Source organism: Sorghum bicolor, chromosome 1, assembly GCF_000003195.3.
Source record: "Sorghum bicolor cultivar BTx623 chromosome 1, Sorghum_bicolor_NCBIv3, whole genome shotgun sequence".
Lineage (NCBI taxonomy): Eukaryota > Viridiplantae > Streptophyta > Magnoliopsida > Poales > Poaceae > Sorghum > Sorghum bicolor.
In genome coordinates this window covers 18,864,006-19,005,394 of record NC_012870.2, presented here as the reverse complement: position 1 = coordinate 19,005,394, position 141,389 = coordinate 18,864,006, and the positions used below count along the sequence as shown (strand labels likewise).

Sequence of the window (141,389 nt, the reverse complement as noted above, 5' to 3'; positions counted from 1 at the left end):
GTTGCCGAGGTGGGGGCACAGGTGCCGACCGGCCGGGCGAGGAGGAGGTTCACCGCGACCCATCGCCGGTCAGACCTGTAAGTGTTCGACTTACGTATTTTGGACTCCTCATTTTTTTTTTAACTTTTGTTCCTGCAGTGCGGCATCGGATGTCGACCCTGGCCAAACTGCCGGCCAGGGAACGGACGAGCCTGCCCGCGGTTCTGGGGATGCAGCCCCCCAGACCACAGAGCAGCCAACAGCTGCAGTCGCGCCTGGGAGCACCGAGGGGCTCCCGAGCGCGGCGCCGACAACAAGCAGCCCGACCAGGACTGGAGAGGCTCCCCCAACTGACTCCTCGGAGAAGGGGAGATCTCCGACCGCTCCTCCTGCCGGGGGGAGTGAAGTCCCCCCGCTGCCCCGAGCAGGAGCTTCTTCGGCTGCGGGCTCCCCAGGTCTGGTCCAGGGGCCAGTAATGCCTGGGACCACCACCGGGGGTGACGCAGCACAGGAGGAAGAAACCCGGGCGGCCTCCGACGACGAGGTGGAGGAGATCGAGGGTCGTCCCCGCGATGGCCGCCAACACGTGTATGTGTGGCGCCAACGCGGGGATCACTTTATCGGTCATGAGGAGGTCGCCGAGACCGAAGAGGCCGCCAGGGTGGAGCGCGCGGCCAAGCGTCTTGTCGACGAAGTCAAGGTAAGCGGCTTTTTGTACTGCTGCGCATTCTGTTGCCTTGTCTTGCTTGATCGTTATATGCTTGCTTTGTAGGACGTAATGAAAACGGCGAAGTACCGGAAACGGTGCTTTGACCAGATAGAAAGCGTCATGGCCGAGAACAAGGCCCTTGCCGCGGAGGTAGACCGGTTGCGGGCGGAGGTCGGGGAGAAGGTGGTCGAGATGAGCGCTGAAAAGGAGCGTCGTCTCGACCTCGCTCGTCGTCTGGCCGACCAGTACCGGCTGCAGGAAGGTTAGTCACACGCTCCGAGCAGTTTCGCGTACTTGTATAGTTTGCTGTGCTGACCAGTTTAGGATTCACGCAGACTTGGAGGAGGAGGTGGCGAGCCTCCAACAAGAGAAGGAGCAGCTCGGCCAACAGCTCGCCAGTGCACAGGAGTCCGGGCGGCGAGCGGAAGAGGAATTGGGTCGAAAAGACCGGGAGTTAGCTGGTAATGGGTGCCGCCTTGTTGGTTGCTGCCTGCCCCTTTGCTTGTCTGGTATGCCGAAAGTAACGCTTCGTTTCGTTTGCAGTGCTCAAGGTGAACACCAAAAAGCACCTGGATGAACTGATCAAGGACCGGGACTCCTGGAAGGTCAACTGTTGCAGGATCTGGAAGGGAGTGTCCCCGGTCCTGGACCTGATCAGTCCCGAGCTCCCGGAGAGCCAGCCCCGCGCGCCGCAGTTGACCCCAGTCGAAAAGGCGCAACGGGCGTGGGACTGGCTCCAGCAGTTTGTGAAGGACGCCGGGGAGTTTGCCGGCGCGCACGTCCTCAGCATGGTACGCGCCCACTACCCCCTGGTCGACTTGAGCAGGCTGGAGAAGGGGTACCCGAAGGAAGTCGGCCCACAGGAAGCGGACGAACTTCGGGGTAGTCTGCTGGACTTGTCGTCGACAGTGATCGGCGACATCAACCTGTGCGGAACGGCCACTCCTCCAGACTAGCCGAGCTCAGATAGGTCAGCCAGGGAGTTGTCGGGCGCGTTCGTTGCTGGAGATGGGCGGTCGACGCCTGCGGTCTCGACCAGCCAGGCGCCGGTGGCCCCGACCCCTTCGTCCGGGCAGCAGGGCCAGGCGGGTGATCAGCCCGAGCAGCTAGGCCAATAAAGTAGTCTGTAGGAATAGACTAGTATCTGCCCGTCAGGGTATTTATTGTAAACTTTGTATGTAAAGTTTGTAATAAAGTTTTCTTTTTTGTCATGACTGTTGTTTTGAGCGCTGTAAAAATATCTGAGTGACGTGTCACCGTATTTGTCTTGGTTGTCGCCAAGAGCATCCATTGCAGGAGTTTTGCCGAGTGCTGTGTATGACAAGGTATAGGCGAAAAATAGAGAATTTCATTATCAAAAATTATAAGATACTTACAGAAGAAAGTCATTAAAACTTTATGGATAGAAACGTCGCAGTTTGTCGATGTGCCAAGAGTTAGGCACTCGTGTTCCGTCTGGGTATGCCAATCTGTAGGACGTAGGTCGTGTGACCTCGGTCACCACGAAGGGTCCTTCCCAGGGAGTAGATAACTTGTGCATTCCCTCCTGGCTTGTTTTCCATCGAAGCACCAGATCGCCGACCACGAAGGAACGGTCCTTGACGTTCCTGTTGTAGTATCGCCTGACTGCCGCGAGATATTTTGCTGTTCGGAGACATGAAACTAAACGCTTTTCCTCCATGCAATTGATTTCGAGTTCTCTGGCGTTGTCGGCGGTCGCCTGGTCGAAGTGCTCGATTCTAGGAGATCCGAAGTGTATGTCGGACGGCAAAACCGCCTCTGCGCCGTACACCATGAAATAGGGAGACACCCCTGTGTTTCGACTGGTCTGAGTTCGGAGGCCCCAGACCACTGCCGGCAATTCTTTCATCCATCGACCGGGTGCTCTGTCGTTCTCGGTGTACAATCTTTTCTTTAGGGCGTCGACGATCATTCCGTTAGCACGTTCAACTTGACCGTTGGCACGTGGATGTGCCACTGACACATATTTTATGACTATGCCTCTGTCATCGCAGAAATCCCAAAAAGTGGTGCCAGTAAACTGAGTGCCCAGGTCGGTGATTATGCTGTTCGGGATGCCGAATCTGTGTATGATTTGATTGAGGAACTCCACAGCCTTCTCGGAAGTTGCCTTGACCAGGGGCATGTATTCAATCCACTTGGAGAACTTGTCGATTAACACGAAGACAAACTTGAAGTTGCCCGGGGCTGGTTTAAATGGTCCGATCATGTCAAGCCCCCAGCAAGCAAAGGGCCAAGACGACGGGATGGTTTGAATTTCATGGGCAGGTACGTGGGTCCTCTTAGCGAAAAACTGACATCCTTCGCAATGCCGAACCAGTTTTTCTGCGTCGCTGACCGGGGTTGGCCAGTAAAAACCTGCTCGGAAAGCCTTTCCGACCAGCGTTCTAGATGCGGCATGGTTGCCGCAGGATCCGGCGTGTATGTCCTCCAAGAGCTTGATACCATCGTCTTGGGGTATGCACTTGAGCAGTACCTCGGAGCTTGCGTTTTTCCGCATGAGTTTTCCGTCGACCAGGATGTAGTTCTTTGATCGTCGGATGAGACACTCGTTCTCTGTTTTGTCCTGAAAACCTGTCCCGTCTGAGATGTATTTGATGAACGGGATACGCCACTCGCGCCCACCGGTTGTCGGAGTGGCGTCATCTATGAGCATTGCCTCGGTGGGTTGCTTGTCGACCAGGGGGGAGCTTACGCTCGGCTCATGGATGTCCTGGACGAAAATACCCCGCGGGATTTGGGCCCGAGACGAGCCTAACTTTGACAACGCATCTGCTGCTTGGTTCTTATCCCGGACCACGTGGATGTACTCTATGCCATAGAAGTTAGTTTCCCATTTGCGAATTTCTTTGCAGTAGAGATCCATCTTCTCGTGGGTTGTGTCCCACTCCTTGTTGAGCTGGTTGATGACCAAAGCGGAGTCGCCGTAGACATAGAGGCGCTTAACCCCCAGCTCGACGGCTAGTCGTACGCCATGTAAGCAAGCTTCGTATTCGGCGACATTGTTTGATGCCGGAAAAAGGATCCGAAGGACGTAGCGGAGTTTGTCCTTGTTTGGTGATACGAACAATATCCCAGCGCCTGCACCGTTGATGTTCAAGGACCCATCGAAGAACATTGACCAGTGGTCTGAGACATCTGGAACGGAAGGCTCGTTGAGATCCGTCCATTCGGCAATGAAATCGACCAGGGCTTGAGACTTGACAGTGGTGCGACTCTGGAACTCTAGGGAAAATGGACATAATTCCATTGCCCATTTCACGATTCTGCCATTGGCGTCTTTATTGCGCAGGATGTCCCCAAGAGGAAAGCTGGTTGTCACCAGGACTCGATGGCCGTTGAAGTAGTGCTTCAGCTTTCTTGACGTTATCAGGATGGCGTATATAAGCTTCTGTATTTGTGGGTACCTGGCCTTGGATTCGTTTAAAACTACACTTATGAAGTAAACGGGTCTCTGGACCTTGAAGACGTGACCTGGTTCATCTCGCTCGACCACTATTGCCGTGGAAACAACCCTGTCGGTTGCAGCAATGTAAAGGAGCAGGTCTTCATTGGGCTGAGGCGCTGTGAGGACAGGCGGTGAAGTGAGGAAGGTCTTAAGCTGAGTGAACGCAGCGTCGGCTTCTTCTGTCCAGGAGAATTTTTCTGACGCTTTCAATAGTTTGAAGAAAGGGAGGCCTTTTTCTCCCAGCCTTGAGATGAAACGACTGAGGGCGGCCATGCATCCGGTTAGCTTCTGAATGTCCTTGACGTTCTTCGGTGGTCGCATGTCGAGTACGGCTTTGACTTTTGAAGGATTTGGTCGTATGCCGTCGCAACTGACGACGTTGCCGAGCAGTAGACCGGAAGGAACGCCGAAAATGCATTTTTTGGGGTTGAGCTTCCACTTGTACCTATTGAGTGCCTTGAAGGTTCGGTCTAAGTTGTCGATTAGGGTGCTCGCGTCCCTTGTTTTTACGACCACGTCGTCCACATAGGCCTCGACGAGGTCATCGCGAATCTCGTCGTGGAGGCATTGCTGGATGGCCCTTTGATAAGTGGCCCCGGCGTTTTTAAGTCCGAAAGACATGGTAGTGTAACAGTATGCGCCGAAGGGTGTGATGAAGGATGTTTTGATCAGATCTTCTTCTTTTAACGAGATCTGGTGATAACCAGAGTAGCAATCTAGAAAGGAGAGGAGTTCGCATCCGGCCGTTGAGTCGACCACCTCGTCGATGCGAGGAAGACCAAAAGGATCTTTAGGACAGTGTTTGTTGAGATCGGTGTAGTCAACGCACATTCTCCATTCATTATTCTTTTTGCGTACAAGAACCGGATTGGCGAGCCAATCGGGGTGATACACCTCTTTTATGAATTCGGCTGCTAGAAGCCGTGTTATTTCTGTCCTAATAGCCTCCTTTTTGTCACGAGCGAACCGTCGCAGTTTTTGCTTGATTGGTCTTGCGGTCTTCGAGACGTTTAAGGAGTGCTCGATCAGGTCTCGTGGGACGCCGGGCATGTCTGCGGGTTTCCATGCGAAAACGCTCACGTTGTCCCTTAGAAACCTGACGAGCGCGTCTTCCTATTTTGGATCCAGATTAGCCCCGATGAGGGCTGTCTTCTCGGGGTTGCCTTCGACCAGCTGCACTTCTTTGTACTCCTTGGATTTCGAATTCTTTCTGGCTGTCTCCTGCTCAGGTAATCGGAGCTGGTCGGGGGGCAGCTATGCGGCTTGGTTTGCTGTTTCCGCCATGCGGATTGAGAGGTCAATTGCCTCGGTGATCTTGAAACTTTCTTCTTCGCAGGTGTACGCAGTGTAGACGTTGCCTCTGACGGTCAGGACACCCTTCTCCGTGGGCATCTTAAGCACTAGGTATGAGTAGTGCGGGACTGCCATGAACTTTGTCAGCGATGGGCGGCCCAGTATGGCGTGGTAGGTTCCGTCGAAGTCCGCGACTACGAAGTTGATGAACTCCGTCCGGAAGTGATCGGGTGTGCCGAATTGGACAGGCAATGTTATCTGTCCGAGGGGCACCGAACTTTGACCTGGCAAAACCCCCCAGAATTGGGCGTCGTAAGGTTTTAGTTGCGCCGGTGATATCTTGAGGGCGGGCAGGCTGTTGCGGAAGAGGATGTCAATGGAGCTTCCCCCGTCCACGAGCACGCGCTCGAATCTGATGCTATTGATGCAGGGATCAAGAATTAGTGGGAAACGACCCGGCTCTGGGATAGCGGCCCACTGGTCCTTCCTGCTGAACGCGATCTCCCTGTGGGACCAGGCGGGAAATTTCGGATCTGCGATCAGCCCGTCCGTGCTGTCTATGTTGAGGCAGGCTCTCTTTAACAGCTTTCTTTCTCGCTTGGACTCAGTGGAGACCTTGCCCCCGAAAATGGAGTGGACCACGTCGGTGGGGCTGACGTATTGGTGTCGGGGGTCCCTGTCTTGGTCCTCATCCTCATCTTCGTGGTCGTGCCCGTCGCGTTTGTTACTTTTCTTGGCGGTGTCTTCTTGGGCGGCCCGCCGTGTATAGATATTTTTGAGGACGCGGCACTCTTCCATGGTATGGTTAGACTTTGGGTGTAGCTGGCACGGTCCCTTCAACGTTTTGTTGTAGTCGTCTTGGTAGTCCCGTCGACCATTGGGACGTTTGACCGTGTTTACTTCGTGGTCGTATTCGCGAGGGCGCTTTCCTCTGAGGTCGTCGCGGCTGTCGCGCCGCCGATCCCAACCCTCTCGGTGATCGCGGTTGTCGGAGCGGCGGTGACTTCTGTTGTCGTAGCGGCCACGACCGTCATCTCGCCGGGAGGGCTGGTCGGTGCCTCTCGCATCGTCTCGGATTAGTTTTTCTGCGTCATCAGCATCGGCATAATTTTTAGCCGTGGCGAGGAGCTCTGCTACCGTTGATGGACGCTTACGCAGCAGCTTGTTCCTCAGCGCTTCATGGAAACGTAAGCCCTTGATAAAGGCTGATATGGCCTCGTCATGAGAAATCTTCGGGATTTTGAGACGCATATCCGAGAATCGTCGGATGTAATCGCGCAGAGGTTCATTCTTCCTGTCCCTTATCCTTTCAAGGTCATACTTGTTTCCGGGCTGCTCGCATGTGGCGATGAAGTTGTCAATGAAGGCCTGTCGTAGCTCTTCCCAAGAGTCGAAGGAGTCCTCGGGCAAGCCGAGAAGCCACTGATGACCAGCCTGGTCGAGGACTACGGGGAAGTAGTTAGCCATGACATGCTCATCTCCTGCCGCTGATCGGACGGCGATTTCGTAGAGGGTGATCCAGTTCTCTGGATTTTCCTTGCCGTCGTATTTTTTAAGTTTTTCGAGCTTGAAATTGCGGGGCCACACGACCTGGCGGAGGTGTGAGGAGAACTGCCTTAGGCCCGGGGGACCATGGGTCGCATCGTACTCGATACGGCGCAGGTTTTCGTGGACTGCTCTCTCTGCGGCGCGCCTGTTGATGCGGTCCCGGGCATCTTTGGGAGGGATGTTGTGGCGGAGATCCCTGTGTTGATCTTCTTCTTCCTGGCCGCGTACGCGGTTCTGCTGGCGGCGGCCATCGGCATCCCGACCACCATCGTCGCGCCGTGAGTCCCCTCGACGGTTGTCGGGGGAGCGGCTGCGGCGACGCCTGCTGGGCGAGGCCCGGCTACGATGAGTTTGGTCGGAGGCGGCTTCCGTATAAGAGACGTCCTGGACTCTCTTGAGCAGAGTGGCTGTCTGTCCCATCGCGGCGATCAGGTGTGCTCGGATACTGGTCCGGACTCCCTGGCATTCGGGGGTGTCAGGAAGCCGATCCAGGTTGGCCATGGCGACAGCCACGTTGGCGCTTGGCGTTTTGTAGACCGGCTGGTCCCCGACCATGTCAAAGGCATCGTTGAGGTTACCTGGTGGCGTCTGTTGTTGCTCGTCCGCACGCCGTCGGGCGCGATCGGCGTTACGCTGTTCGCGGAGTTGCCTCTGGTCGTCTGTTTCTCCGTCAACAGCCGGTTCGTCGGCGCTGACATTGAACACAATATCCCCTCGCCGGGGGGGGGGGGAATATCGGGAATCGGTCGAAACCCGGAGGGTGTGAAGGGAAATCCAGGTCGTAGTCCTCGTCTTCGGTGTTCACAACCTCGGTGGGGACGGAGCCGGTGCTTGAGTTGGTGCTGGACACCTGGCCGTCCCGTAGCTCTCGGATGGTCACCATGTTGACATGGTGACGATTGTTCCTTGTCGGCGACCAGCCCGCTTTGCTGAAAACGGATTGGACATGCTGTGAGTAAACAGAGGCCGAGTTGTTCAGGCCGCAAGGATAGTCTTCCTTTTTGAGCTCGACGGATCGTCCTGCGGGGGTTGAGGTTATCGTCAGGGACGTTCCCAGCCGTTCGTGTGTGGCGACACGAGTTGGCCGGCGGAATTTCGAAAAATCCGCTCGAGCGGCTTGGTCGGGCTGGCGCAGAACTCCATCTATTAGTTGGGAGACTTCGAGTAGCTTGGAGTCAGCGCGATCGAGCGCTTGGAGGAGGTCCGAGCAGTCGATCTCCTTTCCCTTGTAGAGCGGGAACGGTGGTCGGGAGCTTGGTGCCGTCATGCGTGTGGTCGGAGACGGCGTGATCTCAGATTGGATCTGGATCTCTTTCGGAACCGTGGTCGCGAAACCGCCGCTGCCCGTCGTCCACGTGATCTGGCCGACGGTGAACGTGAGGCCTTCGGGCACGGTCGCGGAAGCTGGGATCGTGACCATCTTGTTCGCCGGAAAAGTTGCACGCACACCCCCTACCTGGCGCGCCACTGTCGACGAAAGCTGGTCGGCAGTCTACCTTGGGGTATACCCACGGTAGTAGTTTATCGGTAGACGGTGCGCAAACTACGAACTCGATGGTGACGCAAGACACGGACAAGCTTTTTATCCAGGTTCGGCCGCCGAGTTGGCGTAATACCTACGTCCTGCGTCTGGTTGTATTGATTTGTGCTGAGAGAATATGATGTGTATGACTTGTCCTAGGGGGTCCCTTGCCCCTCCTTATATAGTCTGGAGGGCAGGGTTACAGATCTAGAAACTAATCCTAGTCGGTTACAATTGCCACGGATAATTCGATATCAATTCCTATTCTAACCGACTAGAATCCTGCTTGATCCCCACGTCTTGTTTCCTTGCGCGAAACTCGGGCTGTCGGATCAAGCCTTGAACTCGTCTCGTAGTGGGCCAAGCTTCCTGGCTGAAGTCTAGCCGTAAGGGTATAGGGATTTATACCCCCACACTCAGCAAAGAAGCGGCTTTGCCTACTATTTTTTTGTCGAGTGTTTTTTTTTTGCACCTGGCAAAGAACTCTTTTGCCGAGCATCCAAAAATTACACTTGGCAAACTACTTGGCACTCTGCAAAGAACTGGTTTTCGTAGTGATTAGGTCAAATTCCTAAGCCTGACACGTGTCAGGGGCAGCCGCACGGTGCGGCATAGGCGAGGCCTTGGCCATACGAAAAGATTTTGATTTCGCTACCGTAGCACTTTCGTTTGTTTGTGTCAAATACTGATCAATTATAGACTAACTAGGATCAAAAGAATCGTCTTGTGATTTACAGGTAAATTGTGCAATTAGTTTTTATTTTCGTCTATATTTAATGTTTCATGCATGTGCTGAAAGATTCGATGTGATAGGGAATCTTGAAAACTTTTTGGTTTTCGGGATGAACTAAACAAGGCCCTTAGTTCCCAAAAATTTTATAAAAAATTTCAGATTCTCTGTCGCATCGAATCTTGTGGCACATGTATGGAGCATTAAATATAGATAAAAATAATTACTAATTGCACAGTTTACCTGTAATTTGTGAGACAAATTTTTTAAGCCTAGTTAGTCCATAATTAGACAATATTTGTCAAAAACAAACGAAAATTTTTTGGTGGAATGCAAAATGCCAAAAATTTTAGGGTCATATTTAGTTCCATCCAAAATACAGAATTTATTGTCTCATAAGAGCCTCTTGAGAAACATTTTGGGTTTTTTTTGCCTCTTGAGGCCAAAATCCAAAATGGGAAATAATCTCCTGTTTGCCAAAAATTTTGTATGATGTTTAGTTCTATCTTGTAAAATGATGGACCAAAACCTAAATTTTTTTGAAAAAATAGGAGAAACTAAACACCTCCTAATTTTTTTAGAACTAAGGCCCTGTTTAGTTTCCCACCCAAAATTTTTTCATCCATCCCATCGAATCTTTGTACACATGCATGTAACATTAAATATACATAAAAAATAAACTAATTACACAGTTTGGTTGAAAATCGCGAGACAAATCTTTTAACCCTAGTTACTTCATGATTAGCCTTAAGTGCTACAGTAACCCACATATGCTAATGAGAGATTAATTATACTTAATAGATTTGTCTTGCAGTTTCCTGATGAGCTATGTAATTTGTTTTTTTATTAGTTTCTAAAAACTCCTCCCGACATTCTTCCGACATATCTGATGTGACGTCCAAAAACTTTCATCTCCAGTCTAAACATGGCCTAAACAAGGCCTCGATGGGATTGTTGACTGACTACGTCCAAAACAGCGGCGTGAACAATCTCCCCATAAATTAACTAGGCACACCATGGACAAGACGGAGCATACATCCACCACAAACTTGGAACAACGACACACCAATCCACTGAGACTCCGAGCGAGCTCCAGTTTCCACTATGGATAAGACGGGCAGCGGGATCGCCATTGCTGCAGCGGCTCCCGGCCCGGCTGTAGCGGGCGCCGCCTTGCAGTCGGCGGAGCCAGCAACCGAGAAATCGCCCGCCACCGCCAGGAGCTCGGTACTCGACCTCGTGTGCCTGCTCCGCGTCGGCATCGTCATGTTCATGGCCAGCATCATCGCCCCATCGGCGTGGCGAGCGCGGCGCGACCCATGGGAACTGGCCCTCGTCGCCGGGCCCTGCGCGCTCCTCGCCGCGATCTTCGTGTGCCTCCACCGCGCCGATCGGCTCACGCCGGACTCGCCACCCGGGGAGAGGTGGCGCCTGCATGTCGCCGTCTGGGTTCTGGCCACCGGCTTCTTCTGCCTGGTGGCGTACCGGACGACGTCGCGGGGCATGCCCGCACCAGTGGTGGTCGTCGTCTGGTGCTTGACGTCGTTCGTCGTGGCCGTGGGCTTCTACATGCTAGTGCTCTACAAAGACCAACTGTACCAAAGCGTGAATGAGGTCGACACGGATGCTGCCGGCGATGGCGGCAATACCTTCAACAAAATTAGGCCTTCTTATGAATTGGTGTAGCAAGACGCCAAGACTAGACGTGGCAGTATTGGTAATTTTGAATGAAATATACTCTCTCAGTGCATAATTTTATTGGACTGTTTCATAGACTAATTGTATCATCTAATTCTTGTGAGAAAATTGTTATTCTAGGACTTTTAAATATGTGGCTTTATTAAAATAGGAGTTCTAACATTGATATCGCTAAAAGAATCGAAAGAGAAGAGAAATACATATATTTAGATGAGAAAATAGATTTAATGTACCAAATGTCATGTAAAACAACGTGCAAACGTTTCGGATATCGGATGTCGTTTTAGCGATATCAATGTTAGAAATCCTATTTTAACAAAACCACATGTTTAGGAGTCGTAGAATAGCAATTTTCTCAATTCTTGTAAGTGGTCGCGCGGAGAAGGATTCAACGTAAGGGATTGAACTGTGCCTGGGCGCGAGCGTGCGGGGGTTGGGCGCGGGTGTGTGAGATGATGGGAGGAATGAGGAGGTTGACACACACAATCTTCGCCGTTGGATTTGAGTGAGCAAGGAGAGAGAAAGTTTAGACTAAATCTAGACAATCCCTTCTAATGATGTTGTTTTTTTAGGTATACTTTTCTAGGTGGATAGATGAAGAACTTCTCAGTGGGGGATGTTTTTGTGATCTAGGAAAGAAAAAGATGGTAAATTATTATGATAGATAGATTGTGTCATATAAACTTTGTAGCTATTTTATATATCACATATAATGTATATAAAGCATACAAGAATTTTACTTTAAAATAATATTAGTATTTTTCTCTTTAAGAAAAAAATATTGGTATATACGTGTACCTTCCGTCCTTATCCATCCAACTGCTGTCATCATCTAACTGCACCTTCTCTTCTAATTGAAATGGGTGAAGCAAGTTCACGCCATAGTTTTTTTTAAGAATAGTTCAAGCCATAGTTGAGTTTTTGATTAACTAGCAAACTTGCTCGTGCGTTGCAACAGGGTCCAATATATATATATATATATATATATATATATAAAAGGGCAACTATATCAGCTTCAAAGGTACAGGAAACACCCCTATCATTCTCACCCACCCATCATTCTCTTTATCAGGGTCCCATCATAGCAAGTCACAAAGGAGACCTATGTCAGGATTCAAGAACATCCACGGGACTTGAAAACTGGGTTATTACGCCCATGCCAGCGTTTGGATGGACTCCGTGCTCTTTCTTGTGTTGGCCGTCAAGTACCTTGTAGTACTACTATGCTTGTGTAGGCTAGTGTCAAGAAGCAGGGAAACAGGAGAGTGAGAGAACCATCAAATTTGGGTGCCTAGCTCCGACGCCCGATAGTCGGTCCTGCATCCTCCCAGAGAAGGCATACTTCTAGAGAAATGGAGGAAGCACGCGGCGCCGCGGCGGCTAGGGCAAGCGATGTTGCATGCGGATCGAGGGAAGCATGGGCGGCAATGCGTGCAGATGGAGAGAAGCCAGGGCAATGTGAACGGATTAGAGACAAGTGAGATGTGAGTCTTACACGAGTCTGAATAGGTTTGGGCCGAATGTAAGTCCGAGCAAGTTTATACTGAAAAAGTATTGGTCATATGGAGAGGGCCAGACCAAAATCTAGGGGTGAGAAATGTTGCCTCTTTATTATTAAACTATAGATATAGATATAGATATAGATATAGATATAGATATAGATATAGATATAGATATAGATGAGGTCTTGTTCAGTTCCCAAAAAGATTTACAAAATTTTTCAGATTTTTCATCACATTGAATCTTGCGGCACATGTATAATGCATTAAATATAGATAAAAGAACTAACTAATTGCACAGTTTACATATAATTTGCCAGACGAATCTTTTGAGCCTAGTTAGTCCTTGATTAGATAATATTTATTAAATACAAATAAAAGTATTATGATGTCCATTTAAAAAAAATGGAACTAAACAAGGCCTGAGGACGGGCGCCATTGAGATTATATTACCGGCTCTGATAGACTTCTAACAACTATAGTGTGGGTGGGCTGGGCTCTGAACGTTTCAACACCAGACCAAATTAAAGATGCATGCAGGGTACTTATTAGCTTAATCTTAAGTAAGTTCTGACTGCTGCGAGCTGAACGTTTCAAGATCAGATATGTTCAAAGATCGATGATGCACGCACCTGGCAGATAATAAGCGTGTTGGTCAATACAGTGTTTGGTTGTGTCAATCCCAATCTCCAATGGACCACGCAAGCATCGTCTTTGAAGCGATCTTAGGTTAAGGATGGGCACGGTGCTTTAAACGGGTATCTGCGGTTTTTTTTTAATATTTACGTCTTGTTTGGATGTTGTCGCATTCACCTCAATCCACATGTGTTGGAGTGGATTGGGGTGGAATTTAGTTCAAGTTCCACTCCAATCCATCTCAACACATGTGGATTGATGCGAATCCGACTACATCCAAACAAGGCCTTAGTTTATTTAGTTACACTAGAGAAGAATTATAGATATCTATTTAAAGAGTCATCTCCATCCTTAGGTACAGTACAACGGGTACTGTTGGTCTGCTGGATCGTCAAGTACCTTTTGGACAATGGTTTTTTGTTTAGATGGCGAAAATAAAAGGACCACGGCCTGGGAAAACACGACAAGATTTGCTCTGTTTCTTACGAGGCCCAAGAAATTTGGACTCGCTATCGTGCAACGTCGTCATAATGTGCCAAGGTTCAAATTGGCCCATCGACTTGAGTTAAGAACATACCCGCTCCGTTTCCGGGGCCTGTTTTAGTCCAATTACAGCCCAGCACAGCAAAGTGCAGCTCTACTCCAACAACAACGAGCCCACTCAGTATTTCCCTTCTATCGTTGGTGCCTGTCTGCACCTGCATGGTGGCATCTGCTGCTTCTGGTTTTGCTTAAAAAAAACTGCTGCTTCTAGTATGATACCAAGCTACACCAACAAGATCCTGCTACCGTACATGATGTTTTCTTTTATCTTTTTTTGGAGCTAGTTGGAGTATCGGATGACCAGAGAGAATCGGATAAATTCCGAGCTGAAATTAAAGGAATGGCCACATGTTGATGGAGAGGGACAGATGATGGGCGCCATCATTGTTTCCCCTGTTGAAAACGATTTCGGCATGAGATGCTAGCATGCATTTGGTGAGCTGTTACTCATGAGTTTGAGGGTGTATTAACGTTGATCCTTCCAAAAACTCCCCTGTTTCGGATACTGAATCTGAATGAGAATGGGACGGACCCAACGCGTCTACCTGACAGTCCGCCGCGTCAGTCGGTGGCTTTGATGAGCTGATGCGCATGGGCCGGAGAATTTCATTGGAAGTACCAAGGGAATCAAGTACTAGTGCACGGATGATTAAGTTTTCGAGATAATGCAATTTAGATCCTAATAATTCTTGATAGTCGTGGAGATAAAAACAAAACGGGTACAATCCTTATCCTAGGGCCAAATAAAGACAACAACAAGCAACAGGAACGGAAGGGGGTGTTTGGTTAGAGGTGTTAAAGTTTAACCTTTTGTGTCTTATTTAACAATTAGTGTTCAATCATTGACTAATTAAGCTCAAAAGATTCATCTTTTAAATTACTTTCTAACTTACTCCATGTATATATCTAAACATTCTATGTGGGAGCGAACCAAACGGGGATACCTGTTCGCTTAGCTGATAAATCATGACTGAAAGTACTGTTCGCTGATTTGTTACGAGAGAAAAACATTGCTGAATGGCTGGCAGAATCGGCGTATAAGGCGGCGACGTGGCGACAAGTTAGGGTTTATGGGCATCCATGGCCAGTGGGCTTGGAAGGAGCCGCCCGACGATGGTGGCAGGTTGTCAGCGTGAGTAAGGTGGGAAGTTCAATTGGGATTAGCGAAGGCCAGGGAAGGTCAGCAGCGGGGTGGTGAGGTTGCTGGCGAGATCGCTGCCGGCTCAGGCAGTAGCAATGCTAGGAATTATGGACATGGGAGGCCGGTTGAAGAATTTTAAAATATAAGGATTAAGTGTAATTTATTTATTTAGATTTTTGTCCCGGGGTTTGGCTCCTATTTTGTAAATTTATTCTAGTACTAGCATATACCCGTGCGTTGTTACGGAAGTAAAAACTATGCCAAATTAAAATATATAGACAAACATACTATTTTGATCCACTTGCAAATAAAAAAGCTCAATTTCTAAAAAAAATCATCAATTCGTCGTATGTATTCATTAATATGTACTTTTTTTTGAACTTTTTCTTGGCACACAATTTAACATCAATTTATTGAAACTATTTTCTTTTAAATTAAAATGGAAACATCTCATCATTCGACGAGCACAAGGCTATACGGGGTAGAAAACTCTTCTTTCCAGCATGTTATTCTAACACAATTTGTGCATCTATAGCATTCTTTTGGAACCCCGTATAATAATATCTAGTACCATTACAAAGTCTATTTGTAAGATCAATGTTCCCAAGCAATATGACCAGCTAATCTTTAGCTTTAACACATGTGATGGTACACCATCTCATTCTTATGAAAACGACATATCATCTTTATATATTAATCATATCAACTCATTCGTTCTGCACTGATAATATAGCTTGAGATAGAAAAAACACCCCTCTTATCTTCATTTTTTCTTTTTCTAATTTATTCTCTTCCCTCCACGTGGTCTCCTTTCAACAGAGCCTATGTCCCATTAAAAATGTCGTTTTTTTACTTTTCTTTCTTCTCATTTGACTATTCATCTTATTCAGAATTTGTTATAAATATTATTTATTTTGTTATGACTTGTTTAGTCAATAAAAATATTGTAACAATAATTTATTTATTTTACTATTTGCATAAAAAATTGAATAAAACGAACGGCCAGACAATAAAATCTAAAAATAAAAAACGACATTTTTAATGGAGAAAATTGTTATTATATGACTACAATAATGAGATAGAGGGAATAGATATTAATAAAAATAAATAATAACTCAAACGTTCCAACAAGTTAGAGCTATTTTACTAATATCCATGCTTCATCGAGGGAAAAAGGAAGAAGCTGGTTCACATGTAGGCCCGAGCGCATCCTGACGGAAGGACGAACGGGGCAAACGAACCTTCACGGCACCACGTCTGCTTTGCTGAACCATATAGGGCTTGCTGAACCCGTCGGAGCCACACATGCCCAGGCGCCAGCCGCGATGGACCCGCAATCGGTAGGGCTAAACCTGTCGGCGCTAGACCCGCTGGCGGTGCTGCTGACCCCGAGGGCGGGGCCGGGGTGTACTGGGCGTTCTCGCTCGTGGAGAACCGCGCTGCTGCTGCTCACCAGCTCGGACGCCGCGCTCATCGGCTGTGCTTGCTCGTCCGCCGCTCCTCCCCGTCCCGCGCGGGCGCGGCATAGTGAAACGTCCTAATATGGCTAGAGGGGGTTGAATAGCCTATTTAAAAATCTACAAACTCACTAGAGCAAGAGGTTAGTAAAAAAACAAAACGAAGCTTTTTGCTCTAGCTCTAAAGAGGGTTTGCAAGCCACCTATCCAACAATTCTAGTTGATATAATCACTAGGCACACAAGAGCTATGTCTCTACTTACACTAGAGAGCTACCTAAAGTTTCTATACAAGTATGTAAGCTACTCTAGTTTGCAAGAAAGTAATAGAGAAGGTTTGAACTTTATACCACCGCGTAGAGAGGATGAACCAATCAATAATATGAAGTCCAATCATCGGGAGAAATCCAAAGTACAATCACAATGGAGACACACAATTTTCTTCCGAGGTTCACGTGCTTGCCGGCACGCTACGTCCCCGTTGTGTCGACCAATACTTGGTGGTTCGGTGGCTAAGAGGTGAAGCACGAACCTCGTCCTCACTAGGACACCACAAGAACCTACCCACAAGTGAAGTAGCTCAATGACACGAGCAATCCACTAATGTTGCCTTTGGCTCTCCGCCGAGGTAGGCACAAACCTCTCACAATCTCCGAGAGATGGCCACGAACAATCACCAACTCGTGCCAAAGCTCCTCCGCTGCAACAAGCCGTCTAGGTGGCGGCAACCACCAAGAGTAACAAGAAAACCGCAGCCAAATCGATCCTCAAGTTCCACTAGATTCAATCACTCAAGCAAATGGACTTGGAATCACTCCCAATCTCACAAAGATGTATAATCTATGGAGGAGATGAGTGGGAGGTGTTTGCTTAGGCTCACAAGGATGTCAAGTATGTTAGAATGCCAAGAGTGTGTGCCCCAAGCCGGCCAAACACGTATATATAGCCCCTCAAACAAATAGAGCCGTTGGCTCTTTCACTAGGCAAAACTCAGGGTCATCGGACGCTCTTAAAGGGGCACCGTACGCTCAACACCAGCGTCCGGTGCTCCAACGTCAGCCACGTGTCGCCTTTTGAAACGCTCGTGTCAGAGTCTAACGGTAACCTGCAGAGCATCGGACGCTGAGTAAGTTAGCACCGGACGCGTCCGGTGCACACCGGACTCATGCGCAGAGAGCTCCGCAAACCTGCGGGTCACCGGACGCTAAGCACCGGTAGCGTCCGGTGCTCACCGGACCCATGCGCAGAGAGGGTCGCAAAACGCCCGCACACCGGACGCTAACCACCGGACGCACAGGCCTGCGTCCGGTGCCTGTCGTCCGGTGCCTTACCCTAGCTGGGCCAGGCACTGTCTGCACCGGACGCTTAGACGCAGCGTCCGGTGCTCCAGTAGCCAGCGTCCGGTGAGTGCTTTCTCAGCGAGAAACACTCCCGCGACTTCTCCAAATTTCCCACGAGCGCAATAGAAAAAATACACTTCATTTTTTCGAAAAGCGCCGAATCCCGCCTCGCAAGCTCGGCGGGAGGGAGAGAGGAACCCATCCTCTCTCTACGCTTGAAACTCCACCTTCTTCTTAAAGTGTGCCAACACCACAACGTGTGTACCAATAATTGCACGTGTGTTAGCATTTTCACAAACAATTTTCTTCGAAGGAGTTAAGTTAGCTCACTAGGTTCTAAATGCATGCACATGAACAATGACACCTAGTGGCACTTGATAACCGCTTAGCCAAAGAATTCCCCTCTTTATAGTACGGCTATCTATCCTAAATGTGATCACACCCTCTATGGTGTCTTGATCACTAAAACCAAAACCCTAAGCAATACCTTTGCCTTGATTTTCATAGGGTTTTGTTTTTCTCTTTCTTCTTTTCCAAGTTGAGCACTTGATCATCTTGTGGTCATCACCATCATCACCATGATCATCACTTGCTCCATTACTTGGCATGTACCAACCTCATTAAGTCTACACACACTTAGTATATAGGTTAGTACAAGGGTTTCATCAATTATCCAAAACCAAACTAGGGTTTTCACATAGGCAGCGCAGTCGCGCCCACTCGCCGCCAAGCACAAGGACGAGATGGACCCGACGACGGCGGCGGCGCTGCTGACCCCGAGGGCAGGGCCGTGTTGCACTAGGCGTCCTCGCTCGCGGAGAACCGCCATCTACTGCTGCTGCTCACCACCTCGCTCGCCGTGCTGGTCGGCTGCGGTGTCGCCCTGCTCGTCCGCCGCTCCTCCCACCCCGCGCGGCCACGACATAGGCGGCGCAGCCGCGTCCGCTCGCCGCCAAGCCCAAGGACGAGCCAGACCCCGACGACGGCAAACAGAGGGTCACCGTCTTCTTCGGCACGGGTGCCGTGGTCACGCGTGCTGCGTTGGAGTTGGGAGAACAGGGAAGTCCCTCGATGGCGTCGCCCTGCTCGTCCGCCGCTCCTCCTGGCCCCGCACGATCGCAGCACAGGCGGCGCAGCCGCGCGCCAAGCCCAAGGACGAGCCAGACCCCGACGACGGCAGGCAGGGAGTCACCGTCTTCTTCGCAGTCGCGCATGCTGCGTCAGAGTTGGGAGAACAGGAAAGTCCCTTGATGGCAGACGGCTTGGCTGGTCAAAGACGGATCAGGACTTTAGGAGATGTGAGGGCGTAGGGGCTAGCTGTTGGCGCCGTTTGGGAGAGCGAGAGGTGGCCTCGGGAGTGGAGTGTGGGCACGTTGAAGAGAAATCTTGGAGCGGTGTTGACGTCCCCTGTATCGGCTTTTTAGGGGTAGAGATTTATGATTTAACCATATACTCGCATATATTAGACGACTGTGTCCAGGGTCGCATGTGATGACTTATGAATATTGAAATCTACCCTCTTAGCATTTTGAAAGTGCACATACTCGTGGTAGGTAACCTTGTTTGTCAACAACAGGGCACACATATAGTAGTACTCATATAAATCTTGAAATCTACCAGCTTAGTATTTCGAAAGTGCTCGTAGTGGAGTAGGATGTGTATTTAATCATAGAAGTGTGTGTACATGCACTGTGCATGTGCGTAAGTTTCTACATGTATACTGCAACTCACAATAAAAAGGGTGGTCACCGAATTATTATTGCTAGCTAAATACACGTTCAATAAATTATGAAGTATAATCAAACGTAAGTATTTTAGTAATCCATAAAAAATAATAGATATATCCAAATGTGGTAGCCAAACGAATTTTAATATTTCAAAATATTTTATTTAAATTATATTCTATATGATTTGTTGTCTAAGAGATATCAATATAAGAAGATTTTTCTTTATTATACTATTTTAATATAATAATATATTATTTACTATATTTATAAATATACTAGAAAATATACCTATGCGTTGCTACGGGAGAAGGATCACATGGTTCGAAACTGCATGATCCTTCTCCTACTTATCAGCGCCGCCTCCAATCCTGCTCTCGCTTGCGTCCCACTACCTCATGCACTCCTCAGTTGCCGCCCTCTCCATTGGGCTTCTAGCACCCACAGTCGACGCTTCACACAGGATCACTGTCTCACCAATCTCCCACGACATCCTGCCCTAACCGTAGGTTTCCTGTCTACCACTCCAGCATGACGCTCCCGCCGCTAGCCCTACGCAAACTCTTACAATTTTTTTAGAGGATTAAAAAAGAAAAGAAAGGTTTTATTTATGTTCTTGATTTTGTAGTATTTATATCTAGATAGATTTTGATTCGTCGGGTGTTAGGTTCAAGCCCTCGGGCTTGCGTAATCTTTGTTCTTAATTTGTTATTTATGGGCGGACATAAAAGGTGGAAAGATTGAAATTTTTATAATTAAATATTAGGTAATTTGTTATTCGTCAGGTGTTAGGTTGAAGCCCTCGGGCTTGCGTAATTTTTTTCCTAATTTAATATTTATGGGCGGACAGAAAGAAATTTTTATGATTAAATATTAGGTAATTTGTTATTTATGGGCAGTCAGAAAGTGGGCAGACTAAAATTTTCATGATTAAATATTAGGTAAAGATTTACAAATTCTCTATCACAACAATTTTTTTATTAGCTGGGTTCGTTGTTGTCGCGATTAATTTGTTGCATCGTTGGATTTTAGTAATGGATTGGACTCTGTATTCTACTCGAACTCAACTGACCTGGCCAGTCATATACTATGGGCGGACAGAAAAAGTAGGCAGATTGAAAATTTTATGATTAAATATTAGATAAAAAATTATAATCCTATACAGATGGACCGGTGAATTTAAAATTTTACAATTTATAATTAGGTATAAATATAAAGTTTGTATCGTTTGGGGGGCATGGCACATCTCTTCTCCAAGTTCTCACTTCTCTCCGAATATATTCCTGACACATTTTCTGTTTTCGCCGTCCTTCTATCCCCACTTATTTTCACGGTGGTCAAGAAGACCATCTGTCGTGCTGCCATGAAGGTCGTGTGAGTGCGATGGGGCGGGGAGGGAAGGAGGCAGCTCGGGCGGGCGGGAGGCGATGAGTTATGTGTGAGTACTGAGGCTTTGTTTAGATGCAAAAAGTTTTTGGATTTTGACACTGTAGCACTTTCGTTTTTATTTGACAAATATTGTCCAATTATAGAGTAACTAGGCTTAAAAGATTCGTTTCGCGATTTACAGGTAAATTGTGCAATTAGTTATAATTTTTATCTATATTTAATGCTTCATGCATGTGCCGCAAGATTCGATGTGATGGGGAATCTTGTAAAGTTTTGGGTTTTTGGTGCATCTAAACAAGGCCTGAGTACTGAGCCCGTTACTGTACAGTACTATATACTGTAACAATTATTGCAGAAGGGGCTGGTGTAGGATATTCCTGCATGTGTGGAGTATTACTGTAGTTATTAGAGTAAGACTAATAATATAGTCAGCTGCTGGCTGTAAGGTTACTCTACAGTCTTCTTGCAGATAACTCATATAATTGTTAGCTCATTACTATTAATATATGGTTCACTTGTCTGTCTTAGGCCTTGTTTAGTTTCAAAAAATTTTGCAAAACAGTCACTGTAGTATTTTCGTTTGTATTTGACAAATATTGTCCAATCATGCACTAACTAGGCTCAAAAGATTCGTCTCGTCAATTTCGACCAAACTATGCAATTAGTTTTTATTTTCGTCTATATTTAGTACGTCATGCATGTGTCTAAAGATTCGATGTGACGGAGAATCTGAAAAATTTTGCAAAATTTTTTGGAACTAAACAAGGCCTTACAAACTTTTTTGGTTTTGTGTCGAACCAGCTGTAAGCTTACACTCGCTTTTACTCTCTTCACTCCATCTTAGCATTTAGCCGGCTTACAGCCTGCTACAATACTTGCTCTTAGCTCGAAGATGCACTTAGGTCTTATTTAGTTCACCCCAAAAACAAAAAAACTTTTTAAGATTTTCCGTCACATCGAATCTTGCGGCACATGTATGGAGCATTAAATATATATGAAAACAAAAATTAATTGCACAGTTTGTCTGTAAATCATGAGACGAATCTTTTAAGACTAGTTACTCCATAATTGCACAACGTTATCAAATAAAAATGAAAATACTATAGTATCAAAATTCAAAAAAAAAATTAGATTTAAACAAGACCTTACTGTATTAATTATTGCCAGTAGACAGTAGTCCTATCAGTTCGAATGCACGTATATTGCCATTATTAGGTAGCTTAGCTTGTTGGCAGTGGCAGAGACAAGGGGGTCGGATAGGGGCCCATGACCCTTACGTGAATTTTCTACTAAAATTTTTAAAATTCAAATAAATTTTAGAAATTCAACATTGTTGGCTCGTCTCGCATTCAAAAAGTTAACTTCCAGGCTCCGCCCCTACTTGCGGCAATGGCGTAGTAGGAGTAGAAGCAAGTGGAACAACGTAACAGTTATTATCCATTTGTCACCCAGCTCCACCGATTCGGCTGTTGGCCTTTCTTCTTTGAAATTCCTCGCTCGCTCGTCTTGTTCCTCAAGTCAAATACTCTCTCTTCTTTGCAATTTTTCGTTACAAATCATCATCAATTATTTTATTTTTGCTCAAACTCAGTCTAAATTCATTCCAAATATTCATGTTTGTTATATGCTCAACACTATTCTCATATTGCTTGAGTCTAAGAAGATGTCTCCAGTCCCCCAATCCATCATGTGCTAGCAAACTTTTGCTCTAACTTGATTTGAATAATTTGTAGTAAAAAAAAATTATCCACATATTTAGAGTAAACCAACCATTTTCTATCAACCACCACTTCATTGCTTAACTTTTAGGAGTAGTAAGCATATGAAAAACATCTATTAAAAGCATCTACAGGAAACTAAGATTCAATTCTCTCATCGGCTCCTTTTCAATCAATATATTATCAAGATTTCCCCAAGTTGTAGGACAGAGACATCATGAATAGAAGCTTCTTGCACATCATCAATTGAATTTTTAGGTTGAGTGGAAGACTATAAATTTTCATTCTCTATAGTATCACCATTGGCATCAACTTGTTCATTTAAATTAGCATTAACTTGTTAGTGCCCTTGTTCTTCAATATCAAGTGCATCTATAGGATTATCATCAGGTACAACAATGCTTGAAGCTGAAAAAGAAAACTTATGTATATAGCACCTTTTTGAGATTCAACAAATTGACCTTTTAGTTTTTTCTATTTTTTTTAGCCCTCGATGAATATTTCTTAGGTAACATTATAAGAATCTAACACCTATACATGAGTACCGAGTACTATAAGTCCAAAATAATTAATAAGGATTATAAAAAACGATCAAAGGAAAAAAAGAAACCTAAGGACTAGGGTCTGATCAGCTGATGACCTAATTATTGATGAAGTGATGATCGGATGCAGTGATGAATTGATCAGCTAGGGCCTCATCGCCGCCTTGCCGTGCGCGGCCCCATTTTCGTTGATCCTCATATGTACCGTCTCTGCATGAGCAGCGAGCGGGGTCTGTGGCGGACCGACGACTTTGTCACACCATGAGTCCGTGTGTGACTCCGCCTCTTCAGCTCTTTGCATTCGGCTTTGTGGCGCTGACGTAAGCTTTACTCTTTCTGTCAATAAATATCTACCGTTTATGTTTTTCGAGAAATAACTTTGACTAAATATATATTAAAAATATTAACAATTAAGGTATATAATTAGTATCATTAGAAAGGTCTTTGAATCTAATTTTTTAATAAATTTATTTAAAAATATAATACATAATTTTTTTTATAAATTAAATCAAATTTATAGCAAAGTGGGTACCACAGGGCAGAGGGAGTAGGTACCAAGGGCTGGGCCCACTAGGGGCTCTACGGTCTTGGTTAGTTCTCAAAAATTTTTGGTTCGAGACACTATAGCAATTTTGTTTTTATTTGACAAACATTGTCCAATCATAAAGTAACTAGGCTTAAAATATTCGTCTCGTGATTCACAGGTAAACTGTGCAATTAGTTTTTGTTTTCATCTATGTTTAATACTCCATGCATATGCCGCAAGATTCGACGTGACAGAGAATCTTGAAAAGTTTTTGGTTTTTGGGTGAACTAAACAAGGCCTACATAGGAAAAAGTCTAATTTTCATCCCCAACTTTTACGAAAGTCCGTTTTTCCCTCAACTCTAAAATTAGGCAAACCGCCTTCGTCAACTTTTCAAAACGTGCATTTTAGCTCTCTGAAGCGATTTCAAAGACGGTTTTGCTACAGTAATGGTGGTTTTATCTTTTTATTTTTTAAGTATTTCGGCTGAATTTTTGAAAAATCATAGTAAATCATAGAAAAAATATAAAATATAAAATCCAATTCTGTTGGACTCCACATAAGTAGATCTACACAATGAACATATAATATGGTATGATTTAGTACTAAGTTTTTGCTATAAAGGTTTTGTCTTTTTCTTTTTTTATTTATTTTGGCTAAATATTTGAAAAATCATAGTAAATTACATAAAAATCATAAAATATAAAATCTAATTCTGTTAGACTCCACATGAGCATAACTACACAGTAAATATATAATATGGTATGCTTTAGTATAATTTGTTGTTGTAGCTTTAGATCTTCGCTTTTCTCTAATTAATTTAAATAATTCATAGCTGCAACTTCTATAATTATTTTGTCAGACTAAAGCATACATATATTATATGTTCATTATGTGTATATACTCATGTGGAGTCTAAAAATTAGATTTTATATTTTATGATTTTTTCCTATGATTTACTATGATTTTTTAAAGATTCAACCAAATAAATAAAAAAGAAAAGGACAAAACCTTTATAAAAAATTTTGTACTAAAACATACCATATTATATGTTTACTATGTAGACCTACTTACGTGGAGTCCAAAAAAATAGATTTATCATTTTATGATTTTTCTGTGATTTACTATGATTTTTCAAAAATTCAACCAAAATAATTTAAAAAGAAAAAGACAAAATCACCGTTATGGTAGCAAAAACCATCATTCACTGTAGAAAAACTGCATTCGAAACCGCTCTAAGAAGATAAAATACACAGTTTAAAAAGTTTGGAAAGAAAAAATAAACTTTCATAAAAGTTGAGAGAGGAAAAGTAGACCTTTTCCCTTTGTATACCTGTATACCTAGGCCTGAGCCCCTCTCTTCCATGGGCTCTCTCGGCTGACGCACCTCTGGTCCTCGGCCCGTCGAGGACAGGCCTGCCTGCTGGCTGCTGCCGCCGATGAGTCGCGCGACGGCAATGCTAGTCCCCAACAGTACACCCGTCGGCGCTGTAATTCGGCACTTGCTTTGCCGTTGCAGGGGCAGCGTTGCCTTGCTCCATAACCGCCCCCAGCCACCCCTCTGCGTCTGCCCCGGCCGGCGTCTCCTCTACGTCCACAGCTCGCAACTGCACGAGCCTGCAGCAGACCATGCAATAGCTTCACTTCACTGCCCCCACGAGCAGTACAGCCCGTGGAGCTGACAGACAGATCTTGCGGCTACACACCACGCCACATTACAGTGGTGGTTAGTGCTTACAGTAGTGGTTACTACGACGTGCCTTCAGATCCATGGATACCGGAGGCTATATATATATACACGGATCTGAGTAGAAGATAGCTGCAGGGATCTGGTCTGATGTGCAAATGAGAACGAGTCGTGGTAAATGCGGTAGGGACGATGGGCAGCAGCCCGTGTGCAACTGCAGCGGCGGAGTGTACTAGCTATAACACGTTTTGTTCTTTAATTTTACTGTGGTTTGGACTCTACACGCATGGATTTTATTGGATCGCTAGTACATACGACAGTCTTGAATCAATGTACGTTGAGCCTGTTCAGTAGTCCAAAACAGGACGGTAATTTAAGTTGTAATGTAAGAGCAAGTATTATATAGTGGGTTGTAAGCTGGCTAAATGCTGAGGTGGAGGAAAGAAGGGAGGAGAGAGAGAAGAAGCAGGCTGTAAGCTTACAGCCAGCTTAGGCACGGAAACCAAGAAACTTTGTGAGAAATAAGTGGGCCATGTATTAATAATGAATAGTTAACTATTGTATAGGTGGACTAGGAGAAAGCTGTAGAAAATCTTTCAGCCAGCAAGTGGGCTGTATTATTAAACTTACAAATAGCAGCCTTAGTCTGAGAGAGACCATCGATGATAAGACTACGTACTACACCGCTTGTTATATGTAGCAGCGTCAACACATTCATGCTGCCCGAACAAAATTGGAATCCACCGACCGGCCGGCGGACTTTTCATGAGCCAAATCGAGGTACGAGTGGACAATACAGCATGTCGGGACTCGAGATAGTGTAACAGCTGTCGCAGCACAAACGCCGCCATCATCCCGCCATGAAAGCACATTTCTTGGTTCTCCGAACCTGCCATGGACGGAGGAGCCGCCCATGAGAGGCGAGGGCAGCCCGCAGCCCGCAGCCCCGCCCGCTGATTATGCATCTTCCCCGATGGCCCGATCCTGAAGCCTGAAGACGGTTGCCAACAGGAAAGGATGGGTTGAGAAACCGGCGGCAGAACAGGGAGCAGTCCTGATTCAGTGCTTCGATTCTCCTAGTAATGGCTTGTCGAATTCATCCCTTTTCCGAGGATTCCTCAACCAATCAATCAATAATATATAGAACAGTACATATTCCATCAGCTGATGAGCAGTAGTAGTTCAGTTGGAATTGGAATAAGGCCTAGTTTACTTCCAAAAAATTTTGCAAAATATGAATAGTATCATTTTCGTTTGTATTTGATAAATATTATCTAATTATGGACTAACTAGGCTTAAAAGATTCGTCTCGTCAATTCCGACCAAACTGTGCAATTAGCTTTTATTTTCGTCTATATTTAATACTCCATGCATACGTCTAAAGATTCGATGTGACGGGGAATCTGAAAAATTTTACAAAATTTTTGGGTAACTAAACAAAGGCCCAACTATAAACATCAGAGATCAGAGAGAGAGAGACCATTCTTGTGAATTCACTTGACCCTCAGGCCAGCCATAGGCCACAGTAACTGCATCGGCCGTGGTACTCGCCTCACTGGGCTACAAGTAGGGCCTTGTTTAGTTCCCAAAAATTCTGCAAAATCGACACTGTAGCACTTTCGTTTGTATTTGATAAAAATTGTTCAATCATGGACTAACTAGACTCAAAAGATTCGTCTCGTCAATTTCGATCAAACTGTGTAATTAGTTTTTATTTTCATCTATATTTAATACTTCATACATGCGTCTAAAGATTCGATGTGACGGAGAATCTAAAAAATTTTGCAAAATTTTTTGAGAACTAAACAAGGCCTAGGGTAGTAGTAGAAAGCTTTTCATTTTGACGCAGCGCCGCAGCATAAATGCGTGTGTGCATGGGCTGCCAACACCCACCTGCCCGCTGCTTTGAATGCAGTTGAGGGCCTGCATCCGCGTTCGTTCCATTTCGTTTGGGGATGGGGAGATGCAACCGGCCCCCTGAATGGCTGAATGGCTTGCTCTACCGGTGGTGAAACTGAAACCAACCTGCCAATGGCGACGCTGCATGCAGGTGTGGTGGTATGCTACCGTAGATAGCTACTTGCATGCTCGTGTCGTTCAATGTGCTCGCATCGCACGGGGAGGGAGGGGTCACCGCCGGCCAAAGCCGGACCAGACCCGGTTTGGGCTTAATTTATCCAGTGATCCAGCTCTGCTACCCAAACGTACGTTCAACTGCGAGGCATGGTTGCATGGCCCTGATCTCCAACACGCCACATGCTTTGGAGCAACTGAGCTCACCGCGGGGTGTCATTCATAGGTTGTGGAGTGAATCGTGTAATAGCAGGGCCACCAGTCAATTTCAACGGGGGATCGATGGAGGAGAAGCCGTCCAGCTTTTTCATGCCTTTTGGTCCCATTCCCAGGCTCCCAGCTCCCAAGCATGTTTGCCTCAACGCGTACGGAATGGGCCAGCCGTACAGCCGATTCCTGGTTTCTTTGATTCCGTGTTTAGATCAGCCATCCTAGTTTCCATTTCCACTCTTCATGGGCTGGTGAGCTAGAGCAAATCTAAGAGAGATGCACTTGTCTTTGTGGATGCAACAGCTCTACTATGAATCTAGAATCACACAATGGATCTGTGATCTACGCAATTCGGACATCAACGACTCGTTGAAGAGACTACACCCAGGGGAGGAGCTTCATTGCGGCAATAGTGGGCCATTCACGCCCCCTTCTACTTTTACAATTCTACGGAGATTGATGTCTATATTTAATGCTTCATGCATGTGCCGCAAGATTCGATGTGACAGGGAATGTTGAAAATTTTTTAGTTTTTGAGGTGAACTAAGGCCCTGTTTAGTTCTCCACCAAAAATTTTTCCATCCATCCCATCAAATCTTTGGACACATGCATGAAACATTAAATATATATTAAAAAATAAACTAATTACACAGTTCGGTTGAAAATCGCGAGACAAATCTTTTAAGCCTAGTTACTCTATGATTAGCCTTAAGTGCTACAGTAACTCGCATGTGCTAATGACAGATTAATTATGCTTAATAGATTTGTCTTGCAGTTTCCTGACGAGCTATGTAATTTATTTTTTTATTAGTTTCTAAAAACCTCTTCCGACATCCTTCCGACATATCCGATGTGACACCCAAAAAATTTTTATTTCCAATCTAAACAGGGCCTAAACAAGGCCGAAGTTTTATAACAGCTACTGCCCTAACAGTTACTCTCTCTATTTCAAAATATAAATCATTTTGGTATTCTAGGTACATATTTTTTGCTATGTGTTTAGACATGATGTCTATCTAGGTATATAGTCAAAGCTATACACATATGAAAGCCAAAACAAATTATAATTTAGAATGAAAGGAGTACTAAACTATGTATATTGTCATGATTGGCCCCCTCTGAGTGGACAGAAGCAGGAGGTGGACAGCGTGAGCAAGGAGGATCGATGGTCGCACGTCTTTTGTTCGATGTGGGGAGGAGCGTGACTTCTGTTGAGAGAAGAATAGTCAGAACAGAAAAAATCGAATCGGTACAATAGTGATGGGAACGGGGTCCTTGATCTTCCATTTAGGTAGAGATAACTATAGTTTTGGTAGAGCACAATACACCGATCTGGCTTTAGATCAAAAGACCCAAACCCTGCAATCTTATTACCATAACTCCTCTGGTTATCAGCCATGTTACCAGTCCGGTTGACCTTACCAAGAAGACTAATCCCTGCCTACGGAATAAAGAACACAAGCAAGAACTCAAAAGTACGCAGCTCAAAGAATAAGAAACTGCAGATGTATGATTAGGATCTCAAAGAGGGGTTTCACAAACCGAAAGACGATGACTGTCAAAGACAAATTATTCTAAGCAAAATATAAACCCCAATATAGGCGGTGCCTACTAATTATATAGTATACGGGGCATCCAAGGACCCCTGTTCTTGTCCTAAGGAGTCCTAACGTGTTACAAGGTCCAAACGACCTAAAAGATGGTGACGCAACGTCCTGACAAATTCTTGTTTTGATAATTCCTATTGCTTCAGAAGGAATTGTTATATGGAACCACTTCCATTGGTTAGCTTATCAAATTTCCATCCATATGTGGATCATCAAAAACAGAGTCTGTATACAACCTAGGCGTCCATTTTAGTATAGGCCCACTTTAATATAGTTTGCTCATGGAGTCTGAGATGGACTTGAATTTGAAATGAATTAGGCCTCCAATTTAGCCTGGATGCCGGTGCTTGCCTTCTAAAGTAGTGGCAAGGAGGCAGGCATTCAAGGCATTTCTTGGTGTGTTCTCCGTCTCCTTAGAGTGTGCTCCAACGGTCAGGGTCCCAAGGATGAATATCAAACCCACAATGATGACACAACTTTTCACTAGTACACAGAGGTTCTAAGCCGGTGGGGGTAAAATATTTCTACAGACGGTTTTAGTTATAATGCGCCTGTGTTGAAAATTTGTACGGTTAGAATTGAAAAACGCCTGTATAAAAGGCTCAGTACAGGCGGTTATTGTAAGAAAACCGCCTGTGTAAATGGACCATTTACATAGGCGGTTCAGTTATGAGAACCACCGCCTGTAGAATCCAATTTCTACAGGCGGTTTACATAAAAGAACCGTCTGTAGAAATTGATTTCCACATGCGGATCTCACAACTGAACCGCCTGTAGAAATCGGTTTCTACAGGCGGTTCTCAGTTAACCGCCTGTGGAAACTTTTATTTCCACAGGCCTATAGCAACTGGCGGTTCGTCAATCCGCCTGTACAAAGGGGTTGCGAACCGCCGGTATAGTATCTCTCTGTACTAGTGTTTGATAGAAACAACAACAACTTGTCATGATGGTTTAGATGCCCTACCGATATGATATTGAGGTCAAACCAGATCCATTTGAAATCTTATCAAATAAGCTTTTCATCAAGTACTCATGGACCTCACTCACTCCTGATGATGGAGTTATGGCATTCCCAAAGAAGTATTGTCCGGCCACCAACAAACTGTAAGTTCAACTTTGATGGACTTGTACTTTGAGATTGGTTTTGTTTATGGCATATCCATTCTCTATAATCATTATCATTGTTCCTAAGCACATTTAAACAATATTAGATAACAATTAATTCTTAGTTTATCATTATGTAAATATAGAAACAATCTCACCTTATAGTTAATGGTTGTATCTAAAGATGCCATGTTCTCACCAAGCAGTTTGGAGTGGCATTGGTGTGTACTTAACACCCAACTCAAGGAGGAGGCACAAAACTCCTAAATTTCACAGCACCCCTTGCAAAACTCCATAAAATCATTGAATTTGGTCCATCTAGAACTTTGGTGAATCCAAATTTCATGGAGTTGAATTATTTGGATAAAATTAGATGTAGTGGATCTGTTTTTTTAGATTTAGATCCGTTGTTATCAACTTGTTGTTTCTATGTTCTCAATACTGGGTTGAAGTTTCGAGGGTGAGGGCGTGGCAGCATCTTCCACCTACGGTTTCTAGGAACAGGGGTATGACGTCATGCATCACGTAATTTGACATATTCTGTTACTCTTTCTTGATTTCCCCTGCTACTATTCCTTTTTCACGAGTTCCAGAGAAAGGGGGAATATATGGATGTCCTCTGGCCACCAAGTGGCGGACGACGTACGGGGATGGCAAACTGCTGCCATAGAGAAGAAGAGCTATAGAACACTGGGAGAAGATGAACAATAACGTTATGTGTTGGTTGCTAATTAAGAGATGTGTTGCAAGATTCCAGGCAACTAGGATGGCGTCATGCCATTGTACGTCTCATAGACTCACACAATAATCTCTGGTATAGCAACATGTTACATTTTGTTTTGCCGTGAGAATACGAATACCAACTCTCTGGCATAGTCAAACTAGTCAGTATTTTTACTGATGTGGAGGAAAGTGAAAAAAAGAGAGAAAAGAACTTGGCTCTCATACAAGCATCAAGCTAAGCATGAAAGCATATGCATCTATAGGTTGAAACAAAAGTGTACGTGAGAAAGAATATGAAAGAAAAAGTAAGACATGGTACCACATAATAATAAAAAACTTTTTTATAGCTAAATAGGAGACAACTATTGTATACCTTGACACTTATGACTTGACTTATAGCGAATTATTTGACTCTATTATTGACCACGCTCATACAAGTGATGTTGGATCATACTAGACCTAGAGTAAGGGGCTATTTAATTATCCGCTTTTGCTAAAACATTTTCTATTTTAGCTCATATTTTTGTTGTGTCTGCATAACTAAAGTTTTGTCATGCATCTAAACAGCGCAAAATTTTTGTAGCAAAAGATTAGGGCTAAAAGTTTTGCCATTCCAAAAAGCATCTAAGCACCCCCCCTAATTCTTAAACCCATATACTAGTACTTAGGACAGTTTTACTAGGAGTTTTTTGAGATTGTCATTTGCATTTAATAACATGCTACATATATATTTTTGATGACATGATAATATTGAAGAGAGAGAAGAAATGAGTTTGATATAATAAAACTTTCTTGACACAATACCAACTCTCTATAAGTCTTAGAATTAGATTCTACGAGAATGAAATTTTACATCGAGTATATGGATGTTTCATCCAAATTTTATTTCATTATATATGGCATGACAATCTTAGAAACAACACAATCAAACTCTTTACTGAGGCTGGTCTTAATAGCTAACTAAAAACAACTTACACGTGAATTTGATAGCCTTGAAAATAACGCAATTAAACTCTTCGCTGAGACTGAACATTTGAATTTACAGGTCTATACAACGTGACACACGATGAGTACCGGTAACTCACTTTCCCCTGATCAACATCAACCCGTTGTTGGGGCCTGTCCACGCGCGCGTGCATCGCAAATTCGCATGCAGCCGCCCAGACCAGACCAGACCAGAGCAGACCAGACCAGACGAACGTACGTGCGCGTGTGCGTGTGACTCATGCAGATGCAGTTTTGCACCCATCTCAATCTCATGGCCTCCAACACAAAACGCCCCTCGTCCCTCACCAGACTCGCATGCTCTTAGCAGCCAGGGTACGGGAACATGGGCACGTTCCCTGTTTCGGGAACTTCGTCCCGAAACGTGGAATGGGAACATCATGGAACATCGTTCCCAAATGCGGTAGAACACGAATCATATATAGGAGCAATCATATGAACGTCAGTCCCAAACGACTATGGAACTTCGTGGTGTGTGTGTGCATACTGCGCCGTGCCCGTCCATGAGCGGTCGGCGAAAAATCTAGATGGTGATTGACTCATTGGCCTAGACCTACAATGAGTCTTAATGTTGGAGTTGGACAGCCCTAAATGAAACAAAAATACAATAGTAAATTATATCACACTAGGAATCAAACTCATTTGATTCAAAACAACACGTAAAACTACCTGAGCCAACCACTACGTCCCAAACACGTTCCTTTAAAAAGTGGAACGCGTTCCGCAACTTAAAGGAACGAGACGAAGCTATATAACCCATACGTTCCATAGTTTATGAGAATGTCGTACCGCGTACCACGTACCCTATGTTCCGACAACTTGGCTGCTAAGCGCATGCTTCGCCGTGCTTTCTGCGCCGCTTGACCCCAGGTCAAACCCCCTGCGGGGCTGCCGGCTGCCGGCTGCGTGCTGCGGCTGCGGCAGCCCTTCATAACTTCCGCTCCGTCTCCTCGTCTCAGTCTCGTCTCTCAGTGAGTGACTCGTCTCCTCTAACCACTCGCTGCTCCATTTACTCCCTCGTATCCACCCCTGCTTCCCGCTCATAAAACTCGCCACCACCACCAGCAGCAGCAGAGCGAGCAGAGCAACCGCGCGCACTACTCTACTCCGCAGCGCGGACACTCCCGGCCCCGGCAAGTCCAGCCACCCTTCTCGCGTGAACCTGCCAGAACACACACACACACACACACACACACACACAGAGAGAGAGAGGAGGAGGATAGCTGCGTAGCCATTCTTGCGGGCAAGAGATTGAAGGCGCGCGCGGCTGCCTCTCCTGCTCCGTACGCCTGCCTCTGAACCGGACGAGGTGTGCATGGGGAAGGGGGCCGGGATGGGGAGGGAGGCAGCGGCCGCCGTGGTGGCGGCGGAGCTGGAGGACTCGGCGGGGAAGGCGAAGGCGGCGGCGGCGGTGGCGGCGCCCGTGCTGAGCCCGCTCAGCGAGACGCTGTGGCGCGACAGGGCCGCCGGCGGGGTCCTCCTCGGGGACGTGTCCGCGCGCCTGGCGTGGCGGGACCTCACCGTCACCGTCGCGCTCGGCAGCACCGGCGACACGCAGGCCGTGCTGCGGGGGCTCACGGGCCACGCCGAGCCCGGCACCATCACCGCGCTCATGGGCCCCTCCGGCTCCGGCAAGTCCACGCTGCTCGACGCGCTCGCCGGCCGCCTCGCCGCCAACGCCTTCCTCTCCGGGACCGTCCTCCTCAACGGCCGCAAGGCCAACCTCTCCTTCGGCGCCGCGGTACGTATTATACGTCGCCCGCCGGCATGTCCTTAATTTGTCACTACTGTTTATTTACATACATTAATTAAAACAAGGACTCATGTTACACTTGTAGATATATAGATCGAACAATCTTTAATTACGTACATATATAAATCACATTTTAGAAAGTAACTTGGCGTCAGCAATAGTTAATTATTATGTTGTCTATAACTTTTTCATCTAACGAAATGAAATGGACAGCCTTTCTGCGCTTTCTCAGTGAAAAATCGAAACTGACCATTTGTCTCTCCCATGAACTTGGAGTGAATTGGATTTGTCAAAAAGTTGCACTGCCTACTTAATTGGTAGCGGTATCACCACACACATCCCACTTCCGTTGATGTCACCACGCCTGATGGTGTGGGTGTTTGCTGTCTCTTTCCACAACCCATCTTGAATTCTCTTTGGATCTTCCGGCATCGCCTAACCTGAACAACACATCTGGTCACTCACTGAATCGTCACTCTTGGATCATCACGAGCTAGTCACGTGCCAGGTTTTGTAACCTTGCCGGCTTTCGGCAGCGGCTTCGCAATCACATCTTCCCCATTTTCAGCATAAGATGCCATGTCGAATAGAAGGATCTCGGCTCGGCTACATTAAACCCTTGCAGCTGGGGTTGGGTTGGATCAGTAGCCACCCATCACCGATCAGAATTTGGGCGATCTGACTCTACTGTCGCCTGTCTGTTTTCTGATGGATCATTCTGTTTTCGGGTGTGTGTTTGGTGATGGAGTTAAACACTCGCTGCATGCCTCACTGGTTGGTGAGGAGACCCAGACGCCGTTATGTTTCCTGGAAAGGGGATTTCGGGTTGGGTGTTGTTCACCGGTTTCTTCAGCACCGGGCTCACCAAAACCTCATGATCTGTTAAGACATGGGACTGGGAGGTATTTTGTTTTTTGATTATAATAATCATTGGGTTACATAAAAGAATGTACAAATAAATTCACAGCAGTAAAAAAATGATGATCCCGGTTTTTTTGAATATTTGATCGATATAGTTTAAACACCTACAATTCACATAATGAGTCCTCACCCTGACACTGGAAACTATTGTCATTCTGCAATTTCAGGCCTATGTGACACAAGATGACAACCTGATTGGCACACTGACAGTAAGGGAGACCATCTCATACTCGGCGAGTCTGCGACTCCCTGACAATATGCCAAGGGAGGAGAAGCAGGCTTTGGTTGAGGGCACCATCGTCGAGATGGGACTTCAGGACTGTGCCGACACAGTCGTCGGCAACTGGCACCTGAGGGGGATCAGCGGCGGCGAGAAGAGGAGGGTCAGCATCGCCTTGGAAATACTGATGAGGCCTAGGCTGCTCTTCCTGGATGAGCCCACTAGTGGTCTCGATAGGTATGCGATTCTATTTCGTCTCTTTTGGCAGCTATTGACCTACCATCTGCCGAAGTGATAACTGATGCAACCAAAAAAATTTGTTGCAGTGCTTCGGCATTCTTTGTGACGGAGACGCTGCGGGGACTGGCAAGGGATGGCCGAACCGTCATAGCATCGGTCCATCAACCGAGCAGTGAGGTTTTCTTGCTGTTTGACTGCCTCTATCTTCTATCAGGGGGCAAAACAGTCTACTTCGGGAAGGCCTCAGAGGCTTGTGAGGTAACAAAATGACATTGCTCATCTTGTTTTTATCTGTGTTTCTGCTACACCAATGGGGCATCTGAATCATCTGGTATATTCTCTGTTGTGCATGAGAGCAGTTCTTCGCCCAAGCTGGTTTCCCATGCCCGCCGATGCGCAACCCATCGGATCATTTCCTCAGGTGCATAAACTCAGATTTTGACAAGGTGAAGGCCACTCTGAAAGGGTCAATGAAGACGAGGGTGAGTTGAATTCATTCACCTCCTTAGTATTTGCTGAGCCTATAGCATGTTGGTGTACATGTCTTGACTGAATTTTTGCACTCCTTTTCACTTACGTAGTTTGAAAGATCTGATGATCCGCTCGAGAATATCACAACTTCGGAAGCCATGAGGAGGCTGATCAGCTACTACCAGCACTCACAGTACTATATCAATGCACAACAGAAAGTAGATGAGATGGCCAGGCTCGTAAGTACTTTGCTGATTTTCTTCAGTGCTTTATGATCATTCAAACTCTACTAGACCATTCCAAATTTCCAATAGAATTGAAAGGATCCATGTGGTTTGTCCTCACAGAAAGGAACAGTGCTGGATTCAGGAGGGAGCCAAGCTAGCTTTCTGATGCAGGCGTTCACGCTCACGAAGCGATCCTTCATCAACATGTCAAGGGATTTTGGATACTACTGGTTGAGGCTTATTATCTACATTGTTGTGACACTTTGCATTGGGACCATATACCTCAATGTTGGCACCGGATACAGCTCTATTCTGGTAAGAGTTGTTTGTACCATTCATGCTTACATTTCTCCACTTTAGTAACATCTATCTTAGGCACTGAATGTATCTACTTGTTCTGAATTTGAAACCTGATATCGGTGACTGGGTTAAACTGGTGAAAACTATTAGGCCCGGGGCGCATGTGCTTCCTTCATCTTTGGCTTCGTCACATTCATGTCGATCGGAGGGTTTCCATCTTTTGTGGAGGACATGAAGGTCTGTGGAACCACTGATGAATCTAGAAAAGTCTCAGGTCCTTCAATTGCTCAACTTAATTTCCATTGTTCAGGTCTTTCAAAGGGAGAGGCTCAATGGGCACTACGGTGTGCTGGCGTTTGTCATCAGCAACACACTCTCAGCGATGCCATTCCTGATCCTGATCACCTTCGTGTCGGGCACGCTGTGCTACTTCATGGTGCGCCTGCACCCGGGCTTCATGCACTACCTGTTCTTCGTGCTGGCCCTCTACGCCAGCGTCACCGTCGTGGAGAGCCTGATGATGGCCATTGCCAGCGTGATCCCCAACTTCCTCATGGGCATCATTATCGGTGCAGGGATTCAGGTAAACTGAACATCCGTTCCAGCAGCTTGATACCCTCCATCATCTGCCACACAACTGTTTATAGGAAAAGAAAAACGCTGTGCATCCGAACTGGGATTAATTCTGACGCTGTGCATGGAACCACACACCATAGTGCTGATGCCTATATTCTCTTCTGATGATAACAACTCATATTTAATGGGTAACAATCGTTTTGAAATGGACAGGGGATATTCATGCTGGTGTCAGGTTACTTCAGACTTCCGCATGACATCCCAAAGCCCTTCTGGAGGTACCCCATGTCCTACATCAGCTTCCACTACTGGGCATTGCAGGTAAAAAGGGGATTCATATTTTCACAGTGATTAAAAAAAATTAGCAGGAGCTGTCAAAACTCAATCCAAGAATTAAACAGTGCTAATCTGTACGCGTACATGGGTTGTTGATGGATCTTGCAGGGCCAGTACCAGAACGACCTGAAGGGCCTGCTGTTCGACAACCAGGACGACGAGCTGCCCAAGATCCCCGGGGAGTTCATCCTGGAGAACGTGTTCCAGATCGACGTGAACCGGTCCAAGTGGCTGGACCTGGCCGTGCTGTTCAGCATGATCGTCATCTACCGCCTGCTCTTCTTCGTGATGATCAAGATCAGCGAGGACGTGACCCCCTGGGTGCGCCGCTACATCGCGCAGCGGCGGGTGCAGAACCGGCGGCAGCGCAAGGTGGAGCTGGCCACCAGAACGCCGTCGCTCCGCGGGTACGTGGTCGACGTGGCCAGCCTGCCGGCCGATCACCCGTGATTCCGTGAAGCGCGCGAGAACTGGATATCAGTATCACACAAAGCCTAAACCGGAACTGATAACAGTACAGTAGTACTGCAACATTCCAATATGAATGTGTTAATTAAGTTTAGTAGCAACCGCTTAAGCTGTAATAGAGTGTTGTTTGATGCACTGCTAAGATGTATGTATATCACCAGCTTGATGCAAGTTTTCTCTGTTATTCTTCGGCCGGTCGCGAGTGCGAGCATCAGAGACCATGGTGAACAATCAAATCTCTCATATGATGTGCATGATGCCAGATCAAGAGGGGTAGTGGTAGCAGCGGGGTGTGAAACAGTGCTATAAATGGCAACATTGCACAGACGCAGACTAGAGGAGATTTCGCCGATGGATGGATGATCTCGCTCGCTGGGGCACCTGCACCATGCAGACTGTGCAGTTTACGACAAGAACAGCGTAGGCAAGGACACCGGATGGTTATGGCCATTATGGGCCAAACTGTTTGCACACCATGGGCAATTCATTCATTACTGCTACTGATCTGAATGGCCTCCTGTCACACACAGCGATCAAAGCTGCGCTTAGCAGACGTAACCAGATCCGGACGATGGGCTCATCGTTATCATCAGTTACTAGCAGTAATAGCATATCTTTCTCAGCATGCATGCGTTCGCTGACAGATGCTTGGTGCTGTGACCAACTGACCATGAACAAGTTATTGCAGTGGGCAGCGGCAGCAGTGCTACAAAGATATTGCAGGCGAGGCGACACATGAACTCAGCCAATTCAGTAAACAGTTTGCATGAAAATATCTTGCAATGCAGGCCGAGGAGGCGAGGATGGACCTTAGTACTCAGCTATGGCATCGTAGTACCTTTTGCTGCATTAACAGGTACTTAAGTAATAAGGGGAGACAGGAGAACGAGCTCTCCCCGGCTCGGCACGGCATTCCGGGATTCAATTTGCAGCCGGCCGGCGCCTCTCCGCACGGCATGACATGTGTGTGGATCCGTCGACAGGAGGCGCCTAGAGTTGGTGTGCAATTACTTGCATCGTGCGATGTCGTCTTGGTCAACTGAACCGCAAATGCAGTGTCTGGGATTTTTCAGGTCAGGACATGAAAGGGGGAGGAGGGAATTAAGGTGCCGCCTTTTTTGTTTTTGGGGAGTCTGAGGTTTTCTTGCACTATCTGTTCCTTCATGGACACTGACTAGTTTAATGGAACAAAGCATGCATGAGTTTGTCAGATATACTGCCTTCTTCAGATTAAAATACTAAGGCATTGTCAAGGGTGGATCCAGGCCCTGGGCTGCCCGGGCTGCGGCCCGAGGCGTGGCCCAGAAATATCTTTAACAATTTCTTTTTTCAGCCAAAAAATCTATGAAAATATAACAATTCCTTTTTTCAGCCAAAAAACCTATGAAAATATAGATTTAGTCCTACCTGAATGCGATTTAAAAATACCTTATAGTATTTTTAGCCTCCCTTTGAGGCGTTTCTGGATCCGCCACTGGGCATTGTAACTAGATTAGGATCTCTTCTGTGTCCAGAGAGAGAGAGTGTGTGCGCGCGCGCAAGCTGAAGGCTGAACAAGCATCAACCAACTCGGTGTCATTAACTTTAGTACCCGCAAACATAAGCCAGCTTTGCTCGCATAACATGATTAAGCTTGCACGAAAAGAAGGTTGCGAAGAAATTGGATTCTGTTTTGTGGGACATTATCCAGATGAACAGGGAGTTAGGTCGCATCCGGCGAGAGCTGCTGAATGCTGAATGATTGATATGATTTGAGGCGCTACCTACGGCAGTTCAAGACTTCCAGTGGAGTCGGTCGCCGTCGTTGAGGTTTCCAATTGCAGCTTGCAAAGGCTACTCCATTCCCTACCAAGTAGTACTCTCATTTTTTTCGAACCGAGGGAACCTCCTCATTGGGAACTTCCCCATTTCCATTGAATGAACAACAGAAATACCGTTCATACAAAGAGTTTGTAGGGTAGATAGAGAAAACTAGAGAGTGGCATAGCTCTGTAGAAAGATACTACGTAGACTACACAAACACTGAGCGCACGACAGCTACAGCTTGCCAACACAGCATAAGGAAAGTACCAGCAAAGAAACCAAGTTTGATTACACAGAAGCTTAAGCAAGCGACAAACAGCCTTCCTCGGGATAGTTTCTTGCAAGAGTCCAGCCAACATTCTGACTCCAGCAACAGCTTGATTACTTCTGTCCATCCGGCTTATCTTCTTCGTTGACTTGTTCTCCAGAGAGAGGCGCTTTTGAGTTCTCACCTCTTTACTCACCAGTTGCATAGCAATTTTCAGCATTGTATTTACTCCAGCGATCAGTTGCTCCTTGTCTTCCTCCAGAAACAAACCTGCCCAATACTCCATAAGCGAACAAGCATAACATATAACATGAATTGGACTTGTAACAACCTTGCCCTCAAAACAAGCACTGTTTCTAGTCTTCCAGATTGCCCAACAAATAGCAACAATACCTATAGCATGAAATTTGTTACCATAAGGTAGCCATTGCTCACACCAAGCCCAACATTGATTAAAATTCCTAGGTACATTAGATGCACCTACACAATGCGCCACAACAGCCCATACTGCTTTGGCCAAACTGCATTGGAATAACAGATGTGATACAGATTCATTGCACTCACAGAACAAACATGAAGGATCACCAGTCCACTTCCTTTTAATCATATTATCCCTAGTAAGTAAAGCATTATTTGCCACAAGCCAAAGAAAAATCTTAATTTTAGCAGGTATTTTTCCTTTCCAAATTTTCTTATAATAGATGCCTGCATCATTAGTAGTAAGAAATTTATAAACTGATTTAACAAAAAAGCACCCTTTCTTATCAAACTTCCAGATTACCACATCCTCCTCATCTGTTAAAGTAATCTTCTCAACTCTTCTAAGAATGTTGTTCCAATCTAGTCTCATATTGTCTACTAACCATCTAGTAAAATTGATAGAGCTTTGTTTCATCTGAGATACAGAAATATCTGGCTGCATGCATATTTTAAACAAGTCTGGAAACAAGCATTCAAGGGGTTTTATCAAAAAGCCAACTATCTTTCCAGAACATAGTTTTATCACCATTTTTTATTTTCAACTTCCTTCCTTGTAAATATATATGTCTAAATTTTAAGAGATCGGACCAAATTGCTGAGTCATTCTGCCTGTGTTTCATAGTACAGATGTTTTTTTCCTCAGATATTTGTACTGCACAATGTCTTGCCAAAGACCTTTCTCATTGTCAAGCTTCCACCACCATTTACAAAGCAAACTGACATTCATTTTCCTAAGATCCTTAATACCTAACCCACCTTTCTTCTTGTGCTTACAGATTTTAGTCCATTTCAATAAATGATATTTCTTCTTAGTACCACCACCTGAAAAATTTCCTTCCAACTTTATCCATCTTGGCTATGATAGTTTTAGGCAACAAATATATAGATATATGATATATTGGTGAATTGCTTAGACTAGAGTTGATTAGAACTGTTCTTCCAACAATAGACATCATACCCCCTTTCCATGGATCCAATTTCTTATTATTTTTGTCAACCAAAGGTAACCAATCAATGACATGTAGTCTGCTTGGGCTAACAGGGACACCCAGATATTTAATAGGGAAGATACCAGTCTGACAGTTGAAAATTTCAGCATAGACATTAGCCCAATTAGCATTATCATTTATAACTAGCACTTCACTCTTGTAAAAGTTAATTTTGAGACCAGCCATCAATTCATACATATATAAAAGCAACTTCATATTTCTAGCTCCCTCAAGATTATGCTCAAGACAAATTATGGTATCATCAGCATATTGTAGCACTGCTACACCCTTGTTAACAATATGATCTATCAAACCTGAGAAAAGATCATTTGATTGAGCTTTGTGAATCATTCGAGATAGACCATCAGCCACAAAATTGAACAGAATTGGTGATAAAGGATCACCCTGTCTCACCCCTTTGTAACTCTTAATATAAGGACCAGTTAGGTTGTTTAACTTGACACTAATTGTCCCCCCAGAAACTACTTGTTCAATCCACTTACACCATTTATCATCAAAACCTCTCGCAGCTAAACAACTAAACAAGAAGTTCCACTTGACCTTATCATAGGCCTTTTTAAAGTCTAGCTTAAGAATAATTCCCACCTGATTCCTCCTTTTTGTCTCATGAAGAATTTCATGCAAAACCATCACCCCATTTATAATATTTCTCCCCTTCATGAAAGCAGTTTGATTAGGGTGAATGAGTTTGTCTGCTACCTTTTCAAGTCTCAAAGTCAAAGTTTTTGTAATGAGTTTATATAAACAGTTCAAGAGACAAATGGGTCTAAATTGTTGAATTTTAGAAGCATCAGTAATTTTGGGCAAAAGAGTAATGATACCATAATTGTTTCTACTAATATCAATTTTACCTTCATAGAAATCATCAAACAGCTGAACTATATCCTCTTTAACTATATTCCAACAAGTTTGAAAGAACTCTATTGGTATTTTGTCAGGCCCAGCATCTTTATTTTTTTCCATTTGGAACAAGGCTTCTTTAATCTCTATCTCAGAGAAGGGTTTAGTCAAATTTGAATTATCTTCATCAGATACCTTTTCCAATTCATCCCAAATACTGTTATCAATACGAATATTATGCTCTTCAGCACGACCAAAAAGATCAGCATAGTACTCGGTCGCATGCTTCAAAAGATTTTCATCACCTTGAATTACAATTCCATCACTTTCTAGGAATAAAACTGAATTTTTCCTCTTCCTCCCATTAGCAATACTATGAAAGTATTTAGTGTTACTATCACCTTTGAGCAGCCATTGCTCATGGCACCTCTTTACCCAGTAGGATTCCTCTTGATCCAAAAGCTGCAAGGATTCCTTGGTCAGCCAAACCTTTCTAGCCATTTGTTCCTGAGTAAGGCTGTCTTCTTCCTCTATACCTTCTAGCTCAAATAATTCTTCACTAACCATTTTTCTTTTTTTCCTCAATTCCCCTTGCAGGTTAAAACCCCACCCCTTAAAATATTGTTTCACAAGTTTCAATTTTTGTTGTATTCTATCCAAAGAAGTTCTAGCATTACAATGCTTTGACCAGATTTTTTCAACTGCCCCTAAAAACTCAGGATTATCCAACCAATTAAGCTCAAATCTAAACTGCAAAAATTTAAGAGGTTTATGACAATCAGAGGTTAATATCAGAAGATTATGATCAGAGATTTCTCTAGGAAGCCTCTTAACCATTGCAGTCGGAAAAATATCTTCCCAATCTCTAGAAATCAAAATCCTATCAAGCTTTTCCAGAGTAGGATCCTCTTGATTATTAGACCAAGTATATAGACCACCAGTCATGACAATCTCTTTAAGCTCATAAAAGCCAATCAAAGAATTAAAGAGGTTTGAAAACCTAGTTAAACCATGAAGCTTATTTCTCTCATTGAAAGGTCCTTGTTTGGTTTTGGTAATTGAGTGACAACTTAGGTGGACTAATAGTGTTTATGTGAGATACACAGGAGATTAGTCCACAGGTGATGATGTGATGATGGAGGAGCTCATTGCACATGAGACATGACATGGAGTCATGTGACCAAGGTGGAGAAGATCAAGATGAGGCTTGGCTTGATGGACCGGTTGCAAGAGTGAAGGGCAAGTCGGAGGCTTTGAAGCGAGGGACCGCGTGTGACGGTGAAGCTTGAGCAAGACTTGGCGCCGATGGACCGAGGCAATGGTGAAGAGCAAGTGAGGTCAAGATCGATGAACCAATACGGTCATGTGATGATATGAAGTGGATCATATCATTTGGTGATTGGTTGGTGCATGTGTTGCATCAACATTGGAGGAGATGGAATGGAAAGCGCAAGGAAAAGGTATAACCTAGGGCATTTCCATTTCACCGGTCATAGGTGTGTAGAGAAGTTTATGACCGGATTTAGGATAGATGGCCGTACTATCAAGAGGGGCAAACTTGTTTGCATATCGGTCATCTAGTGCCACTTGAGCGATCTAACTTTGCATACGTGTTAGGATCGAGTGGCGTGGCAAGTTTGAGAGGCTAACTCCTTTGGGAAAATGTTTGTGAAAATGCTAACACACTTGCACATGGTGGTGTACACTTGTTGGTGTTGGCACACTTTGCAAAGGAGGTGGTGTTCCTAGGGTTGAGAGAGGTGTGGGTTCCTCTCTCCCTCCCGCCGAGCTTGCGAGGCAGGATTCGACGCTTTTGAGAAAAACAAGTGTATATTTTCTATTGCGCCGGTGGGAAATTTAGAGAAGTCGCGGGAGTGTTTTCTCACTGAGAAACACTCACCGGACGCTGAGTGCGGAGGCACCGGACGCTGGCCTCAGCGTCCGGTGAGCTTGACCCTGCTAGGGTTAAGCACCGGACGCACTCTGAGAGCGTCCGGTGGTTAGCGTCCGGTGTGAGGGGTTTTTGCAACCCACTCTGCGCACGAGTCCGGTGAGCACCGGACCGTCCGGTGCCTAGCGTTCGGTGAGGTCGCGAGTTTGACAAACTCTCTGCGCACGAGTCCGGTGAGCACCGGACCGTCCGGTGCCCATCGTCCGGTGGTGCTGTGCAGGCGCGCGTGCGAAGTAGCCGTTGGCGGCAACGGTCGTTTTCAAACGGCTAGTGACACGTGGCCGACGCCTGAGCACCGGACGCTGGGCGTTGAGCGTCCGGTGGCTCCCTGTCAGCGTCCGGTGCTCACGTGTTTTGCCCAGTGAAGGGGCAACGGCTAGTTTAGCCCTTGGGGCTATAAATAGAAGTGGTGGCCGGCCTTGGCTGGTGCTGAGCACCCTTGGGACTTAGTGTCCATGCTTAGGGAGTGCTAGTGAAGCCTCTAACTCACATATGCTTGATAGTGATCATCCGATTGTGTGAGTGAGCGATTCTAGTGCGTTGCATTGAGAGATTGCATCGAGTGGCACTAGGTGTTCATGTTGCAAGCTGGTGGTGCTTGTTACTCTTGGAGGTTGCCACCTCCTAGACGGCTTGGTGGCTTGTGACTCCGTCGAAGCACGCAAGGAGATTGTGCGGTGCTCCGGAGAAGAGATTGTGAGGGGTACGGTGCTCACCCCACGGGGATCGTGAAGAGCAACTCTAGTTGAGCGAGACGTGAAGAGCGACAAGTGGTCCGGCCGGGTCAAGTGCTAGAGCTTGTGGTAAGCACTCCATGTGGGAGAGTGTGACTTGCGGGTCACCACTAGCAAGAGGATCGGCGGCAACCTTGGAGCTTGTCTCAACGGGGACGTAGCTTGGTGGCAACCAAGTGAACCTCGGGAGAAAATCATCGTGTCAATTTTGTTCTTCCCATTGGTTTGCAAGTCCCTAACACAAGCTTGTTTTTACATTCATATACTTGTGCTTGCATAGTTGCTCTTGTAATTAGTTAGCTTGTGTAGCTTGCTAGTTACCTTCTTGCTTGTGTAGCTAGAAGTAGTTCCCTTGCGTGACTAATTTGGTTTGTGTAACCTTGTTAGTCACATTGCTTAGTTTGTGTAGCTAAGTAAGTTGCGCTCTCTAATTTGGCATTAGTTGCCTTATTATTGAGCTTGCTAGTGAGCTTAGGCTTTGTGCGCTTTGCCTCACTAGTTTGTGTAGGAGCTCCCTCGGTTTGTAAAGTACTAGTTGCATAGGTTTGTGTGACCTTGCTCCTAGATTTGATTAGGTGAGCTCTTGCTAAGGTAGCACCTTGCTTGCTTGTTTAGGATCTTTTCAAGGTGCTAGAGAACTTAGATAGAGGGGTGTAGTCTTGGCTAGACCGATAGTTTTAATTCTGCATTTGTTTCGGTTAGCCGGCGCGATAAGTTTTAGAAAGGACTATTCACCCCCCCTCTAGTCCGCCATCTCGACCCTTCACAGATTCCACTTTATTTTGTTGCTTTTGTCCCACAAGTTCATTTGGAGCATAAAGTCACCTTGTTGAAAAGATCCTACATCATAAAATTCATTCCTTACACCCACCAAAATACCACCAGATTTGCCTTTGGAAGGATTATACAACCATAGATAGTCTTTATTTGAATCAAACTTCCTAAGAACCTTCTCCTCACAATCCTTAATCATAGTTTCTTGTAAACCAACAAAATGAAACCGATTTTGAGATATCAAATCCTTAAGAAAGGTAGAAACCCCTTTTTTCGTAAGACCTCGACAATTCCAAATTAATCCATTGATACTCATTTTTTTAACTTTCTTTATATTCTTTGGAGCATTTCCTTTACTAGATTTCCCCTTTTCCTTCTTCAGATCATCAGGATTTTCCTGTATGATTCTCCTACTATTTTGAGAATTAGCCAACATCAGGCTTTTTCTCTTTTCTCTTTTCTCTTTTTTTCCTTCTTGATTCAACAAGAATAAAATCTTCTGACTCAGAAGACTCCTCATTAATCCACTCAATAGCTAATGGAGCATCTTCCTCTATACCACCCTCAACTAAATCAGCTTGAGGTTTTTGATTTTTCACAATTTGCTTTTGGTACAGATCATCTCTAGTTTTCTCTAAGTCTCTAATAAGGTTAAATGTATCAATACTATTTTCTTCAACCACAATACCCATGCAAGATGTAATGTGAGAAATATCATCATCTAATAGTACAGAAAAGGAGTTATGATTAGAGTAGATACCTTTAAAGCTTGCACCCTGAGTATTCCTCTCCATTTCTTCCAGGTTTGTTAGAGGTGTGATCTTCTTCAGCCTTTCACTCCTCCTCCTTTCTCGCTCAGGGATTGCTTTTTTAGTCTGTACATCACAATCAGGTAGGAGCAGAGCTTCACCTTTAAGAGTGCCTCCATCAATGTCATGATCTCACTTTCTTGAGTATTAACAATGGTGTCATCAGATAAAAAGATCTCAGGAGATTGTGTGTTGACAGTTACATTCACATCTTTTGTATCATCATCTTTGAGCTTGTCATCTAGCTTAGTAAGGGACATATCTTTGATATTAACATATGAGGTCTCATTCATAAACCATATCTGCTTAGAATTGTCCTCTTGATCATTCTTAGAAGTTTGGCCAACACCATCCATACCAGCCAGTAAGGCCAGTTTCTGTGCAAAGGAATCACTATCAGAGTCAGAGTCTTCTAAAGTCTCAGGAATATGAACTTTCTCCCCATCATCATCAATACATCTCTTCTTGTATGACTTTTGTGCATCACTCTTCAAAATAGTTGCAATGTTATCTCCTCTGCCAACTTTAGGTGGAGTAGACCAGTATATTTGGGATTGCTTACCAGTATCATTTTCTTTTCCTTTGTTACTGGTGTCTTCTGCTCCAAGCAGGTTTTCTTTTTTCTCCTCTTGCTGACTTTTTCCATATATCTATACCAGACGCGCAGACGCTATCAATTTCCCCCCAAGTAGTACTCTCATAGAGAGAAAAAGGAGAAAAGAATGTTCAATTTTTTTTTTCTTCCAACGTGCAGAAGCACGTATGTTTCCTTAACGATCCGTTCGGTTTTTTTTTCAGAATGGGCTGTTCCGTGCCTCCGGCGCTATACAAATTTATGAAGAAAATTTTCAGACTGGGAATGACTCTACAGTAACAGAACGAGGCCTAAGCGAAATGGAGTATTTGTTTGATACTCACTCTGTTTTTTGACTTTTTTTTTGTGCTGGATCTCAGCCTAGGAAATTGATAGCGGCTGAAGTTCATCGTTGGTTCCGTTCTAGAGTCATTTGGTCAATGTAAGTATTGACTTACAGACACTACGATGGCCCTCATTATTCAAGCAGTGCTTGGGATAATCCCTCTGCTTTTTGGAGTCAGCCTTGGTGATTAAGTTGATCGTTTCTCTGTTAATTCGCAAGATGTTGGTTTTCATATCTACGAGTTGCGGTCCTTCAAAATTTTCTTCAACCTATGGCATAATGGAGGTGCAGATTTTCATTCTGAATATCAAAATTGGAAAGTAGAACAATCTTCATATAGTGGGTTCAAGTGATCAGCACTCTCCCAAATCGGTACATCCCTTTGGAGTCAATGCTATCCTTGTTCCAAATTCTCGTTCTTCTCATGGCAACTAGAGTACCTAGCTATTGTGTGGTGAAGTGCTATAGAGTAGAAATTCTTTGCTGCTAGAATTGTATAGGGGCTTTCTTGGGTGGTTTAGAGCTAGAGTAAGTAGTGACTATTAGGGTCATATTTTGTACTAATCAGCTTTATTCTAGTATTGCGAATTTATAGAGAAATTTCTATAGGCTATTCACCCCTCCTCTGGCCATCTAGATCCTATCAATGTTGTCTATCATGTATTCTTGTTGTATATTTCAAATCATGTGCATTTGATGAGATTAGTTTGTTTCCCTCAAAGTTTACCCTATAAAACGTAATACTCTGCATTTAGTCGGTTCAATTATCACTTATAACAATTGTGCCCTCTACTGATCCTATAGTCGAAATGATGATCCCTTTGACCATAATGTGTATATTAGCCTTGCACATGTACCTGCAAAGATAGTTTGACCAAAGGGAATGCGAAGCCAAAGACATTTGTGTCATCGCGCTCGCTGCCCTAGAGCCATGTTGCTGCCAACGGATCAAAAACAACATTCCCCTCCAATACAACCATCCAATCTTCAAACCCTTTGAAAATCACATGTATAATATCCTTCCACATGTCGATACAAATCAGTTTGATCATAGGAGCCATGATGATCATGATAACAAGGTTGCGGTGCTTGCTTCTCCATGCCACATAAGCCACAACCTTGTTTTGTAATTGTATCCTCCCGAATGGACCGATGGTTATAAGCATGTTCTTTTACCATAACATACTCCGTGTGTTCCATAGAAACCCCCAAAAATGGATTGCTCAATAGTGCTACAATGACCATGTTGTTGATTATAGCTCCCACTACCCACAGGCTTGCATATCCTGAGTGCACAAGTGTTCCATCCTCATTATTGAATACTTCATCTAGTCCAAATTATAAAACATTTGACTTAAGGTATAATTTGGGATGGAGGTAATAGTTAGCAAGTAACGGAGCTACAATGTTAAGGTATTGTAGTGATAATTCCTTCACAAGCTGAGTGGAGAACCTGATAAAACTATGTGCGAAGGCTTCACCAACTCTTGCTACAATGCATATACAATGGTAACACTGAAGCCAACTTGAGCCCTTCTCGAGAGAGGATAGTAAGAACTTCTCCCAAAGTAAAATACTTCCTTCATTCTAAAAAGAATATATAGTTTTAGGTTGAGTTTATTTAAAATTTTATTCCATAACCAATATAATAATAATTTGATTTCATAAAGGTTAGTATTTTTATTTAATTAAATTTTAAATTATTGACTTATGGAAATGAAAGTCTTATTATTATTATTATTGAGACTGATAGGAAAGTGAAAAGTGAGAAGTAGTATATGTATTATTACCCCGAGCAGGCGAGCACTGGCCGAAGCAGGCCGAAACCCAGCCCGAGAAAGGAGCAAATAAACCAAACCCAGCCCGAGAAAGGAGGGGGGAAAAACTAGAAACCCTAACGATGCTGCAGATCCGCCTGAGCAAGATTGGCTCGTCGGACTCCGGCGCAGCCGCCACCGGCTCGGCAGCCGCCTTCGGTGCCGCCGCCGCGGTGGGGGCGGCTGCGGCGCTGGGTGGCGGCATCCCGGAATCGGTCACCGTGGCATGCCCCGACCACCTGGTGATCGCGGACCTCCCCGTCGCGAAGAGCCTCGGTGCCGTCACGACCTCCGCCGCCGCCGCCACGCGCGCCATCGGCCGTCGCTCCCGTCGCCCGCTCGGGGAGCGCGTCCACATCTGCTCCCGCTGCGAGTTCCCCATCGCCATCTACGGCCGCCTCGTACGGACTTGCTAAACCCTATTTTTTTTTAATGCGGCTATCAAACCGTGAACTTGTTCAGCCCTTGTTGCTGCCAAGGAAATTAGAGAATCAACCGCGTGTGTTGTTTAGCCATTTACCGCCACCAACTCTATTCTTCCTTTTTTGATGTCATAAGTGAAAATGGAGCAGCGGATGTGCATCATCTTTGTTTTATGCTCCCTGTTTAGAGTGTTGTATTTCTGAGAGTTGGACAAAAATACCAATACATATAATTTGTAGTAGCTCTGTGGGAATGGCTGTTGCCTCAGTGTTCTAGTGATTCCATTGTAAGGAGAGCCAATGTATCTCGTTTTGTTTATGGCAAGCAGTCAAGGGAAGCTAAGATCTACTGTCTAGCGATTGAATGAAGGCAGTATTGCTGTTCTCTTAATAATTCTAGTACATATGTTTGTTTTAACGGATCACACAGGATTTGCTTGCTGGTTGTACTAACCTAAGGAATTGATAAATAAACTACTTATAGTTTCACCTCAATTGCATTATGAAATAAGCTTCTGGTTTCAGTTGCTACTATGGCTTTTAAGTTTGAACTAGTCATGTATAGTTTATTTGCCCTTTTTTTGTTTGGTTGAAGTACTTCATAAGCAAGTTAAACGGCCTTATCATGCATAAACTGTGTAGCACAGATACAGGATACATGGATATGCCATGTTCCCCAAAAAAGTCGATATGAGGATAGGTTTTCATGTATATAAACTTTTAAATAAACTATAGGATACATTAAAATTTTAAAGGCTAATAGCAAATCGAGCATCACCAAAACTCCATGACCCAGTTCTCCAAATGACTTGCAAAAGCCAGATAAGAATGTATAAGTCTTATATTGTAAGATAAAGAGTCCCAAGTGCTTCATGTGAAAACTTGAGGGAGGATTCAAGTACACCTTTGAGGCTCGGAGGAAATCGATCCAGTTCCTTACATGATAGTTGATACTAGACAACTAGGAAGTGCAGCCTGCAACTCAGGCTGCTGCTTCATCCTCACACGCTTCAGCCCCCAATTATTGCTGCCATCTAATCAGAGTCTGGGAAAAATCAAGCTAGAAGAACACTAGATCAGCTATCAGTAGCACTAATTGATTCTATTAACTCACTAGCAAGTAGCAACTACTGGATTCAGGGAAGGTCAAGGGAGGAGAGTAAGAAACTGACTGCTGAGTTGCTGCTGATCTGATGTGCCACCAGCCCACCATGGGGGCACACGTTGCGTGGTTGTCCCTGGGCAAGCTTGTGGGTAGTGTGCGTCACCGGCTCACCGTGGCTGTCGCTGTGGGCATAGTTAGCGGAGGAAAGGAACTCACCTCACTGTTGCTGGCCACCAGGGGTCACCACTGCTGGAATTGAGTGACAGGGAGGTGGTGCAGCTGTGCGCCCATGTGTGTTCCTGTGGGTCCAGGTCAGGGAATGACCTGAGCGAATATCGATTGCCTTCAAATACCGATCTGTTAACTGGGCTGGGCCTTATCCAACAGAGGAATAGATGTCTGATATGTATAAGCCCAAGTATCCTATATCGTGGCTGCATCCTGCATGTGTCCGTATCAGATACGTATCCAATACAGGATATGAGGGTGTTCTCGCATGTTTGTGCTATATACATACTCTGTATTTTTAATGTGCTGTTTCAGTATATTCTGTATTTTATGTTCCTGTGGTTTTACCTGTTCCCTGAATAAGTGCTACATGTGGCCATTCACTCTATAGTTTCTTTTCTGATAATATAAACAGTTGGAGCCTATAGTAATGTGATGAGTTTTTTTCTTGGTTTCAGATCCCTTGTGAACATGCTTTCTGTTTAACCTGTGCAAGAAGTGATTCTAGCTGCTATCTGTAAGCATTCTAACTCCCAAGTTTCTCTAACCTACTATTATCTTGTTGTAACCTTAGGTCATGGTTTATCAGCACTGCTTGAGTAAATTGGTCTGTTACACGAAATCTGAGCCTTGACTGATTGTTCTTGCTTTTCTTATGATATTTTATTTCAATCAATGGGCATATGTTTGCGATAGTGTGGTACTGTTCAAATCATTTTCTATCCTAAGTTTGTTGTGTACACATATGAGATATTCTGTTCATTCGGATTCATAATCTGAATATTAGTTAAAAATTGACATATCCTGTACTGAGACTCTCATGATACCAATGTACCCTTGGATACATAATTAAATGTTGAGCAGGCAATCTAAGGGGAGTGTCTCTGGAAATGTTGTAATTTCAATCCTTATTTAATGTAGACATCTGATTTGTTTCTCTTTTAGAGTTCCGCATTTCTGCCTGGTCTAAGTCTGTCAATTTAAACTTCTGTTTACCTCTGCAGTTGTGATGAGCGCATTCAGAAGATACAGAGTGTGAAAATGATGGAAGGGATTTTCATCTGTGCTGCACCAATGTGTCTCAAGTCGTTCCTTAAGAAAGCAGATTTTGAGTTTCATGTACCCGATGTCCATGCCAACCTCCTCCAAACTAATCAAGAGAAGGAAGAAGAACGCAATGAGTCAGATGCTCCTAACATCTCCCGTGCTTCTGCAGGGGATACTCAAAGACAATCTCAAATGCCTGAAATGTCTACTGCACGTGCTCCTCCAAGATCAGGTGTTTCACAAGATCGTGAAGAACGCTCCCGCTACCACCAGTCCAGGGAGCAAACACCACTGAGGCCCCCAACCCTTTCAAAACCACCTTCATTCCATGGTCGCCACTCATACCCACCGGGGGATGCTCAGGCCGAGAACAATCCACCTCAAGGATTCGACCGGCCCTACAACTGGGCTTCTCACTCCCGGCAGGAGAGCCCAGGTGCGGCGACTCCACTTCGCCAAGAATCTGACCACAGTACTCAGGACAAGCAGCAATTGATGGCTAATGCACCTTATATGTTTCCACCAATTCCTCCTCACCAGGGAAACTTTATGATGCCTATGAATATGAATCAGCCTTTGATCCCCAATGCACCTTTCAATTACCCTCTCCAGCAAGATGGAAACCCTCAGTACTTTTCTGCCCCTTTCCAGATGCAGCTACCAGATACTGGATCGGACCAAGGTTCCATGCCAAGTGTCCAGCCTCCAGCTGGTCCTATGAGCTTCCCTGAGGGGCTTCAGCGCCCGTGGGCTATGGGGCTGATGCCATTTCAGTCGATGGCCCTTGGTCAGGGAATGGCTGATGGTGCGGGTGATCCTCAGGGTGGTGGTGGCCTTGCCTTCATGCAAGCTGGTTTTGGGGGCATGCCTGATGGCTCCATGAATACAGGCATGCCTGATAGAGGTGATGGAAGGGGTATTCTAGCACAGATGCCAATCCAAATGCAAATGCAGATGTCACTTCCCCCACCTCCGCCAACACAACCTCCATCAGGTTCACAGCAAACGTTTAACAGGAGTTGATATTATTTTTTTGCACGAATTGATGGTTCCTCTCAAAATTGCATGTCGATTCATTGGGCAAATTGTAACTTTATGGTTCTTGGCATGTAACCTGTGAGAACTAGATGGCTCAGTTTTATTCCCTGGTTGCATAGGAGCCTGTATTATGCATAACTGTCCTGTGGAATGAAATGTTCCCAAATTCCGAAATTTTGGTTCGAGATGTTGATTGTGTCGGTGAAAAAAAAAACCGATGCAGTGAGAAGTTTGAAACATGTGGCTGGTGTTAATATATTGTCGCGTGACGCATGTCAGCGTACTCCGTATATTGCTGCGTCACGCATGTCAGCACACATGCCAAATCACGTTGACCTGGAGCAAATTTGTTCCATGTATAAATATTCCGTCTAGAAATAATAAGTTGTATTTGACCAGCAGTTGAGAAATCATATCAAATAGATTTTCACGATTAATTTCTCTTGTAATGTGTAGTTAGATGCTTATAGTTTGGCATAGACTCTTTAGAGCGTGAGATTTTTCCCCCTGTTTTCTATGTTTTCAGAGAGATGAAATAATTCTTGGTGTGCTTCTAATTCAAACCATTGGTTGACATTCTGCTGCTGGTTCTAACTATTTAGTTGACGTTCTACTTTCTTTCTTTTTTTTTTAAAAAAAAACGGAAGCATGAAAGGATCAAGATGCCCAAGAGGGGGGGTTGAATTGGGCTTCTCTAAAAATTTAAGCAACCTATAAGTTCCAATTCAACCCCTTGTGCCTAGTGTGACTTAGAGAGCTACCGGATAAAAGTTTTGCAACCTAGTTCCAGTCCTATTCTAGCATGGCAATTCTAAGAATGTAAAAGCACAAAGTAAATGCTAGAAAGTAAAGGAGTAGTGGAAGAAAGTGCTCGGCGATGTTTTGCCGAGGTATCGGAGAGTCGCCACTCTCCACTAGTCCTCGTTGGAGCACCCGCGCAAGGGTCTTGCTCCCCCTTGGTTCGCGCAAGGACCAAGTGCTCTCTACGGGCTGATTCTTCGACACTCCATCGCGGTGAATCGCCCAAAACCGCTCACAAGCTTGACACGAGCCACCCACAAGAACTCCGGGTGATCTTCGTGCCTCCAATCACCACCGAACCGTCTAGGTGATGGCGATCACCAAGAGTAACAAGCAAAGAACTCTCACTTGACCCAAACAAGGCACTAGAGAGTGGTGGATGCACACTTGACTCTTGGAACTCACTAGAGGAGGATTCTCTCAAGAAATCACTCAAAACTCAATCCTCTCTAAGCTCTTGCAACTCTCTTGCTCCACAACAAGGTTCTCTGATGTTCAAATGGGCAAGAGAGGTCTCATGGACGAGGTGGAGGAGTATAAATACTATCCACGAAGTCCAAAGGTCGGCCAACCGTTTTCCACTGAAAACGGGGTCACCGGACGCACGTTATGTTGCACCGGACGCACTGCACCGAGCGTCCGGTGTGACATAACGGCTACCTGCACAAGTCTCTGACAGGTCACCGGACGCTAACTCTCAGCGTCCGGTGCACCGTCCGGTGCTCGGGGAAACTTTACATGCTCCCTGCGCATGGGACCGGACGCTACCCGGTGCGTCCGGTGCTAGCGTCCGGTGCTCAGGGGAACGTTGCAAGCTCCCTGGGTAAGGGACCGGACGCTACCCGGTGCGTCCGGTGCTAGAGTCCGGTGCCTAACCCTAAGCACGGCACTGTTCTAACGGCTAAGGACCTCACCGGACGCTCTCACAGAGCGTCCGGTGCAGCGTCCGGTGCCCCTTTGGGCACCCAAACTTCGTCGAAACGCGATTGCTCCAACACGAAGTTTGTTCCTCTCGATCTAAGGACTATCTCGGAGCTGCCTAGTGCTAGGTTTACCAAGTGTGCACCACACCTAAACCTAAAGCCTTGCCTAAGTCAAGCTACTAGATCAAAGCCCCTCTTAATAGTACGGTCAAAGGAAAACAAAGTCCTAAACTACTCTAAGTGTCCTTCTTCACCATATGGCACTTAGACCTAGTCTAGTCTTGACGATGTCCATCCATCCTTTGAAAACCGAAACGATTTCCACTATTAAGTAGGCATGTACGTCCCTGTCCATCGAGTACCTATATACCATGACCTTACCTATGAATTTGCCTCTGCAAAACATACGTTAGTCACAGTAATCAACAATGTCATTAATCACCGAAATCACTAAGGGCCTAGATGCTCTTTCAATCTCCCCCTTTTTGGTGATTGATGACAACCTCGAGTATGAAAAGAGTTGAGGTTTTTAAAGTGACTTGGTTTCAATAAGCATATTACAATAAGACCGAAGGGATTAGTAATGCTTATATCAACCAAGTCTAATACCCTGCATCCAAATATGTGAGTGGTATATGACAGGATATAAACATAAGGCTCATAAAAACATCGGAGTAGAAACGCGGAAGCAAAGGTCATATGAGCCAAAACACATGACGTTAAGATATCACAAAAAGCACAAATCATGTCTCATAACCAAAGTATCTCACACAAGTGTAATGCATAAAAGTAAACATGATGCATGAAGATAGTCACACAAAGAAAGTATCTCAAAAGAATAAACTCCAAACTCCCTCTCTAGCTAAAACTCCCTCTCTAGCTCCCCCTAACTCATAGCTCCCCCTAACTCTCCCTAACTCTCTCATACACACTCTCTCCCCCTTTGGCATCAAGCGCCAAAAACCTAAGAAGACGGTGGAGGAAGCGAAGCAGTAGAGTCCCTCGGCGCGGCCACGAAGCGAGCTGCATCATCTGAAGTGTCGGCCGTCGAGGCGGAGGAGGTGGAGTGACCCTCTGAAGCTGCAGGTGCTGGAGAAGCGGTCCGGGTCAGCTCTGGCGCTATCACAGGCTGTGCTGGCTGCTCAAGTCCGGCTGACGAAGCTGGCACGGACTCGGTCGCTGTAGCTGTCGTCTCTGGAACGGTAGAAGACGGTGCAAGCTGCTCGGACGACGCTACTGACGACGACAGAAGCTCTGTAGTGGTAACTGGCGCCGTAAAGACTGCAGGAGCCTGCAGAGGAGGAGGCGTAGGGTCACCAGTCAGAGCACTGTAGGTGAAGCTGAGGTGTGGATCTGTCTGCGAGTCCCACACAAGCTGTGACGCTGAAGCTGACTGAGGGGTGAAGCCTGAGCGGAGAGGGGTAAACTGTGGTACCTGCTCAAAGCCTGAAGAGATAGCACCCTGAGAGACCTGGTGCTGTGGCGTCGAAAACGGCTGACTCTGAGCTGGTAGCTGGAGCGGCTGCTGTGACGGGCTCTGAGTCTGAGGCACTGGAGTAGGTGGCCTGACAGTCGACGTGCCTGGGAGCTGGATCTGCGGTAGCTGAATCCCTGAGGCGGCCATGAGAGCGGCCATCATCGCTGTCTGTTGGGCCTGGAAAGCAAGCTGCTACTCCTGAAAAGTGAGAAGCTGACGCTGGAGCTCATCCTGCCTGGCCTGCATGGCTGCATTGATGGCAGCCTGATCCCTGTCTCGCCTCGCCTGCTCCTCAGCTGCACGGCGCTGATCTGCCCTCATCCCCTCTAAGATAGCAAGCAGGGCGGGGTCTGAAGTACTCGAAGAGCCGCCTGCCTCGTGGTCGTGAGCTCTGGGAGGAAGATCAGTCACTGGCGGCTGATAGTCGTCGTCTGAGCTGTCTGAGGCGAAGTCAAACTCGCCCTCTGCCTCTGCATCGGCGAACGCCCCAATAGCTATATCCTGCTGCTCCTCTGTCTCAGCAACTGCTGCTGTACTGCGGGTGCCCCTAGGAGAAGGTGGGGGCACCGGTCCACGTGGAGCACGAGGAGGAGGTGCACCTCGAAGGTCATGGTGCGCTCTCAACATCTGCCGGGGGTCGTAGTGGGGGAAGACGGTGTCCGACTCTGTCAACTCCCTCTGCAAGTGAGCTGGCAGGGGCAGTGGCCTAGCACGTAGTATAAGTAGAGTGATCCAATGTGCATACGGCAACTGACGCCGTCCCCTGAAGCTCTCTGAAATGGTGTCCTCAATCTCGGAGACGATCAGATCCCACAAATCAAACTGTGTCTGGGAGATAAGGTGAGCGACGGGCCACTGCTGCATACGAGTGAATCCGTCTCTGTAGCCTGTCCTGGGGAGAAGAGTCTTCCTCAACACAAAGTCGAGGATCCTGGCTGGGCGAGTCAAGTCTGCCACTGTCCTGCTGGAGCCCTCCCCAAAGGGTGCACGGAAGCATGGAGCCACGAAGTCAACCGGTGGTATCTCACCACCGTGAGGACGACGAGGGGGATCCACGTTCCCGTAGCACAGCTGGTGAATCCTGGTGGGAGAGGCTCGAAGTCCAAGCACCTCTCTGGCCCTCTGAGCTGTCACTCTGTAGTCTGTCCCCGCCAGTGCGTAGTGGATATAGGTGTGATCTGGAGAAACCCACACTGACGCGTAGAACTCTCTGACCCACTGCTCACAGTAAGTGCCGGGGAGTGCTAGTAGCTCTGGAAGTCCGTGGAGGTAGGCAAAGTACTGACGAATATCAGCTCCAACCACGTTTCCCAGTATCTCCAGGTCGATTACTCTGTGCTCCCTGAACTGAGCCTGAGAGCGAATCAGTGCCTCGTAGATGTCCTCCTGAATGACTGTGTAGAACCTGGCATCGGCTCTAGGATCCCTAGCAGCTGGAAACCAGGTGGGAAACGGAACGAACCTCAGCTGCTGGATCTCTCTGGCTGACACAAGAGAAATATCCCTGTGTATCCTGACTGGCCTCGGGCGTGAAGCTGGTGTACCTCTCGCTGGTGTGGCACGAGCTGTGGAAGTGGACTGACACGGCGTACCGGTCCGAGGAACGGCCTGGGTACGAGCACGAGTCGACCTCCTGAGTGGCTGCTCCTGCTCCTGCTCCTGTGCTGGACCCTCTGCCTGGGTCTCTGTCTCAGTGTCTGGATCCTCCTGAGCTGGATCCCTGACCACAAGCCTAACCCTCTGTCCTCCAATCGTCACGGTGCCTGGAGGGGATCCATGGAAAGCCTCTGCCTCAAGCACTGCACGCCTCTGACGCGGCGTAAGATCATCCCCAATCCTCAAAGCACCAGAGCGACCACCCCTCTCGGCTGCCTCAGCCGCTGCTGCAACTGCCTCTGCGACCTCTGCATCTCTGTCACTGGCCTTCCGCTTCTTGGTGGCCAGCTTCTTTCCTTTGCCTTTCTCTGCCGCTGAGAAGCGACGGGGAGGATCACCTCCACCATCACCTCCTGGGGAACCTCCTGAGCCAGCTGTCGGACCACTGACATTCTTCGTACGAGCCATTGCAAAACAAGTGTCCGACAATCAACTGACTGACAATGGAGATTAACGCGCTGCAGGGAATCGACAAGATAGGATATATATAAGCAATCGTATCGACTAGAGATGAGATAAGCCTATGGATCACAAGAATAGATAAGATATGAGCGAAAACGGCTTACGATCCACAGACGAGACACGTTCCGGAGGAGATAACACGATCAAAAACCTCCGGAGATCTCCAAACCACTCCTCAAGACGCTGCAAGGGTAAGGCAATCAAGATCAATCCTTTTGGTCATAAGCACGAGCACCTTGAGGGCATGAATCAAGATCCTTACCCAAACCCTAAAGACTTGGCGAGACTTGGAAACCCTTTCGAAAAGATGGGAGAGGGAAGGATCTGGAGCAAATCTGGCGCGGGAGAAATCCAAGGGCGCGGCGTATGGCTGAGATCCGACGGCGGCGGCTGCGCTAGGGCAGGGCGCGGGCGCGGGCAGAGAATCGGAGAGAAAAAAAACGGCCGCGAGATGCCCCTGGGCGCGGGCTTTATGCGCCTGCCGTGGGGTCACCGGACGCACTTAAAGTGGCACCAGACACGTCCGGTGACCACCGGACTCATGCGCAGAGAGATTTGCATTTTGACATTTCACCGGACGATGGGCACCGGACGCTGGCTTTAGCGTCCGGTGCTTCGGGATACGCCTGGTGAGCACCGGACGCACCGCACCGGACGCAACAGGGATACTGTTCCTGCGTCCGGTGCGTGCAATCTGGCACACACACAACGCACCGGACGCTCAGAGGTAGCGTCCGGTGCATCGTCCGGTGCTCCTCTGAGTACTTTTTCAACTAGGCACCACGTCCGACTTTGACCCAACCAAGTTCCATCTCCGAAAACACACAAATAAACACACAATGGAACTGGTATGAGTGACTTCTCTCAAACCCTCAAGTTTTCACAAATATATAGCCATAGGCTTAGTAGTTTTTATGAAAATAATTCGAGAAAATCACCAAGGAGCATCATATGGCCATAAAGCTAGGGGTTTAAATCATGATGAGCTTGGAATGCTCCCCCTATCTATGGACGAACACAGCGGATGCTCAACGAATAACCAAAAAGAAAAGATCAACCAACAAGTATGCATATGAAATGAGTTGTAATGCAATACTTGAAAGTAAACTAATGCTTGTCAAGTTTGATCCAAGGTTAAGCTTTTTCACACACTCAAGGGGGTTATCTTAACCATGTTAGACAAGCCCTACATGCAAGTTATATTTTTAGTTTTAGTATGCATGATATGCAAAGCAAAAGTTATTTACAAGATTCAACACACAACTTTTATCTTTTAGTGAAGTTGGATAGGTCAAGCACATTAAGTTCATTTCTCAACATACAAAACCTAGCTTCATCTAGGGGTTTTGTGAAGATATCCGCCAATTGATTTTCCGTTCCCACATTCTCAAGGGATATGTCACCTTTAGCAACGTGATCCCTAAGGAAGTGGTGGCGGATGTCAATATGTTTTGTGCGGGTGTGTTGAACCGGGTTGTTTGCAAGTTTTACGGCACTTTCGTTGTCACACAACAAAGGTACTTTGTCTAGTACTACTCCATAGTCTAGCAAAGTTTGTTTCATGTAGAGTATTTGTGCACAACAAGCACCGGCGGCTATGTATTCCGCCTCGGCCGTTGACAAAGCAACACTATTTTGTTTCTTTGACATCCAAGAGACAAGTGATCTACCTAGGAAATGGCACCCTCCGGATGTGCTTTTTCTATCAATCCGGCACCCGGCATAATCCGAATCGGAATAGCCCACAAGTTGGAATCTTGCACCTTTGGGATACCACAAGCCTAGGCAAGGTGTGTATTTTAGATACCTAAGAATTCTCTTGACCGCAATCAAGTGAGATTCCATAGGCAATGCTTGATATCTTGCACACATACACACACTAAACATTATATCAGGCCTAGATGCGGTGAGGTAGAGTAGACTTCCTATCATGGAGCGATAGAGAGTCTTGTCAATAGGGTTACCTCCCTCATCCAAGTCGAGATGCCCATTTGATGCCATGGGAGTCTTGATTGGCTTGCAATCCATCATCTTGAATCTCTTGAGAAGATCTTGAGTGTACTTCTCTTGTGAGATAAAGACTCCTTCCTTCATTTGCTTGACTTGAAATCCTAGGAAGAAGGATAGCTCGCCAATCATGGACATCTCAAACTCCTTGGACATCAAATCACCAAATTCCTTGCAAAAATCTTCATTGGTAGAGCCAAAAATAATATCATCAACATAAACTTGGCAAATGAAGATTTCCCCATTCATTTTCTTGGTGAAGAGTGTTGTGTCAACTTTCCCAATCTTGAAGCCCTTCTCAATGAGAAAGTCCCTAAGCCTCTCATACCAAGCTCTAGGAGCTTGCTTGAGACCATAGAGTGCCTTGGACAACCGGTACACATGCTTGGGGTACCTAGGGTCTTCAAAACCGGGGGGTTGCTCAACATAGACAAGCTCATTTATATAACCATTTAAAAAGGCACTTTTCACATCCATTTGAAATAACTTGATGTTATGACTAGATGCATATGCAAGTAGGATACGGATTGCTTCAAGTCTTGCCACCGGTGCAAAGGTTTCACCGAAGTCAAGACCTTCCACTTGTGAAAAGCCTTTTGCCACAAGTCTTGCCTTGTTGCGCACCACTTTGCCTTGATCATCCTTCTTGTTCCGGAAGACCCACTTTGTTCCAATCACTCTTGCATCTTTGGGTCGCTCTTCAAGTGTCCATACTTGGTTGCGAGAGAAGTTGTTCAACTCCTCTTGCATGGCCATGATCCAATCCGCATCATGAAGAGCTTCCTCTATAGTCTTTGGTTCATCTTCAAGAGACACAAAAGCGTGATGTTCAATAAATAAAGCATGTCTAGAACGAGTAGTTACACCACGTGATGGACTCCCGATGATGAGATCTTGAGAGTGATCTTGGAGGAGATGTGATGTTCTTCTTGGTGCCACTTGAGGGGTTGGTTGGGGAGCATCAACATCTTGTGCTTGTGCCACCGCTTGCTCATGAGTGACTTGGGTGTCTTCATGAGCATCTCTCTCATCCTTGTCTTCATCTTGTGGACCTTGTGAGGTGGATGGTGGCTCAATGACTTGCACATCATCATCATCTTCTTTAGGCTTGATGTCTCCCACGGGCATGTTCTTCATGGCATCCCTCAATGGTTCACCACCTACATCATCAAGATTATCACTTGCTCCTTGGGAGCCATTAGTTTCATCAAATTCAACATCAAATGTTTCTTCAACCATGTTTGTAGCATGGTTAAAGACCCTATATGCCTTGGACTTTGATGAATAGCCAACCAAGTAGCCAATGTCACATCTTCTTTGGAACTTTCCCAAGTGTTGGCGCTTCTTGTAGATGTAGCATTTGCATCCAAACACTCTAAAGAATGAGACATCGGGCTTCTTCCCATTGAGCAACTCATATGGTGTCTTCTCTAGGAACTTGTGAGGAAAGAGCCGGTTTGAAGCATAGCATGCCGTGTTGATTGCCTCGGCCCACATTTTCTCCGAAGTGTTATACTCATCTAGCATTGTTCTTGCCAAGGTGATCAATGTCCGGTTCTTTCTTTCGACAACCCCATTTTGTTGTGGTGTGTATGTTGAGGAGAACTCATGCTTGATTCCCACTTCATCACAATACTCTTCAATGTTGGTGTTGTCAAACTCTTTCCCATTGTCACTTCTAATTTTCTTGATCTTCACATCAAATTGATTTTGAGCATTCTTTGCAAATTTCTTGAATATTGATGCAACTTCGGCTTTGTCTTGCAAAAAGAATGTCCAAGTGTACCGGGAGAAATCATCAACTATGACCAAGCAATATTTGTTGCCTCCAAGACTAGCATATGTGGTTGGCCCAAACAAATCCATGTGAAGTAGCTCAAGCACTCTTGAAGTAGAAAGATAGGCTTTGGTTGGATGAGTGTTTGCAACTTGTTTGCCCGCTTGACATGCACTACAAAGTTTGTCCTTTTCAAATGTCACATCCTTCAAACCTCTAATCAATTCTTTCTTCATCAACTTCTTGAGTGTGCCCATTCCAACATGTGCTAACCTTCTATGCCACAACCACCCAAGTGAAGTCTTGGTGAATAAGCAAGTCTTGACATCAACTTCATTTGATGAGAAATCAACTACATATAAGTTGTTGTGCCGGAAGCCTTTGAAAATCACTTCATTTTCATCTTCCTTGGTCACAATTACTTCGTTCTTCTTGAATAGGCATTCAAATCCAAGATCACAAAGTTGTCCAACCGAGAGCAAGTTGAAACTCAAGGATTGCACATAGAGCACATTGGTGATGGAGTTGTCATTTGAAATAGCAACCTTTCCTAGTCCCTTGACTTTCCCTTTTGAATTGTCACCAAATGTGATCTTCTCTTGGTTGTCAACATCTTCATCAAGAGAGGTGAACATCCGGGGATCTCCGGTCATGTGTTGAGTGCAACCACTATCAATTACCCAATGTGATCCACCGGTCTTGTAGTTCACCTACACACAAGAGATCAAGCTTGAGATTTAGGGACCCACATTTGCTTAGGGCCCTTGACCTTCTCTACTAGTTGCTTTGGCACCCAAATCTTCTTTGGCCTTTGCTTGTTTGGCGGCCCCATGAAGCTAACCTTGACCTTGCCACTCTTGTCTTTCCTTACAATGTAGTGAGCATTGAAGGCAAATGGTCTTGCATGCTTGGGCAAGGGTGGTGGTAGTGGTGCCTTACACTCATGAGCAAAGTGTCCTTCTTGACCACACTCAAAACATCTTTTTGGCTTTGGCTTGCTTGCTTGATCATGAGTGACTAGAGACTTGATGAGCTTTGTTTGATGAGCCTTATAGCCAATCCCACTCTTGTCCATCTTCATGACGGTGTTCATGAAAAGCTCACTTTGAAGGTCCTTCCCTTTTGTGAACTTTGCTAACCCCATGGTTAGGTGTTCCTTTTCTTTCTTGAGCTTGTTGTTCTCTTGAGTTAGCTTCTTGATGATTGGGTCATTGTTGCTAGCTAACTCATCCAAGATGAATGTCTCATCTTCTTCTTGCTTGTCATACATCAAACCAAGCTTGAGATATTGATTTTCTTCCTTGAGCAACTTGTTCTCATATGCAAGCTTCTTGTCTTGATCAAGTGACTCAATCACATTGGTCTTGTGCTTGGCTTGTTCTTGCAACTCTTTCTTGAGCATGACAATTTCATCCTTGAGCTTGATAGTGTCCTCATAACTCTCGGCCACTACCACTTTCTTGCCCTTGCAATCAACACATTTGCTTGTACTCTCCACAAGTAAGTCATCACAAGATGTGGCTACATCAAGCTTAGCAATATTGTTAGTAGCAACATGTGTTTCATCAATTGCAAGTTCATAAGCAATCTCAAGGTTGTCATAGTTTGCTTTTAGTGTTGTTAGTTCTTCTTTCATAGCTCTATATCTAGTGATAAGCTCATCATGAACACTCTCAAGTTTATCATGTTTTTCTTTGAGCTCTTTTAGAGAGAGTTTGAGCTCCTTGAGTTTAGTGGTCATGATCTCATTTTGGTCTCTAAGCTCATCACTAGACTTACGCCTTGCTAGAAGTGTGTCCTTTTCAAGTTCAAGCTTTTCATTTTCACTTCTAGTCTTTCTTATGACTTTAGTGTACTTGTTTAGCAATTTTACAAGTTCATCATAAGAAGGTGATTCATATTCACTATCACTCTCACTACTCTCATCTTCACTTTGTACCTTCCGGTCACCCTTAGCCATAAGGCATAGGTGTGTAGAGGATGTAGATGGTGGTGAAGATGATGGTGATGGAGCATCAATGGCAATGGCGGCAACTTTCTCATCATCACTTTCATTGCCGGAGGAGTCACCACTTGAGCTCTCAATGTCGGTGAGCCAATCACCAACAATGTAAGCCTTGCCATTTTTCTTCTTGTAGTGCTCCTTTTTCTTGCCACCTTTCTTCTTGTATTGCTTCTTGTCATTCTTCTCATCATCACTTGAGTCATCTTGCTCTTTGTTCTTCTTCTTGTACTTGTCCTTCTTGGGCTTTGGACATTGATGAGCAAGATGACCAAGCTCACCACAATTGTAGCAATCCATCTCGGAGATGGGCTTCCTCTTGCTACTCGTGAAGAACTTCTTCTTCTTGGAGTCAAAGTTGACTCCATTCTTGTTGAGCTTCTTCAACATCTTTGTGGTTCTTCTCACCAAGAGAGCAATAGATGCATCATCATCACTTGAAGTTGATGACTCAACTTCAATCTTCTTGGCTTTGCCCTTGTGAGAAGCTTTGAGAGCCAAGTCCTTCTTTTCTTTCTTGGCCGATGAGGAGCCATCTTGAGGGTTCATGTGCATGTACATCTCATGAGCATTGATCTTCCCCAATATGGTGGTTGGTGTAGCGGTGGAAAGATCGCCTTGATGAAGCACGGTTACTATGTGCCCATATTTCTCAATGGGAAGCACACATAGTATCTTCCTTGCTACATCCGCCGTACTCATTTGTGTAAGCCCAAGTCCATTTAGCTCCTCTACAATGACATTTAAGCGAGAATACATTTCATTAGCATTTTCTTTAGGAAGCATTTCAAATGTATTAAGCTTGTTCATCACTAGGTGATAGCGTTCCTCACGTTCACTCTTAGTTCCCTCATGGAGCGCACAAAGTTCCTTCCAAAGTTCATTGGCGGTTTTGTGACTCCGAACACGGTTGAACACCTCTTTGCAAAGACCTCTAAAGATGTGGTTTTTGGCCTTTGCATTCCACTTCTCGTTTTCTTGCTCTTGTGGAGTAAGAGCGGTGGCTCTTTCCGGAGGGGCAAACCCTTCGGTCGCGGCTTTTAGGCATTTTACATCGCATGCCTCAAGGTATGACTCCATCCGTATTTTCCAATACGGGAAGTCATCCCCATCGAACATGGGTGGCGGTCCATCCCCGTTAGACATCTTTCTCTAGGCGGTGAAGCCTAAATAATGAGCACTAAGCTCTGATACCAATTGAAAGGATCAAGATGCCCAAGAGGGGGGGGGGGTTGAATTGGGCTTCTCTAAAAATTTAAGCAACCTATAAGCTCCAATTCAACCCCTTGTGCCTAATGTGACTTAGAGAGCTACCGGATAAAAGTTTTGCAACCTAGTTCCAGTCCTATTCTAGCATGGCAATTCTAAGAATGTAAAAGCACAAAGTAAATGCTAGAAAGTAAAGGAGTAGTGGAAGAAAGTGCTCGGCGATGTTTTGCCGAGGTATCGGAGAGTCGCCACTCTCCACTAGTCCTCGTTGGAGCACCCGCGCAAGGGTCTTGCTCCCCCTTGGTCCGCGCAAGGACCAAGTGCTCTCTACGGGCTGATTCTTCGACACTCCGTCGCGGTGAATCGCCCAAAACCGCTCACAAGCTTGACACGAGCCACCCACAAGAACTCCGGGTGATCTTCGTGCCTCCAATCACCACCGAACCGTCTAGGTGATGGCGATCACCAAGAGTAACAAGCAAAGAACTCTCACTTGACCCAAACAAGGCACTAGAGAGTGGTGGATGCACACTTGACTCTTGGAACTCACTAGAGGAGGATTCTCTCAAGAAATCACTCAAAACTCAATCCTCTCTAAGCTCTTGCAACTCTCTTGCTCCACAACAAGGTTCTCTGATGTTCAAATGGGCAAGAGAGGTCTCATGGACGAGGTGGAGGAGTATAAATACTATCCACGAAGTCCAAAGGTCGGCCAACCGTTTTCCACTGAAAACGGGGTCACCGGACGCACGTTATGTTGCACCGGACGCACTGCACCGAGCGTCCGGTGTGACATAACGGCTACCTGCACAAGTCTCTGACAGGTCACCGGACGCTAACTCTCAGCGTCCGGTGCACCGTCCGGTGCTCGGGGAAACTTTACATGCTCCCTGCGCATGGGACCGGACGCTACCCGGTGCGTCCGGTGCTAGCGTCCGGTGCTCAGGGGAACGTTGCAAGCTCCCTGGGTAAGGGACCGGACGCTACCCGGTGCGTCCGGTGCTAGCGTCCGGTGCCTAACCCTAAGCACGGCACTGTTCTAACGGCTAAGGACCTCACCGGACGCTCTCACAGAGCGTCCGGTGCAGCGTCCGGTGCCCCTTTGGGCACCCAAACTTCGTCGAAACGCGATCGCTCCAACACGAAGTTTGTTCCTCTCGATCTAAGGACTATCTCTGAGCTGCCTAGTGCTAGGTTTATCTAGTGTGCACCACACCTAAACCTAAAGCCTTGCCTAAGTCAAGCTACTAGATCAAAGCCCCTCTTAATAGTACGGTCAAAGGAAAACAAAGTCCTAAACTACTCTAAGTGCCCTTCTTCACCATATGGCACTTAGACCTAGTCTAGTCTTGACGATGTCCATCCATCCTTTGAAAACCGAAACGATTTCCACTATTAAGTAGGCATGTACGTCCCTGTCCATCGAGTACCTATATACCATGACCTTATCTATGAATTTGCCTCTGCAAAACATACGTTAGTCACAGTAATCAACAATGTTATTAATCACCGAAATCACTAAGGGCCTAGATGCTCTTTCAAAGCACTTTTCAATAACTAAAACAAACAAGCACAGCCTAAACATTTGTCTCTGCTGCGTGCTCGTTACCGCGTATACATTACGTCTACGATCTACACGAGCTTCACGTAACACGTGTACATTTTTCCACATAAGAGTAGAGTAAGTAATTATGCTTTCAGCATATAAACTACGATCACTGTACAGGTATCTTAATAAGTCAATTTGAAGGTTTATGGCGCCTCTGCACGGGGAAACCAAATTTTAATATGCAGCTTGCCGCTAAAAGTGTTGTGAACCGGTGTCTTTCACCGAACGGCCACTTGCCCACCGAAGGGGCATATGCCAACCGTCGCTTCGAACGGACACCATTCCAGAGATGATCTCATCCATTAGATAGAGCAGTTAGCATTAGCAGTTAATCATGTCATGAAAGGGCCTGTCCTTTCATGAACTGTCATGTCTTTTGGAGACACCCCCTCACTTGTATATAGATCTTTACAACACATCAATGAATGATTACACAGTTCATTTACAATCACTCTTAACACGTTATCAGACACTTTTGCTCTACGAGAACTCGAGAAACAGAGAGTGGACGACGCCCAACAGAGGCACTTGCATGTCTCTGAAACCCCATTGGTAAGCATGGCCAAGATTAACTTACCGTCTCACATCGTTCGTGGTCTGTTCTTCGCCCTCCGTCGCGTCAGTGGAGTACGTCGTGGCCCGATCCGTCACTACGGCCACCATGCACAGCGCCGCAGCGTCTTGGAGCGCCTTGGGCCTCGTGTTCGCCGCAACGCTGGCAATGGAGGCCATGGTTTCTTCGGCCGCCTCTTCGACTCCGCTGCTCGTGGCATCCGTGCATGCTGTTTCTCGCCGTCGCTGGAGCCCAATTCGCCGTGTCCGTCAGGCTTCTCCGCAAGAACTTCGTCTGCAAAGCCAGCCACCGTCCCCTCGCTTCGTCGTGGATGGCGCTGGCCCAAGCAACGCGGCGTCACCAGCGGTTGAAGATCCGGTGCCACCACTCGTTGAGGCCCCGGTGCCGCTCGTCGAGGAAGTTGTTGCTGAGCTCGTCGCCGCGCCCTCGTACGTCCCCATGGTGCCAATGTCGCCGGCACCAGCGCCACCACGCTACTGGTGCGACTTCTGCAAGGAGTTCACCTTGATGCCGCACACACTGGAGTACAACTACTCGCTGCCGTCGCCCACACCGGTCACTCCGACGACTCCAGTGGCGACCCCGCTCCATCCGTGGTACCTCGCCACGCAGGCTGCCCCTGCACTCGACGCTATGAAGGTCGAAGAAGAGGAAGTGGTGGCCGGCCCCGACATCGGCTACCTCATCAACCCAGGAGGCACCCGTCCCACCATACTACGTCATGGACTTCGCCGGCCCCTCCGCACCTCCTCCTGTAGCAGCACCGGTTCCTCCACCAGCGACACGTGCGGAGGCTGCAGCACGCATGGCTGCGCAGGCCCTCCTGGTGGCACCCCCAACTCCGACTGAAGGCTCAGCCACAACATCTCCGTCGATTCAGCGCCTTCTGGATCGCAGCATGGATGCAGTGGACCGGCGTCCTGGGATCCGCAGAGGAATGTGGAACCCGGCGGCGCTCGGCCTCCCGTCTACAGCGACCCTCAACGAGTTGGTGAACGGCAGCGGCTTCTACTCCCCTGATGAGGGGGAGTCTTCCTCGAACTAAAGAACAGCAGCTGCGGCAGCGCAAAGGACTACGGAGATGTGGTGATATGCGGCGGCGGTGTTTTTCAGTTGGCAACAGCGGCGAGTGGTTACCCTAACCACCGGCTGAGCCCCTTTTAAAGGCCTGCGGCTGCAATTGGGCCGGCTTACAGCCTGAGCCTGACCATCCCCTCCATTTCCTTTGTGCCTGCCTGCACGGAACTGCATGGGCCCAATCCAGGATATCAACGAATTGCAGTTTGGCAAAACAAGCTATTTTATGTTCTTGTCAATTTATATTTTCAGCATTAATTCGTATAAGACTCTGTTAGTCTCCTATAAATTATGTGCTGTAAAATATAAGTACTAATTATGCTTATTCGTTGACATTTATAATTGTACTTGTGATATTTTATATCATTGTAAAATATCCATTTGTGATATTGTTCAAATGTATTTGTCCCTGTATGTATGACAAATCCAATAAGCAATATTCCTTTATCACAACCATGATCTTGCAATTATTTATTTATTTCGCAATCGATCATTTTTATTTAAGCTCTTTTACGCTTTTAACTTTAAAGCACTACGCGCTTAAATAATGGATGCGACAATTTATGTGTAATTTTCTTAAGAATTATATAACACGCATGTTCTAGAGTCGTTTTGTTGGCCACTCCACAAGGTAGCACCATAGTTGCTACTGTGGGGTCTACACTAAGCAATACTTAGTGGCTATCCTCAACGTGCGTACCCAACATTACCACTTAGAACATTTGGTCTACATCTTTTCACAAAGATGACTACCATTAATTTGCATCCCTATTGGCCATACACAAGGTAGCACCATTGTTGCTACTGTGGGATCTACACTAAGTATACTACTTAGTGACTATCCTCAACGTGCGTACCCAATTCGTTTGCAAATTAAATTAAGGTCTACATCAATTCTTGATGACTACCTTCAGACGCGTTATACAACTTAGCATAATTAATTGGCATCTACTATTTACACATACTGTGCCTAATTAGAGGTCTACACCTTTTTTGTGACTACCTCCATTATTTTATTATGCATATAAGAATTTTACACCATTACCGATACAAGATTTATCTTGTTTTTATTTGCATCCCATAATTACAACACACCTCAACATTTTAATAACTTAAAATGTTTCGATGGTTTTTATATCATGTAGGATCAATGACTGTCGAAGAGTTTGAACTACTAGCTCTAGACGGCCACAATTATCCCATATGGGCTATAGACATAAAAGTTAGTCTTTCGTCCTGTGGACTTTATCGAGCAGTGTTACCACCCGAAGATGGGGTTGCACCGCTTGAACATCAACACGTTTATACAACCCTATACCATATTAGGAGCCACATTCACCCTGATCTTAAGGCTGAATATTTGTTGGAAGAAAATCCACACAATCTATGGACTTCACTTAAGCAACGCTATGAACAGCAAAAGGCACTTGTCTTGCCCGCGGCCAACTATGAGTGGATGCAACTTCGCTTACAGGATTTCAAAACTGTGAGTGAGTATAATCATGTTGTTCATAGAATTAGCTCAAAGTTGCAATTCTGCGAGAAAGAACCTACGTATGCGAATAAGATAGAAAAGACTTTGTCTAATATGCTTCCCTCTGAAAGGATTCTTCAACAACAATACCGCGAAAGGCGTTTCCAGGTTTACTCTGAGTTGATTCAAACCTTACTTGAGGCCGAAAAGCATTCTGAACTTATGGTTTGGAATAACCAGCAGCACCCTATAGGGTCTGCTCCATTGCCTGAAGTACATGCTTACACTCAGAATAAATCCAAGCCTAATGATGGATCCTCTAAGAACCATCATCAAGGAAACCCTAAGAAAGGTAGAAACAATCGCAGACGCAATAAGAAATCCCAAAATCGTGTTCCCAACAAGGGTAAAGACATTCCGAAATGCATGAATGACAAACCTGTGTGTCAAAAGTGTGGTTGCTATAGCCATGCTACAAAGAAATGTCGTACCCCTAGTCATCTTGTTGATCTCTACCTAAAGTCTGTGGGACGTGGACGTGCTGCTCGAGGATAGAAGTATGAAGCCCACTTCAATCTTCAACCTGACACCACCAGGGAAGAGGCTGGTTGTTCGCAACAAGTTCCTATGGAACCAAGCAACAACGACATACATGGAGGCCAGGATCTTGCTGACACAGAGAATATGATCGTGGAATATGCTTCCAACGACATATATGGAGACCTCGAATAGGCTCCCAATCTCTTAGATTCCAAAGAACTAGTGTCCTCATAATTGTAATAATTAGCACAATTATGTCCTATATATGTGTTGTAAATAAATAAAGTCATCACTACTTTGTTTGGATATCCAATAAATGTATTGTATGCATAATTGTGGCAGAACCTCCTGAATTAAGTGGCCCACATGCACCCATCATTGTCTCAAAGACTTCTGATCGGCGTGCACGAGAACCAAATGACTCAAGAAGTCTGTCGGGTGTCCTCGGGAAACCCGAATCATCCACGTTACATTCTTTCTAGGAATTCCCCCATTAAGCATTACAGCATTACAACATTTTCAAAGATAAGATAAATCAGAGTAAAAGCGGAAAGGTTACATAACATAGATTGAAACTTAAGTCCAACGGTTACAAACCATGAGTATTTAATACATAAAAGGTTCGGAACTTTATTTTACATAAACCATAATCCACACAACAAGTTTTTACTTGCCCAAGGTCACACATCAGATTCATCATCATCACTTTCCTCCACAAGAGTGAAGTAACAACGACCATCAAAAGGATTATCAAAAGGTTCACCTGCAACATGGGTCAATAAACCCTGAGTACAAAAGTACTCAACAAGACTTAACCGACTATAAAAGAGGTGAAGACTCAGGTATGCAGGCTATAGGGATTCAAGGTAAAGCTTTAGCAAAATCAAAGCATTTCTTTTGCATAGAAGCTTACTAAGATTAAAACTTACTTTCAAGTTTTAACTCAAGGTTATCATTTATGACTAACTAAATTATTATCAAACTTTCATAAGCAAACCATATCTTTCTTATACCAAAGATTCACTTATTACTACGATGATGGTGTGAGGATTGAGGCTCCATATCCGAGGAAACACGACGATTCGAATCGATTAAACCCAGCTGGGGATTCAGTACCACACGACATATGTAGAACTTAATCTTGCATATGTCAACCTTTTCTATAGATCCTCCCATACAAGAACGGGTCCAGCGTCACCCGAGAGTACAGTACACCACCATCCTACAGCCAATCTAGATGTTTCCCGGTCATCTCAGATCCGTAAGGTGGGTACACGCTACTCTCGCCATCTCTCCACTCCCAGTACGCGGTTAGCCGTTCTCAAGTATCGGAATAGCTATAGGTAAGGCTTACCATCGCATGTGGGCTGTACTCAAAGGTCTCAAACACAGCAGGCCATCAACGGAACGGTCCTTAATCGACACAGTTGGAGACACTACTTTAAGACTCCATTCTTAAAGCAAGTCCACCGACCGGTCTCAAGTTTAAACATTATTAACCATAAAAGTATTCCACAACAACCCTTCAAACTTTCTCATTTGAAAACCTATCTAATAAGCAGGGCTAAGCATACTAAGTATTTTCATAAAACAAGTATCAAGGTTAATATGGAAATCATCAAGGTAGATAATGCAGCAAATAGGATTCACTCAACTCCTATTCACCTAATGCATCATATTAACTCAAGTGATATAAATAACGTTATGAAAATACAAGGATAGGGTTTAATGTTCGGGGGCTTGCCTTGGCCGGAAGGGAAGTTCGACAACTCAGCAAAACTCGAAGGATCCACAAACTCGGAATCAACCCACTGAGGATCAGATTCCTCCGGAGCGTAGTCTATACGTAAAAGTGCATATGCATGATCAAATCGATGTTCATGACATGATAAAGACAGGTTACATGTTCTTGGATGATAACAACAAACATAACTGCCTCGAGTACAATTTACCTTCATGGTAAAGAAACAAACTAACCTAGCTATCAAAGCATAGATTACTACTAAACAAATTTTAGCATCTTCATTAAGCAATGTTGTGTAGCTATCAAACAACAAAGATCATTTATATAAAATAATCCATAACCAGGGAGCATATCATGCTAAGTAACCACTGGTTGTCAATCAATCCAAAATACCACTCAAATCCTAAAGGGATTAATTATTTCTATTTCTTAGCTTTATTATGGAACAAATCATACTTTATCAAAAAGAGTTGAAATTATTCATGGAGATAGATAACAGTAACACAAACTCACATGTAAAGTTTCATAATTTTTGGACTTTTACAGAGAGCTAGATAAATCATCAAAGCTTCATTTATTAATTAAAGCATGGATTTAATTATCACATAAAAGTTACTCAATATACAAGTTTGATAATTTTTATATTAGCACAGACATATCATAAGATAGCATGTAAATTTTCATGAACATCAGAGCTATAGATTAAATATAGCAAAAATAACAAAACTAGCTACTGTTTAAATATAAACAAAAAGAAAAACACAAATTTTAGCCCTAACTGGGCTTTCAGCCCAGCACTAGCCCAGCTGAGCGGCCCACTGCGCGCGCACAGCGGCCCAGCCGGCCAAACACCCGCGCCCCATGGCGATCTTGCAAAAAGATCCCTCGGCTTAAACTAAACTAACCCGCAGTCCATACGACTGTTCACTTGAGTCAAGGACTTCGCAACCAACCCCCTCCCCTTTCTCATCTTTACAACAACGAGGTCCCCGACGCCCCGGCTGACCAGAGCGCGGCATAACGCGGCGGCATGGGTTACGCCGGCCAACTCCGACCACCCCGAACCAAACTTAGGCGAGCACGAGCACCAGCAAGCAACCCGCAACCGAACGAGCTAGAAAACTCGAATTCTACTGCTCTAGCGAGCTCTGGCCACGAGCGGCGGCGGACATGGCCGCGGCGGCGCTTACGCCGGTGACCCTGGACCGGTAGAGATAGGATGAAGAGGTCAGGAAGCATCGGCATCTCACCCTGGGTGTGCTGACGCAGAGAGAAGGAGCGGAGAACAATCGGGTGATACTCGTCCACGCGACCAGTGACTCCGGCGGCGAACTCCGACGAAGAAGATGATGTTCCGGCGACAGCTGTGAAGCAACGGAGAAAAGAACGAGCCGATGAGCATCACGGGGTCATGTCGAAGCAAAGACGAGAGAAAGAGAGAGCAGAGAGTTGCCCGGATGGGCTGACCACGGTGAGCTTGACCACGGTGGCGCTCTGTCGCCGGCGGCAGGGAAAAACGATGAATTCCGGTGCTCTGGTGTGAAAGAGAAAAGAAGGGTGGGTGCTGGAGATGCGCAAGGAGGTAACAAAGATATGCCCACGGTGAATTTGGATATGGATCAACCGTTGCGGTGAATTTTGGATTTGAGTGAAACGCTGTCCGTCGGTGCTCCGGTGGCAAAACGACGTCGGTGAGCGCAAGAGGAAGGGACACGCCGCGCTCCACTTCGCCAGCAGCTGCTTCACCTCGCCATGGACGCGAGCACGTGCTTGGACGAGGTAAAACGGTGCTCACGCGCTGGCAAACGCTGATCCAAGACCAGCTGCACACCGCCAAGAACAGTGACCAAAGCTTATCTCCCTCTTCCCCATTTACCCTTTCTGTCTTTTTGCGAAAATCGACCAAAATTTGAATAGAAGTCAAATTTTTGCCAACATAAAACTTGTTCAGAATTTTGAATGCTACAAAACATCTTTAAGGGTCCAAGACTGATTTCAAAAGGAAAGGGACGAATTTGAGCCAAACAGTTTGAAATCAAATCTCAAATTGGGAAAATTTTCAATTTTTTTATTTGGGGCAGATTAGAAATTCCAAAATTACTTTTGATTTTCCAAAACAACTTGAAAAACTCCCAACATGAAAGTTGTTCAACTTTTCAAGCCCTACAACTTTCATGTTGACCATTTTTCAAAATTCCAAATAGATTTTGAATTGAAGACTCAAATTAGAAAAGGGGACACTTTCCGGAAATCTGTATTTTCAAAATTACTTTGAATTTTGTATTGAAACTTCAAAAACTCAAAACACCAAAGTTGTACATCTTGACAAGATCTTCAACTTTGATTTTGAACACAACTTCAAATTTTGCTTAGTTTTTAAATTGCACAAAAGGGGGCAAATCGAGGGTTTAAAATTAGGGTTTTTCCCCTTTTAGCTCTCGGAAAACTTTCACCCAAGGGATTTAATCACCAACACAAACATCCATACACAAAATAAACACACTTAAATTCCTAAGCACATTCAACCAAATTTAAACTTATTTTAAGTTAGTGCATCAGTGTGTGCTTAACAAAAATACTATGTAATGCTCATGATGACATGATCCACTTTTAGTAACCGTAACATCGGGGATGTTACAATAATTGATATTCAATAAATATAGTATGTATTCTATATATTATCAAAGAGTTTGATTTCAAATTCTTCATTTATATATAGTATTTTACGGGGGTCAATCCCATGGAGGAGGAACTATGCCTAGTGGACAGCGGTACCACTAATTCTATTATTAGGGAAACAAAATATTTCCAAACTCTTACTAAGAGACAAGGAAATGTTTTGACAATCGCTGAGCGCGATGCTACGATTATTGGTTCTGGTCGTGCCACTATCGTACTCCCTATGGGTACCCAAATCACAATTGAGGATGCTCTATTGTATCCCGATTCAAAGCGTACCCTACTAAGTTATAGAGATATCCGTCAAAATGGTTTCCATATTGAAACCCGTGATGACAATAACGAGGAGATTCTCCTTGTTACTAAAGATAGCGGATATGGCAAAGAAATTGTTGAGACAATTCCCTCTTTTCCTTCAGGATTGTACTACACATACATCAAACCCATACCACATGTTGCGTACAAGGTAATTTTTCAGAATGTCGATGCATTCAAAACTTGGCATGATTGCCTTGGTCATCCCGGTATAGGGATGATGCGAAAAATTATCAGCAATTCTAATGGTCATGCTTTGAATACTGCTAAATTCCCGAAATCTTCAGATTTTATGTGCACTTCATGCGCTATAGGGAAATTGATCATACGGCCATCGCCTGTTAAGATCCAAAATGAGCCACTCAAGTTCCTTGATCGCATTCAAGGCAACATATGTGGCCCCATTCAACCATTGTCTGGACCGTTCAGGTATTTCATGGTTCTTATAGATGCATCTACTAGATGGTCTCATGTGTGCCTTTTGTCCACACGTAACCATGCTTTTGCTAAGATTATTGCTCAAGTTATCAAACTTAGAGCAAATCACCCTGAACATCAAATTCGATCTATTCGAATGGACAATGCTGCTGAATTTTCCTCAAAGGCTTTCAATGATTATTGTATGGCTTCAGGTATTCAAGTTCAGCACTCTGTCCCTTATGTCCATACACAAAATGGTCTAGCAGAATCTCTTATTAAGAGAATTAAACTCATTGCAAGACCCTTACTACAAAATTGCAACCTACTGACTTCGTGTTGGGGTCATGCAGTCTTACACGCTGCTGACTTAATTCAATTGCGACCAACTGCATATCACGATGTCTCCCCTATGCAATTAGTATGTGGCAATATGCCTAATATTTCCCATCTGCGAAAATTCGGTTGCGCTGTATATGTACCGATCTCACTACCTAAGCGTACCGCTATGGGCCCACACAGGAAACTTGGGATCTAGGTGGGGTATCTATCTCTGTCGATTCTAAAATACCTCGAGCCCCTTACAGGGGACCTATTCACGGCCCGGTACGCTGATTGCATATTCAATGAGAACCATTTCCCGGCATTAGGGGGAGATTACAAGTACCATAGTGAATACCAGGAAATCAATTGGAATGCCCAAAGCACTTCCCCCTCAGATCCACGTACTCAAGAGACTAAACAACAAGTTCAGAAAATCATAAACTTGCAACACATTGCAAATAATCTGCCTGAAGCATTTACTGATTATAAGGGTGTCACTAAATCCTCTTATCCTGCACGAAATGCACCTGAAAGAGTGGAGGTACCAATAAAAACCATTCAACCCCCACTTCTAAAGAAAAGGGGGAGAAGTACGGCCGCACCGAAGGATAATGCTCAAAGCAAGCGTCCGAGGATACCGAGGACTAGATCCTCCAAATCAGTAAATCCAAGCCAACCTCAAGTTGGTAGACACCCAATAGTGGATGAAAGTCCAACACCACAACCTAATCCACAACCCGGATCAACGGTGCACCCAAATACTGATCCTAGGACATCGGAACACCCTGACTCCATAGTTTTGGGAAATGTTGAGTCACAAAATGGGGTGAAAGAAATTTCCATCAATTACATTGATTCTGGAGAATCATATGATCGTAAGACTATGATTGTCGACATGTACTTCTCCGCAGCAATTGCAGAAATCTTCCTAAATGATCCAGATCCCAAGACCATGGCAGAGTGCAAAAAGCGCTCGGACTGGACCCAGTGGAAAGATGCAATTCAAGCTAAGATAACCTCGCTCACTAAAAGAGGGGTATTCACTTCTACAATAGCTACACCTCCTAAAATCTTCCCTTTGGGATTTAAATGGGTTTTCGTCCGGAAACGGAATGAGAACAACGAGGTGGTGAGATATAAAGCAAGGCTCGTAGCACAAGGGTTCACGCAGAGACCCGACATTGATTACAATGAAACATATTCTCCAGTAATGAGTGGAATTACTTTCCGATACTTAATATCATTGGCAGTTCAAAATCATCTATCTATGCAGTTGATGAATGTAGTGACTGCATATCTTTATGGGCCACTTGATTCGGACATATACATGAAGGTTCCTGATGGAATCCAAATTCCGAATGCAACCGCAAATCGCAACATGTATTGTGTAAAGCTTCAAAAGTCATTATATGGCTTAAAGCAGTCAGGACGAATGTGGTACAACCGACTGAGTGTGTTCCTTCTAAAGAAGGGATACACAAACAACGATGATTGCCCATGTGTTTTCATTAAGAAGTCCCCAACGAGATTCTGTATTATATTCGTGTATGTTGATGATTTAAATATCATTGGCAACCCAAAGGATATAGAAGAAGCACGCAATCACCTAAAGACAGAATTCGAAATGAAGGATTTGGGTAAAACCAAATATTGCTTAGGCTTACAGCTGGAGCACCTTCCCTCAGGAATTTTAGTGCATCAATCAGCATATATCCAGAAAATATTGGAGAAATTCAATATGGATAAATCCTATCCTTCAAAAACACCGATGGTTGTTCGTTCTCTAGAAATGGAGAAAGATCCATTTAGACCACGAGATGTTGATGAAGAGATACTGGGACCCGAGGTTCCATATCTTAGTGTCATTGGAGCACTTATGTATCTTGCAAATTGCACCAGGCCTGATATAGCATTTGCAGTGAACTTACTAGCTAGACATAGTGCAAATCCAACTTCACGTCATTGGACGGGAGCTAAGCATATCCTCAGATATCTTAATGGCACAAAGGATCTTGGTTTATTCTATAAGAAAAATCATGATCCCGAATTGATAGGATACACTGATGCTGGTTACTTATCTGATCCCCATAAAGGCAAATCCCAAACATGATTTATATTCCTGCATGGAGGCACTGCTATCTCATGGAAGTCTTCTAAACAGACCCTAACAACGACCTCCACAAATCACTCTGAAATAATTGCACTATATGAGGCATCACGTGAATGTGTATGGCTTCGCAGAGTGATTAACCACATACAACAGTCATGTGGTATTGGTTCTATGGAATCACCTACAATTATCTATGAAGATAATTCCGCTTGTGTTACACAGATGCAAACAGGTTACATAAAGAGTAATGTGACTAAGCACATTATTCCTAAGTTGTTTTATCCTCATGAACTACAAGAAAGTGGGGAGATAAACATCTTGCAAATCAAGTCATGCGATAACCTCGCTGACCTATTTACTAAGTCCTTACCAACATCCATGTTCCAAAAGTTTGTACATGACATTGGTATGCGGCGACTTCGAAATTTGCAAGAATCAGGGGGGAGACATCTCCTAGATGCTCACCTGTTCCAGCATCATATTACACTCTTTTCTTCCACAAGTTTTACTCTCAAGGTTTCTTGTGAAAGTTTTTAATGAGGTAATATTAATATAAGCATGTGTCATATTTTCTATTTTCCCCATTGGGGTTTTTTTAGAAAATATCAAAGGCACGTATTGCCCTCACAACTTATCCATGGTTTTTCCCTAAAAAGGTTTTTCATGTGAAGTTATTCTAGAGGCAATTTCAACTATATGTCATCACATTTTCTCCTAGTTTTCCCACCGGGTTTTATAGGAGTTTTAGCGACATATCACTATATTACTCCCCAAAATTTTCCTAAATGGTTTTTAGGGGAGTTATCTCAATGTCGTATCCCCAATATTTTTCCCCACTGGGGTTTCTAATTGGGATACCAATGACATCATGATTTATTTAAATCATCCAAATATATGCTAGTTTCTCCTTATTTTACTAAAAGGTTTGAAGGAGTTTTATAGCATATCAATCTATATATTTCTCAGATTTTTCCCACAGGGTTTTTCGAGGAATCTCAACTGATAGCTGCATTGATCTATAAACGAAGATTGGATCAAGGGGGAGTGTTGTGAACCGGTGTCTTTCACCGAACGGGCACTTGCCCACCGAAGGGGCATATGCCAACTGTCGCTTCCAACGGACACCATTCCAGAGATGATCTCATCCATTAGATAGAGCAGTTAGCATAAGCAGTTAATCATATCATGAAAGGGCCTGTCCTTTCATGAACTGTCATGTCTTTTGGAGACACCCCCTCACTTGTATATACACAGTTCATTTACAATCACTCTTAACAAAAAGGAAAGAAAAACTGCACGTGGATCGCATTGTTGATAGTAGAGCACAATTTCTCAGCTAATCATCAAAAGGAAATGGGGTGAAAAACTGGAAATGACAGTAATAAATTGCCAATATAAAAGTTAAAAGAAATGCTGCTTATGTACATTTGTCATTAGGTGCCCAAGCACAGGCGCAAACAAAGGGCGTGCACACGCAATGGCAAAAACATAGAACCTCTGAATTCTCTATATACCTTAAAAATGGAGAAAAAAAATCCCTGTAAGCCACTCTATATAGTATTTAATTGACCCTTGATTTTCTACACATGTATGTAATTTCTATTTCTATATATTTCTTTCTTTCTAGCTGTAAATCCCATGTTGCTATATCTGTTATGACCAAAGGAAATGGAGTGCGTGAATATTTTACAGGTTGTGCTATGGTCACTGTTTACACGCTTGATGACAATTGAAAGATATCCTGAAGAAAAAGGTTGAGCTCCTGAGCTGATCTCCCAACCTCGCCTTGCCGCCTGCAAAGGAAATGCCCAGAGACATCAATTAGTTTAGTTCATTGAACTGAACAATGTTTTGAGGTTTCATGGGATACTTAAGAGGCTAGAGCCATTTAAGCTAACCTTGTCAGAAACTTGAGGCTGGTGCTCACATTCTTCAGTTCTTGGAAACATAGATTGCACCGCTCCAACCTAGCAAGATATGCGCTTGTGAAGTATGAGGCAGGAAGGAGAATCCATTACAATTTTCAATGAGATGAAAAGAAGAAAACACCTCTGCTCTGCCTCAAGGTCTACCCCAACAGGTGGTGTAGCCGACAAAGCTGAAGAAATGGTGGAACCAAAGCTCTTGACAAGACTGAGAATCATCCCCAAGGCAATGCTCATATGCCTGCGTTGAAAAGTGTCAATGCACATCGATCACCTACAGCCTCTCACTTTTGACAAAACAGTTACTGTTGCAATGTACACTGTCGGTCATTTTTCATACTAGTAGCACCATATACAAACTGTGAAAACGAACTTAAAACAGTCGAAGGGGTAGTTAAAGATTGCACAATCAAAAAGCTTCTAATTAATGAGGCTACTAGTGTTAGTGTTACCATTGGCACTTTCCTTTTTGGGAATGGTACAGCAGGACATTGGTACATGGACATGGTCGCTAAACTGTTTGATTGCGATCCATATCCATGGAACTGTGGAATCCATGACTCCCATGAATTATAAAAGTACAGTCGTGCAAATGTAGTTTTAGTGATGTAGAACTCTGCATGTGTCATAGCCTCGATTCCTTGTATAGAATGGTCAGCTAGTGCTAAAATTAGACTATAGCCTGAACCATGAACAGCATGTCATATCTGCATACTAAATCTGCACATGTCATGCCTTGAATACAATGGCCAGCTAGGGATACAATTTGAATTTTGGCCGTACATGAACAGTATATAATATCTGCATATTCAGAGTTCCATCTCTTTTTGAGGAAGGGACACATTATAATCAGATTTACTTCCCATTACAAGGTCCAGCTCTCCAAAGAGCATTTGGTCAGCTTTTAATCAAAATAAAATCAGCCAATGTTCAATAGCAAGGTCAAATTTAAATGGTCTCACAATTCTAATATTGATAAATTAAGAGGAAATATGAGAAATGACCTGTCATATGTGCTTTCAAGAAGATTGGCAGTAAGACGTAAGACAGAAGCGCAAACATCTAATGTGATACAGTTCCTATTCTCCATTAGAGCATTAACTATATCAGTAGTGACCTACAAGAGTAGAGAACATTCAGAAAATGTAATGGGTGAAACTACAACAGAGTAGTAGAGTACATACAGCAAAATCCAACATTCTCCATGTAGCATCAATAGATCCTTTTATATCATTTCTTTGCCAGCACCGGTAAACCACCTGCAAATGTCACATAGTGACTACAATTACTCAATACATATAACAAATTGTGTCCCACAGCAGCAAATGGATTCTTAATTACTCGATGGAGGATCTTATTCTGGACCCCTTGATACCTCTAGTTTGGTTAGCCGAGACTTCATTACATGAATGAATTCTTGATGGTTTTCCATTAGACCAGACATATCATCTTCATCACTTGCAGATGCACTAAGTTTTCCAGAAAGTGAAGGGCGTAGCCTCTACAGAAAACAGAAAATACGAGGTGCATAATGGGTTTCATATAAAAAAAAATACTATTGGCCCCAAAATGACACAACCTTGGAAGTAAACATACTGAGTTGTATGGTGTTGTCACATACTGGATGCTATCAAAATTAGAAGAGGAAGGTCCTGTTCCAACCAAAGAGCTTGGTGATAATTCTGAAGGAGACTGAAACCGATAGAACAATGTCAGGTCAATAGATCACTTACGGTCGTCAACAGCATGCTCTCCACTTGACTCCATCAGTTGGCTTATTCCAACCACTTCATTTCTGTGGATGCTGGCAAATTCTGGATTCCTTGCGGCAGCAGGATTCCATTTATCAAAACTAGTTACACTGTACCAGCTACCAACTTCATTAGACTCAACACTTTCAGTGCACATCAAACCAGAACAGTTATTGTCCCCAGCACCCGAAGATTCTCTTATAAATTTCCTCTGTGATGAACTAATAGGTTCTGACAGAGGTATAAGCTGCTGCACCTCTTGGCTTTCCGGAGCTCTCCTTCTATAGTCAATATCTGAATTAACTCTCAAACTATTTTCTAGGGTTACCTTTTTATATCCTACATCATTAGTGATTCTTCTACAGCCAACTTCTTCAACCATCTTTGAGCTCCTTGAAACAATTACAGGTACCAACTTGCCATCTTCTTTGCCATGGTTGGCAGCTAAACCTACTTTTTCTATATTTTGAGGCTCAATATCTGCTAAGTCAACTGTGGCTGCTTCACTGAGAACGGGACCAGCATCCTTTCTAGGGCTATGCCTCAGGGTCAGAACAGGTAAAGACGATGATTCCATAATACCATACCGAGAACTATTAGATCTTGACCTATACATGGGAGCTTCTGATGCATGTGAACTGCGAGACAACATTCCAGCATCTGAAGAGAGATTCGCTTTAAAGCGGACTATTGGTTCTGGTAATGGTACAGCAGCAGCTGGCTGATTCTTCCGTCTGTCAATGAAATTTGGGTTCAATCTAACTCTAGGAGAAAGAAGAGGTGTAGAAACAGATCTTGTGAGCTGGAGATCCCTTTTTCCAGGTGGCTTTGACAACCCCTTCGTTGATGCAGAAGTTGAGACAGGAATTTCTTTTGAAGCAGACATTGAGCGTCCAAGCAGAGTACCCAATCCAATTTCATTGGCTGTTTCAAAAAGTACAAAAACATATCTGGTTTTAGAGTGCAGAGATAACGAAGAGATCTCATAAGAAAAGTGTTTGCTGCTGTCAGTACCTGGGCTTCTGGAAACTGATAGCCTTCCAAACACTGATGACATGCTATCATCTGATTCGACTAGCCTATTTACACTTCCATTTAAGCGTGGTCCAGAATTACTATCAACATAAGGCTCATTTCTCTGAAAATTTATGTATGTACCATGTCATAAAGAAATAACTCAACTGAACATATTAAATTATGCATAACACGTCATACCATCAAATCCACAACCCACACACTGACACAATTTTGGTTATATGAGCAACCAAGAAGTTTCTGTTCGTCTACAGTTAGATCTGCTAATGTGGACCAGCCTACATCAACCACATCATGACATATGATGGGTTCCCAGGAAAGAACCTACAAGCAAAAAGATAATGACCTTTGTTCCACTATTATTTCCTGGAGAATGAAATGAGGATCTTGATAAATCAGTTGGATATATACCTTTAAGCTTTCATGTAATCCACAAAAAATTGTTTTACCATCACTATTGAATTTCATAGAACGAATTACGCTAGCCTGAAAATTGAGGACAGTTACCATTAGGCAATTGGTTATCTGATACAGATCATGTGCTTTATTTAAGCAAGCCTGTCATCCATTTCCACACAGAAATTCCAGGCATAGGATGATGTGAAGAAATTGGTGATCAAAAACCATACCGGCTCAAAGTATTCCCGGCTGTTCTGCATTAAGGAAGAAAAGTTTAATTATATCCAAGAAAAAGAAAAACAAGGTAGAGAATGGACAGTAACATTAGATTCTTCTTCATCAAATTGAAATACAGCAGATATATGTGCCACTATCTAGTTTGCAACAATCTAAAGAAGAGTAAAAAAAAGTGCATGCAAATATACCTATTTTTAGAGTACCAACAGTCTATAGAAGAGTCAAAAAAAACTGTATACCAATACTCCTAGTTTACAAAACCTCAAACTTGACAAGTTGTTTCACAAAGTATTATGTTACACATGCTTAATAATAGCTATTTCACTAAGAAAGTTTTTCATATGGTGCAATCTTTGGTCTGAGATGCTGAATTATATTGGTAAATTTCGTTTGGTCATTGGTACTATTTCATGACAACATAGATAAATAAAAACTGGTACTTCATACTGCCTTTATATGTTTCTTGAATCCTTGCGACGGATCATACTTGGGCAGAGTGGCAAACAGACTAAGGTTGGAAAAATCTTTTTTTTTGAAAAAAAAACTCATAATGGTGGATCTTAGTTTGAATATATTTCAATTAATTCAAGCATATGATCAAATCATCTAATGCTTAAATACAATTTTTTAAAACTGTAGCCTTCTCGAAAAATAGATTTTTCCAGATCACTAATTAACCTTGGGTTCAAGAGCTACATTGATTCAGATTTTGAGCATAGAATAGTTTCAACTTAGGACATGAATGATTCATTTTGTGAGTCGTTATAATAGATATGGTACCTCAGGTCCAGAAGAACCAATCAACTCAAAAGTCTCAAGGTCCCAAAATTTAAGAGTCTTATCAACTGAACCTGCAAAGGTTTTTGAAAAGGACATGGAATATGTTACTTAGATCTCCAGGTGATGTACAATTAAAAAGCATGAGGAACAGGGACTAATAAGTCCGCAAAAAATAATAGAAATCTTATTTTAGAAAATTTGACATGAGGAAAAATTCACTACCGTGTGAGTATATAGAACCTGTAATCTAACCTGTAGCCAATAAAAACTCGTGGGGGTGAACATCTAAGCAGTTGACTGGACCTTCATGAAGACGGAAGTCATGCATGAGTTTTCCAGCCGTCAAATCCCAGACCTAGCAAGATATTTTAAACAAAATTTCAGTGATCAGGAAATATGATGTAAAGTTTTAATTAATGATAGAACGAGATTGTCCATCTCGTTGATAACATCCATGTTGTAATTTGTAAGACACCTTAAATTTTGGGTGCTATGGTCTTTGAATATTTTGCACTAATTAACGGACATGCTCAAAATTTTACCTTCACTGAGTTATCAGCCCCACCAGATACAATCCATCGACCATCAGGAGTAAATTTAAGCACATTAATTCGTCGGGTATGACCCTTATATGTGTGGATGCATCTCTTCTTTCGAGTATCCCATATTTTCATGTTTGTGTCTGAAGACCCAGAGGCTAAGAATTCTCCAAAAGGATGGAAATCAAGAGATGCACAATTTGATCTGTGCCCAGTGAAAGTTCGAACAACTGCACATTGTGCAAATCGTCAATAGAAACTAAGATTATTGCATGATACAGTTGCAGTTCATGTTTTCAATGCACTGTTGAGTGTCAACACTTGTTAATACCTTTCCCCTCCTCAATATTCCATATTTTTATCGTTCCACTTGCTGCACCAGCACCTATCGTAACTTCAGAAGAGTCAAAGCTTACTGACTCAACTGGACTTGTAAAACCTGATAGACTCTGCAATGTACAATGAAAATGAGTTGAAGTAGATAACTGATTGGCAAAAAAAAAAGGAAGAAAAAAAGCAAGAATGACATTACAAGTAAATCAGCAGGATAACCTATAGGAAATTACCAGGAGGGCACTGGGTTTCCCCACAGCCCAAAGATTGACCTTCAGATCCTCCCCACCAGTGATGAGGATCCTTGATGTTCGCCTCCCAAACTTGGCACAATTAACATTTGAAGCATGCGCGACAAACTCCTCTGATCATTGTCAAGGAAACAAGACATATTGAAGGTTGCATAATACAACAACAGAATTGAAGTTCGTTTTTTGTTCCCTAAGTGGCTGTCTCTGCCGCCTGTAATTTTTCTTTTGTACCTGAAAACTCCCTTTTTAAATTAAATAAAATCTCTGTAGGGGCTATGGCTCTTCTAGTTCCCTCAAAAAAAAAAACATAATTGAAGTCTTATCCCAGCATGATATCCAAATATATAACATAATGTTTTCAACTACCACGAACCTATCCCAGCATATCTATAGTTTCTTTCATAATTTATTTTTTCCAGAAGGATCTAAACACACATTTCTACAAGGAAAAAATATTGACTGAAAATTCAGAGTAGAATACTCAACTGCTCATATGATCAGCATGCCTGTTCATCATTGCAATTATCGAAATGATACCAATTTTCGGCATAGCACTAAGTTCATACCAGCAGCTGCACTATCCATGATATAGTAGCAACTACATTCTGGATGGAAAGAACTACTTAGTATGAAGTTGAAGTTCTCAGTCGAAAGAATTAACATTGAGCATTGAGAATCCTGTATAGATTTCCCCTACTACAGTGTGGCCCCATTAACAGCAATTGATACAGCCCTACCAAACAAATGATAAGCTACAGAGCACGTAAGTCAAAATTCCTGGTAAACAAAATTTAATCCAGACCACCAAATTTAGTTTGATTTCAGGCAGGAAGCTGTAATGTTCCAGGTCTGGAACTTTGCAGCACTAAAATTTCATTCCATCCCCACCTAGCAAGACAACTCGGATGGTCCTGAATACGTTCTTTGGTGGGAACGCAACTCCTGCACTGCTCCACTCAATCACAGTCTCACAAGACCAGATGGCAAAGGATGAAGCCAACATGAACAGTAATATCAGAACCTGGAATCGAATTCGATCATCACGGGTGAATCCAACCCCCAACCCAACCACAACTTAACTGCACCAGTCCAGACACAGCAGGCAAGAGCAATCCGACTTCAAGTTCCAATTCAAAATCCCTAAACCGGAAATTCAAAGGATACGAAGCTTGTACGCGGGCGTGGTGGCCATCTGCAACTGCAACGGCCGCCGTCGTCCAAAGCTAGGACTCCCGCTGCGGCGGCGAGAGGGTTTTGGATTTCCAGGGTGCTCTCAGGATCCTCCCATCCGCAGCCGCTTAGCTGGCGCTAAAACTTCGCCTAATTGTTAGGTGGAGTGGGACGAGGGTGAAGAGAGAAGGAATCAAGGAACGTTGGCTTCCGTCTTCGTTCGGTGTCTCTTGTTTCACACGCCATTTTTCAATATTTTTATCCTAAATACTTTTAGGTTATAGCCTTCTATTATAAAAGTGAAATGAAAAGCCAAGAAGCAATATGCAAGTAAGAATTTTCTTAATATTTTTATGCTACAGCCTTATTATTAAAAGCAAAAAGTCATGAAGACATGAAACAATATGTAGGTTTGTCCTGTATCTGTTAGAATTTTTTATTATTAGTAGTACCATTTTGTTAAATAAATAATTTTATCTTGGCCTATAAGCAGTAAATTTATGTGATAATGAATGGGTTGTAAGTTCTCGGGTTAGAATATTTTTTAAATACTAATAGTATCATTTTGTTAAGTAAATATTTTTGTCTGCTCTATGAGTTGTCAATTTTGCGTATGATAATCAACGGGTTGTCTAGCCTCCGGTCAGAATATTTATTATTATTAATAGTATAAATTTGTTTAGTAAAAAATTTCATCCTAACATGTGAGCGGTCAAAATGATTGTCTAGTCACCTAGACATCCGGTCTCAGGGCAGGCTAAATTTTATTACCACTGCCCCCAATGAGATAAATCTTTTATTACTAAATGTCAGTGACAATAAATTTGCTTGAGATAATCAACGCGGTGCCCAGTATCACAATGAGGTAATTTTTATTTATAATAACATCAATTGAACCTATAAATAATTTCACCATGACGTGTGAGTTAGTAAATTTGTCAGGGGCGTCCAATATCTGGATGAGATAATTTTTATTACTAATAATATTAATGGGGCCTGTAAATAATTCTGTTTGGACATGTGCGTCTGATCTCCGATCAAGCTATTTTTATTACTTGTATTATCATTTTTAATTTGCCTATAAATAATTATATCTTGACCCATAGTGTGTGTATATATATATATACACACACTATTCTATAGCCAGGCCCATACTATTTCTTATTTTCCCACTGGATCTAGGAGTTCAAATGTTACATCGGTATATTCTTTAGATTTTTTCCATAGTTTTTTTTATCAAGGAATCTCAGCTATACAATTTCAGCTGCATTGATTTCACAGGAAGATTAGATCAAGCGGGGATAATTGATTTCACACATCTTCAAGTTGCATCCCCAAATAACAGAGGAGTGATCTTATCAAGATTAGAGTAGGCATTAGTTTAATATGGCCACCACAGAGGTAGATGTCCTAGTGGGAATGGTTGTCTTGTCCTTTTATAACTAGACACCCTTTTACCGCACCACTTCACCTTATATTATTCAGTCCTTAAATTAATGCTAAATACAAGTTCTTCCTTTCTATTATCGCATTTATATTTCCTACTTTAACAACACTAACCCACCCAAACTGATATTCAAGGTGCAATAACCTGCTACACAAACATACAAATATTAATTAATCATTGAAGCCTACATCTCTAGTACGACCAATTTCTTGTCACATATAAAACAGTAAGCTCTAGTTGGCCCTATATCTCAAGTACTCCACAGCTCTGTTCAATGTCTAGTTGGAACAAAACAAGGCTGCAGCAGCCTAGCTCACACACCAGATCTAGACCCAATCACCATGCTCAATTATACAAGTGTTGGAAGGTACATCAAGGTGATTTCATTGAAAGCTGCATACACTTCAGTCAGCAGCAAGCAAATACAGATGAGAAGGCATCTGCAATTCTACCTTGGGTGTGGGCACGGTATAAGATTCTACCCATGGATAAAGATGCAGGTATGTCGCTTCACCTCGCAAGTGAAGGTACCACGGGTATTGTACCCAACATGTGAGGGTACAAGTTTAATGAAGGTACCACAGGTATTGTACCCAACATGTGAGGGTACAAATTTAAAATTTAATTCGTAGTTACAGATGCGGGTATCATTTTACACAATATGCAATTTATCATAGGCGGTTATTTACTAAAGCCACAACTGATCCGACCTGCTGTCCCTTATATCTAGTTCCTCGAGCTGCTTGCCCGCATCAAACTCCACAAACACAGCAAGATTTTTTTTTAGTTCTGTCAGCAGCTTTGACAGTACCAATTATACTAACCCTGACAACATCATAAATGGAAGCAAAAATGAAAACATCAGATAGCAGGTCGGTAGGTAAAAAAACACCCAATGGGAGAACCATCACTATATAGGACAGAAAAAGTCATCTACTTCTGCAATCCATCAAGGACAATATTTGTGTTTCTGTTTCCCAAGATGCAGAAGTGTAATAGTAAGATTAGCGTTCAGTGCAATGTGATGTTTTCCGGTCAACTCAAGTTTAGTTTTAGAGCCAAAATCATCATTGTGCATAGGGATGAAAACGGATCGGATACGGACGGATATCACCGATATCATATTTGTTTTTATATTTCTAGTCGGATTCGGATTCGAATACGGATAATATCAACCACGTCGGATAAGATACGATTGGATGTCGACATCATAAATATACGATTTAAGTATTCGGATACGGATACGGCATCGGATGTTGAATATTCGGACTCGGATACGGACAGATTTGAACCCCTCTAAACGAATTCGGTCTCGAATACGATCGGAAAATATCCGTACCGTTTTCATCCCTAATTGTGCAATTGAACCATTATTGTCTAATGATTCAGAAAATTGTTACACCATGGACTTCAAATTTGATTTTGCATCATAACTAGGGAACATAAAAGGTTTGTCAAATTTCTTTGTTAGTTTCACCCATTTTCCTTGCCGTTTCCACCCAACCAGCGTTCCAGATTCCTGAACACCCCCCCCCCCCCCCCCCCCTCTTTTTTTTGAAAGCCCAGATTCCAGCCTTTTTTCCTCTTGCCACTACAGTTCCCAAACTGAAATGCCTCATGATTGCAGATCCCCAAGTATCATCGATGCTGACTTGCCGAGCAGTGATGAGGTCTACTACTGGAACTGAATCCACCACGGTACTGATTAGGACCCTGACATAATTATGTCCATTCTAAAGAAGGGAGCATAATTCTCGGTACATATTGCTTCAGCAAATAAAGACCCACATCCTGCCCTGACCTTGTTGTGCTCAGGTTGCTTACCAATGCCAAGAGGCCACAGAAAGAAGCCCTTTGGAACCACAGTTACACACGTGACCCTTTTTTCCAGAAAAAGAATGGAGGGGGTATTCCTTTGCGTGCCATCAGTACACAAACACATTCAGATAATACTAAAAAATCACATTGTATTCCTGGACTGAGAAAGTGCATGAAACTAAATGCTTGTATACGTAAAAACAGCAATACTGGGAGGCATAATGCTCAAGGGTAATTATGTTTCTCAAGATGCCAAAACAGCAGTACAGCAGAGTATGAGACTACACTAGGAACTTCAGTCAGATACAGATCTTAGCTCATCTCCTGTTCCAGTAGAAAAGTTCTGTAAGGTGTTCAAGCTTCTCTCAATTCGCTCCTCAATACATGCGAGTCTCCTCTCAACTTTTAACACACTAATATGCATGATACGAATATCAATTTCTGCAAGCTTTGCAAAAGCACGTAGCAACATGTAATAATCAGCATGTGCAACATAAATAAAGCCACTGCTTAGCCGCTTCCTCCTATAACGAAGATAACCATCTGATTTCCTTGGTTTCCTAGGTGGCATATAATGAAATCCATGATCTTGCATCTCTGACCTGAGCATTTGCATTGCATCATGACCTGAAGATGCAGAAAAGGAACTTGCTTCAACAAAAGCTCCATCTCGGTAGCGCTTCTTCACTCCATTTGTAATTGGAATGTCTTCAATAGAATGAGACTGGGATTTTACATGATCTTTTGGATTATCATCCTGCAATGAAACACCATAAGCATCAAAATAATTTACAGTTCAAAAACAAAGTTTGTGCAAGCCAACAAGAATGGTGCTATCATAATAAAATCTAACCAGGATCCTACACCAAACAAAATTTCAAGGTTCAAGGTCTAACTCAATTTGTCCTTATAACCAAGTGCCGCAAAAGTTCTGCAAATAGAAGTCCCCACCTCATTCCTCTCTGGTTATTTTCCCCCTTTTTCAAATATATGGGGATTAAATTTGTACTCTATAGATAGTTTACTGTAAAATTTAGCTGATGTGCTACACCTTCTTATCAAGTCATTTAAAGTTTACATAGTTACTATCAAGGGCCTCAAACCCTCGGATAGCTGGACCGCAGCTACAAAGCTCGTAGCCTTGATCCGTGGCATAGGGCGAGGTTTTGCCCCTCGGCTCCTAGCTTCGGTTGTAGAAGGGAGAGAGAGATTAGATGGCAATATCTTTCTTAATTATCCAAATGTCTGGTTACAAGTATATATGGCCTAAGGCCCAACCGAATAGAGCAAGCTGCTCCTAGAATTATGGAATAGAAATAGGTAACTAATCATTAAAATAGGTAATAATCCTATCATTCCTCCTAGCCCCTGGCGGCTGGCGCGTCCTGGGCCGTCCCCGCGCGTTCTGCACGCTCGGCAGCATGCTGCACATCGCGGGTGCACCGGTGTCTGGTGTAGGTCTGGCCCCACATGACACTGACATAGCAAGGACAGGAAGAACTACACAAGGGTATGATAAGGGAAAGCGATTGATCCATAATGGGCACAATTTAACAGTTTCATATATGATATTTTATCCACCTCATGCAAAAGGAAAATAGGTAAGAATTAACAGCATTGCCAATCAAAGTGCAGTACCTCTCTGGCTTTGTACATATCCCAAAATATCTCTATTAGATGATTCTCTTCATCTGAAAATGTAATCCCAGTAAAGATAACTTCCTTGCAGTATTTGAGATAAGAGCGGAGATCACTTGAGTAGTCTGTAAAATAAGAAAACTTCAAGTCAGTACCCTACCATTAAGAAGTACTCCCACCAGACACAAAATGTCAACCAAGATCAAGAATATGTCCAGTCAACCCTTGATAACTTTTATCAAAGATATCAATTCAAATATAGACTAAAATACAATGAAGTCAGTAATTTATTCATAATAATCTGCACAAAAAAAATCCCATATTATTTTATTCATGAAATAGCATCTTATTGACTTTGCAAAGTTCTACTTTCTATAACAAAAGGAAACCAAACCATAGAAAGATTCTTGCACTTCCCATTCCAATGCTGAAAGAAAGTTACTCAACATCTTTAGAAAGAAAAAAAAGGACAAAAGTAAAATTGTCTTAATTGAAGAACATGGCAAAGTGGTTCTATTAGAGTACGTAAGGGACCTATTGGGCCTAGGCTGGTGCTATAGCCCATTAGTGTTAGGGTTCATTAGAGATAAGGGTCACTTGCTTAGGGGTCAAGTAAGCCTTGCTTGTAAGTCAAGTAAACATCTCTATATAGGGAGAGGAAATGTATCAATCTAATCAAGCAAGAATTAAGAAGGAAAACCCTTCCCTCTTGCCCGGCCGTGGGCAAGGCCCCCGGCCGGCCTCCTCTCACCCTCGCAGCCCTAGCCGCCACCACAACATACGGCGTGAACAGTACCCGCGGGTACTGTAGCATGCAAACAGTCGCTGCTTCCCCATCTCACCCCTCTCGATCCTAGCCGCCACATAACATCTGGTATCGGCAATGTCAGGCCCCCTTCCATCTTCCACGCAGCCGCCAGCCTCCTCCGTAGCCCCAGCCGTCACAGCTGCGCCACCGCCTTCAACTTCGTTGGAGCTCTCCTCCGCGTTTTCCGGCCAACTGCTTACGCTTGACTCTCTTGCAGGAGTGGTTGCTGAGCTGTCGCGCAACATGGCGGCGATGCAGATTTTCATGGCGACAATGCAGGCCACCGTGGCGGGGCTGGTCCAGTCATTTCAGCCCACGGCCACAGCGCCATCAGGTGCGGGTGATGCGTGATCTACAGCTGATTCAACCCTGCACCCCTTCGCAGCTCCTCCAAGTTGCTCTTCACTGCGCGGAGGACCTTGATCTTGTCCGCTGCGTCGGGGATCTTGAGCCTGTGGTTGGCCCCATGGGTGGTGGGCATGCTGTTTGCCACGCAGGTGACTAACTCAAAGCTTTCGGCGGCGGTAGGAGAGGCACTCCCCTCATTGTCGTTCTCCATCGAAAGCCCTCCACTCTCCTTTCTGTGATGCAGACCAGCAGCCATGCAGCGGGGAGAAGGCATGGGGTCACCGGAGGGAGCGCACTGCCTAGCGTTTCCACGTTCCACTACCGGCCACCACGAGGGCGTCTTCGCTGGTCGCTGTGGCAACCACCTCCTGGGGGCCAAACTCATGCAGCCCTTTCGTTCAAATGGTGTCCATGGGATCTAGGTGGCTATAGACGTGTAGGTCCAGCGTGCAGATGGTGTCCACCTTACGTGTAGGGTCACAAATAAAGCGTTCCAGTCCATTTCAGGTTGGGAATAATAAAATAAACCGAGATGTAAAAGGCTTGTTTTTAAGTGTTAGGTTTGTGTCGAGTCGAGTCATCATTATAAGTTGGTTAGGTTGCAGCTCAAGGACGAGCTGCATGTCTAGGTGTTATGGTAGGCAACACCTACCAGCGCAGGCGTCAGCAAGGGGGCTGAGTCCTAGCGCATAGGGCTAGAATTTGGATAGTTTGTTAGAGTTTGAGATAGATAAGATTAGGTAGATTTTGGAAAGATATGATAGAGTTTGGGTTAGAGTCTAGGTTTGATAAAGGAATCAGAGTTTGTTACCTAGATTGTAATAGGACTATAAAGTCCAGTCAAGTTAATGAATCAGGCTCAGCCTGGGATTGTGTCTAAGACACCCTTGGGCGCCCAGCACCCCTTCCCTGTTTCCCTGTACGTCTTCCTGCTCTGCCAGCGACGGCTCTCCGCCGCCGCCAACGCTCACGCCCTCAACCTCTCCACTCTCCTCCCTACAACCTCCGCAGCAAAGCCCAGCGCCGTAACAACGTGGTATCAGACTCCATGGCAACGACCGGGGATGCCTCCGCGCCGCTCGCGCCGTCGACCAGCGTGTCCGCGGCCACGGGTGCTTCGCATCCGCTGACCGCCACCACCGGCGCTCTCCTCCCCACCACCCCGCCGTCCCAGCCGCCCACGCTTGCCTCCATCGCCGACTCGCTCGCTCGACTCACCTCCGCGTTCAATGGCATGCAGCTGCAGGTGTCAGCCATGAACCATCAGTTGTCTGCCCAGGGCGCTAGACTGACGGCCATGGACGCCCAGCAAGGGTACCCCCAATTCGGCTTGCCGGGGTTCGGGGGTGTTCCCCAACTACCGGCGACCTCGGCGCCGCTGATCACGGAAGTCACGACGGCTGCCGAGGACTCATCTGCGTCGGTGTTCCCTGCACTGCAGCAGTCATCCACAGCTCCGCAGGGACAGCAGTCCGCACCGGCGCCACCACCCATGGGAGTTCCAATCACACAGATCCAATTCCCTCACTCTTCGTCGCCGATCCCGCAGTTTGGCTCGGTTACGCAGAGTCTGCCACTGCCGGCCTCTGCCCACATGGCGCCTTCTCAGCCGGCATGGGAGTCCGCCGCCGTCCCCAAGTATCACAAGATCTCCTTCGAAACATACGACGGCAAGGAAGATCCACTGGGTTGGCTCAACAAATGTGAGCAATTTTTCCGGGGACAACTCACGCGCGAGGTGGACAAAGTCTGGATGGCGTCATACCACCTCAAAAGGGTAGCCCAGCAGTGGTACGTCGTCCTGGAAACCGACGTCGGCCGGCCATCGTGGCCGGACTTTCGTCGCTACTGCCAGCAGCGCTTCGGGCCCGCCATCAGCACTAATCACTTGGCGGACTTGGCGCGGCTGTCGTTCGGATCCAACGTCGACGCATATATGGAGGCGTTCCAAGCACGGGCCGCGCACGCAGGCGATCTCTCATCGCTGCAGCGTGCCCGGCTGTTCACGGGTGGACTGCCGGACTACATCCGCGTGGACGTCGAGCTCCAGGATCCCCAGGACCTCCAGCATGCTATGCGCCTGGCCCGGGCATACGAGCGTCGCAATGCAGTCCTACTGCCCACCTTACCAGGACCCCAACGCCCGGCGCGACGTCCACCAGCAGCCTTGTCGGCACCGGCACCGACCAGTGGCTCGCCCTCCTCTGCACTGGCGCCTCCGACGCCGGCTGCGCGCCCCTACAAGCGTCTCACGCCGGAGGAGATGGCTGAACGTCGCAAGCTCGGCCTCTGCTACAACTACGATGAGCAGTTCGTCCGAGGGCACAAATGCGCCTGCCTATTCTATCTGGAGGTGCCTGATTATATCGTCGAGGAGCCCGACGAGCCGGACGACGACCCACCAACCGAGCAGCCAGCGTTCGACCCAGAGAAGCCGATGATCTCACTGTCCGCGGTGACAGGCATTCGGGCGCGCGACACCATGCAGTTGCGTGTAACGATCGGTGCCCACGACTTCACGGCTCTTCTGGACTCAGGGTCGACGCACAACTTCATCAACCCAGATGCTGCTAGCCGCGCAGGCCTGCAGTTCACAGACAGCAATGGCGCCCATGTTATCGTCGCGAACGGTGATCGCGTCGCGTGCCAGGGGCTCGCCCGCAGCGTTCAGCTCCTTATCGGCAATGAACGCTTCACGGTGGACTGCTTCTCGATCCCGTTGGCTCCCTACGACATGGTCCTAGGCCTCACGTGGCTGCGTGCTTTGGGGCCTATACTTTGGGACTTCGCAACGCTACGGATGGCGTTCACCCTCCGGGGCCGCCAGGTGGTGTGGACAGGAGTGGGTGCGCCCTGCACTGCCCCATCTGTGGCCCTGTCTTCGACCAACCTCTACACCGACAAGGGGGCTGAACACGCCCTTCTGGAGCAGCTCCTGGACGCTTACCAGGATGTGTTCACTGAGCCTGAGGGGCTGCCCCCGGCTAGAGCCTGCGACCATCGGATTCATCTGAAGGCCGGCACAGAGCCCGTGGCGGTGCGGCCGTACCGTTACCCACAGCTGCAGAAAGACGAGCTGGAGCGGCAGTGTGAGGTGATGCTACAGCAGGGACTCATCCAGTACAGTACCTCGCCTTTCTCCGCTCCGGTCCTGCTGGTCAAGAAACAAGATGGGACTTGGCGCTTTTGCGTCGATTACAGGGCTCTCAACTCGGCGACAGTCAAGGACAAATTCCCAATTCCGGTTGTCGAGGAACTCCTGGACGAGCTGCATGGCGCAAAGTTCTTCACCAAGTTGGATTTGCGCTCGGGATATCACCAGGTTCGCGTTTACCCTGCAGATGTCCACAAGACGGTGTTTCGCACGCATCATGGCCACTTCGAGTTCTTGGTTATGCCTTTCGGCTTGTCCAACGCGCCGTCGACGTTCCAGGCGCTTATGAACTCCGTTCTCAAGCCGTTCCTTCGCCGCTGCGTGCTCGTCTTCTTCGACGACATCCTCATCTACAGTTCCTAGTTCCTCGTGGACGGAACATCTGCAGCACCTGCGCGCCGTCCTCGTCGTCCTTCGCGCTCATCGTCTCCACCTCAAGCGGTTCAAGTGCTCCTTCGCCACTGCTGCTGTCCACTACCTCGGCCACGTCATCACGGCCGAGGGCGTGGCCATGGACACCGCCAAGGTGGCAGTCGTGCAGTCTTGGCCGCGGCCACGTGCAGCACGCGGCCTCCGCAGTTTCCTCGGACTGGCCGGCTATTACCGGCGTTTCATCAAGGATTATAGCATCATTGCAGCGCCCTTGACGCAGCTGCTCCGCAAGGACGCATTCCAGTGGTCGGAGGCGGCCGATTTGGCCTTCTCTGCTCTGAAGGCTGCTCTCACTTCGGCGCCAGTTCTACACCTGCCCGACTTCGCTGCCACCTTCATCATCGATTGCGATGCCTCGGGCTCCGGCTTCGGGGCAGTGGTGCACCAAGATGGCGCGCCAATTGCTTTCTTTAGTCGGCCGTTTGCTGCCCGTCATCTCAAGGTGGCGGCCTACGAGAGAGAGCTTATCGGCCTCGTTCAGGCCGTGCGGCATTGGAGACCCTATCTATGGGGGCGGGCGTTCGTTGTCCGGACAGATCATTACGCCCTTAAGTTTATGCTGGATCAGCGGTTATCTACAATTCCTCAACATCATTGGATAAGCAAACTGTTTGGGTATGATTTCAGGGTCGAATTTCGTCCGGGCCGGTCCAACATCGTTGCTGATGCTCTCTCTAGGCGGGACGGCGAAGAGCCGCTGCTGGCTGCACTTGCAGGGCCGACAGTGGCTTGCTACGCAGCTGTTTCTGTTCCCACCTTTCGGCTCTTTGATGAACTGCGCAGGGAGGTGGAGGCTGATGCTGTACTCTGTGCCCGACGCGATGCGGTGGCGTCCGGGGCGCATGGTGAGGCCTGGACTGTTCGGGAAGGGCTCATGCTCCACAAAGGGCGTGTCTTCGTTCCGTCCTCGTCAGGCCTCCTCGAAGATGTTCTACAGCTCGCTCACACAGGAGGCCACGAGGGAGTACAGAAGACCTTGCTCCGGCTTCGTTCGGAGTTTTTCGTTGAGCACGATCGCCGCGTCGTAGGGGACTACGTGCGGTCTTGTGCGGTGTGCCAGCGGAACAAGACTGAAACGCTCCACCCTGCTGGTTTGCTGCAGCCCCTGCCGGTGCCGTCGCGCATTTGGGCGGACATCTCCATGGATTTCATCGAGGCGCTGCCAAAGGTCCATGGCAAAAGTGTTCTGCTGACCGTGGTTGACAGGTTCTCTAAGTTCGCCCATTTCATTCCTTTGGGCCATCCCTACACGGCTTCTTCGGTCGCGCGTGCCTTCTTCCAGGAGATAGTGCGTCTCTATGGCATTCTGGAGTCTATTGTCAGTGATCGTGACCCTGTGTTTACCGGTCATGTGTGGCGGGATTTGTTTCGACATGCGGGGGTGAAGTTGCGCATGAGCACCGCTTTTCACCCACAGACGGATGGGCAGTCAGAGGCTGTGAACAAGACGATAACCATGTACCTCCGTTGTTTGACTGGTGACCGTCCCCGTGATTGGTTTGACTGGTTGCCATGGGCTGAATTCTGCTACAACTCAGCATATCACACGGCGCTGCAAACATCGCCGTTCCAAGTGGTTTATGGCAGACCACCACCGGACTTACTGCCATATACCTCAGGACATGCCCGCACTGAGGTGGTTGATGCTCTCCTGACCAGCCGTGATGAGTTCTTGGAAGAGGTTCGCGGTCGGCTTCTCCAGGCACAGCAGTACGCTAGGCGCTTCTATGATGCTCATCACCGTGCCCTGGAGTTTGCTGTTGGGGACTGGGTTCTGCTACGTTTGCTCCACCGTCATACGCAGTCCTTGGTTCCGGGGGGACGCAGCAAGTTGGGACCCAAGTATGCTGGCCCTTTTCAAGTGCTTGAACGCATTGGTGAGGTGGCCTACCGTCTGCAGCTTCCAGATGACGCTCGTATCCATGATGTCTTCCATGTCGGGGTACTCAAACCATTTCGCGGCACACCGCCGTTGTCCCAACCAGTTCTGCCTCCTCTTCGTCATGGCAGGCCTTTACTTCATCCAGAAAGGGTGCTGCGTTCTGAACTTCGTCGCGGTGTATGGCACGTTCTCGTGGAATGGTCAGGTCTGCCAACGTCGGATGCTACTTGGGAGCCAGTTCCAGATTTCAGAGAAGCCTACCCCTCCTTCCAGCTCGCGGACGAGCTGTTTCCCGAGGGGGGGAGAGATGTTATGGTAGGCAACACCTACCAGCGCAGGCGTCAGCAAGGGGGCTGAGTCCTGGCGCATAGGACTAGAATTTGGATAGTTTGTTAGAGTTTGAGATAGATAAGATTAGGTAGATTTTGGAAAGATATGATAGAGTTTGGGTTAGAGTCCAGGTTTGATAAAGGAATCAGAGTTTGTTACCTAGATTGTAATAGGACTATAAAGTCCAGTCAAGTTAATGAATCAGGCTCAGCCTGGGATTGTGTCTAAGACACCCTTGGGCACCCAGCACCCCTTCCCTGTTTCCCTGTATGTCTTCCTGCTCTGCCAGCGACAGCTCTCCGCCGCCGCCAACGCTCACGCCCTCAACCTCTCCACTCTCCTCCCTACAACCTCCGCAGCAAAGCCCAGCGCCGTAACACTAGGTGGGGTGTAGTGTTAGAGTACGTAAGGGACCTATTGGGCCTGGGCTGGTGCCATAGCCCATTAGTGTTAGGGTTAATTAGAGATAAAGGTCGCTTGCTTAGAGGTCAAGTAAGAATTAAGAAGGAAAACACTTTCCTCTTGCTCGGCCGTGGGCAAGGCCCCCGGCCGGCCTCCTCTCGCCCTCGCAGCCCTAGCCGCCGACATAACATCCGGTATGAACAGTACCTGCAGGTAATGTAGCTCTGCAGGTACTGTAGCACGCAAGCAGTCGCTGCTTCCCCATCTCACCCTTCTCGATCCTAGCTACCACATAACAGGTTCAATGTTCTCCATCAGTTTGCCCTGTTTGTGCATGGCAAAAGTTGATGCTAATTGCTCTATGTTAGGGTATTACTAGAGGTGTAATAATCATGTAGTGTAGGACAGTTATGCATATTTTGTTAAGTTTAGAAACACAGAATGATTGACAGAAAAAGACATATGTTGGTCTTGGATTCAGCAGACGTGGAATATGCAATCAACAATTCTTACGCTTAGTGTATATAGCAAGTGGATATAAACTACCGACAGTCAGAATAAGCATGCCGCGAACTACCATGTATACTACAAGATAAACATAATGTGTAGACAAGGCAATGAAATTCAAATTTACCATGTGTCGTATTGATTTTATCATAGGCAGCTGCAATAGCACACAACAGTTCTCTTGTGCCAAACTCCTCACTGTTACTAGCCTCAAGCTTCCTGAAAGTTGATGAATTTGTATCATGGTGAGATTCACTTGTGTTTCTTCCTTCCTCACAAATCTTCTGCAAAGAAAAGTTACTTCAGGTCATATGCATTTCTCAAGGACCTAAGATGTTTTGAAGAAAGGTAATCAATGTGACAAACACACCTCCCATATCCCTTGACCGTTGATGTTATAAAGAAGTCGTAGGGCCACAATTAGGATAGCCATCACACAAACCCGTGTAGGGACTCTAGCAGGATTACTAGACAACCACAATTCTGCAGGCATTGCCCACTCATAAATTCGGCATGCGTGGGGGAGGATTCTATCTATAGGTAGTAACAAGTCCTTCAAACAACGATGAGCAATTGCATAGAAGTTAACTGAAGGAAGCCTCAAGCCTACTTTTTGTGCTATGGATCCAACTGCAGCTTCCAGTTGCCATGCTCCAATAACTCGCACCGGCCTGAACAGCTGCCTTGCATCCAAAGGGCAGTCTTGGAAAGAGCTCCCAAGGAACCTGTCTACTTCGGTAAATGCAGCCACATAAGGGACATTCCCCTCCATTGCCCACCTGTAAATGTCGTTTGGCAGGATGGCTTCACGGGCAATATGACAGGCCAAGAAACAAACAGCCAACGTTGAGTAAACCGGCAGCATCATCCTCAACGAGCGCAAGAAGGCAAACTCCACCTTGCGCCTGTCTTTTCGTTGCAGCAACATATCATCATCTGATTCATACTTCACCTCATCAGGTTTCTTGTTATCTGCAACAAGAGATAGATGTATGTCAGAGTCTGTTCAGTTCATCTGATGGCAATGACTAACAAGGGCTAGCATAACGGCTCACCTCTGCTGCTAGAACATTTCTCTCTCCCCATGGCCTTGTGGTCCTCGAGCACCTGGTGCACCCAGATTCCGTCAAACACCCCGGATGCAGCAACCCACCTCACCCAGACAATGCCAGCGACAGCACACACAGTCGCGCCTACCTGGTGCCGCTCCACCAGCACCTCCAGCTGCCGCTGCAGGATCACCTGGAGACCCCGTACATAGCGCCAGCGGACCCGCACTGCCAAATCCTCAGGCTCCCCCCACGTTCCAGATCCAGGAGCAAAGTCCCGCGGCTCACTCAGCTCCATGAAGTCGTCAAAAGCGGCAGCAGCAGGCACTGAAGCAGCCTGAGGGGTCCTCGGGTAGGGGGCGGGTGTGCGGGCACCAAGCTTGGGGGTGGGCTGGGTGGCAACACGGCGGACAGAGATGCTGCCAGTGACAGGGAAGTAATGAGGGTCAGCAGCAGTTGCCTGTGTGGTGTGCACGGCAGAGCACGTACGGCACGTGAATTGGCCATCATCAGCGTCGTCAGTGTTGTAGTTGTCACTGGTGCCGCAATGATCACACACTAGGTGGATGCTTCCACCACCACCACCGTAGGGATCGGGGGAGGTGTCACCAAGGTTGTAATCCATGTTTTCACCTGAAGAAGGTGCACAAATTTAGAGTCATTTTACCTGGAAAAAAGGTGCGTTACAGATAGAGACTCCAATTACCAATAAAAGAGTCAAGACAAAACAAAGAAACCAACACTTTTGTCATATGCTAAAACTGAAGTTAAAATATAGTGAAAACTTGCTCAACTATCCTCCACAGACAAATCCAAGTCCATGTCAGACCCCTGCCCTGGAGCCCCACCGTCGACTTCTGAAGGTCACCTGTGGTTATTGCCCATCTTCCTGCCACACCCATCTACCATGTGCCTGGTCCCCAGAGCCGCCTCTGCCACCTCCAGCCGGCGGGGGAGGGAACTATCCATCCCGTCCCCTGCCGAAACCTCCAGACCTGCCAGGACGAGCCCCTCTGAAAACGCCACGAGGAGCGCTGCCCCGCCAAATCAACTATCCCGTCCGCCCCAGCTTCGCCCTGCTCCTACGGCACCCCGATCACAACGGTAGGGCCCAAACGCTCCCACATTCCCCCTTTCCCCTCTATCACGTGAACCAAAGTTGCGCGCCATCTTCTTCCTCTCAGTCTCCCGCTCGACCTTGCTCTCGCGAATAGGCTTTCTTGGTGGCGAGAGGTTTTGATTTAGATGTGAGTGAACCCACTGTACCCAAGTCAGAACGTTTAAGCTCCCCCCCCCCCTCTTGCCACCAGACTCCTCGGCACCCCCTAGCACTAAACAGGCAAATTAATCCTTGTGTTGTTCTATATGCTGTGTGAGATCCTACTTTAACTAACCTGTCTGCTCCAACCCCCAAATCTTCCCAGGCCACACGTTATTGGACGGCCCAAAGATCGCCCCCGCACAGAAGCCAATCATGTCTTCCTTTCCTTCCTTTTGTCTATATCGGAAATAATGCATGTTTTCCTCTCCAAGCACAAATCTCTCAAAGATTTTGCTGTTTTAGGAGAGTTGGACTTCCGTAGGACTTTGATCATTACGTCCCCAATTTGCCTAGGCTGCGGGGCCCGCGGTTTCGGCAGTGGTCCCTTGGACCCTTCCGGCTTCGTTTGGCACTTCAGGGGCATAACCCACGTGAGAATCCATCCATGAAGGGATTGGGTTAATCCCCTTCCGCCACCCAATCCCCCTCCACCTGTGGGTTTAATCCCCTAAGCAAAAAATGTTGCTTTTTGGAAAGGCAGGGGTTCTGCTTTTGGTATGGCGTGCCGGGGTTCTAATAAACAACCGCTAACACCCAAAGCGAACATCATTTGTGAACTAAGAACAAAAGCAATACATAAGTTCATCTCAAAAATTTGGGGGAAAAAGGCATAAAAAGAGCGAGGCCAATCCAGGCTGATCCCTAAATTTCAAAAGAAAAGGAGCAAGATGAATCCAAAATTCATCTTTTAAAATAAAAAAAATATGAAAAAATAGAAAGCAAAGGTATACCATACATCCATGCAGAAAATTATAGCACTATTGCCATAACATTTCTTCACATCCTCTTAAAAAAATCTCCCAAAAAAGAGACTTCAAAACAAAAAGTCTGCCTTTCTTTGAGCAATATACAATCAGCCAGTTACTGTTTCCCACAACATTTCTTTCTAAAAAATTACTATATAACTAGTGCCAAAATTCACTAAGAAATGATGACTAAAAAAATCAGCACCATGATTTGTTCAGCAACTGACGACTTCTAAAGAAGTTGAATTGAAAAGATGCTTCCTCTTGCATTCAGAACTATGCAATCAAAGACCTTGACCTAATGGTCTTCAAAGTCTGCAATCAAATGTAAAGAATGTCATAATGTATCGAAATATGTTGAACCTAATCATGCATGTAAGCCTGATGCCTGCTATGAACAAATACTAGGAAAACGTTTAGGCCTCCTTTGAACTGAATGAATATTTTTACTGCAACTATCCAATATTATAATATGAATGCTTTTACTCCTAGGCTGAGGAGGCCCAGCTAAACTTAGCTGAGAAGTCCAGGAACAAACAGTGAGTGGCCTGCCAAACTGAGCAGTTCATTGAGCCACAGAAACTAAAATACTAACTATTTCTTCCTTATCATAAAAGAAATCAACCAATTAAAACAAACATCATAAAAAATGGTAGTCTCAAGACTCCTGTTTGAGCAAAAGCAAGATATACTAAATTTGTACTACTTTTCGTCACAAATTTCAGGCTTATGTAAGAACTGAATGCATTTCAGCACAGGTTAACTATTTACAATACTACAAGATAATTAACCAGTAACTAGGCCATTAGTAGCACAAGGCTTTGAACCGCACCTGTGTGCGCTACTGACTGTGTTCAGATTTTCAACGCACAGGGCATGGACGCAAAGCATACATCCATCCAAGAAGTAACAAAATTCCAAAAGAGCTACTACAAGATTTTCTGAAGGACTACACATGGATATAAGGTTCAAGATATTAAAAAAATAGCAAAAGATTAGAGAATATGGAGAAGCTAGGGGCGCATTTGGTTATTGCCGTAGGATGCCGGATATCAACTGCGGCCGCGCCGGAACTACGACGCCAAATTTGGCCGCCGCACATTTGCCAGAATGTGGCATGAAAAATGAACTGCAGGAACCAAACACTTGCCTCATATATGGCGGAGAGTGCGGCATGCTGCGGCGAGGTTTGGTATTGGTAACAAACCAAACGTGCCCTAGTTCTGCTAGCTAAAGTTTCTCCATGTTCTTTTTCCATTCCATCTGTCTCAACTGTCTGCACACGCTGCTATACGAGCATGAGCCCAAACAAATATCAGAGATATGAGATGGCGACGAGCTACAGCTGAGGAAGAAGACCTACAGTAGGGAGTAATACGCAGGGACAGGATGTTATAAGCCAAATCCAGCAACAAGCTGCAGCTGAGATTGGAATCACGCTAACTGCGGCCTCATGTAGGCTTTCTATGTGCTCCTGGATAGCAATTGCAGTTTGGAAGGATAAGGGGGTGTCCTACCAAAAAGGGAAAAGGCACATACAGTCAAGGACTACTGTACATTGTACATAAGCCGAGATCACAAAACTTAAGAAACTTCTCAAGATACTTGTTAAGGCATGCAGAACGTAACATGCATTCTTTTGTGCAAATATCAAGCATGAACTTGGTGTATCTACTGCAAGCAATAGCTCATTTGAACAATGGGTATAGAGAACAAATGTGGCCCAAAAGGAAACTGAAAGAAGACAGCACACTGATTTTTGGGTAATATTAATTGAAGTCAATATTTTTAATAAAAATTGTAATCTTGGTGTAACTTTGTTGTTAGTTTTGTAAATTAAATTGCTGCAGTTGGTGCTCCATTTTGGCATATATACAATGTACATGAGTATAGCGACTGAGATATACCTATACACTAACCTCTATTTCCATTCTTAAGTAATTTGACCATAAATTTACTGAAAAACACATTCTGCTGCTACTATTCCTACACAAGAAACTGAAAGAAAAACATAATGGCAACAGGAACTTAGGAATAATGTGCAGCAAGTACAAACATGACACAAAATATCACAAGCAAGAGCATGGCATTAGGAAAACAATATCCAGATCTTGTTAAAAAAAAAAGTAGCACAGCTCCTGGGAACACGGCACCGTACAAGCAGGTTCAAACATCCCACTGTCATACTAGCATGTTCAAGCAAAACGAGAGGGGGAGAAGGGAAATGAGAGGAGTAGATCCGCACCTCAGGACGTGGAGTTGCCACCGTCTCCCTCCATCCAAACCGCCAGGAACCGATGCCATCGTCGGCCGCCGCGGTGTACTGAAACCCTAACAAGGGAAACCGGCTGAGTAGAAGGGAAGGGAGGAGGGAATGAGTCCAACGAGAATTGGAGGCGGCGGAGAACATACCTTTTTCAAGTGCGAGCGGTGGCGTTGCCCTCGCCGGCGAGTCGGGAGCGCTGGCAGAGTCGCGTGCTGCGGGAGCAAAGTCCCGGCCTCGGGTGAGGATATTTCTCTCTCCCTTGGATTGACGTGGTTCAAGCGGGTTTGGCTCCAACCCGGCGTCAGCCAAATCCGCAATTCTGCATCCACGTGGGCTGAAACTCCGGTGTGGGCTGGTTTCCATCCGAGACCGGGATCCATACCAATCCACGCCGATCCAAGTCTATCCAAACAAAGCCTAACTGAATAGGAACAGCCACGGACTCCGACAGCGTTCACCCCCTGCCCCTGGCCCCTGCCTTTGCTCTCCCGTTCACCCCGTGTGCCCGCGCGCGCTTTCTCTCGTGGCGACAACCGGGCGACCGCCGCCGCCGCCGCCGCCACCGCCTACGCTAGGAGCCTAGGTCTTCGTCCGCCCTTTCGCCGGCGACGAGCACCCAGCAGGTATACGCACCCCTTCTCGTCCCTTCCTTCCTGCCGTGCGAAACCGAGCACCCGAACCCTAACTTAAGCTGTCTGGATGTTTGTAACCGGATCTGACCTAATTACAAGTGTATGCATGTACTGTGCCTAATTTTCTGCTAAATTTATTGGGCGTCAATTTGTACACCCATGTTCTCCGATCAGTTTAGCGGAGCAGGGTGTTCTTTTTTTTTTGTCCGTAGCGAGATTGGTTTCCTAAACGTTTGGTGGTTCAGTTGAATTCTCATGAGCTTATACTAATCACGTGTAGATACCCCTGCAAGTGGGTTCGCGTGCAGTGTGCTCAGCTCGGCATCTTTCTTGTGCTATTGATTGAGCATGACGTGGGTGATGAAATCTGCGCAGTTAAAAATTTTGATCTTGAATGCTATTGTGAGCTGAAAATGGGAAGTCAAACTGTATCTTTCCCGTGCTAGTAACGTGCTCCCAGGTGCTCAAAATGACTTGCCTTATGTGTTCTTTTATTTATGGGCACAATTACTGAGATTTTTTGTGCACGTGCTCAAGTGCACTAAATGACTTGCCTTATGTGGTATTTTATTTGAGTGCTTGCTTTTTTTTCAAAAAATTGCTACTAGAGCTCAGTCTTCAAAAAGGCGCTGTTACGCGCTAGCCTAGGCGCTCCTTTGCGCTGGGCGGAGGGGTACCGCCTGGCCTAGGGGAATAGGCGGTACCTTAGGCAGTGCCAGCCTGGTGGCTTTTGCGGTATGCGTGCAGATGCACCCAAGGCAGGGAGCATGCAGGCGACGCTGACATCGGGCGGAACGGCGAGCGCGTGCGAGTTCGGCAGCGGTGGGCACGGACAGAGAGATGCAGGAGAGGGAGAGGAACCGGCGGCGGCGGGCGCATACTGAGGGAGGGAGGGAGATTCAGGGTGTGCGGCTGGGTGGAAGGAGGCTAAGGGATAAGGTGTGCAGCTGGGTGTGCGGCTGGGTTAAGGGATAAAGTTTAGGTGGATAAGGTGGGCTGAGCTCTTTTGATGGGCCTTTCTTCCAACTTTAGGTCCACAAGTCTCCTATTTTTTCTTTTACTTAAGGTAATTTAAGGTAATATATGTATGTGTATAAAAACTGCCTAGCGCCTTTTGGAACCTTGCTAGAGCTGCAACAGGATCAGGATGTGCAGTTGGAAATTTGTTTCTTTCTTTTTACCTTATAGGTAATGCCCTAAAGACGTGTGATTTCCACGTCATTCCTCACCATTTTTTATATGAAACCAAATTATTGCAGAGGTTACATTACAGAATCAATGCAAGTTGCCACTATATCCACATCTTTTGTGCTGGTCCTCTGAAAAGAAACAAATGTCCTCTTTTCCTAGTATAGGTACTTTAACTCATCCAGTTTGGGGCTAGTGGATCTTTTAGGCTGTAGTGAGTTTATTTGAAAAGTAGGGGTTGAGTTGAATTCCTGCCTTGTACTACCTCTGGTTTTTCATTCTGACAATAATCATCTTCAGTAATTGAACTAGCTCCTCTGGTCCGGATGATGAATAAAAATGACCATAGGGTGTAATTATGCTTCAGGCTGCAGCTCAAATCATCTGTGCAAAAGCCCTGGCCTGAAGGTTCATGTCTAGCATCCTCAATTTGGGATCTTTCATGTTTTATTGGCTCAAAATTAATTGATTCTGCTGAATCTGTGCAGTTAAAATGTGCTGCAGCATAATTGTGTTGCTGCGTTATGTTTTTACACTTACTGAAGTGCCCTTAATGATTGCCCTTATGAAATATGCTTATGTGAGTGTTTGATTACTTTTTTTATACATGCTAGTAGAATTGTAGATGAGCGGTTAAGAAATTTTCCATTGCACCTAGTTGGTAGTTGATGAGGTGTGCTTGTGAAGTCATTGCTCATCTTTTATGGGCACAAGCTAATCCATTTCAGAGGTTATTTTATGGAATTGCTTCAAGTTGCATACTTGCATATGCTAGGAAGCCTTTTGCTTGTAATGAAATGTTAGTGATAATGTGCCTCAGTTAAGTTTTTATTCTATTTCATCTAAGACGTTCATTTAGCATTTTTTTTCAAACTATTTAGCCTGCTTTGTCCCCTGTCTGTTTTTATAATGTTTTCATTATTTATTTAAATTAGGCATGGTACTTTATATGATGTTCCCTTTCAGCACATACTGGCATTATATCTGCAATTCTGGAAAATTGAACATAAAAAATTGTACCTTGAGTTTCTCTTAGGCTGGATTTCAGTTGCCGGAAGACTTTAGATTTTGCGTACTTCATGCAGACATTGTTATTCGCTGTAATTCTTCTAGAAGATGAACCATGTTATTCATGGGCATTATTTTTAAAGGAAATCAATAATATGGAGCTCTTCTTGAATTGAATGAATGTACTTATATATTTTAAAAGCAAACAGTGGGTAATTTGTATCCTGAATCCATGCAACTTTTGATCACCAGGATGCCTTGATCTGTACATGGTCAACAGCCAACACATGTTGTTGAACTTAAAATTGCCTATGCTAGTGTTCTGTAGTACAAAATAGCAACATGGACATCCAGCAGCAGCTATACGTGCATAAGGCTGTGTATGTGTTGTCATTGGGGATGCTGCTAGAGGCACATGTGCATGCAGCATCCTTTCATCTTTGTTTAATGACCTCGTTATCAGTATCTTATCAGTTTGTTTGCTCTGATGGATTATTCTTTATGTGGATAAAGGGGAACTGCAAGATTGATTTTGATGGATTATGGCAAGTCTAGAAGAAGTAACTCCAAAAAGAGGACATATTCCAATTCTGAGGACAGAAAGAGGAAACGGCTAAACTCAAGGCATGATGACACATCTATGTCCTCAGAGCCAGTTGAAACCATCTACAGGATATTGTGCCCAGTAAAAAAGATAGGCAGTGTCTTGGGAAGAGGTGGTGATGTTGTTAAGGCCCTCAGAGAAGAAACTAAAGCCAAGATAAGGGTTGCCGATCCCATTCCTGGTGCAGATGAGAGAGTAATTATCATCTTCAATTACCAAAATCAACCTGAACTGACTGATGAAGCAGCTGAAACTAAATTTAGTGATGGCTTAGGGAACATGAAACCCCATTGCTTTGCCCAAGATGCCTTATTGAAGATACATGATAAGATTGTGGCTGATGAAATTCATGATGGAGTCGCCCATGAGGAAAAGTCTGAAAGTGCTGATGATGTGACTGCTCGAATTTTGGTTCAAGGCAATCAAGTTGGCTGCCTTCTAGGAAAAGGTGGCTCCATTATACAACAACTACGAAGTGATACTGGTGCTGGGATCCGTGTCTTGCCATCTGAAGACCTTCCCCAGTGTGCACTTAAAAGTGATGAACTGGTGCAGGTAAGGCTGTATTAATAGTAGAAAATCCTTTATTGTCTTTTGTCTGGCTTGGTAATGCCTTTTGCTTCCATTGGTTCCTGTGGCCTCATATGCTGTTTCTTTATATTTGGATTAGCATTCAATTGTTCATGTATTATTTTTTCTCGAAATAAACAATTCGCTGTGGACATATCAATTGTTATTCTACTTCTGCCTGTCTAGTTTCTCATGGTTTTGATAACTTGATTTTCCCTATCAATTAATTAAATTAACAAAACGATGGAACTTTGTGTCATGCTGTTCTCATATCTTGAAATTTGCGTCTTTGTCATGCTTAGTTTCACTTTTGGACATCAGTACATAGGTATCATATATCATATTGTTGTTATGATATTTCAGATATCTGGAGCACCTTCTCTTGTAAGAAAAGCTCTATATGAAATATCTACTCGTCTCCATCAGCATCCTCGTAAGGAAAATAGACCTCTTGAAGAAATAATAAATGCAAGCACACAAAGGAAACGCGAGTCCCCAATACTACTACAACATGAAAATCCAATGTTGCCGCACCTGCATAGTGATCATCCACCTCCAATACCCCTGCTCGATCCCTATAGAAGTGGACTGCAATATCATGTTACTGAAACTGAAGAGTTTTCTATCAGAATTCTATGTGCTTCTGAGCTCATTGGTTCAGTTATTGGGAAAAGTGGGGCTAATGTTAAGCGAGTAGAGCAGCAGACTGGTGCTCGCATCAAAGTTCAAGAGATTGACAAAGATGCTTCTGGAGAAAGTCTGATCATTGTTTCATCTAAGGAGGTAACAGTGCAGCTGGTTTTGAGTTGCCAATCACTTTCTAGTACCAATACTCACAATTTTATCTCCTTTTTTATTCATCCAGGTACCATCTGAACCAATATCCCCAGCAATTGAGGCACTCATTTTGCTCCATGATAAAGTAAGTGCACCCTCTGAGAAACGCCATTCAAGTACTAGGCTTGTTGTACCATCAAGCAAAGTTGGCTGTATTCTTGGGGAAGGTGGGAAGGTGATTACTGAAATGAGAAGACGAACTGGGGCTGAAATTCGAGTTTACTCGAAGGCAGATAAACCAAAATACTTGTCTTTTGATGATGAACTTGTGCAGGTGACTTAATATTTGATAACTGCTACATTAACATATTTCTGTATGTTTTTATTATCTGGACCTTTAATTTGTTAACGTCCGTTGTACCTGTACATTTGTTCCAAGCTTTCAGGTTGCTGGGCCTCCAGCTATTGCAAGAGGAGCCCTCACAGAGATTGCTTCGAGGCTTAGAAATAGGACTTTGGGAGTTACAAGTACTGCCAATAATCCTCCACCTTTTGCCCCTTTCGATGATCCTCCTGTTGATATGCCTAGCAGAAAATCGACACTATATGGAGGGCCTGCCAATGATCCACCGTATGGAAGGCCTGCCATTGATCCACTGTATGGAAGGCCTGCCATTGATCCACTGTATGGAAGGCCTGCCATTGATCCACCATTTGGAAGTCATACCAACGATCGACCATATGGAAGGCCTGCCGTTGTTCCACCATTTGGAAGACCTACCAATGATCCACCATATGGAAGACCTGCCAACGATCCACCATATGGAAGGCCTGCCAACGATCCACCATATGGAAGACCTGCTAATGATCCATATGGAAGGCCTACCAACAATCCACCATATGGACGACCAAGACCAAACGAAAGTGCACCTCGTGATCCTTCTGATGCATATCCTGTAGACTACTTTTCTAAAAGAGAATATCCTAGTGGAAGCCCTATGTTTACTAGTAATGCCCCATCAGCTCCTTATGAGAGATATGCAGCAGCCACACGCTTTCCTACTAGAGAACTTCCCTCGGCTTTCAGTCCTGGTGTGGATCATATGTCTCATCGTTCCTATCGTGCCCATGTGCCTGCTGATAGCTACTCTAGTAGGGGTACACAGCAATTAGGCATCACAAGAGATGGAAATTCAGATGCTTATGACTATACCGAGGTACATCTTTGACGTGAGCTTCCCTCTTTTGCAAATGGCCATCACCTGAAATTTTTATTAGAAGCTTGAGACTTTGCACATGACTGTGCCATTGTCCCTGTTCTGTTCCGTAATTAGGTGGTACTCCTGAATATTGGGGGGGGGGGGGGGGGGTGGAGAGAGATATGTTGCTGTCTTAGCTGTCACTTCTGTGGCAGCAATGTTCACCCTATAATGTGGTCACAGTGGTGCAACTCCTCATTTGTTGTCACTTGCAACTTGGTTCAGTATATATTTGTCTGCTGGGATGTACTCTGCCGCTCTTGGTTTCAACTTTCAACCGATTTTTTTTTATTGTCTATGCCTACCAGAAAATCTCAAGTTCTGTATATATTTAAATTTTATCATTGCACAGACTGCTGGACAAATTCATGGACGCGAGGATTACAGAGGACTGACAAGTGCTACTGGGTATGACTTTGGAGGCCTTGCTTCCTTCCTAAACATAATTTTAGTTTTACCTGTACAGATTTCATTGAAAATACCTTCCTTTGGCAGAAGGTTCTTGAGCACTATTGAACTGAGGATTCCAAATAGTTCTTTGGAGTCTATTGTCGGTGTTGGCGGGGTCAATCTAGCAGAGATCCGTCAGGTATAGATAGAAGTTATTATGCCTTTTACTCCATGGGCACTGCTATATGAAATGCATCCTCTGTTATGATTAGCTTTTCTCTTCCATGGGCACTTCTATATGAAATGTGTCCTCTTATGATATAAATATAATAGGTTTTCTCATTAATGTTCTACTTGACCCAGATTTCTGGTGCAAGACTGAGGCTACATGAGGCTCATGCTGGTTCTTCCGAGTCTGTGGTGGAGATCCAGGGCACACTGGAGGAAGCAAAAGCTGCGCAGAGCCTCCTGCAGGGCTTTATTAGCGCAAACAGCCGGAGCATTCAGCAGCAACCCCAATCTTCTCGCATGCCACTTTACCCAAGCTGGGGATAGCTTCTGGTCTCATAGTCGTGGCAGAAGCCGTCAGTGCGGGCATGTCAATCAAAATGGTTGCATTCCCTGCGGGCATGTCAATCATTCTTTGCAGTGCCGTCAGTGCGGTAAACAATTTGCACTCGAGCATATAATGAACCTCTATGTATGTACGAGGAAACCTGTGGGATGGTTGTATTGTACGTGCACACGCTGCCATATACAGCTAACAGCTTCACTTTGTTCCCTCCACTGTTCTTATATGCATGCAAATCTTGGACTTCTAAACTAGGCATGCATGCATGGGATTAATCTGTTCGCAACTGCACGATTTGATACTGCTTATCTTTAGCTGAATTTAGTTGTTACTAGCTGGATGACCGTGTGGTCCTATGGACATGTCGGTGTGGGGGCAGAGGTTTTCATGCCATTCTGCCAGGTGCAGGACCTCAGTCACGATGGCATATAATGTACAGCCAGACACTGATGACGCTATTAGAAAAAGGCGCTGCCTTAATACACAAGGCCAGACAATAGCGTATTCCGCATTAGATAAAATATAAATGTTTTGACAATTCAGTAATTCAATTAGAATGGTGACTGTATTGAAATCCATCACAAAATGAGACAAGAAACAATATAGCATTTAATAAAATCTTCCCTCAAGAAATCGGGCCCCGTTCGGTTGTAGCGACCAACCCACCTGGATTCAATCCCGTGCCTTGCTGCGTTTCACAGGTCTAGGCCGGCTGCCCACCTTGTCATCATGCCAGTAGTGTCACAATCGTCACTCACGCTGTCTGCATCCATGCATGATGGCCGCCTGGATTCAATCCAGACCTCTAGAGTGGTGGAACCAATCCCGTTCGAAATCTACATGTCAATCCTGGACTGCATTCCCCACGCATTTACTCTGCAATGGTCAATGGAAATGAGATACTCTCCCTCCCTAGATTGGTTCCACCTGGATGCAACTGAACATGCCCTTAATCTTCCCCCAAATCATATACATTCTCATTCCATGCGGGGTTTAGAACTTTCATTGGCCAGCGTATTTCTGGTCTTCTCTATTCTAGGAAGATATGGTCTTTTCGCCCATTTAGGTATACAATTAGGATACATTATGATGATACTTCTATTCATCATCTCGAACAAGAACAAACTGCATTGCCCATCAAAATGTTGGTTGCACAACATGTGATTGTGGATACCCGTTGAAACAATCAATGTCCATGGGCTTATTCACAATTTAAGTACTTCCTTTAGCTTTTTCAAGCTTAAACTTTGGATAAGGCCTGGAAAAAATGGGTCAGGTAGCTATTGAAACACCATCCCAATGAGTACAAAAGGGAATCATATATATCAAAATAAAATTAGCATACCCCAAAGGCACTGTCTATAGACATGACAGGTTTGCAAAGTTTTCGTCAACTATATCATCTTCATTCATACAGACATACAGTCATGCTCACAGTCAACATGAAGAAGAAATAGAGTCGCCTTGTCTTCTTTTTTCGTCATGTATTGCATCTAAAATCATGCAATCCTTTAGATTTATTACATCTTCGTAATAGCTCGTCTCTTCTAAATCCTTTGGTCCTTTTTATACTATTTAGGGGGTGGCCCAATAAATATGACAGCTAATTTAAATCTATAGGCATCTGTGACCATTCAGTCAAAAATTTTGCTGATGAACATGTCTTATTGATTCCTTTAGGTACCGGTGACTAGTGGACCAAGTGGATCCGAGACTGATTTGCACAAACAGGTTCTGGATATATTCCTTGAACATGTGAACATATGAGTTTAAAATTACTTCTTGACTCAACAAATATAAATGTGAGGAAGATCTTGTAGACTCTCTCTCATCTTTCACTAACACACACATGAAAGAGCAGAGATTAATTTTAGTGGCTACTGGCTAATATTTTATATGGCTTCATTTGTTATGCAGGGATGCTATCATGTACCATGTGGATATATGGGGAATATGTACACAACAATTGATGATTTTCACTTCAGACAACTTTAATCGAATGACGCTCTTGTTCGTTTGGCTGATAAGACATGGCAGAAGGTACTGTTGTGAGAGAAAAAACTACTGAATGGCTGACAAATTTGGCTTTATTATCAACATATAAGTGTGTTTTCAATTAGAATGGCGACTGTGTGAAAGCTCTAGTTTAGTTTTAGATAATTGATCAAACCTAAATGTACTAACCTTGTCGTTAAATGATGAACATGAGCTAGGTCGAATATACTAAGTGGTGGAGCTAGATGATGGTCATGGTGATGGTGATAGCCTAAGTGAAGGTCTTCAAACTTGGAAAAGAAGAAAAAAAATAAAATGGCCTCAAAACAAAGGTATATTTGATAAGGTCATTTTATTTTGACACAAGGCATGAGTATGAGTAAATTTAGGATAGATAGCTATACTATTAAGAGGGTGATCTCGACGCAAATATGATTATCTAAGTGTCACATGAATTGACTTCTTGCATTTATATTAAGACTCAGTCACGCAAAGGGGAGATGCTGAGATAGACGTAGGTGTTGCAATATGCATATGAGAATGTAGCCGCGTATTACAACACATCCAGCACATTATTATACGTACAAATCATACAAGCTATACCTTCTAATCAACCTGATATTACACCACCCAAACTCTCGTATGCAGTACGCCAGATAATGTACTCCTCAATGGTAAGATCCAATGGAAAAGAAACAAACAAATAGTTGCAGCAACCACAAGATGACTTATTGAGGCCTGTAATAGTTGCTCTGGTGCGGAGGGTAAGCCCCAGGGGCATTGTACGGTGGCTGTGGATATGGCGCAGATTGCTGCGGCTGATGGGCATTGTAATATGGACCACGCCATCCAGGATATGCCGGCTGACCATAGTCATGACCAGGAGGCGGCTGATGCGCTGGTGGCTGGTACTGACCAGGGTGTGGTGCACTGTATGGAGGCTGTTGCGGTGGCGCGCCATAGGATGAGGGGTATGGCTGTGAGTATGAAGGTCTTGGCTCCGGTTGAGAATATCCAGGCCTTGAGTCTACCCCAGGTGTAGAGGCATAGGGAGCCTGAGCATGCGGCGGTGGTGATGGGCTGCTCTGATCAGGTGGCACAGAAGCATTCCTCTGCAAAGAAGAGTGGCCGGAGGACGAGAAGCTGAAACCCGCTAGCTTCCTCTGCACATCTTCGATCATTTCACGGCATTGAATGTTTCGGGTCATTATAAAGTCACTGCACTGCTGCTTTATTTTGCCTATTGCTTCCTGTACACAGGGATCATCCCAGAATCAGTGGCCCATTCGAGAGGAGACACCAGCATTCCTATGTTCAATGCAAATGGAACAAAATGAAAATGGAAATGCAATCACACCTGTAAAGTCACATAAAAGTTTAGGCCCTCGTTAATGTTCTTTTTGAACTCCTGATATTTAGCAACAGCAGCAGCGATTTGCTTGTAGCATCTCTCACGAGCAGCTGAAGAAAAAGGAGATTAACAAATCAAAATTACACATTAGCTTTGTGCAAAGAAAAAGAATTACATATTACATTGTTCAAAGATCTGACTCCTAGGGATCTAAAAAATAATAGCACCTGACTGTGATAACAGTTCCATGTCAGCAATGATTACAGGTTACCCTCTCCGTTCAAAATTATAGGTCAATTTTTGTCCTAAGGCCTTGTTTAGATGCGAAAAGATTTTGGATTTCGCTACTGTAGCACTTTCATTTGTTTGTGGCAAATATTGTCTAATTATGGACTAACTATGATCAAAAGATTCGTCGATTTACAGGTAAACTGTGCAATTAGTTTTTATTTTCGTCTATATTTAATGCTTCATGCATGTGTTGAAAGATTCGATGTGACGGGGAATCTTGAAAACTTTTTGGTTTTCGGGGTGAACTAAACAAGGCAGTCAAACTTATCTAACTTGATTTAAGTTTAATAGAAAATACATCAACATTTGCAACACAAATCAGTTTCATTAAGTTCTCCATGAAATATGTCTTGACAGTGCCTTTATTTGAACTTGTAGATGTTAATATTTGTTTTTTTCTAAAAACTTAGTCAAAGTTAGAGAAGTTTGACTTAGGGGAAAGCTAAAGTGACCTCTAGTTTGGAACAGAGGGAGTAGAAATTAAGCAGAGCAGTATCAATTTGAAGTTACTCCAGAAAATGGCGCACATGCAGGAAAAGACATGCATACAAGCAACACCTAGCCTGCTAAGGAAGATTATAGACAACTGAAGCAGACAAATTGCTGAAATTTGCACAAAAATGCCCACGAACCAATAACTACCCAACCAGCCAGCATGATCTAGGGAACCACTGTAATTGCTGGGCTCAAGAATGGAAAGAACATTACAAAAATAAAATACTGTATGATAGCTACCATCCATAAGGCAAATAATAAAAAATAAAGTTGTTAAAATACAAGTTGAAAGTGCAAAAGGCAGCGGTACATCACATGGACAGTTGAAGCAGATAATTTGCTGAAAAATTAGAACATGCTCCCTCTGTCCCTCTTTAACTGTTGTTCTCACTTTCCAAGAATTCAAACATACCCAACTTTGATCAAATATATAAGAAAAAAAATAATATTAATGATACATAATTAGTATCATTAGGTAGATCGTTGAATCTGTTTTTATAATAAACTTATTTGGATATACAAATGTTGCTAACATTTTCTGCAAACCTAGTCGACTTTAAGAAACTTTGACTAGCACGAATACTATAGCGACACTTAAAAAGGGACAGAGGGGCCCTCAAGCAATAACTGTAAAACTTTGTTGGCATTAGGAAAATTAGAATACCTAAAGAGATTCAATGTATACAGCAAGTTATGAAAGTAAAATGTAAAGGCATTCTATCACAACTGTGACACAAAAAAAGTCCCAGAAAGGTTACCTTTGTAATCCTCTAGGTTGAATACAGCAGCAAATTGCTCATTTTGTGCCTGTGCAAGGATCCAGTATCCAAATGTCAGACACAAGACGAAAGTACATGACAAAATATAGGGCATTGGGCTCTTATAAACAGTTCTCCCACTGTTTCTTCCTTTTCTCATCTCTGGAGTTAAATCACTTAATTTCAAAACAATGACGCTACTACTCAGTTTTAATACACCTATGTTGATGACAGAACTTTACGCAAATTTAACACAAAGAAAGTCTCAAAGCGGACTGCACCACCATTATTTATCAGGCATGCCTGTTTACCTGTATTTGTAGCAATAATTGTTCCTGTGCCACAATGTTATCAGCAATATCAGCACAGATAGGATCATACTTAGCAAGCTCCTTCTTGAAAAGATCATCATGTGATCCCACACCAGTCATCAACTTAGGCAATATATCGTCCTGGCAAAAATTGATCTTCTTAGCACAATAAAATACTAAGTAATGAAAGATGGTGAATGAATTTCAGCTAGTTGAAGGACTAACAAACTTGAAAAGCAATCCATCAGGACCACCATAAAATCTTGTCATGTGAAAATTTTTTTCTCGAACAATTGAAGTGGAATTTGAAAGGGGCAATGCAAAGCAGAATATTACTTAGTCGGCAACAACAGAACACATAAAGGCACTCATAGTCATAGGAGCCCATGATGAATTAGTACTAATACAGCACTCCAAGAAGCCAAGAACATTAAAACTTTTTTTTTGAGGGAAGAACATTAAAACTTTAAGCATGATATGTTCACTGAGAAGGTAAAACAGACCCATGGCTTGTAATTTAATGCTAGCACCAGATGAAATGTATTCTACAGATACGGCCAAGAAAAATCTCGTGAAAAATGAACTACAATGAAAAATACAGGAACAGTAGTTACACCTTTCTTTTCATTTCTTTGAGCATGTCTTCAAGACCTGCCCTTTGTGCTCCAAGAGCCTCCAGTTGTCTCTGTTGACAAATAAAAGTAAGTTTTGCCAAGTAAAAAAAAAACAGTCTAACTACATGTTCTAGCAGCTATAAAAACTAATGTACATTACCAAGCTTTGTTTCAGGGCTCCAACAATGGCATCTTCATTCCCATCCAAGGACATGATAGGCCTGGAAATACTTGGAAGTGCAGACTCTATCTGCAACAGAGAACAGGTATGTGTAACTATCTAGATATGAAGAATAAAATGATGATCACAGAAAAGAGTCACGGTTCATTGGGTAGCAAATAAAGATAAGTAATCCACTCAAATGTTCAATGCTAATTATACTTTTAGTTTCATGTTATATAGTAATGTTAATCTCTCACCGGTCTTTTGTCAAGGATAGACATCAATGGATAGTTCTCCTTCACGCCTCGTTCGATCAGAGAATCACTATCAGCAGCTCTCTTCAGATTAGAAGCAAACAGATTCAATCTATCCTGAATATTCTTGGTTAGGGTGCTTGATTGAGGTCTAGTCCAGCGACTCCCAAATTGTGTACGAAATTGAGCGTCTTCATTCGCCTCCTTCTGTAGAAGCTCTTCAGTCTGAACAAGTAGTTCCTGATTGACCCTGCTCAAATCCCTAAGCTGCTGCAACTCAGATTCTAAGCCAGCAGGGCCACCACTTATCTGCACAGCCTCTACGTCTTCCTTGAGATCCAAGGGCAAGGTTATATTTCCTTCCAATGAAAGAATAGAATCTGGTAAGTCCATTTCCTTCAGCCTGACTCTAGTGATCTCACTGGCTTGCTGCAATTTCTCTGCTTGGGTCCGGATAATATTATCTAGCATCTCTGTGTACTTAGAGAGTGCTTTCATGCTGCCATCAGGCACAAGTGATGAAAAAAGCCTTTCCTTGCTGGCATCTAAAACTTCTGCCAAAGAGGTAGGCTTTACAAGGGATGCTGCAGGGAGGGCTCCCAAGGAACCAGCAGCTGGAACCCGCATCAGGTAAACACGATCATTCTCCTTCATAGCCCTTTCCAAGTTGGTTTTCATGTTAGTTTCCAGCTTGTTCACAGAATCCAGAAGCTGGGCAGCAACTCCCTTCGCAGCCTTCTTAGCATCTGCCAAGGCACTCATACCAATCTTTAAACGTGCAATTTCCTCAGCAATTTCTTCTTTCTGATGAAGATCTAATGAATACCTATAGCAAGCATCGGCGTAGAATTGAGCAGCTTTCAGCTGGACATGGGACACCCATGTCTTATCAAAGTGCTGACTTAGAGGAGGTGCACTGAGAGCTGCGTATGCTTCTTCATAGAATATGCCCACCTGAAAAGATATGTGAACATGTAATGACGAAGAATTAGTTAGATAGCACACTGACACCAAAGTTTTGCAGAAGAAAGAACTGTATGGCATCATGAAAGAATATGCTGTATTAATAGTAGCTAAAATGAACCGTGCAACTCATATACAATTAAGTCATCATATCATATATAACTAAATCAAACCAACTGTAGGAACTAATCTCACAACTGGATACACACATGAGCTTGCTTGAGTCCTAAATATGATTCAATCAAACAAGTTAACCACCGCATAGGCCTACAGAATTTTTCTAGAATTAGGTTTACCTTGATGTTAGATAAATGGACTTCCCTAGTAGGGTTCAGCATCCTATAATTCTCTTAGTTATAAGTCCTCAACACTACAACATCATGAATTCACTTATGGCTGGTAAACATATTGTAAATGCTTAAACAACTTAAGAAACATTCAGAGCTTTCATTCATTCCACATCAATCTAAATTAAGCTCCCATACCGCAAAACCTGAACAACAGGAAGTAACCACGCACCTGCCGCGCCACCTTGGAGCACAGCGCGGGTGGCTTCCCTCCACCTATGACCTTCTCGAAGAAGCACTCCTGCGCCTGCGCGAGCATGAGTTTCTCCAGCATGCCGGCGCACTCGGGCGTGATGTCCACAGTGGTGGCCCCCGCAGCGACAGCCTTGGCCGCGACCCCGCTCTCCCTGAGCCACGCGAACGCCCCCGCCGCACTCTGGAAGGCGCCGCACGCGGTCTTGATCCCGACGTCGGTGGAGCGGTCCGCGGCGAGCGCGATCTGGGAGTAGACGGCGCCGATGTTGAAGAGCACGGAGGCCTTCTCGAGGTGGATGGAGGCGAGGGCGCACTTCTTGTTCCCCTTGAAGGCGTCGTGCCAGGTGAAGGTGAGGGAGTGGACGTGGGCGCGGTCGGGGGAGATGGGGAACCGGGGCTCCACGAGCGCCAGAGCCCGCGCGTAGGCGAGCAGCGCGTCGCGGCGCTGCTCGAGGGAGGACGGGTCCGGGAGGGAGGGCTGCTCGACAGCGGCGCGGAGGTCTCGCACCACGGTAAGGTCGTCGTCGGCCGCGGCGGCCTCGCGCTCCGAGTAGACGGAGGCGATGTAGAGGCGCAGCGGGCGGTAGAGATCAGTGGCAGTCGTTTTCTTCTCGTGGATCGCGAGCATCACATTAGAGGACCACGCCGCCGACGCCATCAGGGTCGGGGGGCGGACGCGGTGGCCGGAGGCGAGGCGGAAGGGGAGGGGATCGGAGGATGGGGTGGGGTTGGGGGCTTTCGGGTGAAGGAAATTTGGGGAGTTGGGAGTTGTCGCTCTGGAAAGGCAACTAGAGGAAGGAAACTGTGGAAGAGGATGCTTCGCCGCGTCGAGGACGCTAGGTGCCTTGAGATCCGTGTGGGCGCGGGCTGGCTGACTGACTTGGTGGGGCCGTGGGTCGAAGTCGGAACGGAACGGGGTCGTCAGTTTTGACCTCTACCACCCCATAGGCCCATACTCGTCTACGGGTAAACCTCACTTTTATTTTCGAAGGGAAACAAGAGGAATTACCCCTACTTTTATACTACTTTTATAGTACTAGGAAATATGTCCGTGCATTGCTACGAAAGAAGGATCGTATTGTTGGGAACTGTATGATCCTTCTTCCTATTTACCGGCACTGCCTCCAATTTTGCTCTCGACAGTGGGCACCTCACATAGTATCACCGCCTCACCAACCTCCCATGACGTCCTACCTTGACCATAGGGTTTTTGTCTACCACTCCAACATAACGTCCCCGTCGCTAGCCCTATGCAAATTGAAAAAGTGGACAGACTGAAATTTACATGATTAAATATTAAGTAAAAATTTACACGTTCGCTATTACAATAGATTTTTTTATTAGTTGGGTCTCTGTCGCTACCGTAATTAATTTATTGCATCGTTGAAATTTGGGAACGGATCAGACTCTGTATCCTACTTGAACTCAACTGATCTGGCCGGGCTGTGGTCATATATTATGGGCGTACAAAAAAAGTAGGCAGACCGAAATTTTTATGATTAAATATTAGGTAAAGAATCATAGTCCTGTACGGATGGACTGGTGAACAGAATTTCGTGGTGAACTAAAATTTTTACAATTTATTATTAGGTATATATATTTCCCTGTTGAACTTAACTTGTACGATTCCTTAACGTAATGATATTCTACTTCTCAGGTCCACAAATTGAATCTTAGTTTTTATTATTTTTAACTTTTTTTTGCCATTTTTCTTTGTTTTTTAGAACTTTTTTGCTACCATTATTTCACTTCTGGGCTGGAGGCCCATTTGCGTTAGGGGTGAGTGAAGACAGTGAAGGCATTTCATTAGATGAAGACGCTCCCAGGTCTCCCAGGTCCCAGCCCCGCCGCGCGCCTGAATCGATGCTATCCTGAGACGCTATGCCGTTCCACCTCAGCGCCGCCACTGCCAGCCGACGCAGAGAGGATTCACTGTCACCGGTTGACGTGAGGAGGCCACGCCGCTCGACCCAGCGTCCTCGCCGCCGTCCGACGTCGGGAGGCCACGCCGCCGCCATTGTTGTCCAACGTTGTTGCTGGTACACCATCCCCTTCTCTCGTTCTCTTCATCTGGTTCCCTACGCCGAGATCCCCAAAGTCGTCATCGCGCCCGCCCTCCATCCAGTCCCCTCCGTCGAGATCTTCTCGTGCCACCCTACGTCGAGTCCCATGTGCCGAGATCTCCGTCTGCCAGGTCACGGGAGCCAGGAGCGCGGGCTTGTACTCCGCGCGACGCAGCCAAGGAGTGTGCCAGCTCCTCCGGCCAGGCGCCAGGCCACGGGAGCTGGGAACGCGGGCTCCTACTCTGCGCGACGCTGCGAAGGAGCTCTGGCGGATTGCACGGCGTCTGCCTCCTCCTGTCCGGCTTGGATTTGGAATTAGGCGTGACCGAGTCGAAGCTGGTTTAGGGAAGAGGCCAGACAAAAATATGTCTATAGATATAGATATAGATATAGATATAGATATAGATATAGATATAGATATAGATATAGATATAGATATAGATATAGATATAGATATAGATATAGATATAGATATAGATATAGATATATAGAGAAATAATAAGTTACTACATACACAAATCGTCATGAAACAAAAACACAAACTAAGAAATTAGAGAATATTATGTTTGTTGTACGCTCTATATTTAACCAAGCTGAATTCTTTTCATTAAGATATGTCTACATCTAAAATGGGTATTCAACGTAATATCTATAGTCTCTAACAATACACCTATATAGAAAACTCACATTTTAGATATCAGTAGATGTATAACCCAAATATTTCTCTCCTTGAGACCCATTTACAAGAAGGATTCGCTTGCTTTTATCGTTGGAGAAGACCAAAAATAGGTATAGAACCCTTTGCTTATAGCGTTACCAATTACCAAACTTGATACTCTCTCTGTCGTGAAATATAGTGTATTGTAGCTATTCTCAGACAAAACAAGAGAGAGTAATGGATACATGTACCCCTCATTTAATTTTTTTCAATCATATTTTACACGATTATAAAGAGTGGAATCTATGTTTTCTTATCGAAAATATGGTAAGCACGGAATTACTTTCATTATTTAAGTAGAAGAGAGAATAAATAAAAAAAGAAAGCAGCGGATCATATATTTTTATTTAAGTAAATATTTTTTTTTGTTGTGAATGCTAGAACGCACTTTATTTCGAGACGTAGAGAGTAAGATGCTTTCTAGGATATATGAATGAATAGTAGCATATGGGGATCGAAGCTACACCAAGACAGGGATTCAGCCCTGATGATCCCCCGCCATCTCGCATGACGAATGGTAACTGGAGTAAACACCCATGATGCATGGTAATGGAGCGGTTGGCAAATCTGGCCATGGATGGAGGTGGAATTGCCCCTGCAGGCTGCAGCACCACGCCATGCTTTGCAACAAACAATGAAGGGCGATAGTATGCCTGTGAACCGTAAATCTGCAAAGAGCTAGACGTAGGCGAACACATCTGGATGTATTTTTGTTTTCAAGTGCGACAGTCATGTCATCTCAATTATTGGCTTATTGCCACGAGACACGAGCTTACGATACCCACCTATACTGTTTTTAGCGCATAACGTGTCCAACCGTTTCGCAAAATTCATTTCTCAAATCTTGTTGTATGCCAACTCCTAAAATAATATATGGAGGAAAAAAGGTTTTAGCTCTAATAATTTAGCAAAATTCGTTTCCAAAAATCAAAAACCCGCTAACGAAACGAAGAGCCCCACTAAGCATAAGGAGGAAGACCGATGTCAAGCACGGAGCCCACACGCATATTTGCGCGCTAGACTAGGAGAAGTTAGATAAGATGAGAAATTGATATATCAAACTGATGGAGAGAGTTTTTTCTCACTTTGCTAAAAGATTTATATATAGAAAGTTATTTGACAAATTATTGGAGATACTCACTTTCTAGTCACTCTTTATGCTCCATAAATTAACATGTCGTGATTTACCTTTATTAGCCCCTATGATAGTTGGGTCATCCTCCGTAAATAGGCCACCAAACATCGTCATGGTGGCTTCGGGGAGCCTAGATAGGTGATAAATACCCAACAAACAGAGTATCTCTAATTATCTGGTAAAATTCGTTTCTCAAATCTTATTATTTATCAACTCCCAAAATAATATAGGGAGAAAAACCAATATCTTCAACAGTTTAGCAAATTTCGTTTTCTAAAAAAACAAAACCCCGCTAAAGAAACAAAGAGCCCCACTAAAAAAACGAAAAGCCCCGCTAAGTATGAGAAAAAAAATCGATGTTAAACATGGAGCCCTCGCGCATATTTACGTGCTAGATAGGGAGATATGCGAACATAAAAAAGATGAGGAATTAAGATGCTATAAACTGTTGAAGATGTTTTTTTTTATTTTACTAAAAAAAATTATAGATAAAAGTTTCAATAATGTTGCTCAAACCAAATAAACGGGCTAATTGGTGCCAGCTTTCGGCTAAACACGGCATGGTTTAATGGCCCATGTCAACCTGGGTCTTGTTTACTTCCACCCAAAATCCAAAAACTTTCAAGATTCACTGTCACATCAAATCTTTAAGCACATGTATGACGTATTAAATATAAACAAAAATAAAAACTAATTGTACAGTTTGGTCGAAATTTACAAAACGAATTTTTTGAGTCTAGTTAGTCCATGATTTAGACAATAATTATCACAAAATACAAACGAAAATACTACAATGTTGCGAAAAATTTCGGCAAGAAACTAAGGGCCTGTTTAGATTGGGGATGAAAATTTTTTGGGTGCCACATCGGATGTGTCGGAAGGATGTCGGGAGGGGTTTTTAGAAACTAATAAAAAAACAAATTACATAGCTCGTCAGGAAACTACAAGATAAATTTATTAAGCATAATTAATCTGTCATTAACATATATGGGGTTACTGTAGCACTTAAGGCTAATCATGGAGTAACTAGACTTAAAAGATTCGTCTCGCTATTTCTCAACTAAACTGTGTAATTAGTTTATTTTTTATCTATATTTAATGTTCTATGCATGTGTCTAAAAATTCGATAGGATGGATGAAAAGTTTTTGGGTGGGGAAGGCCTAAACAAGGCCCTGGGCATGATGCCGGCCGGGCCAGGCCGTGTCAGTCCACGCACGATGCCAACCAGGCCGTGCCGGGCTGTTCCTCCCAGAACAAAGGGCGTAGTGCCAGCGGAGGCACGAGCAAGCTTTTCCTCGTTCCATCTCTGGTCTCTCACCGCACCGCCGCCCCCCGCCTCCAGACGCGTCCCTCCGGCGGAGAATCGGTCCCGAGCTCGCTTCGTTCGGGTGAGTAACGCGCAGCGCCTCCTCTCCCGACCGGGATTCCGATGGATTTTGGGCACGCGTCCCGGATCATGGGACACGGGCACGGATATGTTCGCGGATCGGGCGGCCGGATCACCGCCGGCTTGCCCTCACGAGTCACGACTGGGCGCGGCACATAATCCTCCATTGTTTTTTTTTCTGCGCATGGAGACTAGGGTTGGCCCTCCGCCGGCTGCCCAGATCCTCTCCATCCTGACCTCTTCTGCCTCTTCCTTCCTGCAGATCTTCTGTGTAGCCAGCAAGGAGGCCTCTCCATCTCCTCCGGAGCAGCAAGGTAAACCCTGCTCGATTCCTCTCACATACCAGGCGCTCGCTGCATAGGTTCTGCTTTTTAGCATTGGAACAGACCATTCGTTTAAGTTAGTTTTCTATACCATTATTATTAGGTTGGTTCTCTCTTAATTCAGTAGCACTTAGTTGCATGGATCGCAAATTAAGTGCAAGGTATATTGTCTTGATGCCTTTTCAATATGGGGAATCTCAAGTCCTGCTCTAACTTTGAGCTGCTCTGATTTTTTTTTTCCAACGTTAACTGAACCTATGCTGCTATACAGAACACAGATGAGTTTTGAAGCTGTTTTTCATTTCATACGTGAATTTGATAAGTATATGTCCAATTCTAATTGCAATTTATCATTGGTTAGATGGATGGTTTGGCTATCAAGCAGCTTAAAGTTATTGCTGAGGTTGCTGAAGTTGTTACCACAACCACAATGTATGCATACACATTGTTTGTGTATAGGCGTGCATGTTGAACACCACCTGGCACCCATGGTCCCTTAGCTAAAAGAAACAAAATTAGGATGGCAAACCTTAGGCATGAGGTGTCATACAGTCAAACTATTGTTGCTAGCTTACATTTTCCACTAATCATCAACACCACTAATGGAACAAACTATAATTGTCTATCCTATCTATCCTACTAAGTCCTGTTAACTCACATGCGTGAAGAGGATAAACATACAACGTTAGAGTTACCTGTGATTTTCTTACTACAAATAAAATTGAATGATGTGACTTATAACTACATTTATAGCAGTGAACTTTTGGATAATGATTGAAACACTGATAAACCACAGTATCATTAGTTGTTTACACAAAATCAAGTAATCAACTCTTCATATAAGTAGTTTCAGATTATAAGGGCCTGTTTGGTAGAGCTCCATCTGATTTTGATTCTCTATGGAAGCTGATTCTCTGAGAAAAGTGATTCTCTTTGATTCTTTAGCATAAACTCTTGAAATCATGACAGCCGCCTAGTTCATTTTAGAGAAACATTTCACGGAATCATCAAAGAATCACTTCTCTCTAAAAAATTGTTTGGCAGAGCTCCTGCTGGATTCAACAAAGAATCAGCTCTGGGAGCTCTGCCAAACGGGCCCTTACTATGGGGGGTGGGGGGGATTCACTTGAACTGAACAAAATATCAATAGAAAAAAAACACAGCAAGGTCCAGAGCAACACTAGGTGGATCAGAGTTTTCATCCACTTTGATCCCAGGAAGGAACATTAGGACCTGGCACTAGAGGTCTCACAACAACAAAGAGCTTCTGCCGAACAAACTGAGCTATCCAGTGAAGCAAGGTAGTGCTACCTTACTGACAATAGAAGGAACATTACATCGCTTTGGCAAGCATGCAAGTTAATTATGAAAGTTTTGTATAGCAATGCTCTGGCACTGAATGATTCGCAAATAATACTCTTTTGCTTGGAACGAAAGAGTTAAATACTAAAAACACCCCACAGGAATGTTGATGATTAGTCCACAACTCAAGTTTTGCATGTTTCTCCTCTTCATGCAGTTAAGTCCACAGGACATAGTAGGATAGACCTGTGTAGTTTGCTTCATTAGTGATGTTGATGATTGCTCGAAAATGTAAGTTAGCTACAATAGTGTGACTTTGACAACTCATGCTCATGCTTACACAGAATGCATGTCTATATGGATTTTCGGTCAGGCTCTCTAAACATAAGTAAAGTGGCTAGAAATTTCAGTATGCTACGATGCTCAAATTTATGTTCTCTATTCTATCATATGTATCCTTTTTAGCTCTGTGTACATAGTCACAATGGTTAGCATTGAGATTGACTAGGGTCTAGACTCTAGAAATTGCTGAAATACTTTACTTGGATCTTCTAAACCACCAACTTCATTAGGAACAATTGATTTTGGTATTCTCCAATTTAGTTGATATCATTTAATCTTTCTATGTTGTGCTTGGTAAAAATTTGTATTCAAATTTTCTTTTACCAAAACCATGATTCTGTGCTGATGCTAATCCATGATTATTGGTTATTGTGCAGGCTGTGCAGGAATGGAGAAGTATAACAGCAACACTCAGTTTGCACCCCTGAGAGAGACTCCATTTGCCCTCCGTGGTAAGAACTACTGCTCTGGTTTGTTATATGTTTTCTCTCATGTAGTTTCAAGACAATAATCAATGTTACACTGAAACCCATTAGGAGATAGTTGTAGCACACTATAATCAATCCAACTACATTATGTTGTTCAGGATATGCTGTATTACTGTAGTGTGAGGCTGGAAATGACACTATAACATTTCATTCTCGAAGCTTAGAGGCTTATGTTGAGACAGGTAGCAGTATATCACTATTTTGTGGTCTGGTCCGTCATATCATTAGCACGAATGGATGCCAATAGTGGCCATATCTCTCCGATCATTTTACAATATGTAGTCAGAAGTTGCTCTTCCTTACCTGGAGGCAAAACTTTGAGCATGCCTCGTAGCATTAATGAATTCAGCTATATATGTTATTTTCATTTTGATTTTAGATGCATAGTTTGATATACATACCTTAATAGACTACAGTCACGTTTCTTTATATACGCTTTGATGAAATGCACTTAGATGTCCACCATATTATTATTACTGAGTATTCTTTTTTTTCCTGGTTAGAGCATCTCCAAGAGCTCCTTAAAAGTCACTTAGTAAACGATGAAGTATGCCAAATGAACAAAATGAATAGGGAGCTCTTTTTTTTATCTTCCTTTAATAGTTAGCTTCCTAAAGCTCGAAAACAGGGGTGGGGGTGGGGGCTGCCTGGGTGGATGTGCAGCGCAGGATGGAGACATATATTTGTGAGTTGGAGGGAGATTTACCAAGTGCTTACAGGGAGTTGTTTTACAATAGTGTTTTGAGGGCCCATTTTGCCAAAAAAAGGGAATCGATTTAGGGAGTTGTTTTTTAGGTACTTTTTGAATATAATGGATGTGTTAGGAAGTGCTACTTCCGATGGCTGCTGCTGTTTCTCTTTTTGTTGGTGCTGCTCTGCAGCTGCAGGCTGAACACAGCCAATGTTTGCAGTTCATTGCATATACTTACCTATTATAAATTTGGGGCCCTTATAAACTTGTCACATTCATCTTTCAGGTGTTCTTGGTAGTTCAAGCTCATATCCTGAGCAAGCCAGGGGCTACACATCTTCTCCTCTAGCTGCTCTGCCACCAAAGATGTCTACTCCTGGAAATCGGCTCCTGCACACGAGCCGCCCCCTATCATCTCCTGTAGCAAACCGCCCACTGTCGCCTCATCTTCCTCTGAAGAAGCCACAGTTCAGCGCTACTTTCTCTATCTCGCACCGTATCTTCGGAGTCGCGTTGGGAGTTGCCATCATATCCGTCCCCCTCGCCACCAAGTTCAGCCTGATGTTTGGTGTTTGAGAGTGATTTTGCTGCATCTTATGAGAAACAGCATTTCCCATTTCACATCGTCTGGGTTACCTTGCAACACAACTGTAGGTGCTGTTGGAATAACATCTTTGTCATGCTGGCAGACTTCTGTAATAATGACTAAAACTATACAAATATCAGTTTAAGGAGATTTGCCCCATTATGGATGTACATTTCCCATTTCACATCGTCTGGGTTACCTTGCAACCCAACTGTAGGTGCTGTTGGAATAACATCTTTGTCATGCTGGCAGACTTCTGTAATAATGACTAAAACTATACAGATATCAGTTTAAGGAGATTTGCCGCATTATGGATGTACCCCATTTCACATCGTCTGGGTTACCTTGCAACCCAACTGTAGGTGCTGTTGGAATAACATCTTTGTCATGCTGGCAGACTTCTGTAATAATGACAAACTATACAGATATCAGTTTAAGGAGATTTGCCGCATTATGGATGTACCCCATTTCACATCGTCTGGGTTACCTTGCAACACAACTGTAGGTGCTGTTGGAATAACATCTTTGTCATGCTGGCAGACTTCTGTAATAATGACTAAAACTATACAGATATCAGTTTAAGGAGATTTGCCGCATTATGGATGTACCCCATTTCACATCGTCTGGGTTACCTTGCAACACAACTGTAGGTGCTGTTGGAATAACATCTTTGTCATGCTGTCAGACTTCTGTAATAATGACTAAAACTATACAAATATCAGTTTAAGGAGATTTGCCCCATTATGGATGTACATGGTTATGAGGCCTGCAGCCTGCAGATTTGGTTGGGAAATAGTTGATTATCATCGCAACCTATTACTTACATGTGTGCATGGTGTGTATCTTTGCTACGTGCCCTTAAGCTCGGCTGGAGAATTTACGGCCATTGAAGTTTCGTTTCTCAAGATATACGTACGAGCTTATGCTTTGTAGGCATCGTTATTATCATATCATGAAGTGAGGCTATTCATGTCATTAAGTGATAAGTTATTCATGTTGTTGCGTAAGGATGTATCAATAGCCAAACATCAGGTTTCTTCAGCAGCTAATTTTAGTAAGCGGAATATGAATTGCAGAATAATTGGAGCGCGCCTTTTCACCAGCTTCGAGCGAGCTTCTCCAATTCGCCGACAGTTGTATTCACAGGTTTCTTGGTTGTAGTTTTGTAATGCTAGTATTCGTGATCGACATGAACTTGAACTAAAAAAAAAGATGTCAAGCATGTGTAACTATTCTCTGGAAAAGATAACCACCGTCAGGGTGTCTCAAGGGAAGGCTAAAAGATAACCACCGTCAGGGTGTCTCAAGGGAAGGCTGGTTAGTTAGGCCAGCCTCAATGGCCCATTTTAATGCACTGTTTCCAAAACAAATCTGCTGACAGAGCATCAATGAAACGAACAATGAAACAACCTCCACAATGCATGAGTTTCACCTTGATGTTTCCTAGGCTAGGCAAAACATTTAATTACTGTAAAATAATTGGATCACATGCAAGATGGTGAAACGATTTAGTCCTCAGTGGAGATTTCATCCTATTTCACCGCGTGGGAAACAACGCTAGCGGAGTTTCACCATGGTGAAACTACTTCCTTCTCTCTCCTCTTCGTTTCATGCAAAAAGTGCAGTTTTGCTGACATGACGCCCTAATAAATGTGCATGACATCCTGGTGAAACCCCCACTGAGACTGGCCTTATAGCACCAGACGAACGAGTAGGGCCAGTCACTGAACACGCAGTCACGCAGAACGGGTGCTCCTGCGTTAGCACGCCCGCGGAAGACGGACAGAGTTGAGGTCCCGGTACCCGGCCGCGGTAGCGCCGACAGGCGTGGAAGCGCGGCCTCCACGGCCTCGCGGTCGCCGCCTGCCGGCGCCTAGGCGGTCGTTGAGGCCGCCGAACCGGGATCCCTCGGGCATGACGTAGGCGATCGGGTAGAAGGCGTCCTTGGGGTCGAGTGGTGCCGACCAGAAGCCGTCGACACGTGTCCGGAGGACTCAGGTGTAGGTGAAGTTGCCTCGGGACTCGCGCTCCCGGATCAAGGCCTTGTTTAGTTCCGAAAAGTGAAAAGTTTTCGGTACTGTAGCACTTTCGTTTGTTTGTGACAAATATTATCCAATCATGGACTAACTAGGATCAAAAGATTCGTCTCGTGATTTACAGTTAAACTGTGTAATTAGTTTTTGTTTTCGTCTATATTTAATGTTTCATGCATGTGCCACAAGATTCGAGGTGACGGGGAATCTTGAAAACTTTTTTGTTTTTAAGGTGAACTAAACAAGGCCCAAGTCTGGTCATCCCTTCACTGGATGGAAGTACTGCAGCACGTTGTAAAAAAAAATAGTACTGCAGCACAGACCCTGTGTATGTGTTGACGCGGTTCTCTAACTTTGTATGCGCAGCCCATGTGAGCCATAAAAAAAATAACATAGTATGTCTATAATTTACGAGATAGATCTTTTAATGAGTCTTGGTCGTCTACGATTGGATAATAATTATTAAATACAAACAAAAGTGCTACAGAAGCCAAAGCCAAAAATTTTCACGTACTAAACAAGGCCTGATTGTATGTTTTTTCTTTTTCTACGGAAAAGCGATGCATTAATTATTTACAAAAAGAGAATGCGATTCTAGATCCGCTCCAAGTCAAACTATTCAAATTTAACTAAGTTTACAAAAAAAATATTAACAACAACTATGGTTTCAAATAGATATACAAAGAAAAATATAGTATAATAAATATAATAATACTTATTTGATATCATGATTATTATTAATTAATAAGTAATTTAAAAAAACCATCAAAATAAATACGGTTTTGCTAAACACTCTAGCTAGAATTGTATTCTTTTTAAGACGGGGAAATAGTTTATACAAAAAAGTAACTAACATCCCCAATTATTGCTTCACAAAGGCCAATTCATGTAAGATTGCTAGATCTTTTATTGAAGAATTGAACAGTGCATTGTTGTAAAACGGAGGATTATGCACAAACAACACCAGAGATTGATGTGATACTATGAATAATGAATGAATATTTCAAAAGGAGAGGTGTAACAGGGTAGCAAGTCGTTGTCTGACATTTCCTTGAATATAGCTGTTCCTCCTAGTATTTAGGCCTTGTTTAGATACAACCAAAAACCCAAAACTTTACAAGATTCCCCATCACATCGAATCTTACGGCACATGCATAGAATATTAAATATAGATAAAGATAAAAACTAATTACACAGTTTGTCTGAAATCGCGAGACGAATCTTTTAAGGCTAGTTACTCCATGATTGGACAATGTTTATCAAATAAAAACGAAAGTGCTACAATGTCAAAATCCAAAAAGTTTTTGATCTAAACAAGCCCTTATATACGTACGCAGGTTTGGCACGGCCATATTATTGTCTGGTTTCATCCCTGGATCGTTCTTGCTGTCCTGAATGAACTGCCAAGTGCTTTCCACGCTAATTCACGTTGACTTTTTTCTTGCAGTGTACGAAAACTAGCTATGCTCTGAACCAGAAATCTGTTTATATGATAATTAGAAATTTCTTCTTTCTTTTTGTGACAAAGGCCTTGTTTAGATGTGATTTTTTTTAGATTTCGCTACTGTAGTACTTTCGTTTGTTTGTGGCAAATATTATCTAATCATAGATTAACTATGGTCAAAATATTTGTCTCGCGATTTATAAGCAAACTGTATAATTAGTTTTTATTTTCCTCTAATATATTTAATGCTTGTGACGTAAGATTCGATTTGACATGAAATCTTAAAAAAATTTTAGTTTTTGAGGTGAACTAAACAAGGCCATTCCATTCCCACTATGTTATTTATACTTTTGTACGTACAAATAAAAATTTTGCGGCAAAACTATCAAGGAAAACCCCAGCACCAGCAGTTGACATTGGACGAAGAGGCCATAGCCATATACGCGCCAAGCCGGACCGTGTGGGCCCCTGGCCCACTCCTCTCCGTACGGACTACGGAGTCGCTTGTCCTCCTTAATCCAACTCCATGTCGTGCTGAGCGTCTCTAATCCGCATCCTAATCGCAGCCTTAACCCAACTCCTTTCCTCTATTAATCCTCGCAAATCAGCTCGAAGAAGCACAACGCAGCGCAACTTGTTGACCACGAGACGCTGTTTTCTTTTAGGGATCACGTTCACGTACGCCATGCACTCGCTATTGCGACGCGTCAAGGCGCCGGCGGTGGCGTCCGCGTCCCCGCCGGCGCCGGCGCCGATGCCGATGCTGTCCTTCCCGGGCAAGAAGGCGCTGCGCTTCGCAGGGGACACCTCGGCGGCCGAGAGGGACTCGGACCTCGCGGTCCTGATGCACGCCCGAAACCACGTCGTGCTCGCCACGGAGAGCGCCGGTGCCGCCACCGCCACGGAGGCCGCCGCCGCGCTCCGCGCGTACCTCCGCATCATCTACGCGTCGGAGCTGATGGCCGGCTCTAAGCAGCAGAAGCTCCGCTTCGCGTGGCGCGACAGCAGCGACGCCGGGACCGGGACCGCGAAGAAGAAGGACAAGGACAAGGCTGCGGCGGCGCAGGTCCAGGAGCACACGTCGCTGGAGGCCGAGCGGGCGGTGGCGATGTTCGCGCTGGCCGGGGAGCTGGCGCGCGCGGCGGCGGCCGTGGACCGGCGCGGGCCCGAGGGGACACGCCGCGCGTGCGCCGCGCTCTCTGACGCGGCGGGCGCGCTGAAGGCGGCGGCGCGCGCGTGCGGCGCCGCGGACCAGCTGTGCCACATGACGGAGCCGTGCCTCGCGACGTTCGAGCGCCTCATGCTCGCGCAGGCGCTCGAGTGCTTCTTCGAGCGCGCCGTCGCCGGAGGCAAGCAGCCCGCTGTGTGCTCCAAGATCGCCCGGCAGGTGCATAATTTCTCACCGGCCATGACTACTAAAACTATTTCGATCTTGCTCTAGATGAGTATATACTACAATGCAGAGCAACAAAAAAAAAAGAGTTTATTTAAATAAAACCATGAATTTGCAGGGAATGTGCAGTTTCCTGTGAAGCTACACTCTGCAAATTGCCAAATTAATTTGCTGATGATATTCATCCCCTCCGCGTTTTGCAGGTGAGCCTCGACTACCAAGAAGTTTCAGTCAAGCTGGGCAGCCTCCAGCAGCAGCAGCAGCCGATCGACAAATCATGGATGCCGCAGGTGCAGGCGAAGGCCGCCTACTTCCATGCTACGGCCAGCCTCCACTACGCGCGGTCGCTACGGGAGGAGGGCCCCGGCTCCGTCGGCGAGGCGGTGGCGCGGCTGCGGTTCGCGGTGTCGGTCCTGGACGCCGCCAGCGGCAAGACGGGCCCGCTGGGCAAGAAGTCGCCGTGCGCCGCGGCCGTGCGGGACGCGGCGGCGCGGCTCCGGAAGGAGGTCGAGGCCGAGCTGGCCGACGCGGAGAAGGACAACTGCCAGGTGTACTTCGAGCGCGTGCCGGCCGCCGACGTGCTCACGGCGCTGCCGGCGCTGGCGAGCCCGCTGGTGCAGCCCACGGCGGTGGAGGCGGTTCTGAGGGAAGCCGACGGCGAGTCGGCCTTGGCGAACGGCGGGGCACCGACGATTCGCCGTTGATGCCTTTTTGTGGCAAAGATGTTTGGGAACATTTTTTTTGCTTTGATGGTTTTGTGTGCGTGTGTTTGTTCATCGGTTTCTTCAAATCCAATCTTGGCGCGGCGCGGCCATGATTTGTGATTGGTTTTTTTCGATTCTGCTGCTGAGATTATTCCTCTGTATTCATCGTTTGAGCGAGAAGGCGCGCGAGTTGCATCCATTTCCATTTTAATGAGAGAATGTACAATTGTACAAAAGGTTTCAGTTCGTACAAAGTGTTCATGGTCGTTGAATGACGCAATTTTTCCTCGCGTTGTCGTCATCGAATCGCACCAGCCAACAGCCATATTTAGGCCCCGCATGTCAAATCTTTAGTATAGTTTAGTATTTTGATTGATGGCATGGTCCAAACATGTCCAATGTGATTATGTGATCAAAATAAACACATTTTATCATCGGCTATGGCTTGTTTGGTCGTCTCTAGCATCGAATCCAACACACGGTCACCTGAATAGGCGATAGGGCCTTCTATAATGAGGCAGTGTTGGGACGATCGCATCACACTGATTGACCTGCTCGTGAACCACACCGACCTCAAGCAAATTTGGACATGTAAATCCTAGTCAAATCTGAGGAGCGCTACAAGGCGCTTAACCGGAACGAGGACCCCAGCATGATCACTACCGCGATTATGAGATGTCGGATCTGCACGTTATGCTCTATTGCTGGCAGCTGTGGAAAAAAAAAGGCAGAGTAGTGTTGTTTTCAGGGGTGAGAACTGAGAACCCCAGTACTCGTCAAGTGCTACTTTTATGTGACGAGAGTCAGCTCTGATGACGACCCAATCTATGGTGTTTGGTGTACATTTTTTTTTTCATTAGCAATGTAACCCTTCATCACTTTTGAATCATGTAAACTTTCAAACCACAGCAGGCAGTTTTGGGTCACTGAAATGAAAACTCGGATTGGAAATCTGCCCTCCTGTTGGGGGTCAAAAAGAAAAGGACGACTTAAATCTTTTCTTGAAAATATAACATTTTTCGACGCTCGAGACAAAATTGTTTTTATCGGCCGGAAGCATACATCACAACAGCAGCATCTTTGCCGAGTCCTATCGATCATAACTAATGCCTGGTCTTTTTCTTGGGACGCGAATTTCTTTTTGTTCTCGAGGGCGCCTTGTGCGGCAGTGGCTCGCGCTTGTTCCTCTTCTTCAGCTTCGCCTTCTTTTGTTTCTTATATTCACTGTCTGGATCTACAAAGTCTTCATCACTATCACCTTCAACCGGAACGAAACCATCCTCTGGTTCCTGATTGTTGTCATCCTCTTCATCTGAGCTCAAGACCAAATCCTCAACCCGATCCTCCTCAGTAGCAACATCATCATCCTCCCGGGGTCGCTTTTTATTCTCCTTTGGGGTTCTGCACACCGAACAATGGTATGATAATGTGTCTTCCACAGCAGGTCAGCAAGTAATGGAAAAAAACAGGGAAGCCAGAACATACTTTGGTTTCTTATTTTCAGTCAAGTTCTTACTGAAAGCAATAGTGCTTTCATCATCATCCTGCTCATCCTGTTGCTTCTGTGCTTCTGATAACCTCCGTGAGAAGGTTGAGGAATCAGCCCCCACAATCACACTGGTTGGCAATAAGAAATTAGTGAACCCAATGCCATTAATCAGTATGCACTTCTGTACTTACAAGATAACCATGATACATATGTTGTGGTTTGTGCAGAGTACTAAAATGTAGAGCATGCGGCTAGAAAATATAACAGAAGTCACACCTAACTAAATCGCAGAGCATATTTGTTTGTGATATGAACTTAGCTGATAGATGGAACTAACCTGGTCTCATCCAGAGCATCCATCCTATCCTGCGCTCTCTGGTGTAGAGTAGCAACATATTTTGAGAGAGGGCTGCAATGTTCTTCCTTTTCGATCTGTTGGAGAATGATTGCTAAAGTTCACAAAATGACACAGGAATGATAGTATAGAAACAAATAAATGTGCAAAAAAGCAAAAGCCACAAAGGCAGAACTCATGCCTGCAGAAATGACTCTACAGCTGGGTCATTGGGTGAAAATGCAATCCCCATGCGTTTTGACTTAATGAACTCAACATTGGCCTCTACCTGAAATCAGACATCATGATAAACATTAGCAAATGTGAAATGGTTCAAATACTGTAATTCGAACCCCTGCACATGCTTGGCAAACCTGATGGATAAGATCCTTCATCTCTTTCCTAAACCTGTCAGCTTTAATGGTTTTGCAAAAGCTTCGGAGCCGAACAAGTGGAATAAAGGACATCTCAAAAAAGGCAATGGAGTAGCTCCACTGAGCCAAATGTTTAGCCAGCTCATCGACCACAGAATAAATGCAAGCTTCCTGAAAGGCACGTGTCTTTACTATTTTCTTGTCCACCTGTCAAGAAAGGAGAACTGTTAGAAGCTTCTTCAAAAGGCGTGTTCCATAGTGAAATGTTATATTGCAAGAAAACAAACCTGTTTAACACTGAACAAATTCACGGCTTTGCCAACACCTCCATCTGGACGTCCTCTAAGTTCTTTCATTTCAAGCATATCAAGCAGCAGGGAGGACACCGGAATGAAGGTACCAGTAGCTTCAGCAATACGATTAAGCATTCTGACACACCTAAGGCGCACAGGGAAGTAACGTGCGCTAGGTACAAGGCATGCCACACCATGTATTATTTGGGTCAACGGATAAGCCAGAGGTCGGAATTCTTCCTCAGAACTACATCCGCACACAACACTGGTCCAAAGCTCAAGGCAGAATATGTATTGCCAATCATAAATTTTTTGGTAAGATTTCTGCAAAAGAAAAATGTCAACTCTTTAGAAGCCAACAACACTGCTGAAGTGTTGGACAACAAAACATATAGTATTAACACTGAGGAAAAATAGCATTTTGTAAAAGTGAGATTTTCTCAATAAAAGAGGTGCAAGAAGGGGATTTACTGTATTGGAGAAGAATAAGGGGGTTACTTAAGGTCTGAATGTATTTCAAAGCTTATACAGTACCAGTGTAGGTATTTGAGTGGCAGTATGAATAATACCTCCGCTTGTTTTTTTGATGATTTGCTACTTTCTTTATGCCTTTTGTCCTTTGCTGACTTTCAAAATAAAACAAGAGGCATGTCAGGTCATAGGTCGACAACGAAGTTACAATGCATGGCAATGAGTTCAGTGACATATACCTTTGGACCCCTTTCAGTGAGAGCTCCTCTTAGGATAACCCCCAGTTGACGGATGAAAACAAAAGCATGCTGATACGCACTTTGCGGATCCAGACTATACAATTCTCTGACACAATTTCCAAGGAATTGAATGTGTTGCAGTTTTGATCCACTGATAGATTTGGACAATTTGCAGTTCACCAAATAAGCCTTATAGATACCCTTGAGGCACGTATCAAAGCAATCTGAACCTACTTGAATGCACAAGTCTCGAAGGAACATAAAAGAAACAAGAGGCATTGCACCCCGTCCTCTAGCCCATGTATGCAGCAAAGTCTACAATTGAAACATGCAAACAGAAGTAAATGACAAACATGGGAGATGGACACCAGAGCAATGCCGAAAGAAACTTAAAGGTACAGCAGATATTGTAACCTACGCACCTTAACATACTTCCTCAGGAGCGATGGGAAAGCTGCCAGAAAAACAGCTGATGCTCTGACACGGTGTATAGTAAATGCTATCATTTGCTCATCGGTCATCTCTGTTATCATATGAAGTGCATTGGAAAGAAAGATCCTCATAAGATTACCATGCCTCTTCCATGGCTTACTCAGCATCAGCTCACTGATTGCCTCTTTCTTCCCTCCAAAGCTCGGGGCACCAAGTAACTGACGGAGGACTCTATCCATGTGTTTCAAAACAAAGTGCATAACTTTATCAAGTACGCTACCAGACATGACACTGAGCTTTGGAGTTGAATTGTCCCCTTGATCTTCACCATAATGGCAGGCTCTGCGAAAAGCTTGAAGAATAGAACGGATAGAACCTATCTTCTCATTCTCTACTCCGTCACACCAGGAATCAACCATTTCCATTGTAATAGGTTTCATAGTTTGCTTCAGTTCCCCTTTGGATACAGACTCATCATCATCATCAACCTCAGTTTCCTGGTCATCCTAAACGTAATATTCAACAATGACTCCACTCTCATGATTCTATTATAGAAAACTCACCAAAAAGGGACCAGCTTTACCTCAATTTCATCATCATCAAATCCCAACAAATCTTTGTCAAACTGTTCTAAATATTTATAGAACTCAGGATCCTACATCAAAGAAGTAAATAAGCCTCAATAACAACCAACATTCATACGGTGGCATGCAGCACAGCAGCAGACAGACAGAGCTAGGAAGGGGAGGAATTATTATTCTAAGAACAAAATTTAGCACCTAGTTGTAGGCGTGAGGCTAAACTGTGCAACCATAGTTCACATAGTTCAGGATTTAAGCAACAAATATCATAAGCGGAATACCAATACTAGCCAAAAAAAACAATCTACCAGAGAATATGTTTCACATATAACCAATGAATGTAAATTCAGCAAGTAAGAACCAGGAAAGTTATACCAGAGAATAAGAGTAACCAAATGTTATGAGCCTATGACAATGCCATTTCCACAACCAATGAATGGGGCAGGCAAAAATCCAAGCCATAAAGTTAGCAAGTTCAAGGGATCACTTATTGGAGGATGCATGAGGTTAAATCTAATGCAAAAACAGTATAGATCAAAACAGTTATTATGTGGCATTCCTTACTCAAATTTGCAGCAAAACTACTGTTACAGTATGGTTAAATTGGAACGAAACAAACATAGAAAAAACATCATTGCTCTACAAAATTGTCCACCTCTCAACTTATCTCTATAACACAGATCCTATGACCTGGTGAGTTTGGTTTCAAATAATTATTTATGCCTAACATGCTGAGGCTGTCTCCAACAGGAGACCCATTTGGGAACCCAAACCCAAAATGGGTCTCCAACACAATATTATTTATGCCTAACATGGGCTGTCTCCAACAGGAGACCCATTTGGGAACCCAAACCCAAAATGGGTCTCCAACACAATACCTATAGCCTCCAACAGAGTACCCATACAGAAGACCCACTTTGGGTATCAGGAGAGGCATAACCCAAATTTGGGTGTCCTCTCTCCTCGAGACCCATTTGCAGAGAGTGTTGTCTTTTAGGTCTTGTTGTTGGAGAAGACTAAAAATAGGTATGGAACCTTTTACCTGTAGTGCTACCCAAAGGACAAATGGGTCTTGTATTTTGGGTGACGATTCTTAGAGATAGTCAAAAACTTTATTTCATCACTTGTGACACCAACATAAAACAGCTAAGCATCAACAGCTGTTAGTTTGTTATGCGCCTCTGGAGGAAGATGGTCCTACTAATACTATTTTGCAACCAGTCACTTTATAGTCTACTCTGCAATACCTACTAGCAGAAATTTAAAATACTACATTAACCCAGCAGATTGCCAGATTAAAGTCAATTTCTGAATCTGAACAAATTAAACTAGTTACTGTCCAGAAGGGCAACCGCACAATTTTCAGTCAATGCACACAGTTGAGAAATAGTAACAAGCTATTATGCAAAAACCACAAAAGCTTGCAGAGTCAATTTAGTCTCGACAGGACAAACAGCACAAGGGCACAGTCGAACCTATAAGGGCACTCACAATGCAAGACTCTATCACAGAATCCAAGACACTTAATTACATATTATTTATGTATTTTGCTCATGTGGCAGCATATTTATTGAAGAAAGAGGTAGAAAAAATAAGACTCCAAGTCTTATTTATACTCCAAGTCCACATTATTCAAGGTAATAAATAACTTTAGACTCTACGATAGAGTCTGCATTGTGAGTGCCCTAAGTCATATATCCAGGCGGGGCAACCAGTAATAAAGCATAATAAGAAAAGAATAGGCACAATCAGGAACCATACAAAATCCATTAAAACTGCTAAGCATCATTTTTAAGAAGTAGAAGTAAAAATATGTGTTACAAAACTTAGATTCCACTCAATTGATAGCCAAGAAAACGGAGGCGACAGGGGCGAACCTTCTGCTCCAGCCGCTTGAGCTGCTCCACGTGCTGCTTGGCCTTTCTCTTCGAGCTTCCACCACCACCCTCCTCTTCACTATCATCCATCTCATCTTCGAACTCCTCTTCATCGTCGTCCGAGACGGGCAAGTCCACTAATAAACCCCAAAAACCACAGCGGAAGGAGAAGAAAAACCAATCAAAACCCCGAGTAAAACAAACAAGCGAAAGAGCAAGGAGTGGCGCATAGAAATGCGGCTGGGTGAGGAGCCCACCGTATTCTTCGGACATGGCGACAGCCGGCGGCGGCGGCGCCCTAGTTCAGGCGGAGGCGGAGGCGGCGGCGCCCTAGTTCAGGCGGAAGAGCACGGCTGCACGGCGTGTCCCGAACTCCCGAATCCCGACGCCCCTCGAGCGTGGCTTAAGGCCTGGTTTGTTTGGGCCGGGAATGGCCGGGTTCGAGGCCCAACTCTCGTGGGTCAATATGTTTGGGCTGGGAATGTAACACGATGTAGCCCGGTCTTTTCCCTTCAACCCGGCCCAGGAACGAAGCCCGGCCTCTAGAAGCATCGGCCGCGGGCGGCACGACGCGCTGGCAACGTTGAGGCGGTGAGGCCTACTTTAAAAACAGGTGCCCGGCGACAGGAAACACCCGAAGGGATTTTTTTTTATTTCTTCTTCACACCTCTTCTTAGGGCAGGGTGTGGAAAGTTTTTACGTTGTTCTTTGATAAGGGACGAAGCTAGAAAAAAATAAAAAAGGTTTAACAAAAGTACTATATTGATTTAGCTCTACTATAATCTTTCAAAATAAAAAAAATATAATAACTTAAAATAATTTTATATTAAAAACATCAATCAAAGATGAAATTTATGAAATATATCATAAAAAAAGTCTAGGAACTCTAATGACCTAGCAGCGGTAGGGGGGCTAGAGCCCCCTAGCCCCACTGTTGGCTCCATGCATGCCTTTGGCAATAGGCTGCGAGCGCAGGAAAAAGGATAGCATACGTAAACGAAACTCCTTTCATAAGCACAATATTTTGAAAACATTGTCTTAGAAAAACAAAAAAACACAAATTTTTAAGTAATATAAGAAAATCACCATGAATCGATGCCAACCACAATATTTTCATGCACATAATGCATGAAAAATCATAAGATCAAAATTATTTAACATGAGTCCAATACATAGAAATTTAATTCAAGTGGCAAATTCAATCTAACTAATTCATTTGTCACCTAATCATAGATCATCTCCATCCAGATATCCAAGACATATAAAAAATAAATTATGGTTTAATTCTTTTTCATAAGCTTTTGACGCACTGCATTTGCATTTTTCTTCTCAAATTCTACATCACCCCCAGAGCTCTGCAAGTAAACACAACAAATAACATTAGCAGCTAGAGATATAGCTAAAGTAAACTAATCAAAGTTTCAGAAACTGAATCAGAAATACTCTTGAATTCATGTGTAATCATACTTAAGACAAGAGGCTAACAAGAAGTTCAATAAATGAGTGAGGAGGTTAAGCAAAGGATAAATAAATTGATCTTGAGACCATGCCAGCAGTTTAAACATCTTTAGAACATATA

At 44.7% G+C, this 141,389-nt stretch overlaps 9 protein-coding genes and 1 long non-coding RNA gene across 22 annotated transcripts; 6 read left to right on the top strand and 4 right to left on the bottom strand.

Annotated features, from left to right (window-relative positions):
• LOC8065816 (ABC transporter G family member 11) lies at positions 32,854-37,573 on the top strand. Its single transcript, XM_002466971.2, has 10 exons — positions 32,854-33,612; positions 34,713-35,002; positions 35,092-35,263; positions 35,365-35,487; positions 35,587-35,715; positions 35,824-36,018; positions 36,154-36,240; positions 36,314-36,586; positions 36,793-36,900; positions 37,024-37,573. The coding sequence occupies exons 1-10, from the start codon at positions 33,187-33,189 to the stop codon at positions 37,363-37,365; spliced, it is 2,145 nt and encodes a 714-aa protein (XP_002467016.2). The 5' UTR covers positions 32,854-33,186; the 3' UTR covers positions 37,366-37,573.
• Positions 48,777-52,809, top strand: LOC8067102 (E3 ubiquitin-protein ligase Hakai). The gene is made up of 3 exons (XM_002466970.2): positions 48,777-49,190; positions 51,003-51,061; positions 51,549-52,809. The coding sequence occupies exons 1-3, from the start codon at positions 48,873-48,875 to the stop codon at positions 52,612-52,614; spliced, it is 1,443 nt and encodes a 480-aa protein (XP_002467015.1). The 5' UTR covers positions 48,777-48,872; the 3' UTR covers positions 52,615-52,809.
• On the bottom strand, positions 79,166-86,475 carry LOC8067101 (katanin p80 WD40 repeat-containing subunit B1 homolog). 3 transcript variants are annotated; one of them, XM_021451400.1, is made up of 18 exons: positions 86,221-86,474; positions 85,039-85,169; positions 84,804-84,921; positions 84,476-84,702; positions 84,186-84,288; positions 83,934-84,004; positions 83,147-83,170; positions 82,929-83,003; positions 82,698-82,841; positions 82,497-82,620; positions 81,465-82,406; positions 81,328-81,383; positions 81,107-81,232; positions 80,916-80,990; positions 80,736-80,848; positions 79,856-79,972; positions 79,705-79,773; positions 79,166-79,599 (listed from the first exon to the last, which is right to left on the bottom strand). In XM_021451400.1, the coding sequence occupies exons 1-18, from the start codon at positions 86,246-86,248 to the stop codon at positions 79,518-79,520; spliced, it is 2,625 nt and encodes an 874-aa protein (XP_021307075.1). In that variant the 5' UTR covers positions 86,249-86,474; the 3' UTR covers positions 79,166-79,517. The 3 variants fall into 3 exon arrangements, 2 of the variants coding, with proteins under 2 accessions (XP_021307075.1, XP_002464436.2); XM_002464391.2 differs by lacking the exon at positions 86,221-86,474 and having other exon boundaries at positions 85,025-85,148; XR_002449264.1 differs by lacking the exons at positions 79,166-79,599; positions 79,705-79,773; positions 79,856-79,972; positions 80,736-80,848 and having other exon boundaries at positions 80,912-80,990; positions 81,311-81,383; positions 86,221-86,475.
• Positions 89,621-104,648, bottom strand: LOC8065815 (TATA box-binding protein-associated factor RNA polymerase I subunit B). Of its 6 annotated transcripts, XM_021449032.1 has the most exons (9): positions 104,521-104,643; positions 104,354-104,439; positions 102,314-102,423; positions 100,190-100,674; positions 100,048-100,099; positions 99,363-99,964; positions 99,120-99,276; positions 91,130-91,254; positions 89,621-90,248 (listed from the first exon to the last, which is right to left on the bottom strand). In XM_021449032.1, exons 4-9 carry the CDS (start codon positions 100,664-100,666, stop codon positions 89,787-89,789), a joined length of 1,875 nt encoding a protein of 624 aa, XP_021304707.1. In that variant the 5' UTR covers positions 100,667-100,674; positions 102,314-102,423; positions 104,354-104,439; positions 104,521-104,643; the 3' UTR covers positions 89,621-89,786. The 6 variants fall into 6 exon arrangements, with proteins under 6 accessions (XP_021304707.1, XP_021304692.1, XP_021304703.1 ...); XM_021449017.1 differs by having other exon boundaries at positions 100,048-100,674; positions 104,354-104,431; positions 104,521-104,648; XM_021449028.1 differs by having other exon boundaries at positions 99,120-99,273; positions 100,048-100,674; positions 104,521-104,646.
• Positions 104,793-111,681, top strand: LOC8067098 (KH domain-containing protein At4g18375). 2 transcript variants are annotated; one of them, XM_021449010.1, is made up of 8 exons: positions 104,793-104,997; positions 107,716-108,361; positions 108,740-109,159; positions 109,242-109,487; positions 109,600-110,370; positions 110,765-110,820; positions 110,911-111,001; positions 111,166-111,681. In XM_021449010.1, exons 2-8 carry the CDS (start codon positions 107,738-107,740, stop codon positions 111,355-111,357), a joined length of 2,400 nt encoding a protein of 799 aa, XP_021304685.1. In that variant the 5' UTR covers positions 104,793-104,997; positions 107,716-107,737; the 3' UTR covers positions 111,358-111,681. The 2 variants fall into 2 exon arrangements, with proteins under 2 accessions (XP_021304685.1, XP_021304683.1); XM_021449008.1 differs by having other exon boundaries at positions 110,908-111,001.
• On the top strand, positions 113,052-113,767 carry LOC110429888. Of its 2 annotated transcripts, none has more exons than XR_002447079.1 (3): positions 113,052-113,104; positions 113,291-113,413; positions 113,587-113,767. It is a non-coding gene; the product is annotated as an uncharacterized LOC110429888 (long non-coding RNA). The 2 variants fall into 2 exon arrangements; XR_002447080.1 differs by having other exon boundaries at positions 113,058-113,175.
• LOC8065814 (ALG-2 interacting protein X) lies at positions 113,878-119,910 on the bottom strand. The gene is made up of 8 exons (XM_021446605.1): positions 119,088-119,910; positions 117,609-118,559; positions 117,349-117,438; positions 117,191-117,259; positions 116,575-116,715; positions 116,264-116,312; positions 114,726-114,829; positions 113,878-114,618 (listed from the first exon to the last, which is right to left on the bottom strand). The coding sequence occupies exons 1-8, from the start codon at positions 119,766-119,768 to the stop codon at positions 114,097-114,099; spliced, it is 2,607 nt and encodes an 868-aa protein (XP_021302280.1). The 5' UTR covers positions 119,769-119,910; the 3' UTR covers positions 113,878-114,096.
• LOC110430932 lies at positions 120,976-128,901 on the top strand. Of its 3 annotated transcripts, none has more exons than XR_002448363.1 (6): positions 120,976-121,149; positions 124,157-124,415; positions 124,677-124,728; positions 126,759-126,833; positions 127,847-128,214; positions 128,509-128,901. XR_002448363.1 is itself a non-coding variant. In XM_021449168.1 (5 exons), exons 1-5 carry the CDS (start codon positions 120,992-120,994, stop codon positions 128,134-128,136), a joined length of 834 nt encoding a protein of 277 aa, XP_021304843.1. In that variant the 5' UTR covers positions 120,977-120,991; the 3' UTR covers positions 128,137-128,876. The 3 variants fall into 3 exon arrangements, 1 of the variants encoding a protein (XP_021304843.1); XR_002448362.1 differs by lacking the exon at positions 128,509-128,901 and adding an exon at positions 128,364-128,470; XM_021449168.1 differs by having other exon boundaries at positions 120,977-121,149; positions 127,847-128,876.
• On the top strand, positions 132,309-133,720 carry LOC8067096 (pH-response regulator protein palA/RIM20). Its single transcript, XM_002466967.2, has 2 exons — positions 132,309-133,010; positions 133,220-133,720. Exons 1-2 carry the CDS (start codon positions 132,309-132,311, stop codon positions 133,718-133,720), a joined length of 1,203 nt encoding a protein of 400 aa, XP_002467012.2.
• LOC8065812 (nucleolar complex protein 2 homolog) lies at positions 134,638-140,220 on the bottom strand. Of its 2 annotated transcripts, none has more exons than XM_021450276.1 (12): positions 140,068-140,220; positions 139,811-139,947; positions 137,936-138,007; positions 137,343-137,858; positions 136,921-137,235; positions 136,780-136,836; positions 136,205-136,534; positions 135,918-136,124; positions 135,746-135,832; positions 135,547-135,641; positions 135,206-135,337; positions 134,638-135,121 (listed from the first exon to the last, which is right to left on the bottom strand). In XM_021450276.1, the coding sequence occupies exons 1-12, from the start codon at positions 140,081-140,083 to the stop codon at positions 134,824-134,826; spliced, it is 2,262 nt and encodes a 753-aa protein (XP_021305951.1). In that variant the 5' UTR covers positions 140,084-140,220; the 3' UTR covers positions 134,638-134,823. The 2 variants fall into 2 exon arrangements, with proteins under 2 accessions (XP_021305951.1, XP_021305955.1); XM_021450280.1 differs by having other exon boundaries at positions 134,710-135,121; positions 137,343-137,849.

Bases quoted from the DNA above. Each gene is read 5' to 3' on its own strand.
- LOC8065812 (XM_021450276.1), bottom strand. The intron at 137,236-137,342 runs GTGCGTAGGTTA...TTTCAATTGTAG, and splicing joins TCCTGAGGAAGTATGTTAAG to ACTTTGCTGCATACATGGGC. The intron at 136,837-136,920 runs GTATATGTCACT...TTATTTTGAAAG, and splicing joins TCACTGAAAGGGGTCCAAAG to TCAGCAAAGGACAAAAGGCA.
- LOC8065816 (XM_002466971.2), top strand. From the start codon at position 33,187: ATGGGGAAGGGGGCCGGGATGGGGAGGGAGGCAGCGGCCGCCGTGGTG. The intron at 33,613-34,712 runs GTACGTATTATA...CTGCAATTTCAG, and splicing joins ACCTCTCCTTCGGCGCCGCG to GCCTATGTGACACAAGATGA. The intron at 36,587-36,792 runs GTAAACTGAACA...TGAAATGGACAG, and splicing joins TTATCGGTGCAGGGATTCAG to GGGATATTCATGCTGGTGTC.
- LOC8065815 (XM_021449017.1), bottom strand. From the start codon at position 100,666: ATGGATTACAACCTTGGTGACACCTCCCCCGATCCCTACGGTGGTGGT. The intron at 91,255-99,119 runs GTAAATTTGAAT...CTTATTTTACAG, and splicing joins TAAAATCAATACGACACATG to ACTACTCAAGTGATCTCCGC. The intron at 90,249-91,129 runs GTACTGCACTTT...GTTTCATTGCAG, and splicing joins ATATGTACAAAGCCAGAGAG to GATGATAATCCAAAAGATCA.
- LOC8067096 (XM_002466967.2), top strand. From the start codon at position 132,309: ATGCACTCGCTATTGCGACGCGTCAAGGCGCCGGCGGTGGCGTCCGCG. The intron at 133,011-133,219 runs GTGCATAATTTC...CGCGTTTTGCAG, and splicing joins GCTCCAAGATCGCCCGGCAG to GTGAGCCTCGACTACCAAGA.
- LOC8067098 (XM_021449008.1), top strand. From the start codon at position 107,738: ATGGATTATGGCAAGTCTAGAAGAAGTAACTCCAAAAAGAGGACATAT. The intron at 108,362-108,739 runs GTAAGGCTGTAT...ATGATATTTCAG, and splicing joins AAAGTGATGAACTGGTGCAG to ATATCTGGAGCACCTTCTCT. The intron at 111,002-111,165 runs GTATAGATAGAA...TACTTGACCCAG, and splicing joins ATCTAGCAGAGATCCGTCAG to ATTTCTGGTGCAAGACTGAG.
- LOC8067102 (XM_002466970.2), top strand. From the start codon at position 48,873: ATGCTGCAGATCCGCCTGAGCAAGATTGGCTCGTCGGACTCCGGCGCA. The intron at 49,191-51,002 runs GTACGGACTTGC...TCTTGGTTTCAG, and splicing joins TCGCCATCTACGGCCGCCTC to ATCCCTTGTGAACATGCTTT. The intron at 51,062-51,548 runs GTAAGCATTCTA...TTACCTCTGCAG, and splicing joins AGTGATTCTAGCTGCTATCT to TTGTGATGAGCGCATTCAGA.
- LOC110430932 (XM_021449168.1), top strand. From the start codon at position 120,992: ATGCCGTTCCACCTCAGCGCCGCCACTGCCAGCCGACGCAGAGAGGAT. The intron at 124,416-124,676 runs GTGAGTAACGCG...TCCTTCCTGCAG, and splicing joins CCCGAGCTCGCTTCGTTCGG to ATCTTCTGTGTAGCCAGCAA. The intron at 126,834-127,846 runs GTAAGAACTACT...TTCATCTTTCAG, and splicing joins GACTCCATTTGCCCTCCGTG to GTGTTCTTGGTAGTTCAAGC.
- LOC8065814 (XM_021446605.1), bottom strand. From the start codon at position 119,768: ATGGCGTCGGCGGCGTGGTCCTCTAATGTGATGCTCGCGATCCACGAG. The intron at 118,560-119,087 runs GTGCGTGGTTAC...ATATCTTTTCAG, and splicing joins GCTCCAAGGTGGCGCGGCAG to GTGGGCATATTCTATGAAGA. The intron at 117,439-117,608 runs GTGAGAGATTAA...TCTCTGTTGCAG, and splicing joins CTATCCTTGACAAAAGACCG to ATAGAGTCTGCACTTCCAAG.
- LOC8067101 (XM_021451400.1), bottom strand. From the start codon at position 86,248: ATGGCCACCACGCCCGCGTACAAGCTTC. The intron at 81,233-81,327 runs GTATGTTTACTT...TGTTTTCTGTAG, and splicing joins TGACAACACCATACAACTCA to AGGCTACGCCCTTCACTTTC. The intron at 80,849-80,915 runs GTATGTACTCTA...CTACTCTTGTAG, and splicing joins GGAGAATGTTGGATTTTGCT to GTCACTACTGATATAGTTAA.